General features: G+C 37.6%; 2 protein-coding genes, 1 long non-coding RNA gene and 2 other non-coding genes across 5 annotated transcripts; 3 read left to right on the top strand and 2 right to left on the bottom strand.

Moving 5' to 3' along the window:
- The first annotated feature begins 16,541 nt into the window (after window positions 1–16,541).
- On the top strand, window positions 16,542–20,347 carry LOC132110776 (E3 ubiquitin-protein ligase TRIM39-like). Its single transcript, XM_059517716.1, has 5 exons — window positions 16,542–16,944; window positions 17,819–18,043; window positions 18,270–18,289; window positions 19,055–19,197; window positions 19,533–20,347. Exons 1-5 carry the CDS (start codon window positions 16,852–16,854, stop codon window positions 20,081–20,083), a joined length of 1,032 nt encoding a protein of 343 aa, XP_059373699.1. The 5' UTR covers window positions 16,542–16,851; the 3' UTR covers window positions 20,084–20,347.
- Window positions 20,348–20,400: 53 nt separating this feature from the next.
- Window positions 20,401–29,102, bottom strand: LOC132110328 (hyaluronan-binding protein 2-like). Its single transcript, XM_059516880.1, has 15 exons — window positions 29,043–29,102; window positions 28,663–28,774; window positions 28,488–28,574; window positions 26,331–26,438; window positions 26,136–26,252; window positions 25,872–25,982; window positions 24,936–25,107; window positions 24,578–24,672; window positions 24,272–24,391; window positions 23,350–23,469; window positions 22,678–22,969; window positions 21,814–21,956; window positions 21,344–21,478; window positions 21,109–21,254; window positions 20,401–21,005 (listed from the first exon to the last, which is right to left on the bottom strand). The coding sequence occupies exons 1-15, from the start codon at window positions 29,100–29,102 to the stop codon at window positions 20,841–20,843; spliced, it is 1,983 nt and encodes a 660-aa protein (XP_059372863.1). The 3' UTR covers window positions 20,401–20,840.
- A 14,408-nt stretch (window positions 29,103–43,510) lies between these two features.
- Window positions 43,511–138,739, top strand: LOC132110777 (uncharacterized). Its single transcript, XR_009424681.1, has 6 exons — window positions 43,511–43,590; window positions 109,068–109,184; window positions 109,275–109,391; window positions 109,615–109,747; window positions 138,029–138,336; window positions 138,400–138,739. It is a non-coding gene; the product is annotated as an uncharacterized LOC132110777 (long non-coding RNA).
- trnag-gcc (transfer RNA glycine (anticodon GCC)) lies at window positions 53,554–53,624 on the top strand. Its single transcript has one exon. It is a non-coding gene; the product is annotated as a tRNA-Gly (tRNA).
- trnag-gcc (transfer RNA glycine (anticodon GCC)) lies at window positions 57,464–57,534 on the bottom strand. Its single transcript has one exon. It is a non-coding gene; the product is annotated as a tRNA-Gly (tRNA).
- Window positions 138,740–142,943: the final 4,204 nt, after the last annotated feature.

Below are 142,943 nucleotides of genomic sequence, written 5' to 3'. Positions count from 1 at the left end.
ATGATAACCAATCAGAAACTATTCTGTTGCGCTTATGGATGCAATGGCCAATCAGAGACGTCCAGAAGAGTCATCACTGAAACGCAGTGTTTTGTTCACTTGCTCGCAGACTGAATTATTTAGCGAATTCTCTCATCAGAAACAACAAAAAGTGCAGATGTGCGTACGAATGTAAGTAAGATATTCGTTTCATAATGTAAAGTGCTTCAGTGATTTTAATGGGAGTTTTTGAGAGTGCCTGGACTCTGGCTAGACTGAATGAAAATGTTTTTTGATAATGTAAATGTTCTTTACTCTCTGTAAAATGAAAATGTTAAAATAAGTATCTTACAATATTGTTATTAAAATTTACATTAAATGCAAATTCAGTCGTATTAAAAATATTTTATGGCATGATATGGCACTTAAGTAAAAAGTCAGGTTTTTATGTGTAGTTAATAGATTACACTACATTTCCATATATTGATCAAATAGCAATCTCTAAAGGTGCAAAACGCGTTTACCTACACATATTTGAGAAACTAGATATTTCCTGATATAGTAAGCATGTTTGGAATTGTTTTGAATAAAAAGGAAAAAAAATAATAAAAAAATAAGCCTATATCAGTTATACAGTGCTTTCGTAGAATGACTTATACCCCCGACCCCCCCCCCCCCCAAAAAAAAATGTGCCCCCTCAAAAATCATGAATGCATGACACCCCTGATGAAGAATGTTCCCAAATGTATCTAAATTAGGCTGTCTTCACTGATGCCTTAATTTGACCAAATTCTAGGGCAGAATCACATCTATCTTTGACAGAGAAGGCACTCCTGCCTAGAGACTAAATTAAACCCAAGATGGCTGACAAGGTAAGAGAAAGCTTGTTTAAAAAGTAGTGTAATTATATATATATATTACTTCATATATATATATTCAATTATAAACAAAAAACAATTATATATACTAATAATTGTATATAATTTAATAATTAATTTAAAAGAAATAAAGTTATGCATGTGCATCTAACTGGAAAATTACCCAACTAAATTGTTAAATTAATTGAGTATCAATTGTCGGCAGCCATATCACCCTGGAACCCAAGACCGGTTTCCCACTGAAGCTAAGCAGGGTTGAGCCTGGTCAGTACCTGGATGGGAGACCTCCTGAGAAAACTAGGTTGCTGCTGGAAGAGGTGCTAGTGAGGCCAGCAGGGGGTGATCCCCCTGTGGTCTGTGTGGGTCCTAGCGCCCCAGTGTAGTGATGGGGACACTATACTGTCAACAACTCGTCCTTTGGATGAGACGTTAAACCGAGGTCCTGACACTCTGTGGTCAGTAAAAATCCCAGGATGTCTTTCGAAAAGTAGAGGTGTGACCTCGGCATCCTGGCTAAATTCTCCCATTGGCCTCGGACCATCATGGCCTCCTAACAATCCCCATATCTGCTGATTGGCTTCATCACTCTGTCTCCTCTCCACCAGTAAGCTGGTGTGTGGTGGGCGTTCTGGTGCACTATGGCTGCCGTTGCATCATCCAGGTGGATGCTGCACACTGGTGGTGGATGAGGAGATACCCCCTGCCAATGTAAGCGCTTTGAGTGCCTAGAAAAGCGCTATATAAATGTAATGAATTATTATTATTATCAAAATCTGAAATCACTTCCTATTATGGAAGCTTTCTATGTCAGAAAATCTGTCATTTATATTTCATTTCTGCTTATGACACAGTTTCTTTTATTGCAGCATAAGGGCATCATTTTGAGCTCTTAGCTCAGGTGGAGAGAAAAAAGGACTCTCAAATTCTATAAAATCACATGCCTAAAGATAGAGAGAGACAGACAGAGAGAAAGGGAGAGAGGGAAGGAAGGAAAGAGGGATGCCTTGCTCATTACACTGCTGTCATTTACTCTTCATCCTTCGTACTCTTTAGTGGCATTAAGACGGGATGTAAATTTGACAGTTAACGCTGTTAGAAAATGGCTAGTTCAAGAAGGGCAGGAATTAGAGATGGGCATTAGGCTCTGATAAGCTGCTTTCCTCCACTGCGGCAGCTGCTTAACATTCATGGGAAAGTCATCATCAAACAACGTTATCGCAGCTCTGTTGACGGCTGAGGAACATCATCACTATGATAATTTTTTTTATAGCTGTGAGCCAGAAAAGCCCCCTTTTATTTCAGCGGTGTGTTAATGAGATAGGGCCTTGTTGGTATGGGCACTGCAAACTTGCCTCTCCACTGTTTGTTTGAGTCCCTCTGCCTCCAACGCTTCCCCTTTCCTCCCCCTCCTCTTGCTCTCTATCCCGTTTTGCCCATCTCTCTCTCTCTCTTCCTTGTGCACAATACAGGAGAGACTATTTTATAGTGTGTATTCAATGAAAGGAGGACCTTTATGGCCGTGTATACAATCACAGTTTAGTATGTAAACAGGGATAGGGTCTCTCTGACTGGCTTTGAAAAGTACCAGAAGTCTATTTTATATAAATCCTTTATTTTTTTGCCTATACACGAGGGGTATGATGTATGAATGCTGTTTTTGGCTCCTTAATTACATGAAATTATACATCACAATTCAGTTGTAATATATTGCCAATTTTGTTTGGTGTTTTTTGGTTTAATATATTGCAAAATATGTTGGATAATGCCATACTTGGGCTGTATTATTGAAGTTACTGCCTTTCAGCATCTTGCAGATGGAAAATGCATTGTGTCAAAAACCAGAAATACCAGCATAAAAATCAAACCACTACTTTGTTTTAAGCTGTTTACAGTAGTATCTGAGATGATGGCACTCCAAATGGATTCTTGATTTCTAAGATTCACACAGATCCTAGTAGAGAGAGAAAGAGAGAGACATGCACACACCCAGCACAATGAGCCTCTGTCCGTGTTGGGGATACATGGGCTGCCTACTGCAGATACCAAAATCAGATTTAGGATTTATGACTCAGCTTTTGTTTGTTGAGTGGTTTGGGAGAGATTTAGATCTCTGTCAAGGGGGAACACAATGCATGTAGAATCTGAGCGGCTTTAATTCGTTTTTAAACTTTGAAAACTGCAGGGCTTTGTGGTTCTGACAGCAAACATGATTGATTCAGGAAGAATTCTGTACTTCTTAAGTGGTCTTTAGGGTGATCCAGTTTCATATTGTGTGCCTGTATTGTTCTTGCAAATAAGTACACTTAAAAGTCCACCAGTCTATTTTCAACAGTGACACTTGTAATACCTAGTTGTGACTGCCGTGAAGAACTTCAGGCCAAATGGATGGGTGTGGAAAGCAGATTTATGCGAGAGTTTTCAGATATGTAAGGTGATCCAGACTGAATTTGAACACAGAAAATATTATTAATGTGCTGCCACAAAGCACAAATTATGCACTCGTGCAAATTAGAGTGAAATGTGTGTACCTTATCATGCTAAACTATTAATTTCAATGGGATTCAAATAAGAATATCATAGGAGTGCTATCTCACTAGGTGGTGCATTGGTGTCTCACCAAACGTAGGCATTTTTTATAAAGCAATTCTAATAATTCCATTATATTCCCTAAAGTGTACTAGAACAATATCTTACATAAATCCAACACTGAGCTATTTGTGTTCATTCAGATTTTATAACACACTTTGAATTTGAATTAATCAAAGACATGTTCACTAGTGTATTTTGGGCATGGGAGTGATGATTCAATGTATTTGTTGTCATATACATTATTGTACAAGAGTTTGGCCGAGTGGTGTTCCACGGTTGGGACTTTACATTGTTTGTATCACTCTGTATACACATTCCATTGAATTAGTGGTGAATATTCTTTAGTGACTCTGTAGGTTAAATAATTAATGCCAGTAAGTGGCAACAAGTCTTTATGTGTGAATAACAGAATAATTCATTTAACTGATTCATTCAAATACACTTATTCATTCAGTAATGAAACAAGTTCTGACTAGGTGCATCCAAAGCCACATACTGTCTCAGTAGTTGTAATGAAATCTAGATATAGGCTACGACGACCGACATACTGTAATTGTCATGTGACTTATGTTAAAGGGTCTGTCTGTTTTATGAAGACTATGAATTCGGACATAATCTCTTTCAATTACTATATAGTAGGGCGATAAGCATGCAGTGACTGTCAGTCATTCAGTCATTCAATTTGTTCAAAAAACTGATGCATTCAGAATGGAAACTCCACTGCTGTATTGTTTGGAGATGTGTAAAAATTAATTCTGCTGTGACTTTGCTTGGATCCATTCAATTTTATTGGAGGAGAAAAACAGACAAACTAATATGCAATACGAAACTTAAGGAACTTACTTAATTGATTGTTTATTAACCTGTTCATTTTATCAGTATGGCTATGATTCAGTTGTAGGAATAATGATGTAACCTACATTATCAGAAAACAGCTTAATTGAAAACAGTATTCTAAGGGACATTATTATTTGATATTGTGCAATATATACTCTAATGTTTACGATAATTTACCCACTGGAAATTAGTTTAATTAGCATGTGTGTCATATATCCAGATTAAAGGAAATGCCATTGTGAGTCTAAAACTCCAGAGATCCAGATTCACGATCCACATGTAAACAGCTTCTCATTGTTCATTACTCGAACCACGCAACCCCATGAGTCCTGCATTGCATAATGGTGAAGATCACATAGAATGTATGCAAAGCATCATCAAGGCACAATGCTTTGACAGAAGCAGAGACAAGCAAAGCAAACAATTATAACAGCAGTTACTAGCTTTGATTTCTCTGGTGACTGAATAAATAATAGCCTGCTTAGAGCTGTTGTTTGTTTTCCGTCCCTCCACATGAGCACCTTATTTTTCTCATGGCACCATTTTTCTCTTTCAGGATCTGTTCTTTTCTTCAATTACAGCCAAGAACCCAGACCGTTGAATGAGAAGCCTACAGCTCTTTGTATTAAGGGGTTTGAACATGAAACGCACACTGCTCAGCTTTATAAATGAATTGAACTTTATTCCTCACAGTTCCAGAGTATATGAAAGCAACACCTGTAAGCCTGTAACTTGTAACTGCAATAATGATTTTATTTTATGTTTTTCAACTAACGTTCAAGTATTCTGGAAAGGAGTGGCCAATTCACATGAAACTGAATAAACAATGCAATAAAGCGCTGGTTTTCAAATGGGTTTGTCTCAGGAACCAGATTTTACATTGGAAATCAATTGGTGATCCAACAGAATGCCAAAATTATTTATGTTGTAAAATTTAGTTTAATTTGGTTTCATGCTCTTGGCAGCCAGTAATTTAGCTTAGAATACATTGGTGTCAGAACAAACCTTGCTACGAATAAACTAGTGTTATAAAGTGATGTGTATGTATTTGCTTTGAGTTTGCATAGTTTTGTTTTTAAAAAGATGAGGATGTGTCATGCAACCTGCCTAATTTGACCAGCTTTTTCTATAAAGTGACATGAATTTAGATAAAAATACTAATGGGCAACAAACATTAGAAGCATTTTTACCTCCAACTGTGCACAAATATCTATCACTTTTAAATATGTGCATTTAGCATTTTATTTTCCCTGTGATCAGAAGAGACCTGCAACCCAACTTTTGGATCACTTTGGGAGAGGTTATTACAGGTTTGAAGATTTTGTTTTTATTTCTCTTTTATTTTTAAATCTCTTTTAGTTTTAGTTAAGTTTTCAGTGGTTAACACTCATATTTTGTTTTAGATTTCCAGAGTTTTCTAGTTTGTTTTGTTTTCAAATTAGTCGTACCATTTTACAGAGATAATATAGAGTATCATTTTAAAATGTAATGCTCTTAAATTTCTCCATACACCCATGTGTTATTTATTTTTAGTGGCATTTTATGTTTAATGCAAAGATTTCTATAGTTTTCTATAATATGTCGAAAAACTAAAATAAATTTCTGGAGTTTTGTGAGTCTGGAGTGTAGTTTAGTTTCAGTTTTCACATGACATTGACTGTAGTTTGCGACCTAAACAAACTTTAAGAATAACTCTTGTTATCATAAAGGGTTTAATTCTAGCAATTCAGTGCCTCTCCGTATCATCAGTTGAGCTGATTTACAAATCGACAGCAACGTTTCTGTCCAACTGATCCAAAGTCTCCTTCTCGGGACAGAAGAGGACTGTAATAGCACATGGGGCTTGATTTGTCTCAGTGCGCCCTTGTTAAGTTTCTTTAATAACCTTGTGTAAACCTAAACTCTCTGTACTCAGCGTTCATTAAGGCAAGCTGGGAGTAATGCCCTACTGATTGCTCTCCCTGCATCAGCGGCAAGGCGAGGAGGCTTTAACATACGCGTGCCTCTCACATGGAAGGGAAACCAATAGGGGACCCCGTAATGGCAACCCCAGAGCCATTACGGGGTGAAGCGGTTCCACCTGGACCTTCGGAGGACTCCTGGAGTCAGTGTGTGTGCATGCGTAGTAAGTTATCGCAGATGAGGACAGAAGACTCATTGTTGACAAAGGTGGTGGGCACCAAATCAGGCCCTCTTCCATTTCAGCGGTAGGCAAGCACGGCTCATTCCGTAATGATTTTGATATCGGAAAACAAAGTCGAGCCATTGACCTTCAATAAGGGAAAAGCCTTAATGGAAATTCCCCATTTTTTCTTCACTGTTCCCATAAGCTGCGGGAGCATTATTTCAAGACCATTACTTCCTAATCAAATTGTAAAAATCCTTGTGCCTTTCATCTATCCTACCCCCTCGTTATTGGCGATCCTCTTCTCTTTTTTTCCAATTCCCTCTCTCTTTTGCATTCGCTCTGCGTTAGTGTTCAGATTCTCAAGTATGAATGGAAGCTGCTACTCAAACTTAAGGTCAATTCCAGATCCAGTAGAGAGAGCAAAAGAAAAGTGTGAGAGAGAGAGAAAACAAATAATGTTGCATCTCCCTGTTCTGAGCTGAGGCTTAGTTCCCATTGATAGAAGGTAATCAGCAGCACAGTTTCTTCTCTAATATATTTACATTATTGTGTTGGCCTTAAAACAGTCTTTCATGGCTCGGGTCGTCTGGAGAATTTGCCTGCAGGATTGAATCCTAACCAGATGTCAAACAGAAGAGGGATATAATGACACAAACAACAATGCCGCACACTTTGTCTAATTACGAATTTTAATCAGACTGATTTTCGTACACACCAGCGGTGAGTGAAGTCGTCGTCTTGTGCAACTCGTCTCTCAAAACCACTTGCTTAAACATGCAGGATTCAACCCAAACTCTGTGTATACACTCATTGTTCAGGAATGACAGTTAGCGTGGACTGATTCGGTCAGAGATGGTGATAAAGCCAGGCTCAGTTTGCTCGGAGTCATGGAAACTAGTTATAATCTTGAGAGGGAGGCAAATAGAGAGGCAAGCTGACCTCCTTGCTATCAGCAGGTTACGCTGCCCCACAAATATTAAAGTAAGTATGTCTGCTCTGCCAAGAGGCCTGCACAATAGGCACATTTGTACAGGGAAACTGGATCTGGTGGATGGGAAACCATAAACTGACGGAAGACTTACACAACAACTGGATGTCATTGAGTCGGAGAGACCTTTGCCCGATCTTGGGGGAACCGAGGGAACTCGTGAATGCTATCTTGGCTTGTAGCTGTTTTGTTTTCTATACAGCGAGGCTAATATTAAGGATTGCCGAGCTAATGATAAGTTAATATGCATAATTAGGAAGCTATACCAATAACACAGCTAAATGTGGGTATGAAAGTGTCCATGTGTCGGAATGTAGAATAAACAACGTAGGAAGGCGAGTCATTTTCCATAATGTATGTAATAAATACGACTCAGATTGTTTATACAGCTTTCAGTACATTTGAAATTAGCACTTGAGGAGAACCTGTGGATTTGTGGAATTTATTAGGCTATATCTGTAAAACAATCCCTTCATGATTTTTTGGGAAATTACGCACCTGCTCGCTGTTTAATTTTTAAAATCCCAATTAGTAAATGTTTTAGTTCAATTAACCGATTCTGTTTTATTAGTTATACGAATTTGACAGAAACAAATCCTCTTATTGTACCATGTTTTAAATGTTTGTAATAAGGCAAAAAAGGCAAAGTGCATTAAACCTAACGAAGTGCATTACACGCATATTAAAGTAATTTTCTCTCCGCCTAACAGAATTGGCCCAAAAGAGAGAGAGAGAAAAAAAATCACTTTTAACTTGTCATTGTACTTCAAGGTATATAGTTTTTTCACTCCTTAACTTTGAAGTAGGCTACAAAATGTGCAGGTACGTAGACAGAGGATGACATCTAATCATGAGCAACTTCAAAAACCACTTAGCACTCCAAAAGCTAATGTCCCCGAGACATTCAGAATGTAAATTATTCAAACTCATTTAGCGTCTGCAAATTGGTCTAAGTTCAATCAGAAAACAGACTGACGCTGAACAAGAGGAGCAGCCTAATTGTACTTGTTTGTCAAATGAAAATTTCATTTGGGTGGAAATGGAAGCTCCCAGCAAATTCTTTTAAGGTGAGCTCCTGGTTGTATTATCAGCTAAACACAGTAAAATCCATAATCATATGGCGATAATGAAAATGGTGCCAATGTTAACATTCAGGCTTTCTTTGCCCTGGGCGAGTTGTGATAAAAATTAAATACCATAGTCCCCTGGCAGGCACATTGACACCCAGGCTGGTCTTTTGCCTCTGCCATACATTTTTGCATTTTAAAAACTTTATCAAAGCGCTCTTGCAATGTGGAAAATGTCATCGCGAAATGATCTGAAGGCAAATTGGAATTTCATTAATTGTAAAATTATTGCTTTTGACTGATGTATTACTATGCTTGTTAAGAACTGGGAGTGGAACAGACCTGCCCTGTCTCGTTGGCGCACTCTTGTCCGTCTCAGATATGCTCGGAGACGAAGCTCTTGAGATCTGCTTCCGCTCAAGATGACCAGTTTGGGAATGGTGTCCAGTAGAAGTAAATCATTCTATCCAGGAGAATCTGCCTGTCAGCACAGGAATGATGTGTCTTTTGAACCCTTTAAAATGAATCAAAAACAATGTCCACAAACTCTGAACAGAAAGAGTAACACAGCACAATGGTCTCATCAGTGAAATAACATTTTCCTATTTCCCTGTTTGTTGCAGTTGATTAGTGAGATTCTAATTTCAGACATTAAATTCAACATGTAATCAATATGAAATTACATTCAAGGGAGCAAACTGCAATTCTGCCTAGAAAAAAAGCTAAAATCTCAACACGAGTGTCTGTTATGTAAATTATGTAAATTCTTATTTTCTAATGCTGTTCAGGCAGTAGATTTTTCCAGCAACGAGGTCAAGAGTGCAAACCAAATAATATTGTAATTATTAATTACTTTGCATTTGCATTGCAAGTGAAATACTGCTTACTTGGTCACAATCAATAATCACAAAGAGAAAATAATGCATAGAATTACAGTTGTATTGTCACTGGACTAATTATCAAATAAATGTGTTTATTCTAGCAGAACCTATCACAGAGAAAGCTGATTTATCTCAGCAACTTGGATAATTCATGTCTGATTTATTTAAACATAATTTGAACCGTTTGTCTAAATTAGAATAATGAAATTATTTCAATAGGGATTTGCTGTAACCAACTTATTTTACTTTAAATCCAGTCCTGCCCCTTGACTTGGTGATAAGCAGACTGTTCGAGGAATATTCTCAAATAGAGAAAAAAATATGTGGAATTTTGCAGTCAACTTCTGTCCTCTAGTGGCTGCGTGACAGAAGCACAAATTGTCAATGGCACAATTTGATTTTAAAAGTAGCATAATGAGCAAATTAATATGAACGTGTTCATATCTAAACAAAGTTTGCAATATTGTTCTTATCTAGAGAATATTTATTGACTTATATGCATTAGAGCAGCATATCTCTCTGTGTGTTCTGCTCTCACCGTTCACTTTCTGTAAGGATAACCTGTGATAGGGTTATACGAAGATCTGCAGTCATCCCTGTGGTTGCTTTCTATTAGTACTTTCTTTGTGCAGTGGACAAGTTTTAAGCAACGATCAGCCAGGCACGCGACCCCAGCTCTTGACCCGCTCTAATTAAATACTGGATTAAGCTGGAGGAAGAGGCCTGCATATATTCCAGGTTAATGTATGTCTGTTCAAAGCCTTTTAAAATGAGCTAAGTGATGTGTTTAACTTTAGGAAGCTTACCTCCTCCACATTGGGTGTCATGTTAGTCTCCATACAAAGACTGTTTGTTATGGATGTTGAGCAGTTGTACTGCACACAGGACTTCAAGTGAAGCCCAAGAACACGGAGAGAGATCTAGAACCCCACATGAGACTATTATGTTCAATGAGTCATTGTTAACAACACACGTTTATTGTACATATGAAGGTATAAATTTCTTAACTTCTAAATGTACATATATTGTGATAGAATGCCAGTATATAACAGACCTGAATTTGATAGATGTCAAAAATGTAATAAATTAAATAAATTTGATCTTCGTTGGTCTAAATTTAAAATTTATGCATGTGAAAAAAGTCTTTGAGATCAGATTTTTGTGTGTGTTTGCATATAATTGTTTGTTAATCAGTTTGTTTATTCTGTCAAAATGTAACTAGGTCTGAAACAGTATTTTTAATGGTGGTAATTCTTATGAAGCTAAAGTAGGGTTGTTCAATGTGCAACTGAAATTCTGGTTAAGAAAATACATTATTATATTTTAAAAAGCTGTAACACTTAAATGCGCTGGTAGACTATACTTATATAAAAGATGCAAATGACCCCAGGAAATGTTTCATTTTTTAAGTAAACTCTTGTTCCAATATAAAGCCAACATAATGCAATAATACGCAAATAAATACATGCAAATTTTGAAATAATACAATTGCTCCTGGACATTTGCTAATTTTTTGTCAAGATTCTACACAAAATGCAACTGTGGAATTCTCTGAACTCTCTGAAAAGCCTTTAATAAAGAGCCTTTAATTTTATTGTAAATCACTAATTAAATGGCAATGGATTTCTTTGACACATTTAACCTATTAGCTGAAATTGTAAGCAAATTTATTTTGATGAGTGTAACATGAAAGGAATTTTAGATCCTAGTTCTTATTTAGCAAAAAAATTTCCCAGACTTACAGTACACTTAGAAACAGTTCAAGAAAAAGATCATGTGCTTTGCTCAAATGATAACAGCGACTCTCTAGTTGGTGAATCATACTTTCTTGGGTTTGACCCTGTGACCTTTGGATTATTAGAGCAGATCTTTAACAGCTGAGTAGCCACCACCCTATAATCTCACTGTTAGTTTAGCATTTTAAACAAGTTTTTTTTAAAAGGTTGCAATCTGAGCTTTCACAGCTAATGTTCTTACTCCACATACCATCACGGACACAAATTACCACTGCATATTTCTGCCGAGTAAGACTGGCAGTGCTAACGGTGTTCATTTCTAGGATTCAGTCTGGCCTGAAAGAGGCATTTAGGTATGAAAATGAGACAGCCATTCCAACTTTCTATTGAGGATAAAAATGACCTAGAGCCAGACCCGCATACACACACACTTTTCTATAGATAAATAGGACTGATTAATATCCACTTTGCGATTACTGTAGCGCCAAAGCAGCTATTGCAAATTGAATGCTTATCATGTTTGAGGTTCCTCAGTGGAACACAGACAGTAGATGAAAGCAAAATGATCTTTAAATTGTGGCTTAAGATTGTGCGTCCGATAAGTTGTTTCAAAACAGTTTTGATCAATGAAGCGTTTATTCAATACATTGCATAGATTTTAGATCCTGATGATTAATTTAACTGGACCTTTAATGCCTCTTAAATTTTGTGCACGGTAGTAATCTTTTTACTACTTTAGTGTATTATTAATATTACTAGAAGAGGTACCTTGTAATACATGTTTATGGTGAGACAGAGAACATTGGATTAATTAATTGGCTAACATTTTTCTCTTTATTTTGACAGGGAACGATTTGGACTGAAAAAGAAAAATTCAGAGGAAAGGTAACAAAGAAGAAACAAAGCCTTTTATTTCATATTTGATATTGTATTTTATTAAATATTCTTTCTATAGCATCTCATACTTGGCACAGTGGGATAGTCTGAGAATCTCATCGTTCCTCTAACATATGTTCCTCTTACATTTACCAAGCACTTGAGTGTGTTTGTGAAGCCAAAGCCAGAGTGTCACTCACACCTCTTGGTATTCCTGTCGACAAAGACTCTTATCAACAGAAGACAGTCTCAATGCTAATTTTCCTTTCACCAGTCTGACGCCTGTCCAAATAACGATTGAAATCTTTCAACACTGTTTGCACACCATTTCATATGAGCATTTTTTTCTGGGCCTAAACTCCATTTAAGTTTTTAATAATACATTAAAACGGTCCCCATTCCGGTAAACACAACCTGATTACCGTGAAAGATTGAAAATGTGCTTAGACAGCGATTGGTTTGATTCATTCTTCTCCCTCTTTCTTTTTTTTAATTTTGCATGAGTAAATATTCTGATAAAAGCAATCTGAAGATATGAAATAGCATTTTGTAATGGTAATATGACCATGTGTGTACCAAAACTGTTCACGACAGATAGACAGTCAGAGACAGAGAGATAGATAGATAGATAGATAGATAGATAGATAGATAGATAGATAGATAGATAGATAGATAGATAGATAGATAGATAGATAGATAGATAGATAGATAGATAGATAGATAGATAGATAGATAGATAGATAGATAGATAGATAGATAGATCTCTCCATAAGCAGTCCTTTGTGTCGAGTGTGCTACTTGGACAAGTGCTGGCCCACAGCTGCCTAAATGAGGTTATTCTGTTTCTCTCACTCACTGTACAATTCAATAATTTGTTTGAGAAGCCTCTCTCTCTGTCACTTTTTATCATATTATCAATAACCACTCAATTTTCCCCTGGCTGCTCATATAGTGTGGCTCACCCTGGCCCTATTACTGTTCGGTAATGAAGTGCAATTGAGTAGTAATTGGTTCACATTATACCAGATCAGGTAACATTAGCCTTATTTCCTTATCGCAGTGAGCCCTTCTGCTGCCTCTCAATGAGAAACTCAACACAGCTTCACCTTGCTTTAATGCACGGGTATCATCCAAATAACATTTCAGCCCATCCAGCAACCCCCTAGTCCTGCTCCAGTTTTCTGTTTCAAGATTGCTCTCCGCATTTAGCTAAGCGATTGCTGCTTGTCTGCTGGTTCCTTCTGCTTGAAAACTCCCCAGAAGGCAGCAGCCATTAGAGATGCAGATACAGCGGGTAGCTTTTCCCGACTTTTGGGAAGTACAGTAAGTGAGACGGTAATATGAGCGAGAGGCTGTAAGATGAGTGCGGATGCATGCAGTGCCTGGCTGCCATGTTTTCATTCAGGTCTGTATGTGCACCCTTTGTTCTGTTTATGTTGCTTCCTAAAATAAACAGGAAGAGCTGCTGGGTAATAACACGTTATTCTTTTAACCCGCTTCTCATATGTTGCCAGGTTGAGCTCTATTGCTCAACAACGACGCTGACCACAATAAATCTCAGCTATGAATACATATGTGATATTTCATGACACACACATTACAATTATATTATTAAATGACTTTCAAAGAGTATACATTTACTCTCAGTAATGTTTGAGGTTGAGGTTACTGTCTCGTGCAATAGCCTAACTTTGTTAAAAATATCTTTAAAAAGCTGTGTGTTATATTTGTAGATTAAATCTGAAATAAAGTGAAATCTAAAATAAAACGAATTTTATTATTATGTACTTTCCCTAACCTTCCCGATTTTGCTTAGCAAGTATTTGCCGTTTTATATTAGACGAAACAAAAACATAGGTTATATTTTACAACCTCTAGTTTTGACTTTACAGTCTAATTTTCCTAAATGTGAAAGCAATGTTGTTTTAGTAGTTGTCTGCACATTTCAGTTTCAGGCTTCAAATGTGGATGTGACACTTACTGTAGAAAAGGTGTCTAAAAGAGTAAGCCTGTGCGGTTACAGTCGGTAAGGACCTTTTCTTTGTTGATACAACCCTAAGAGGTTTACAAACACTCAACCTCACCCAGCACAACTACACACTACATATTTGATGAACTCTCCTCTGCCAAACATAAACAGGTGTCAAGTGCAACAGGTACAGTTTACAGATAAAGGGACACATAGCCTACTGTATGACATTCCATGTCCTTGGCCACCAATACAATTTGTATAAAATTTGAACTGATAATAGTGGCTGATGATGGTTTAAATGGTATGGAAATAAATGCAGAAATCACAAATCTTTATACATTTATATGGATTTGTTTTTATTGCCTAAATTATGACCCATTTGTGTCTTAAATATAAAAGTCAAAAAGTTGTAAAGACCTGCTTTCTTCATTTGGGCTGCAGGTTAACCACCCTTTCTGTATTTAAATCAGCCTATAGCATGCACTCAGAGGAATATGGGACAGGATATTGGATAACAAGGTTAAAATACAGGATCAAATATTCTCTTATTAAAGTCCAACAGCAGGGATTTAATTTGAGCTGCCTAATAGACAGTGGTTTAAAGGAAGGACCAGAGGGGAGGTAACGGTGGGGTCAAGGTTTTGCTGTCTAATGGTGGGGAATGGAGAAATTAAGGGACTTTATTTCCACAGGAAATTCTGATGAAAGGTGGATTATGGATCAAAGTGGTCTTCCCAATCCACCTCTTGAGTCCAGTAATGTGCTCAGGCCTGCTTTTATTAGAGCACACGTAAAGCTGTATGTGCTTTATTGTTACACAGGGAGCAAGGCAAGAACAAAGGAAGATCACAAAAGACATGCCAGATCATACTTTATTTGTGTTTGTATTATGTGCTTTAGACTGCCAGATGTACTGCAATGTTGTTGTTAAATGCCAGTCAGCATGTTCCCTCTAAGATGCGAGCGTGCACGGTCAGTTTAAACGCTTCAGTTTGTTTTCATATTATATTATATTATAAACCTAATAAATAATTGACCTCAAAAAGGCAATTAATGAGCAATATCTGCTTAATTTTTTCATATTATATTATATTATTATATTATATAACTATTTGCTCTCCGCATTTAGCTAAGCAATTGCTGCTTGTCTGCTGGTTCCTTCTGCTTGAAAACTATATATATATATATATATATATATATACTATATAACTATATATATATAATAGTTATATATATTATATATAATATATATTATATATATAACTATCTTTTATATATAATAGAGTTTATTGGTAAAACAGCACTTAGAGGGAACATTGCCTGTCAGCACACTTGAAAATCTAAACAGTGGATAAAATCTATAGAGAACTAATATAAAATGAGATATAACCTAGGCTCAAATTTCTAATATGGTGCAAAAGAGCAATGGTCTCCAAAAAAATAAAAATACAAAATAAATTAAATGTATTTACATTTCCTATTTTTTCATATTCATATTTCCTATTTTTTCATATTTTTTAACCAGCTGGTCTTACATTTTATGTATTTAAAATATTATTTAATACATTTTTAAAAATGCATTTGTATAATATGTATGAATTAATGATACAATAAACGAAAGAAAGCAGACTATTGTACAAACTATTTAATTATTTATTTATTTAAATATATGTGTACAATGTACTTTTGTGCAAACTAATGAAAGTATTATTGAGAAAGGAATGCAAACAAATGTTTGTTTGTTTGTTTCATCCAAATCTATTTGTACAATATACAATTGTGCAAACTTATGTTATTATTGCACAGTTGTTGTGTTTTGTGTGTGTGTGTGTGTGTGTACATTACTGTACAAACAAATGGTACTACTGAGAAAGGAAAGCAAATTGTATAATTTATTTATTTAGTTATTTTTATACTTTAAAATGTATCTTGAACAAAATATTATTGTGCAAACTAATGACACATTTGAAAAATGAATGCATGAATGTATATGTGCACAATACTATTATATAAACTGAGCAATGCAAAACATTTTACAGATTGTTAGATTTCAGGGATGGTTTTATGTATCATGGATTGTCAGTATGACATCATCTTTGTCAAAATCTTTAGCATCATCTTCATGAGTTCTATTTTGTGTCATAAATCTTGTAACTAGTAGCAAATCGTCTGATTCTTCACAGATTTCCTGTCTTGTGCATGCTCTGCTGCCATCTGGTGGAAACATCTGTGAGCTGGAGGTGAAAGTTAAAGATTTTTACTATGTGTTCAATTTTACGTTTTTATTCTTCTGTTCACTCGTTCTGTTCTCTTCACGTCACTACTTTGAATCGTAGGCCGTCCTTCATGCTACTTCATGAAGGCTGTAACTGACCTTCTCATTCCTGCATTTCCCAGAATGCATTTTTACTTTGTTTCACTGTGAGTTACATTAATAGCCACATTGTAGAAACTATACACAGGCTGTATTACAGAGTCTGATTGTTATGAATCCGCATGGGACAATGTCTCACTATCCACTTCTTTAAATACCACCTCTAAAAATGGCCTGGAGAGGAAGTGGTATGTGAGTGTCCTGTCACAGCAGCGACAGATGCATCACAGCGACAAGTCAAGGTGAATGCCATTTATCTCTGGCAGGATCGTGCCACTGTGACCCACCCATGTGATCTGCTTTCACTATTAGTGAGGCATGAGCTCCTTAAAATCTCGCCTGCTGGAACATCTACATAGTTGCAAATTACCCCCTAAGGATTTGTGAAAGCAACATAAGGACTGTCTCTAAGTCTAACAACTCAGTCTAGCAAGGTGGCTAGAAGCTCAGTGTCAGGTAAATTTTGTTCTCTCTATTTAAATCCTACAAATGTCAAAGTTTGCCTGAATTCTCATGCAGGGTTTTTTTTTTTTTTTTCAATGAGACATGCAAAAAAATAACCAGGATCAGCTCATGAGACAAAGGGAAGTGATCAGATGCAGACTGAAGAAACTGAATGGCAAGCAAAATGAAATCAAAGTGAGTCTAGCATGTAAAATCAAGCTATGTTTCTTTAAATATACTACAGAAATTTTATTATTTAGTATGTTTTACAAGACAAAACTATATTACAAATCTTTCTATATTACAAATCTTACAACTATACAAACTATATTACAAATCTTATATAAATCTTTCTACTTTAATACTTATTGTAATTTCTCTGAAATTATTTGTTAAATTTGCTTGCAATTTCTGAATTAAAACGTTTCCAATGTAAATCTTAAACCACCTTTTTAAAAGTATATTATTTATAAGTTTTATTTTAAGTTAGTTATGTACAGTAAGTATATGGCCTTTTTAAAGTCTGTATTCACACCAGTGTTGAAAAGTTTGGGGTCAGTAAGAATTTGTACTTTATTTATTTATTTATTCATTCATTTATTTAGAAGTACATTAATTATTTTATTCAACAAGTGTCCATTATTGATCAAAAGTGACTGTAAAGATATTTATGATGTTTTTTTTTTTTTTGTATTGTTCCAAATTCTGTTTTAAATAAATGTTGTTCATTCAATAAAGAATCAGGAAAAATGTACCGTGGTTTTTACAAAAATATTAAGCAACAAACACTAAGAACGAAATCAGTATATTATTTCTGAAGGATCATGTGACACTGAAGACTGGAGTAAAACTGATTTGACATTACAGGAATAAAGTACAAATTAAAATATATTAAAATATAAAACTTTCACAAATTTCTATTGTATTTGTATTAAATAAATGCATCCTTAGAGAGCATAAGAGACTTCTTTCAAAAGCAATAAAAATTGACTTAAGAAAAAGAAATTCAAATAATCTGTATTTTAATGAATTACCCAATTGAGTCTGACCATTTCCTCATCTTCCTCAGTCAAAGTCCTCTGCGATGAGAGAAAGGATAATGAAGAAGTATGAAGAGATGCGGAGAGTTCTGGAGGAGGACTGTAGGATCTCTCTGTGCTTCCTGGAGATGGAGGAGACGGCTGCGGTTCGAGCGCTGGACAATCTCATTGAGACAAACGGTGTCCTCCTCAGAGACATTGAGGTTCAGCTGAATGAAGGGATGATGGACAGTGAAATACAGCTTGGTGACAGGGTGAGCCTTTTATAAGAAGAACAATTGGTAAGACAGCGGTATTGTCATGGACTCTTTTTGTTTATATATGTTGTACCTTAATCTACCATGGACGGTATGGGCTGTCATTACATAAAAATACCATAAACAGATCAATAAATGAAATGACCAACAATACATGATGAAACTTACAATCCCTGCAACATAATACATTCTCACTATGCATTTCTGTGTCTCTCGTTCATAGGTCACAATGTATGAGGACAGGTATGTATATTTAGAACCGCACTTAAGAGAGATTGTTTTGTCACCATGTCAGGCATGCTAGCTTTAGAAACAATGAAATCTGAATGACTCATCTGCAAAGGCATTATTGTTGTAGAGATCATGTTCGCCAGCATCCAGTTCATGTTTAGATTTTCTTGTGCTTTTATGAACACCGTTTAGCTTACTGGAACAAACATTCTTAAATTAAAGACTGTTTTCATCCTATAGCTGGATGGGCTCATTGAGTTTTCATGCACAAAAATATAGATTCCAGTTAATATTCCAGTTTCTTAAAAATCTGTATACTATATCTGAAAAAAAGTTAATTTTGGGTCCTTTAAATCATATATCTTACACTTATTTTATTTTTTCTAACTGAACAATATCTTTATCTACATACACTGTATTGATCAAAGTAAATTTTTTAAAGAAATTAAAACTTCCAAAAGCAAAAGTTCCAGTAAAGACGTATAACAAAATATTTAGATTTCAAATAACAGCTATTTTTAAATGTTCTGTTCATCCAAAAGAATCCTGATTTTAAAACATTTATCAAGGTTTCCACAAAAATACTCTTTTCAAAATTAATAATAATGATAATGTTTCTTTAGCATTAAATCAGCATATTAGAATGATCATGTGACACTGAAGACTGATGAAGAATAATGAAAATGACTGATGAAGAATAATAAGAATAATATAACCATCAGCCTTTTATATAGAGGGCAGGTGTTTTCTGTGAGCTGACATACTTTCTGTTGGCAGGGTGCTGGAATTGTTAACAGTGACAGATCCAGGTCTCATAAAACTTGATGAGGCCAAGTCAGATCAGCTACTGGGCCTCACCAACAATTTACTACTGTTTATCCGCTCACAGATCCCAATTGCTAAGAGGCTGCTGAAGAGCTGTGAGTAACTGTCAATAGCACAGTAATAAATTGTTGATCTTTTGCATGAACAATTTGCAGCAAATGAATGTTACTTTTTCAGATCACTGACAAACAAATTACAGTAGAGTTCCCTATTCTTTCAATAAACCATGAGGGGATATTCACACAGAATCCCTTTTATTTTTTGCTTTGAAAAAATGCAACCCATAGGCTGTGAAATGAGGGAAATAATGCAAGGTAGTGAGACATGCCTTGTCATGCACAAAAACAATAGAAAAAGTAACACAGTGGAATGTAAAAACGAATTCTGTGTAAACAGTTAGTCTAGTTTTGAACCTATATTCATTTTGCAGATTCCTCAGAAGCGGTCCTGGACCCTTCCACTGCCCATCCCAAGCTGATTGTTTCATCTGAAGGGGACTGTGCCACTTTCACAGATGTATGGCAAGATGTCCCTGAGCATGACGGACGTTTTGACACCACCCTTAACGTCTTGAGCATCCAGCGCTGGGATTCTGGTCTCCATTACTGGGAGATAGGTGTGAGTGGAAAGATCTATTGGGAACTGGGTCTCACCTATCCATCCATCTCAAGAAAAGGCCAAAAGGAGGACTGCTGGTTGGGCCGGCATGCTGAATCTTGGTGTCTGGAGTATTTTGACGGAGACTACAATGCCTGGCATGGAGGTACTGCTCATCCGTTGCCCATTTCCACCTGCTTCCATCGGATAGGAATCTTCTGCAGCTTCCCTGGAGGTCTGGTGACATTTTTTGGGGTGGATACCATGACACCGCTGTACTCATTCTGTGCTGGGACATTTACAGACTCTCTACACCTGGCTCTTTGTCCAGGTCACGATCTTCAGGGGACAAACTCAAAGCCTATAAAAATCTGTCAATCTTAATCATCTTTGAAACTAATACTTAAATGCATATTGTACCATTTAGAAGATAAAGTAGGCCTCCCTAGCACAGGGTTGTTTGATTTCACTCTGACTTTGTGTAGATTAGATTTGTTAGTTTGTATTTCCAGATGAAAAAAAATAAAAAGTTATGAACAGTATTTAATTTTTGTAGTGCAACAGTTGATACAACTGCACTGCAAACCTTCAACAAATATGATTTCATTTATCAACAGTTAGAAGAATCAGCACTTCAACATGGTGGTATAATATATATGCAAATACATATGCATGACATATGTACATTATCTTTCAAAGCATTGGGCTCATCAATAACTTTTAATGATTTTGAAAGAACACTCTTATGCTCACCAAGGCTACGTTTATTTGACAAAACTACAGTAAAACAGTAATATTGTGAAATATTATTAAAATTTAAACATTTTCTATTTTAATACATTTTAAAATGTATTTTATTCCAGTGATGGCAAATTTAAAATTTCAGCATCATTACACCAGACTTCAGTATTCACATGGTCCTTCAGAAATCATTCTGATATGATGTGTTGAAGCTAAAGAAATTGTTTTATTATTACCAATGTTGTAAACAGTTGTAATGCTTAATTGTACGTGGAAACGGAGACACATTTATTTCAGAAGTCTTTCAGAAACTCTACAATGCTAATATGTACAAAGCATTACCGGTAGATCAGACTACACAACAGAAAACACTGGCTGTGGCTAATCTTTCATGGACATGCTACTGTGTCCCACCAATTTTTTTATTGATCCAATCCAAATATTTAAGGACTCTGGTATAGACACCAGGCTTGTTCTTCTCCCCACAGCTGTCTCCCCAGCTCACTATACCATAGATATAGTGTGTTTGATTTCTCATACAGGTTAAAGGCCCACCAGAGTCACCCTTTCAGAAAGAGAGTTGAATGTTAATATCATAATTTTTTACAGCAGAACCATCGGCTTTTAATGTTAGTAAACAACATTATACAGTTAAAATTATGACACACCTGACAGGAGTCCACTCCTCCCTTGAGATAACCAGCGCAAAACATGCCATCATCCAGCAGAGAAGGATATACTTTACTGCTTGAACAAACCTCCTGAGAAATCAGCAAAACCTGTGCATCAAGCAAATGCATAGAGCCATACTCTGCTACGGACAGGAAAGAAAAGAGAACAGATTCAGTCCTTTCATAGATGAACCTTCAACACAAATTCAGAAATAGTCATATGGATACATACACGTCTCTGTGGCTCCCCATCCAGAAATGCTGCATTCTGTTCCATCTGCAAAAGGTTCATTGGGCAAGCAGGCGGCCTTCACAAACTGAGTTTCCTTTGCACATTCTCCATTAGTAGCTTTCAGTTTTAATAGAGCTGCACCACAAGAAAAAATAAAAAATAGGTATTCTCTGATCAGTTCTACACTACATAATTGCAGTGTACTCTACATAATTTCTACTAAAAATGGCTAACGTTCAAAATAGTGCACAATACTATAAGGTGATGGGGTCAGTATTTTCCACGGCTATGAAAAGAAAGATGCACCTCAAAATAAAAGCCTGATGAGATTACTTAAAGACAACACTAGAAATCTGATTCCAAACAAAAATAAATGTAAAAAAGAAAACACACACATGAACACATTACAACAATCTATAACAGTGAATATAATTAGAATCTGTTTGTGCAAATATGTCTATATTGCTCACCAATATCATTGTAGACGACGTCAGCAGTTTCCTTGAACTTCTCATGGATGATGGTGTCCTCCACCAGTACAGTCTGATCTGTTTGCTCCTTTTGTATCAGATTTAGTCCCCCCAATATAACTCTGTAGTCATTAATTTGATCACTGTACACACATAAAAAGAAAATAAAACCAAGCTATGGTTAATTTTGGTTTTAATGTGAAATATTGTTAGGATACTTTTTTCCCCAGATTATTAAAAGTAAAGAATCATGGAAGATGATTAAAATAATGCAGATAAGAAGTCAAATTTGTACAGAGCCCCGCACATGACATGCAGGAAAACATATTAAGCTAAATCGTGTGCATGATTTACTAATTTGTTCCCTCAATGTACTAAAACATGCACACGATTACTATTGCATTCCCTCGATTTACTATTTCGTTCACTCAATTGTGCGCACAATTTATTTACTTTTTCTTGCATGTCACGTGCAGGGCTCCGTAAATTTAAAATCAAAATTTCAGATTAATTTAATTAAATGTGGTGAAATATAAACCGAACCAGTTAACAGTGATCATGGATTGAAAAAGAAATGTTGTGATGAGTTTACACAATCCTCACCTACTCTGTGATTTAGAGAAAACACACATACCATCCGAAAATCAAACCAGACAGCAAACATATTGCCTTGATTGAAATTAGCATATAATAATAATTATAACTGCACGTAAGATTCAAATCTTACCAGAGATACCATTCCATATCTAACCATTAGGCTATACTACCCCAAATCTTTGTTTAACACCATAATCCATGTCTTGTGTCTTTATTATTCTGTGTCCATTATGTTCTTTAATACTGTATACTAAAGGCCTTACTTACATACAATGGGCAGCAGTCAGCACCCAACAAGGCTTGATAAGGGTGCCTCCACAGATGTGTCTGTACTGTTGGGTGGATCCTTTAGGCTTAACCTGTACGGATACTTGCCATGGATGGGCTCCAGGAATAGCTTTAAGACCCCCATAAACCCGGTTAAGTTGTTTTTTCAGATTAGGTTTTCCACAGGTAAGAAAGCTCTTTGTTGAAGCATCGTTCGTAGGTAATGGGGTTGGTGGGACAGGAGTAGTGGCTATTTGGGCTGAACTGGTGCTCTCTGGGGTTATGCTACCATCTGGTGTTTAATAAACAAGAAGTTAATATTAAATAACTTAAATTTTAGACATAATATTGGCAATTAAGGCTGGAATACACTACATGACTTTTGTCCTGATTTGCAGTCTGGAGGACTGGAAGACGGTCTGCTGGTTTTTGGGCAGTTGGAGTTAACCAATTTCAAATATATAGAATAGTATTATGGATACAGGCTGTGATTATGGATACAGACTTCTAGTGTTCAGGTCTAATAGTGTGTGATCCACAGTCATAATGTTCAGTTTTCTCTGAAACTAATTACAAAGTCATCAAGTGTATAATTACTAGAGTTTTAAATTTTGTTCAAATATAAACTAATGCAATCATCAATCGTCATCAATTCTGCCAGACAAGTCTTACCTGTTGTAGATGGTATGGTTGGTTGAAGAGTAGTTACTTTTGGTGGAATACTGTCTGTGAATGCAATTGTGGTGGGTTGAGCTTCAGCTGTGGTGGACACCATTTCTCTGGTAGTGGTTGCTGAAGAATAATTGCAGCATGTGAATTACAATCTGAATTTGTGGCAAAACTGAAATTTAATGCAGGTTTAGTAATGTTAAATAAATAAATGTTAACAAAAGTATCCTTTATCTATTAAATCCCATTTTTTAAAACTTTGAAGTCTTTGATGCTGACCTGCGATTATCCAATTCAACCATACCAATAAGCAAATAAATAAATAAAATAAAATATTGCTGAAGAGTGCTGAACTTCTCCCACATCTTATTCTTTATGCAAATTTTGAGCTGCGCCCTCCACAGTACAGACATGAGTTTACATTTCCTTCAGCCTGAGGATTATTAATTTTACTTTTTGGTACATTTGCCAAAAATATAACTTTTTTCTGTAAAAAACATGAGAAAAAGTAATGCAAAATTAACGTAGAACATTTAAGAGTATAAAATTAATGCAATACTTCACTTTGAGTAATTCAATATTTTAATGCATTATTTTAAAAAGTAACTTTCCCCAACGCTGTTCGTCACCACCTACCTGCAGAAAGGGTAAGTGAAAACTCTTCTTACATTCACTCTTACATAGACAACTGGAGTGATACAAACAGTGAAAAGTCCTAGTGCTACTGGACTGTATAAGTACTCTTGGACCGTCTCTCAGCAAATTAAATTCAAAAGAACAAACTATTACATTTAGAATGACCATTAATATCAGTGACTGTTGTTAAAAACTTTACAGCTTTTGGTTTAAACTTTCAATGGAACACAACTGGATCATATACTAATGCAATCATCAATTGACATCAATTTTGCAAGACAAGTCTTACCTGTTGTAGATGGTATGGTTGGTTGAAGAGTAGTTACTTTTGGTGGAATACTGTCTGTGAATGCAATTGTGGTGGGTTGAGCTTCAGCTGTGGTGGACACCATTTTTCTGGTAGTGGTTGCTGAAGAATAATTGCAGCATGTGAATAACAGTCTGAATTTGTGGCAAAACTGAAATTTAATGCAGGTTTAGCAATGTTAGTTCATGCAATTAAATACATCTGCTGGGTCATCTATTGTTGAGTTAGAGCTCTTGACTTTAAAGTATCATATTATAAACCACACTGTGTCTTTATCATCAATCTTACCAGGTGTGGGACATTTTCTAACATCACAGTAATCCCATCGAAGTCTTCTGTTCTTCTTTATAAAGCACCATGGCTTCTTATCTCCATCAGGGTTTCTGTAATACAGGAAGGTGTAGGATTTTCAGTTGAGTTGGGGGTTACTATGATTATGAGTCCATTGCTGCTCAAGCTCAGGTGTGTAAGTGTTTTTTTTTTGCATGTTTGCACATATGATGGAGTCCAAAAGTCTGAGACAAAATTAAATCTGTAAATTAACAAAGTTTTAGGATTTTGAAAAATGTAAAACAAAGAATGCACTACTTCTAAGTCAATAATTAAATATATAGTCTCTGGCTTTTTGTCCAAACGTGTTTTTTACCTGCAGAAGTTATGTGGTCCCAGGCCTCCACTAGATTCAAATGCAGCTGCAGGAAAAGATCCTTTATCCAGAAGAAACTCAGAGTTCCAGTCGAGACACTCATCCCCTTCTTCTGTCTCGGACACCTTCCCTCCGTATGACTGTCCATCGCCCTTATAGCAGTCATCAGGGTCTGAGGATAAAGTCACAGTACACTATGATTGTATGTTCATGTTGTTCTCATGTCACAAGAAAATCATAAAAAAGAAACTGAATTACAGAAAAGAACCTCTGAAAACCTCATGAAATTGTGTAAAAATAAAGTTAAGATTCATGGCTCAAATGGTATGACCCAATGAAAATCATGTTATTCATGGGTAAAAATGTATGATATATATATATAAAAAAAGTTCATGAAACAACTTTTTCTTGAAAAATGTGAGCATTTTGACATTGAAAATGTTCACAATAAAAATTGTGTAAAATTACATTACTGACAAACATATTTCATTGTTTTAACTCAATAGATAGGCCTACAGTGCTGGGCATCTTTTAAGTCACTGATCAACTTTTGTCATTTTTTAAATAAACATAAAAAAAAAAAAAATAAATAAAAAAACCTTTTCTAAAACGCTTAACATGCAGTTTGTTTTTTTAAATAGTTATTTTTTTGTCATTAACCCATTTACAAAAGATTTATAGGAATGTGCATAATGTTAACTGAAAAAAACCCCTAATTAATCAATAAACTAATAAAAACATTATATATATATATATATATATATATATATATATATATATATATATATATATATATATATATATATATGTATTCCCCAGTAACAGATTGCATTTAACATTTTCTAGTCATTATTTATGTATAAAGCACAAAAAACATTTATACACAGATATTAATCCAAGGTGAGAAATCCAGCATTTCTGTAATTATATACTCACCGACTTGACAATATTGCCCACTGAAACCATCTGGACAAATGCATTCAAAATCATCGTCTTCATCAACACATTTGCCATTATTCTGACAAGGGTTTGGATCACATGGAGAAACTAGACAAAAAGGCATTAATCATGAATCAACAAGTAGGCCTAAACAAACTTATTTTTTGTCTGAGCATTGTAGAACCAAATCTGAAATGTTAGCGTCTGTTTGTTAAGAGACAGTGGCTTGATGCAGAATGAGTTCAGTGCTGTACGTCCTACGTGTTTTGCAGTTTGGTGGTGCAAAGGGTGGAATACACTTGCACTTATAGTAGGGAGGAGATGAAGTCAGAAGACAAAGTCCTGCCCCACAGGTACCCCTTTTACAAACCTTTTTCCCTTAAAACAAACATAATGCCTTTCAAAATTACTTCAATGATGTATATAAATATGATACAGTGTGAAGTGAGCTCATACCTCTCTGGCACCTTCTACCTACAAACTGATTGGGGCATTTGCATTTGAAATGATTTCTCTTTTCATCACACACCCCTCCATTCAGGCAAGGATTTGGACTGCATTTCCCTGAATAACCAAAGGGGGAAACGTTTATTGGCTTTTAGTTTAGTTGAATTCAGTCTGATGCAATGTTTATAACAATGTATTTTGGTTTGTGTATTGAGCTGTATTTATTCACATGTATACTATCATTTCAAAGTTTGGGGTTGGTTTTGGAAAATACAGTAAAAACAGGAATATTGTTATATATTCAATTTAAAATAAATGTTTTCTATTTTAAAATGTGATTTAATCCAGTAATGGCAACAGTATATTTTCAGCATCATTACTCCAGTCTTCAGTGTCACATGATCTTTCAGAAATCATTCTAATATGCTGATTTGGTACTTAAAAGTTTTTTTATTTTTATTAATGATGAAAACAGTTGCTGCATAATATATACATATATATACAGTGTATATATATATATATATATATATATATATATATATATATATATATATATATTACGGAGCCCCGCACATGACATGCAAGTAGTGTTAATTTCGTCACCTATTTTTAATTTAGTCTTAGTCTTGTGCCAAATGTCCTTGTTAGTTTTAGTCATATTTAGTCATTCACATATCTTTTTTTGTCAGTCAAGTTTTAGTTGACTAAAAGTCTCTTCATTTTAGTCTAGTTTTAGTCAAAAGAAAACTCAAGGTATCTTAGTCGACTAAAAGGCTTTTAATTTTAGTCTAGTTTTAGTCAAAAGTTTTTAGTGTTTTTTTAAAATAACACATTATTACTGATAAACATTTCAGTAAAAAAAGTGTTTCACATATCTCAAACATTGGTTAAATGTCATAATTACCTGACAAAATACACTTGTTGAATGATTTTTGTTGGATGCAAATGTTAAATGTGTCTGGTTTTCAAATTCTGATTTAGGAGACACATTCACAAATGATTAACCTGACCACAATTTTTTACTTTATTGATACTGCTTTTAATCGTAATGCAAAGACCAGTCATCGGGACATAAGCTGTCATATACAATAAAAGAGCCTGTGCAGCAACAGGAAATATAATTTAACACAAAAAGCCTGCCTAGACGGTGGATTTGCGCTCAGGAATTTTTTTTTATTTTGTATTTTTTGAGCGGCGTGTGGACAAATTCTTTTTACGCACACACTTTTTTATTTCTTGATAACAGACCGCTGCTAACTAAAACACACAAATATCGAGCCTCTTCCTTCGACATAGCATGTCGTCGGCACTCGTCACTCTTGTTCGCTTCATGTGTTGTGTGTTCAGCAGTTTCGTGTTGCAGCCACAGGCTGGCAGCAACAGGAGTATGAGACCTGTTACTTGAGCAACAGCACGAAGCCGCAAACTCGTTCTGAATTTTTAAAGGCGTCAGTTGATGAAAAAGCAGAGACGATTGTAGACGAAAATGAAGAGAGATTTTATCTTAGTTTTTATTTTATGCAAAACATTTTCGTCTCGTCTTTTTTCGTCAACAATAATGCATGTTAATTTAGTCTTAGTCAGCGTTTTTGGACAGTGGTGCAGTCTTGTCATCGTCTCGTCTTAGTCATGAAAAAAAAGGTTGTTGACGAACATATTTCGTCTCGTCTGACGAAATTAACACTACATGCAAGAAAAAAATAAATAAATTATGCGCACGATTTACTAATTCGTTCCCTCAATTTACTAAAATGTGCACACAATTACTATTGCGTTACCTCAATTTACTATTGAATTCGCTCGATTTGCTAAATCGTGCTCACGATTTAGCAAATTGAAGGAACGAATTAGTAAATCGTATGCACAATTTATAAATCGAGTGAACGCAATAGTAAATCGAGGGAACACAATATTAATCGTGTACACGTTTTAGTACATTGAGGGGACGAATTAGTAAATTGTGCACACATATATTTTTTCCTGCATGTCATGTGCGGGGCTCCGTAATATATATATGTGTGTATGTGTGTGTGTGTGTGTTTTATATTTTTTTGTGGAAACTGTGACGATTTCTTCTTGGTTCTTTGAGGAAAACTCAAAAGAACAGCATTTATTTGAAATTGAAATCTTTTTTAACATTATAAATAAGTTGTGAATTAATCCTACCTGTGAGACTTTGAAGCTCAAATAGCCAATCGTTTGCATCATCGTCATCATCAGAGTCATCTGAGCTGCCAAACTCAGCCTTCAGGCCTGATATTTTTGTTGCAAATAGAACATTTGCAAAGACGTTTAAAAGATGCATATGTATTATATTTCAACCCAAAATTCGAACACTTACTCTCCAATCTTTCTTTGCCTCTCTTTCCATGATGTTTACCAGGCCTCCCATGTTTGCCACGGTGCTCATGTTTAGCACGTTCAGCTTGCTTATCGTGTTTGTCTTTGCGCAGCTAATTGAGAGGTGAGAAACTTGCTCAGAAAATACATTAATTCATTAAGAACAGATCATTGTGATTCAAGTCTAATATTCAGTCATTAGACAATATGAATAATTACAAAAGCTATTACTATATATTCAGTCAAACTAAACATAATATATTATCACAATTCTTCCATTCAGAATTTTCAGAATAATGTACGTCTTGTGCTAAAAATTCAGTAATCTTATTGTAAGGTAATGATTCTATATAATGATCAATATATATTGTTCATACACACCTGTGCAGGGATAATGACAGCACAGAGAAAGAAGAGCAGCAGCCACAGGGTGAGATTCATGCTGGTCATTGGTCTCTGGAGGAGTGACACACAGCAGATCTGCTCGAAATCTTACTCGGTGTATAAGGTCAGTGTCCTGTGAGTGTGTGTGTGTCTATACAAGTGTGTGTGAGGGTCATGTTTACATACATGTGTGGGTCTATGTAATGCACAAAAGTCAAACCATTTATTTATGGATTTCAAAAGGCTTCAGTTATCTTCAGTTAACCTGTACTTGAGTGCATCAAGTACAATTTTTTTGGTCATTACATCCCTCATACCAGTATAAATACTTCTTTAAAATTTCAAAATATGTGAAAAAGTGGCTGTGGCATTATAAAGTGATGCTGAATAATTAAATATGTAGCAATCATTTCAACAAAAAGTCCTACAGAGAATGTTCCTGAATTAACAGATAGGCTGGCAGTTCACAGATCATATTGACAAAGCAGGATACTGTTTGTTTCATTGCAGACTTTGTCCAAATTGTAGATTGTGAAAGGTCATACTTGCAGCATTATATATAAATCAAAAGGTAAAAGGCTAAAACTATAATATGAAAATATTAAAGACCCCATGATCAATACTTTTTCGAAAGAAAGAAACAAAGAAACAGTTTAATATGCATTATTTACATTATCTGGTAGTTAGGGTTATAATGCAGACAATGTCCAAAGGCAATAAATAAATATAATAATAATTGTTTAGAAATAAAGTGACATTGAATGTAAGTGAGTGAGAAAGGAGAGAGATTAGGAAAAATATATAGGTTAGAAAGATTCTTAACTAAAGAGTAGGTCAGCTGTTTGAGCCCCCATTACACAGACAGAGGAGGATTCTTCCCTTCACTAGCTCCTACAACTGAGAATAGACCGTGTGTTCTGCAGTCAGGACAGAGGGTAGGCTCTATTGCGCAATCTGTGTCTGCTATAAATCGTTTACAGAATGTGATATCACGTTTATCCTCCTAGTCTCTGTTCCACAACCACTTTTCATTGCAGGTGTTTGGTTGATGTATTCACTATGAGGGGAAATCTAAAATACAGCAAAGTATACAAAAACTGTGAGCTGACAAGCCATTTCCATTTCTTTTTATTAGCTATTATATTACAGTGCACTTCACGAGAGTACCGAGGCCTGTATTTGCTGTCATTTCTCAACATACTGTAACATCTAAATTGACATGAAATGTGCTTAATTTCTTCAAATCTTCAGCTGGTAAATCTTCATATGCAAATACCTGTTGTAGCTGGCTTCCTGTGACCTGAAATCAACCTCAGTTATGCCCCTTTCCGACAGCCAAGTTGCATAAAGTTGTACAAATATGGCTAATATCAAAGTTTTCCCCCTCTTTTTATGAACACAATGGATGCCAAAACTTTCTGTTGTCCCTGGTTTCTATCAAGAGCCAATCTTATTTTCCTGTGAGAGAAAGAACAGGTCTCCTAAATGAGATAATTTTATTTCTCCTTTGCTGTGAGTGTGCAGTGGACAGAATGGTCTTCTGAGAATGTTGTTGAAATCTGATTGAACAGATGACAATACATCTTTATGTGTCTGTAATGATCACTGCAAAAAGGTAAGTATTTAGCTCAGGTAAGTGGACAACAAACCATTTTGCATATAAAACGTTACACACCCTAAAATAAATATTCTGAATGCTGATCCAGAAATATGACTCACGTCATGTTTCTAAGGAGATATTGATGTCTGTTTCACAGATAAACATTTTTAATGTTTTATTGAAAGTAATGTATTCGCTAGACTTTTACTTACTGAACATCACAAATGAAAACTATTAAATTGTTTTGGCAATGAACGAAAATAATATAAAATTAGGTGAAAATGAAATAAAATATAAATATTAGGAGAAAAGAATTAAATTAATTTTAAAAACTTACTGATTAGAAATTGGCAGCTAATTTAATATAAGCACTAAAATTACTAACCTAACTATACCTAACTACAAATAAAATTAAATGAAAATATTAATAAATATAAATATAAAAACCATATTAAAAAACTATATATGAAATTCTAATATAAAATGAAAGCTAAAATGTAAAAAGTGTTTTGAAATTCAAAATGTTAATTAATGATTTAGCACATGAATAATAATTAAAAAATATTGCTCTAGAATAGATAAATAAGAAGAAAAAATAGAGATAGAAAAAAAACGTTTAAATTGAGCCATTGACAAAATCTTTTTGTATTCTGCAGAGAAAATAACATATACAGGTTTGGAACAACGTGTGGCGAGTAAATGTGACATAATTTCCATTGTTGGGTGGAATATCCCTTTAAATTTTGACCTTGACAAAATAAGCCAAAAACAATGCACGGCCTCTTAAAACTTCCGTACCTCCCACCAAAAAATATCTGTAATGCACGAAACCAAAACTTTTATGATGACCCGCTTGACACGATGTTCTGCACAATTTAATAGGGAACATTCACTTTAAATGTAAGACGACTAAGTTTCCTATCCTACTATGATAAAGGATCAGCTCTTGAATATTAATTGTGACATGTGACCGATTGGACATTTCAGAAAAGTTGCCAAGCAACATCAGCGTAATCTACTTAACATTCATAAGCCAAACCTTTCCCATGATTAGAATCGCTCCACAGTCCATGGTTTCCATCATTGGTCACAGGTCTGCTTCACAGGCCTGGTCATCCACCTTATTCCCTAGACCACCTCCACTCCACCACCCTCCTGGACATTTTTGTTTGGTTTCAGGGTGGGTGTTTCACTAAGGCATCAAGTGCCAACCTTTGATATATAACGTGGGTTTGGGTTGTTTCATGTTCATTGTTTCATGGCTTTATTTTGTTTTCTATCATAGTCATGGTTGCTGTCATTTGTTTCCATTGTTTCCTCCCAATTTTTGACGGTAAGTCCCGTGTCCACCGAAGCGTATTTCCAGAGGCTAGCATATTTATTTTCAATTTTCAAAATGCCAGGAGCATGCCGAGCGCTAAGTGTATTTTATTTTTTTTTACACTTGGCCGTTTTTTTCTTGGTGCAGAGAATTGAAGAATGTTCAACTTTGGGTAAAATGCACCACTCATCACTGACAATTTTCAGTCAGCTGACCAATCACAGTGAAGGAGTGAGGGACTTATACTGACCAAGTTCACACCCGATTTTACTACAACTGAACTGAAAAACAATGGTGAAGTTAATATTGCTCGTCTCCGTGTATTTATGTCTTTACCAGATGGAATTGCCGGACTACCATACTATTATGAAAAATAAGCTTTGAAGAATAATTTAATTCGTGATGCGTCTGCTATATTACTTCTTTTCATTATATGAAGGCTAGTTACAATTAGTGGGGATGCTTTCAAGCCTTATAAAAGAGATTCGTGTTCAAAGTAGTTTTAAGTTCCATAATAACATCCTGTGGGAAAAATAAAAAAAATATAACTACTTCACCTTGCCAGTGCACATCATTGTGTGTAGGCCTTACAGAAAGACAGTGGATGGAAGGATATTATTCTCCAGCCCCACTCCTAACTTTGTCCCGTACACAAACTGCCAGTTTTTGGCAGTGTGTTTGTGGTTTGACTGGGATACTTTTTGCATGCTTATGTGTGGTCCGCTTTATTTTATTTTACTTTGTTGCATTTATGTATATATTTAATGCAATGATATTTATTAATGTGTGTATATGTGACGGGACGGTAAGGTGGATAGAAACTAATAACCAAAATGAACAAAGAAGTTCACTTTAAACAAAATCTCAAAGAAACTCTTAAGGTAGCCAAACTACGCCACCTCGGGACTTTCACCCAAGGATATGTAAAGACTTACAGGTTTGTTCTACCCAGAGAGGACTGAGACAGTTCTGTCAATTAAAACCAATTTTTATTCCATGTTCTTAAAAGCAATTCACTGATAAATACCTTCCAGACAGTTAGCTCTTAATTACCCACATATATATTTTATATAGAAGGTATTGTAAATCAACAAGGGACAAAATAAATAAAAATAAATATCAAAACTTCAGGGAAAACCCAGATTGCCAAGGACACTGACAAAAGAAAGAATTCCCTAGCCCACCCAATGAGCAATCACCAGGGGCATAGCAGCCATTTTAAAATGGCTAATTATATGATGGCATCCACTAGTCACTTTGTGCAGCATTGGTCTGCTAACTACCTCATTCAGCATGGAACTGACGTCATTCCACTACCTCATCAGTCAGTTAAATAAAATAACTGCTCTTGAGCCCTTTGTCACTTGTCACTTTAATCAGATCAAGATATTTTTAATAAGGGATTTTTTTTTTGCACTAAAAATCTTTTATCTGCACTGTTGTTCACTTCATTGATTTGCACTCTATCTGTCATTTGCCTTGCGCTGCTTTATTTAACTTTATTTTTAATTTTATTATATGCCTTTTTTTACATTCCCTTCTTGTATAGTTGTATCTACATTTTATATTTGATCTAGATTCTTTTAGGCTTTAATGTTAATGTTATCTGTATGCACCGGGGTCTGACAGTAACGCAATTTCAATTCTCTGTATGTATGTACTGTACATGTGGAAATTGACAATAAAGCAGACTTGACTTGACTTGACTTGACATTAAAAGTGGGGGGTGGGGGGGAGGACAGCTGTATGGTGATGTGACCCAAAGCTGATGTTCATAATAATACATTCTAAATGTAATACCAATTGGCATTTTACAGCACCCTAGTGGCAATTTTGGGAACATGCCATGACAGCTTACAAGGAATCTATTTTTGTAAAATCATACTCAATTTAAAAATACTGCAGGACTTTGAGACGAATGTGAGACCACCGTTTTTTATATTTTCAAGATCTAAGTGATATTTTTAATCAAAACTTGCAAACAGAATTTTTTGTCTTTCCTTGCAGGCCACAAATTGTTGAGCAATTTTTTTTCTCTCTCTAAAGAGCTTTCTTCCAATTCTTGAAACCAGATGCTTGTTCTGTATTTTTCGTAAAGGAAGATACTTGCGTTTTAAAAGCTTTACTACAATAAAAACACAAAACACCTTCAACATTTGGATCGAGATGGAGCCATTTAAATTTGTTGTACCATGTGTCTAAAATGAAAGGGTACGGTCTGACAGTGTCTGCTTTTTGATAAATTTGGGATCGAGGTGGTTTGGTTTTGAGAGAAATGTTGATCAGGGTCTGCAGATTCTTCCCTGTTTATCAAATAAGTTCTCTCTTCTCTTCGGTTCTCACATGCTTCCTCACTTTTTCCCTCATCTCCCTCTCTCTCTTCCTCTTTTTCCCTCCCTTCCTCACACATGACTTACACTTCCTCACAAACATCCTAAAAACAACAGATATAAATAGCATATAGGGGTCAGGGATCACTCATTTATTGACTCATTTACCATTTACATAGTTAAACAACTTCACAAGTTTTTCATTAGATGTACGTTTAGAAACCCATAAATAGCCTACAATACAGTGATTAAAGGTAAATTATGTCTTTAAAATCTAAATTATGTCATTAATAACTCACCCTCATGTCGTTCCAAACCCATAAGACCTCCGTTTATCTTTAGAACAGAGTTTAAGATATTTTAGATTTAGTCCGAGTGCTCTCAATCCCTCCATTGAAGCTGTGTGTACGGTATACTGTCCATGTCCAGAAAGGTAAGAAAAACATCATCAAAGTAGTCCATGTGACATCAGAGGGTCAGTTAGAATTTTCTGAAGTATTGAAAATACATAGAAAATAATTTTCGATGCTTCAAAAATTTCTAACTGACCCTCTGATGTCACATGGACTACTTTGATGATGTTTGGTTCATGGTTTATAACGCTTTAACAAGGACTTTTTTTTTACTCCCTCTGGGAAAAATTAATAGGGAATATACTTCCGGAACCAATAAGGTTCCAATAATTTATGATGCTCCAGGTTACACTGGGACCTTGGCTTGTTTGCTTCCATTTACATTAGTTTGCAAGAAAAAAAAAAATCTCACTTTCAATAAAAATGACCAGAAGCAAGCATTCCTCAAGAACTACAAGTTACAGTCACATTAATAGTGAAAGCAGTCCGTTTTGCTCCACTCTATTTTCTCTCCCCTTTCCTTTATTCTTCCTCTTAAGTGTTATCTCTTATGCCTTTTTAATGGGATTGACCTTGTTTTCAGATGACCTGCTGGGTACTTTAGTGAGTGTGTTTGTGTTGGTGTGCAGAGTCTGGTCCATTGCATCTCTGTGGTTGTCCACTTCGTTGTGTTGAAGCACTGAATGTGAGCTTATTCTCTGCCTTATTAGTAGAATATTGGACAGTCAAGTGCATGCAGTAGAGATCTATTCTGCTTCTAATGCTGCTTGCTTAGCAATTTAGCAATCTTGCATGTCCAGTGGCCTGGGAAACAGAAGGAAATGAAACCAGGCGGTGACCACATCTGGATACGCATTGTTATATATATATATTTTTTGTGAAACTGCATACAGTTTTACAGGATTTAAAAACTTTTATTTGTGAGTATCATTATACAGTCCCAATGCTTATACATACACACACATATATTTTCCATCTCCGGCAGTGTTTACTGTGAGTGTGAGCGATACTGGAAAGGTGAGGCCTGTGATATTACCTGGGATGACTGTGGCAGTCCTGACCGTGGATACTGTGACCTCACTTGAGAAAAGCTCTGTTTCTGCAATGATAGCTGGCAGGGTGAGGGGCAAGTCATTGTTCAGATGTCTTTATTATACAACTGTGTACAGTGTCTCCAAAATGGTCAGACGTATTCACAATGTAAATGTTATATATATTTTTTTGTAGGAATGTAATACTTTTATTTATTTATTTATTTTTATTTATTTCAAATAAATGTTATTTATAGTCATCAATATATCCTAAAAAATGTTTCAATTATTTTTTTTTTACAAAAATATATAGCAGCACTACTGTTTTCAAAATTAAAAATAATAAATGTTTTTTGAGCACCAAATAAGAATATTAGAATGATTTCTAAAGGATCAAGTGACACTGAAGACTGGAGTAATGATGCTGAAAATTCAGCTTTGCGTCACAGAAATAAACTACATTTTAATGTAAGTTAAAAAAAGAAAACAGGTATTTTATGTTGTAATAATATTTCATTGTATAACTGTTACTTCTTTCAATAACATAAACAACATATTACAGACTCTAATTCTTTAAAGGTAGCTACACTAGTGTACATTTGTGCATTTTCTAAACTCCATGTGATTGCAAATACATGCAATATTCTTTAAAGCCACCTAAATAAACATAACAATATCAAGGCTGTAAATAAGATGATGCAAATAGAGACTGATTGGGCAGTGTAGAGCTTTTATAGTCTTATAAGGGGAGCGCTCTTTTTATGCACATTCAACGCTATAATTAAATGAGTGAAAAGGAGGAGAAAGTCCGAGCTGGGGTGATTGAATGGTGGCGGGGAGTAATACTTAAAATATTTATAGCTCCTCTTATGCGAAAATTAATGATGTAAGGGTGAAGTTACATTCATGGCGTTTAATGACATAAAGAAAGAATCATTTGCATGGCGTTTAAATGTCATTTTGCTTATCAAAGATAAGTAAGTGACTGCAGGAGGACTTAAAAATGAATGGACATCTTTTTGGAGATCTATTATTGCGATGCTAAGATGACCTGAAGTTGGTTGATGTCTTTATGATGAAGATGACTGGAAAAATGTTCGGAAAAAACTGCTCGCTTTGGCTTGTGGACTTACTCTTTATTTAGAGATGTGCTTTTACTAACCGCTAGATGGCAGTGTTGGATAATTTTAAAGTCTGTCCTTAAAAAGTGTAGCTGCTTATTTGTAGTAATTCAAAGTATATGTATACTGCTAGTTTTATTATTTACATTTTTATCACCATATATTCAGTGATTTTCAACACATGCAGTCATGATTAGTTTCCTGTGGTCTGATTCATTAGAGCATTTGTAATTCAAGGAAAGAAAGAGCATATTTGGCTCAGATATTTGACTTGTTAATGTTATTGAAAATACATATCAGTTTGTTGTCAGTTATGGTCCACATCTCTCAGTTTTTGTTATCTAGTGCTACCCTTTTGTTGAAAGACGTCACATCCATAAAACAGGATTGTTGGGAGTATTCCGAGTTTCAGGGGCATGGGTTTGGATGGAACAGAGAAAAGAGAGTGAGGGAATATGGAATGGAAGCCTTAGATTTCACTACCCTCACCCCAGTTACTAACATTCCATCATGGTTTTTCCAGAGGCAAAGATAGATTTTAGTATCATGGAAAATAAAAAGGAATGGAGATTGAAGGAAGTGGGAGTAAAAACAAGCATTTACTTAAGAAACAGTAATTATGATTATCTCAAAATTTATACAGATGGATCCAAGAACAAAGAGGAATGTGTAGGAATTGGAATATATTGTAAAGAATTTAAAATGAATGTTTCCAAAAAATTATCTGATCACTTATCTGTATATACGGCAGAAATTGTGGCAGTCATCATTGCATTACAGTGGGACTCCTTAGCTGTCATAAAAAAGCATTCAGTCAGTGTCATCTGTCAGAGAAGATTTACTGATAGAACTCTATCACACTTTGTTAAGATCACATAGGGGTGGTACAGATGTTCAGTTTTGTTAGGTACCAGCACATGAGGGAGTGAAAGGGAATGAAAGTGCAGATAAATAAGCAAAAGAGGCACTGCAAAAAAATTAATATCAGCTCCAATACCGCTTGGAAAAGTGGGGGAAAAGCAGTAGTTAAGAAGAAAGGTAATGAAATATGGCAGAAATGGTGGGAGGAAGACAATAAAGGAAGGGGATATTTTAAAATACAAAAGTCTGATAGCATTAAAAATTACAGAGAAAGGAATAGGCGGAAAGAGATTGTAATAACAAGACCTGTGTAATGTTATTAAACTATTATACAAGGACTGAATAGCACCTTGTTTTAATGGGGAAACTGTGTGGTTAAAGAAAATGCTCAGCATGTTATATAACACTGTATAATATATGAGGTGTTTCAAGATAGGGTTCAGGAGGCAGGGTGGGACTAGAGTCTGATGGGGATACTAGGAACAGAAGGAGGGGGATAAGGATAACCAAGAATAGCATTATTTAAATTCCTTAATGATCAGAATATGAGTACAGTTAAAAAGACATGACGTTACACACTCTTGTACAATAGGTGGCGGTATGCACCTAAAAGTTGTTTGCAATCCGCCATTAACTAAGAGAAGAAGAAGAAGAAGAAGAAGAAGAAGAAGAAGAAGAAGAAGAACAAGCGTGACAGAATCATCAGCCAATCAAATGTTGACGTTCAATCACAGATATCACGCCATCTGGGTCTACGTTCCCAGTGCTGTCCCCAGGCAGCGTGAAAGAGAAATTCATCGCATGGAAAATAACAACCGCAGTCGCCGGCGCCTACTCCAGATCTTGTTGCCAGTTTACTCTTTTGCAGACACAGGAGAACTAACAGAGAAAGGAAGACCTACGACACCCAAACTGGATTCGCTAACAAAGGCCAGCAAAGGTTTTGTGCGCCATTTCAAAGATGTATCTACGAGTGCTATGATTGGCTAACAGCTAGCACCGAGCTCAACAAGTTATTTTGTTGGCTGTGTTTACTTTTTAATACGAGTAAAGGGACATGGAATGACAGACACACGGATTTTATTTACAAGTGAAAGGTGAGTGGTTTATTATTTAACTAGTAACGTTATTGTATCATCATGAACGTTGTTATGGAGGTGCACGTAGTGATGGCAAAATCGAGGCCTCGTGAACCAATGAAACCGTTGAACCAAATGTGCCATATTGTTTCGAGGCTTCGAATCAATCCGACACCCGTCTCAACGGTGACACCTAGTGGTCACTTGCAGGTGTTGATCTGAAACAACCTTGACGAGCCATTAAAAAAATGTGTTGTTTTTTTATTATTATAATGTTCTAATATGTGAAGCTTGTAACCTATAGGCTCCTCACTGTGCATAATGTTATTTTGGTCATGAAAAATGAATATTAATAAAAGAAATCAAGCCACAATGTCTCACTTTTTTAGAGATTTTTATTCAAAAATATTAATTTATCTGCTGTGGAAGGACTTAGCCTACTTCTTTTTTTACAGATAATTTCTCCAGCCTTTGAAAAAATCCTCTCACAAGGGACACTTGTTGCTGGCATACAAAGATATTTTTTTGCAAGGACATACAAATGAGGAAAGATTACTGCTCTCTCTTTCCAGTAAGTTAGTGGATCATGAGTTCTGGGCAAATACACATCGTTGATGTATTTTTTCACTTCCACTGTGGCATCAGCTGTAGCATTGTGTATCATCTTGGTTTGATGGATGCGAGAATTAAAAAGTTCCCATAAACTGTCCTGTGTTTCTACTGGTGTTGATGTTGATGGTGATGGTGATGATGATGATGATGGGTGTGATGTTGACATTTCTGGGTCTGAATAAAAATGAAAACAGCAATTAGTAACAAATCCTAAACTGACGGCATATATGAAGGATATATTATATTACATGATTCAGATTACATAACATAACACAGACTGAAACTGCTCACCAGGATTTGTGTTTGAACGCATCAGTGAAGCACACTCCAGTGTGATATGCTTTTCAGCTTCCTGGGCTTTGGCAGCATTTCCCAATGCCACATTTTTGAACCTTGGGTCCAGCAGTGTAGCCAGTGCCAAGGCTCTAAAACTCTCATAACCTCCACATCTGGAGTGCAGACCTTCTTGCAGATGTGAGCCTATGAGCCAAAACAGGAGAAACACATATTTATAATAATGACAATAATATGACAGTTATGGCCAATCACATGGGTAGTATGGTCATTGTGGCCTACCTAATTGAACAGTTGATTCCTGCATTGCATTTCCTTTTTTCTGTGCAAGCTTGTGCTGCAACATCCTGTACAGTGGTATAAGCTTTGAAGCAGACACTCTCTTTTCCTCTGACATCTCTGTTGTTGCGAGTTTGAATGGTTGTAGTATTGACAATGATTGTTCAATAATGTCATAATCAATACTTGTCAGGGGAGCAGTATCATTGTTTAAGTTGGAAAGTGCAGCAGCCACTGGTTCACGTTGGTCATACAAGCGCTGTAGCATGTCAAATGTGCTGTTCCATCTCGTGTCAACCTCCTGTATCAGTTTCAGAGTTGGTCTTCCCATCAAGCTCTGCATCTCCACAAGCTTGTCCTTTGCTTTGCAGCTGGATCTGAACAACCCCACTATCTTTCTGGCCTTCTGGCGTATTTCATTGATGACTGGGGTTTGATCTAGTGCCTTTTTCACAATCAAATTTAAAGTATGAGCAAAACATGGGACATGGCGAAGGTGGAGTAGCTGGGCACTTAGGATCATGTTAGATGCATTGTCAGTCACCATGCACTGAACTTTGGAGGTTATTCCCCACTCAGCCATTAGCAAGGCTTTAGCCTCCATGAGATGCTGGGCTGTGTGGGTTTGGTAAAACCTCCTTACACCCAGTACAACAGTTGTCATTTTTGCCTCTGGTGTTATGTAATGGCAAGTCACACCAAGATATCCATCCATATTAATGGAGGACCACATGTCAGCTGTAAGGCTAACAAATTCGGCCTTTTGTAGGTCCTCCATTGTCTTCTCCTTGGCTTTGTTGTACTTTTCGCTGACCATTATTTTAAGCACCTTCCGGGATGGGAGGACATAGCTTGGATCAAGCTTGTTCACAAATGCCCTGAATCCCTCATCGTCCACGATGGTGAAGGGCTGCAGATCCTTCACCACCATGTTTATAAGAGCCTCATCCAATTCCCTCTGTCTGACTTTTAAAAGAGAAGACAAAACATACTTTCAGACAAATACATTGGAAAAATACAGCTTCAATTAGTGCACATCTATTAAAGGTATAGCCTACTGGTTCATTATTTGGAAACCTTCCAGTGTTTATAATCAGTGCTTTATATAACTTATAAACTTTATAAACAGTGTCCCAAAAGGTTGTAATTATATTTCAATTATAATTATATCCCAAACAATGCATACCTTGCTTAGATGGCCCAGCAGTGTCAGTAGCAGGCCTAGGTACAGGGGGAATGCCATCCTCTGCACCCTGCAAAATGGCAGGATGAGTGCTCCTCAAATGGCGCATCATGGATGATGTATTGTTGCAGTAGGCTAGCTGCCGATCACAATACACACATCTCACTTTATTTGGGGTTTCTAAATGGAAATGCTCCCACACCACAGATGTACGGCATCTCTTCTGGGGAGCTTCCATTTTATCTATCTATCCAAATCTATCTATCTATATATGAATCGATCTATGTATCTAGATATGTATCTATAATCTATGTATCTATATATGTATCTATCTATAATATATGTATTTATATATGTATCTATAATCTATCTATATATGTATCTATCTATAATATATGTATTTATATATGTATCTGAAATCTATCTATATATGTATCTATCTATTAATCTAGCTGTCTATATATATTTATATCTATGTATCTATTAATGTGTCACTATATGTATACTCTGTCTGTCTCTAGCCTCTCAGTCAATGTGTTGTGTAAATTTAAATGTAAGTCTAAATTGCCTATAACTAATCAAATCGCACTATGTCACTATATCACCAAAAATCCGCTATCTCAAAGTCAAACTCCTCTCACAAAAACCCACGAGGTCAAAATGCGTTTATTTCACTTTTATACAGATGTGCGATTGTGTGGTCTGTTCCCGACCGTTCCAATCAAACGCTGATTCGGCGGACCACACCTGATGAAACAATTTTTTTTTTTGTTTTTTGTTTTTTTTCAAACTTTATTATGAACAATGCACAGGACAATAGGTACAGAGAAACCTGATGAAACAATTAGTGAAACACTTCGAGGCTTCGTTTGGTCATAGTCACGTGACATGGGTGTTTCGAATCACGCTTCGGATCAGTGTTTCGACACATCTGCGCTTCGGGATCTCGCAAAGCTTCGGAACGACTGTTTCGCTTCAGCCATCCTTAGGTGCACGTGGTGCGTTGATTACACTGTGGCATGGTGTGTGGGATGTTAACCGATGACCGTTTAACCGGTGGTTGACCGTATCAACGTTAACCGGTCAAAGTTGTCGGTAAAAAAAAAAAGTGATATCTAAATTAGGCTATTATAGACAGTGGACTATACGCTACTACAGTTAGCCATCTCATTCCTCATCTTTTTGTGTTAAGTGAACAAATTATCCCTCACACTCATTTTTTCATAACTCGCCTGTTTGTACTTAATAAACCAATAAAAACATTTGGCGCGAGGTCACAGCGTTTGGGTTCGCGCGCTCACAAGGTTTGCGAAAAGTAAAGGCAACAGGCTAAAACACTCGGAAGTTAGAGCCAGGGCAGACGGCAGGATGAAGCGTGCAAAGAAAAGTAGTGTGTGGGACCATTTCACCAAAAAGAATGAGACAGATGTAAGTTGCAACTTGTGTGATACAGTGCTTAAATATAGTAGCAGCACATCATCTATGATGTATCACCTGAAAACGCGACACCCGCAAGCCTCTTCGGGTGAGAAAGGTAGCCAAAGCCAACCTACCGTGTCATCTATGCTAGCAGGTAGGAAATGTGACAAACAGCGCTCAGAGACTATTACCCAAAAGATATGCGGAATGGTTGAAAAAGACATGCTGCCCCTTGACTTTGTAAGCGGTGAGGGCTTTCTAGAGCTTAGACAAACGCCTTTATTTTCAAAGCGATCACCTTGTACCCAAACCATTTGAAACTAAGGAACCATTTGTCCTACGATTACATACAACAAGCTCTTCGGCGCCGCGTTTGCGGGACTCATGTTTCGCGCTGTAGGGGATTTTAAAAAAGTGACGTGAGTGGCAGTGTGTGTGTGTGTGTGTGTGTGCGGGAGGCAGAGCGGCAGAGAGATGCGACAGAGTTGCGAAATTGCAGGCGCGGCTCGAAATGGCTATTTCAAATAGCGTACCATATTTTAAACTAATCGGTTAACCGGTTTCAACCGACTAATGAGGCTCGGTGGTCGGTCAAGAAATTTTTTAGTTTTCGCCATCTCTAGTGTGGATGTCCAGCATTTGTGGTTTGCTGCTGTGGGCGCGTCGTCATTTATAGTGACCCGCAGATTACTTTTACTGATCAATATAAGTTCACTCTTTATTTAACTCTCCCTAATCTTGCTTACTGTAGAAATTGATCAGCTGTCATTGCTGTTGAAAGCCTGTGTGCGGCATAATATGCGCATTATATTCATATGGCTGCGTTGGCTGTTTACAGTTGCTTACTGAAGGCCCAGACTGAAACCACACACACACACACACACACACACACACACACACATTACTTTCCCCACATTTATCAGCTTGCAAAGAGTGTGATTTATCGTTCTTCCTTTCTTATATTTCTCTGTTTTGCAGGTATAATCTAGAGAGCAGCACATGGGATATAGTTTCAATGCTGGCCCTCTGCAGTGTTATGGACACTCTCTGACTCTTCACAAGGTAAACACAATGCTAATCACCATACTTTGCATAACTTAAAGTAAAGTGACGTGTGGTGACCCATACTCGTTATTTGTGCTATGCATTTAACCCAAGTGCGCACACACATCAGTGAATACACACCCACACCGTGAACACACACCCAGAGCAGTGGTCAGCCATATTGCTGCGGCACCCGGGGAGCATTTGGGGGCTTGGTTCCTTGCTCAAGGGTCTCACCTCAGTTGAGGTATTGAGGAAGGCCATTCACTCTCCCTACCTACAATCCCTATCAATTAGTGTCGGGCGATATGGTCATTTTTCATATCGTAAGCCTGTGAGATCGACAATACACAATATTATCGTGCATGGGTGGAGCAAGAGAGAGAGACTCTTTGTTCTTGTCATGGCATAACTATTTGGTGATTTAAACTACGCAGGTGCGCCAGAGAGAGCCTATGGAATCACCAGTAATCGAAAAAATATACTTTCAAACATACTGATAAACAAACGTTAACTATAAAAATACTGCATTTAAAAAAGCTAGTTCATATATAGTCGGACGCAACTGTCATATCGCGCATCTTGTGACAAATCTGCCGCATCTGTGCATGGAAGTTATCAGTCTAAATCAGTCAACGGTGAAAATCAATAGTAGATTTCATTTAAAGTTCAACAGTTTAACACTAATATTAGACATAAACGAACACATTAAATATAAAGTATTGAAAACAGGTAAGTTCATATATTTGGAGTAAAGTTGAATTGAACTGATGCATCAGTCATACAGCACTTGGGGACTGTGCGCCCCGTGACGAGTCCGACGCACCACCACAGAAACAAGAATGAGATGCATTCTAAGATAACTGTGGCATTAAACTGTTAGTGAGGGCTCGTTTAAAATATTGCACATATGTAGGCCATTCAAATTACTCGTTAAAGTGCAATAAAATACCTTATATCTGCAAACGATGTACGTCTGTTTGTGGATGGAGACTTTGTAACGACCAAAACTATGTATTTTGCACGCATCACATTATAGTGCGGTGTGCATGAAAATAATAAGAAGGCAGAGCGAACTTATCCATAGCGGTTCTTAAAAAAAAAATTAAAAAAAAATAAAAATCCTTCTGCGTCATCACCACATAGTGAGCGTTATAAGTTAAGTGATCAGTCTTTAAGAGAAGGACTCCGTGAGAACCATTATGGATGATTAGTTCGCTCTTGTTATTATTTTGTCTTTATTTTATTTGTAACGCCAAGAAAGAGTTATTCTCTCCTGTATGAGAAGAGCGCATTGCCGTGTACCAGCCATTAAATGTGTGGGACACCAACTCCTCGTTTTCTGTCTCTTTCATTTCATGGATTTAACGAGTTATCCGAGTCAAAGCGTTACAACTTCCTCAGCGACAGGCTCTAATCCTCTTTTGCGTGCGTGCGGTGTGTGTGTGTTTGAAATGCGGCACTGAAGTGAAATAGTTGGGCAGTTTAATAACCGAATTATAATAGGCCGCCTAATAAAAATAAACATTTATTATTATTATAATTTAATACATTAATAGGAGAATGAGCCTAATATCGTCTTGATTATCGACAGAGAAATGTGCTTATGTCTATCTCTGACTACCGTCGATACACGATACTATCGTCTATTGGCACAACCCTACTATCAATACTGAGACTCAAACCTGTGGCCTTTGGGTTACAAGTCAGATTCTCTAACCATTAGGCCACGACTTCCTTAGTGAGTGATTTGTTTGCTATTACAATTAGAAGTTGACCTATATGTGTGTTTTGACAGGAGATGCTCATCATATAAAGCAGATATCATTTTATTTTATATATATTCAAGAAATTTGAAAATGGATTAAAAAATAAATGTGTAAAATAAACGCACTTTAGATGACAAAGTATTTTTTCATTCAGTCCTCACAATTACACAGGTTTTATTAATGTAGCAGGAAATTTACCAACCTCGGGGCATGCTGAAAGAGATGACCTGGAAAGAGTTTAAGGAGTCTGCATTTTACAGTGGCAGAAAAAAATTATTTTGCCCCTTAGTAATAATATTTCACTTGTGTATATAAACTGTATATTTTGATTTTATTTTTCAGTGTGAGATTGTCTGTTCTACTCTAGTCCATTATATTGTTAGAATTCAAGTTTTCTTTCTACTCACTTATTGATATTTACTCATCTTAAATACAAATATAACTGAAAATTACAAATTGCTTCATAAGTGCTGTGTTCCACTTCGTAGGACTAATATTTGGCCATTTCTATGGTTTTGGAAATACTTAATTGATAATTTAACTTCAGTGTGACTTATAGGCATGGGCCGAATACCGGTTTCAAGGTATACCGCGATTTGAAGATGTTACGGTTTCAAAACCACTAATATTTTCCATTATACCGTTCCTGCGGTATGTGCTGTTTTCCATGTCTGAATGACTGAAAGTGTAGGAATCCCCCAGGCTGAGTGCAATGTTGAGAGTAACTCTGACCCCTCTTCCTCCTGTTGGTGTGAGCGAGCGGTCAGTCACGTGTGTGTCGGATAACCGAACTTAAGCCCCGGGTACACTTCACATTCAGCGTGCCTTTCCGTCTCGCGCACAGGCGCGTCCACACAGCTTTCAAAAGTAAACTCAATTGCAGATGAGAGTGGACGGATGAGCTCACATGCGCAGATCCACGAGGTGCGCGGCTGTGCGCGGGCCTTCTTGATGACGAAAATAACATAATGCCGATGTTACACGGATGGCCGAAAAATACTTTGGCCTTTACGAGATTGGCAACCGGACATTTTTTGCCTTATTACAACTAGAGATCGACCGATATGGGTTTTTCTATAGCCGATGCCGATGTTTAGGGTCAGCCGTTTTTCCCCTTCATTTGCATGCAAAAATGTCACACTAATAATAAGTGGATGCACAACATTTCTAAACTTATCATCATTTATTGAGCACTGACTTGAACCATCTCTCGAATCTTAATTTTGTGCACTAAACGGTATTAAAATAAAAAATGTAACCAAAGTTAACCAAACAAAATCAATAAACTGACCAAGTATTAAATATATAAAACAGGTAATATATATATATATATATATATATATATATATATATATTAGGGATGTGCATGGATAGTCGAACATTCGAATATTCGTTCTGCTCTAATTATTCGATAAATAAAAATGATATTCGAATTTCGCAAAAAAAAAAAAAAAAAAAAAAAGTTCACAATAAAACCTAATTTGGTCACTTTCTGTGATTCTCCACGGCATATTTGAAGGTGTATGCAAGCAAAAAATAATTAATGAATGATTAAGGGGCCATTCACATATCGCGCCTAATAAGGCGTGGAAAAGGCTGTGCGCTCCGCTTTCTCCTTCTTTCCAAAGCGCTCGGGCAGAAGCGCTCCTGAGGCGACGCGTTCTCTCCATGAAGACGCGGGAATTTCAGCAAAGGATAAATGGATTTGCAGCACAAAAAAAAAATCGCTTTCAGTAGCTCTGCTATTAAAAATTTATTTCACAATGGCAATCCATATACAGCTATGATCAGCTGTTCCTTCATCTTGGCTGAGCTTTCAACGTTGTTACAGGAAAGGATGAAGCTGAATGTTTAGTTCTTGTCACATGACCTGCGGTGCGCTTGCGGCATTCTGAAAGTTGAGATGTTTTTAACTCGATGCTGTTCGGACGCGCCTGGAAAAAACGGGACCGCGTCGCACCGCGTGCGCATCGCGACCGCATTGCTTCCATTATGAGCGCGCATACCGCGCGCCTACATTGGAAATAACGAACTTGAGCATGCAAAAGACGCGATATGTGAACGCCCCCTAAAAGAACTGCGGTCTGCTAGTACTTCAAATATGCCGTGGAGAATCACAGAAAGTGATCCAAGAACATTGTTGCAGCATCTCTCAAGCAACGAATAAACTTGGAGAATGCAGTGAAAACTCCTCTTCTCGCGTCTGCCCTAGACCCTCGGCACAATCATCTCAGGTTTCTCGATGAAAACATGAGAGAAGTAAGAAAAAAAAAAAAAGAACATTTTCCTTGATGCGAGTGGTGCGGATGCAGTCGCCACGATGAAGAAAATGCAATGCCCACTCGTCAGAAAAGGCTGAGCCAGTTCTCCAGCGATGATTACACAGAATCCAGCCGAGACGAGTGGGAACAGTTCTTGCTGGAGCCATGTATTCCACCAGATGAGGATCCCATTCAGTGGTGAAACGAAAACACGAAGCGCTTCACAAAACGTATTCGCTTAGCACACCGTTATTTGTGAGTCCCGCCAACGTCTGTGTCGTCAGCAGGGGCGTAGCACCAAATTTTGGGCCCTGGGTACAAACCATCTTGCTGGGCCCCCAATACCATAGTGATACCAATGGGTAAGGTATTGCATTTTTATCATAAAAACACTTAAAATGTAAACAAAATAGGCCACACTCTGATTAATATATTTTTGTTTTATTGTCGAAAGTACTACTTACTGAGATGACAAAAGGTCTAGCAGGTCCAAACCTGGACTAAATCAAATATACTGTAAAGCAGTTCTGAAAATGACCATACCAAATGAGAAAAACTTTGGTCTGAAACACAAACTAAATAATGTCAGTTTTTACTAAATGCCCATTGACGGGTCTTTGCATGCGCAAATTTGCTGATCAGGTCTTTAAAGTCCAGTTTTTTGCTAGCATTTGAACAATAGTTTTCCTGTGCTTATCAGTAAGAGTTGTTGGCCATAACCCTGGGTCCTCTGCCAATCCCTCTCCAGTATCCCCTAAGTCTCTCATTCTCTTCTCTTTCCTCTTCAGCTCTGTCCTCCTGCTCCTGACTACCTTCATCACATTCTTCACTTTCCCTCTGATCACTTATATGAATATCAACCTCATCTTCTATTTCTGCCTCTGCTACAAGAGGAAATAAGCAAAATGGGTACATTGTTATTGTACACATTTAAACTTTAAACTGTAAACTTTAAACTGTAATTAGTAATTACACTTTAAAGTTTAAATGTGTACAATAACAATGTACTAATTTTGCTTATTTCCTCTTAACACTTAATTACTAATTACTAAGTGTTAAAAAGCTCACCTTGTCTCACTGTCACACTCACATCCACCTCACTGTCACTGCTTTCACCTAGCCATGATGAGGGGCCTGCTGCTGCAGGGTCTGACTCTGAAACTGAAATATATGGCTTCAAATGGTTGCTAAAATATCCTTTATTGTCACAATACCTTTTTTTTAAAGTGTAGGCTAAGTACAAGATAATTGATGATTATTTGTCTGTTTAAAATAAATGCAGACTAGACTATAAAATCACAGGGTAAACTAATCGCCAAACTAGAGATTCAGTCTTTGAATTATGTTTTAAAATAAGTCATTTTTCAATCATTAAGATGTGCATTATTATACTGAGAACAATCCTGTACTTAATGTAAGAGCGTGTGCGAGCTAATTTGCATAACAATGCGGTAAAATAGGCGCTAACGATCGGTGTTTTCGCGGGTGTTAGATTTTGACAATGGAGGGAAATATACAGTGTTTTCATGTAAACTTCTGACTCTGAGAGTGGGGAGAACTGCAGCAGAAGAGGAGACAAGCGTTTAGGCAGCTGCCTGGAGTGGCAGTGTGTTGAGCTCCGTCTGCTTCTCACTCCCTGTTATTTACGTAAGGGATAATGTATAATGTTAGATTACATTATCCTCCGCTTCGTGTCGGGGTCCTGTTCAGCCTGTCGGGGTTATTATTCGCTATAACGACCGCCTCTCTATACATTATCCCGCTTATTACATGGCTACCCACAAAATAAATAAATAATTTGCCACGAATTATTGATTTAAAAAGGAGTTTATTGATTTAAAAACGATTGTATTGCTTCCGCCAAAGAAAATAGTCCGTTCCGCGTCCATAGCAACGCGCTGTTTTTCATGGCAACGGTCTGTTATACTTCGCAGCGGTCTGTTATCAAGAAATAACAGACCGCATTCTACATTGGAATTCAGCCAAGCCATGTAATAATCAGAAACATTGTTTGCTCGCTATGAAGGGTGTGATACTATAAAGTATTGGTATATTATTCATAAATGCAAACATAAATGTATGCTATTCTACCGGGAGTAGATATTTATGTTAAAACAATGTCAATGCTTGATGATGCATTTGGAGCTCACCTCTCTTTTCAAAAAAATTTGTGAGCAACTGCTTGCCCTCATTTGCCCTTCTCTCTTTATTCTGCTTCTCTTTTCGTTTTTGAGCAGCCCCTGATATTCCTTTCTTAAGGAGAGACATGACTCTTCACGGCTCACTCCAGCTCCTGTCTCATCAACTGATTCAATCACCGCGGGTCCGCAGCAGAAGCACCTGACCTGCGGGTCGTACCATTTGCATTGATTCGAGAGGGGTGTGGGGCCCTGCACAGCATGAAAATGACTTTTTTATACCAAACCAGCGCCTAACTACAAGTTTAGTTTTGCACAGGAACTTTTTTAGTTGTACATAAATGCTATACAAATGTTAGTGCATGTATATGTATGTATAGAAAACTGACTTCTAAGGGACCCCCCCTGCCTCGGGCCCTGGGTACTCGGTACCCTTTACCCCCCCAGTCCGACGCCCCTGGTCGTCAGAGCGCGTTTTCTCCGCGGTCAGCCTTATTGTTAACAGACTAAGGAGCCGACTTTCCCCCAATCATGTTTACATGCCCGTATTTCTTAACAAGAACATTTGAAACAATAGAAAAAAAAGATTTGCTGACAGTTTAAAAGTTAAGTGTAAGCTACATTCTGTACAATAGCCTAATTGCTGCAGGCTGCTTTACGTTTTTTCTTTGTTCACTTTTTTTTTTTTTGCTTTTAATCTGTACTTTTGTTTGTTTGCACGCATTGTTAAAGGTTTTCAGCTACAAAACACGATGTGTAATGTTCAAGCTTATTGTAAGCTTGTTCAAAATGACGAAAACAAATGTTGCTGAAAAATAACGTCTGACTCATTAAACTTAATTTAAATAAACGAATATTCGAATATTCGTTTTTGTGAGCTCAAATATTCGAATGTGATATTTGTGGAAAACGCCCATCCCTAATATATATATATAATATAATATATATATATATATATATATATATATATATATATATATATATATATATATATATATATAAACATTTACATAAAAGTTTTAGAGCATTTATCAAGTAGAATTTTTTGAAAGTTTGTTGCAACATAAATGTAAACTTAAGTATACATTTAAATAAATACAATTTTAAAAATAAAAAATCTGAAAAATATAAAAAAATAAATATATAAAAAATAAATAACAGTAGTGCCGCAACCAGCAACATTTGAGTTTGGTATAAATGACACAGAACATCTAAAGTGCATTCTAATTTCAAACTTGCATCGCAGTCTGTTCATTATTAAAATAAAGTACAGTCAACCAAACATTTAAAAGGTTACACTGGTCAGTTTAAATAGACCGTAGTATACCGTTCCACTCTGCTGTTATGCCAAGGACGTTTTTGCTCATGTGAAGAGGAAGATCTTTATCGTCTAGTTTACATTGAATAAATAAAAAATATTATAGTTTAAGTGAAGTGAGCAGTTATCATCACAGAGCTCTCCGTCCCCCTGGACGTCCACCCGTCTGTCGTGAGCGCAACAGAGGATGCTCGGGATAGTTCATCCACAACTGTTTTCTTCTCCTGTTCATAAAGATCTGGCACAATATTTTCACTCTAACCTCTTTCCTCATCATTATATCTGACAGGGAATACAAAAAATGCGCGGGCCATTCAAGCTCCTCCGTTCCTCCACTCGCCATGACCACTGAGTGTGGACTAAACATGCGCAACTTTTTTTTTTTCATAAATCAATCCGCGGGTCACGTGTGTGCCGAACCGAAGATATTGATCCGAACGGATCACGGATCAATGATGATCCGTTGCACCACTACTATAGTGTGTCATTTGAAAACATTGCAGATGCGTTTTAAAATACAACAACGAGCACCACGAAACCATTTAAAGAGGCGCATTCAGCGGTCTCCTTGATGAGAAACAGTCAACAAAGTAAAATGATCTCCAACGTATGGCGCGCTCTCTTCATTTTATCAAATGATCATAATCACATCTATTCATTTTACAGTCCTGCTACTAGCATTTTATTCAGACTAAAACCCCTTTAATTCGGGTGAGAAAGCTTTTTTTCCAAGTGGCTTTTGCACATAATAATAATACCGCTGCAGACGCATTTTGCAGCATTAAAGTAATTAATTGATCATTAATTTAAACGACGATCGATCATGGAAATTATCGAATATTGACATCCCTAAATACAAATGAGTTGGATGGAAAATTGGTTATTGTCTGCATCAAACCATGCTTCCGAACAAATCTCATTCACCGTTCTGGGCAGCTCCAGGACAGCTGTCTCTCCGAGCACGCTGCTGTCTGTGAGCGGGGCCGAGTAACGTCAGAGACAGTTTACTTTGGTAACGTCACGCTGCAGTGTTTGTTAGAGCTGCCAACTTCTCCACCCCATTTACAGAGTGAAAATCTCCCAGGACTGCTGTTGAATCTTCCAAAAGTTTTGGCTTGGGGTGCTTCACATGCAGTGGCAGCAGCAGCACTTTCCACCGCACCAATAACACGGGGCTGACCGCCGACGTGCCTGACTTTAAATCGGCACTACTAAACACGGATATCGGCCGATGCCGATATATTAAAAAATGACAAATATCGACCCGATATATCGGCCGACCGATATATCGGTCGACCTCTAATTACAACTCTCTGTTCTGGACTTGCACAATGTCATTTATGTGATAATATGAAGTCTGTTAATGCCCGTTAACACAGGCCAGAGACGCCGAAGACGGACACACAGAGAAAAATACTGTAGCAGACAGATCACTCACTGTTCATGATGCACAAACTATTGGAAGAAAATCCTCAATATTTTATATGAATGTGTTTCTGAGGGAAGTTGACTTCTGAAAGGTTTGTGGTATAATTTCACAAAGCTTGTCAAACATTGTTTTTGCTTCAAATTGGGTTATTATTCAATCAAATGATGTGTATGATTATTATTTATTATTATTATTATTATTATTATTATTATATATTAACTGTAATTACAGATTTAGGAAAAATAATGTTTTTTTTTCTTCACCCAGTCATTTAAAAATAACATTTCAGAGCTGTAACAACAATACCGTGAAACCATGATATTTTTGCTTAAGATTATCATACCGTCAGAAATTCAGAATCTCATACCGGCCCATGCCTAGTGACTTATATTGTTCCATCACTCAATCAATTTTCATTCAATACTTGAATATTACTCAGTTTGAATTCAATTTAAATGCCTCTTATTTACTTTTCAAAAGCCATTTAATATAACCATTCATGTTTTTAAAATAACCATGTGATGTTTTACTATTATTTTGCTGTATTTTAATAATCATAATTCATTCATAATAATGTCTTCTAATCAAAAAATACAAGACATACATTTAAAATACTTTGCAGCCATAATTTATTGTTAAATTATATTCTTTTGTTTTATAAAAAACACAAAGCTCTTTGAAACCCAGGTATAAAAAAGGGCAAAAAATGCTTATAAAATCTCATTGGCTGTGACATTTCCGCTCTTTGGCAGGCTGCCCAAATGCTGATCTCCGATTGCCTGTCAGTGAATTATAAGTATCCACGGCTGGCCGGCCTGTGGCAGGTGAGAAATCTACCACTGAACCACCAATGTTCACATGAAAGGAGCAGTTGTGCTCACGTGGTCATGTGGGGCTGAGGCACACGTGGCGTCTAAAACCAGTGCAGAGAGAGTACAGAAACTGTAGAAGTGTACAGGAGAGAAAAGGGCAGAACTGGAGAAAAAAATTAAATAGTCTTGAGAGTGTTCGAGTTGTAAATGCAGTTCCACATGACCGCGGGAACTCCCTTCGGGTTTTCATGTAAGCATTGGTGGTTCAGTGGTAGAATTCTCGCCTGCCACGCGGGAGGCCCGGGTTCGATTCCCGGCCAATGCAACACTGCTTTTCTTTTGTCAGTCAACAAAAAAAAGTGACCACTTAATTGAAACATTAAAGTAAATACTTGGCTTAGCCTGCCTGCAAACTTAAAGTAATTATTTAAAGTAGAATGATGAAAGTAAAGGGACAATGGCAGAAAAAGCTGGAAAGAGGAAATAAAAACATACTTTAACAGTTAATGCATTTGATCAAGTTGATCACAATTTCTAGGCTTCTGCTTGTCCACTCGCCTTTTGAGGACTGACCTCATGTTCTCGATGGGATTGAGATCTGGGGAGTTGCCACAGATCCTAAACTTCAGTGTAATGATCCTCAAGCCACTTCTTTATCACTCATGCTTTTTGCCCCCTCATGCTGGAAAATGCAGAAATCATCACCAAATTGCTCATGGATCGTGGGAAGTCGTCGCTCTTGCAGGTTTTGATACCATTCTTTATTCATGGCAGTGTTTTTGGGCAGAATTATGAGAGCCCCCGCTCCCTTGGTTGAAAAGCAACCCCACACATGAATGATCTCAGGATGCTTCACGGTTGGCGCGTCACAGGACTCATGGTAGCAGTTGATTTTACAGATGTCCCAAACAGTCGGAAGGGAGCTTCATCAGAGAAAATAAATTTGCACCAGTCTTCTGCTGTCTAATTCTTGTACTTCTTGCAGAATTTTAGTATGTCCTAGATGTTTTTCTTGGAGAGAAGTGGCTTCTTTGCTGCTCTTCTTGACACCAGGCTTTTGTCCAAAAGTCTTGGCCTCACTGTGCGTGCAGATGCTCTCACACAAACCTGCTGCCATTCCCGAGCAAGCTCTGCACTGCTGGAGACACGGTTCTGTAGCTGAATCTGTAGAAGGCGGTCCTGGCGCTTGCTGGACACTCTGGGACGTCCTGAAGACTTCTTCACTGCAGTCAAACCCCTCTCTTTGAAGTTCTTAATGATCCAGTAAATGTTTTTTGCTTTGTGGTGCAATATTCTTTGTAGCGATTTCCTTGCATGTGAGGCCATTGTGATGCAAAGCGATCATGGCTGCACGTGTTTCTTTGGAGGTAACCAGGTTCAAAAACAGTCAAATTTGTTTTTTGTGAAACGTTTTTTTTTTGGCCAATGAAGCTTTAAGCAATTATTTAAAATGCATGTGATCACCCGACACAATATTCTAGAAACAATCTGAATTGTATAAGAGAGTACAACAGGCATTTTTGTGCATACTGCAGCAATAATATGCACAAGAATAGACTGGACTCCTTTACACCTAGAAAGCCACTGTTATCCCTCTGTGCTCCATTTTGTTTAGATAACAAACTAGAACTGAGTTTAATTTTGGTTGAGACGCATGCTGTCATGCACTACTGTGATGTATGTTAATTGAAGAAATGGGGTGAAGTTATTCTGTACACAACTGTGAATTACATTCTTTCTGATGAATTTTTCACCGCAGGGTGTTTGTTTTCACCACCAGAGCCTGTGATAATGTCTGTGGATTCATAAGAATATTTATACTGCTAATGGTTTCAAAGATACACTCACTGAGTCTGAAGGAAATAAGCAGGAACTTTCTCTCAGTTCACAGTGTAAACGGGTTTCAATGGGCTTTTTTTTTAATTCGTATAATAGAGCAGTGGATATACCTGTGCAACAATTTAGTGGTCACCAAGACCTCACACTTGTTCATTATGCATAAGAAGAGTTCAGATGGAAAAGTCTCTAACTGCCATCTGAAATGTTCTTCTTAAATTAGCATTTTTATCAGACTCCTATGTTTAGGTTCAGTCATTTTATTTTAATGGCAATGTATAGGTCCTTTTCTATGCCATTTAAAGAGAAATAAATGAACATTAATTTAGAAGCCCGATAAAAACATTTCAGTTAGCATTTAGAGGCTTTTCCATCTGAACTCTTCATATATACATGCACACATACTTTCTCTTATGCGCAGTGCACATTGTTTCAAATTGGCTGCCTTCATTGTGGCAAAAGGTCATGGCATGTCCAAAATACACACGAATTGACTTCTTTAAGCTGTCATCTGGCAGATGTCTTTATTTGTTGAATGCATTTTGAAGAAAGGAATGCACTAGCAGGCTAGTGAAACATTCATTTACGGAGGATTATAGGTTGTGCATTCTTGTGTGTGTATACATGCATATAAGTTCAGTCAGTAGAATATGAGATGGCCTTTTGCTTACTGTTTCATGAATCATAAAGCACTTTAATGAATCAGCAGTCTGCAGTTTTATCTGAACCAAATAAATGTGTTGCTGCAGATATACTTAAATTCTTCCTTTCCAATCTGATGGATAAGTTTTTATTTTTTATAAAGTCGTCTCTTATGCTCACCAAGGCTGCATTTATTTGATCCAAAATACATTAAAAATGGTAATATTGTGAAATTATTACAGCTTAAAATAACGTTTTTCTTTTTTAAAATAATTAAAAAAGGAGACTAGTTGTATGATTTTATTAGTGAGAGATGCAAAAAGATGCAGCAGTCAGTGTCACTAGGTTTGAGTCTGTTCTCCATGGAGTCCTTTCTAGATGCAGTGTATTGACTGGCTGTTTACACAGGAGAATATGTGCTACTGTGGTGCTGGTAAATTGGTCTCCAACTTTAGCTCAGCCTGAGGTAATGTAATACCTCAAATACTTGCACAAGAACTCATGTCATCTTAATTTCTCTGCTCTACCTTTTGCAGGATGATATCTTTGTGTTTAGTTGGAAGCTGGAGGCAGGCTCCGGGAAACGTAACCAATGAACTGTGGCTGTTTGATACACGTAGCTGGTCTTGGTCCCTCAGAACACCCAGCCCTGGGCTGCAGGTCCAACTCTTCGCTGTGGAGGGACATACTGCTCACACAGTGGACAACGGGAATGGAGATCCCATCATGGTGGTGCTTTTTAGCTATTCACCCATTTACAGCCACATCCAGGAGTACAACATTTGTAAGTACTGATGTGTGCCTGTGCCTTAAAATAGATTCAGAATTTCATTTTTGAGAAAAATATTAGTCACATGAGCTGAGTCTGTGGTTTCATGACAGAGTCTGCTTAAGATGAGACTGCAAGGATGTCAATCTGACAAATACAGACAGTTCCTCTGGCTTCCAGCAGATGGCAGTCTATTATAACATTTAATTAGTGTAGCGCTTTAGTCATGACATGGTTAGTTGACCAGTTGGTCAGACTCATTAAAGTAAAAGTTTTCCACTTTATTTTCTTTTGATTTGTATTTTCAACTCGACTCACCCCACTCTGTTACAAACACACACAAACTCATGCTTTTGGTCATTAAGAAGTGGTGGTACCTGAAGTGCACTGTCTGGATTGAACAATGATTAATGTTTCTGAGCTCTGTTGACGCTCCACATAAATCTCTCTTTCTCAGGATTTCTCTTTCCCCCTCTTGCTCTTCATACTCTCTAAATGAGTATATGAGCCTATTAGAGCTGGTGAAAATGATGGCAATTGCAACTCACTACACATCTTGTTAAAATTTGATGACATAAAGAACTTTGCATAATTAGAGTGATACAATAATTGAAAAAGAAGCTTTCTTAAACTTTAGATATAGGTAAAACTTCAAGTGATGTTAACAAGTCAGGAAAGCAATGAAAGGCAGAGACCACTTGACCCTTGGATCCTCTGTCTCCGTAACACTTAGTCATGTATAATTCATCACAGATGTTCTACCAGAGAGCAACTAACCCCAGTCTTGAAATCAGACATCAGCATGCTAAATGTCATCAGCATGTTCGATGATGTAATGCCATATTGTAAACTTATATTTAAAATTAGTTTTAATGCATTAATTTATTTTTTGTTTTCGTAATTTAAAAAAACATTGTTGCATTGGCCGGGAATCGAACCCGGGCCTCCCGCGTGGCAGGCGAGAATTCTACCACTGAACCACCAATGCTAACATGACTTGCATTTTTTCTGGCACACGGTCTTCCGTGGTTTTCCCTGTAACGTGTTCTTTTTCCCCCCTTTATTTTTATAATTTAATAATTACTTTTCACTTATAATGCCTTTTTTTTTTGTTCTCTGACATTTAACTTTTGCACCCAACCTGCCCCTCACTATATTTTAAACATAGATTCTTAGATTAGACATAGACATTTGCTTGATAGAGATTTTAATTTACTTCCATGTAAGTTAAATGGAACATTACAATTCTGTGTGTCAGGCATATGTTCCTAAATATTTTAGTACTTGAATACACCAACAAGAATAATAATAACAATAATATATAATAAGGGTCCACTGAAGGTGATCCCTGGGTGAACCCAAGTGCAGTTTTATTATATCCCAAAAGGAACACAACTCTAGTTACAGGCAACAAAGCAGGCAGACAAAAGACAATGAAAACATGAGGGCTATCTATACACAAGGCAAAATGACTAAACAAGGAATGCTGTGAACATTCAAGACAGTGACCCAATCACAAAACTGAACTTAAGAACCACATGACCAGTTCAACCAATAAGAATGAGATACATGAACAAGACAACCAATAGCAGGATTACATGAGGCCAATGGAAACGCATGACAGGAACTATGAAAAACAAAATGTTGAATAACATTAACCAAAACCATCCATGGTGTAATATTAATTTATTAATACCACGTTTAGGCATGTGCTATATAGTGTTGTCACGGTACCAAAATTTCAGTATTCGGTACCGATACCAGTGAAAATCCACGGTTCTCGGTACCAATTTCGGTACCAAAGCAAAACACAAAAATATGCTAATTAAAAAAATAAATAACTTTTCAGCACTAAAAATAAAACCAATGCCATTCTTTATACTTATTTACAATTGTGTTTAAAGTTTTTCTACAAGTTATATAATTATGAAAAACAGTAAACAAGTTCCACCCAAATTTAATTTGTCTTTTAATTCATGAAATTTAAACACATTTTATTTTTGGTAAATAAAGGGGATTTGCTATTGAAATTAAAACATGGAAGAAATGTTGTGATTTATTTCTTTAAAAAATAGTTTTATAATTTTTTTCAAACAGTAGTAGCAGTATCACATACATTTTACTAAATAATAGTAATATTTCTAGCACAATGCCTTTATGTAAAAATTAACTTTTAGGCCTAATGAATGCATATTTGTCATTTTAACTGAACTTAAAACTGGTGGTGATGCTTAAGATATTTTTGGTCATTGATGGTTTCTGTAAAAAAAATAGTAATAGATCATATTAATTATTATTCATATTAATTATTAAAAGATAATACTACTACTAATTCTACTATCATACTAATGTATATACAATGCACTATGAATTGATGAGCTGCTGGGTTCATGAATATTAATCACGTTGTCTGCGTTCGGTCAAACTGATTTGCTGAAATCAAAACAGGGACGGTACTAAATCAGCGCCAGCCAATGAAATTGCCATTTGCGCATTAGCTCCGCCCACTACCGGAGAAACCGGAATGTCTTCTGCTTGTTCAAAAATGAATATGAATAATTCTAAATGAACTCCATTACAAGAAAAGACAATAAAGAATAGTTTACATATAGCGAGTCGATTCAGCGTGGTAAGACTCTCGCTCTCTCTCTTTGCATGTGTGAGAAACAGCGCTATCAGTAAAGCGACGGTGAGTCGTGCTCCTTCACAAAGAGTTTATAGAGCATCAATTACAGGTGCGCTGTGCGTCCATTGAGATGAACTGAAAAGTTCAGATCGCTTGATGGAGAGCGAACTCTGAAGCTCAGATGCTGAATTTAATGCAAGTGTCATGCGCTTCGGTCTATGTAGTAAACAAACCCGCGGAGTTTGAGCAGAACACGGAGACGCGCAGAACACGGATTCATATTTCAAACAACTTTTGCAGCTTAACATTTACAGATACTGGTCCATATGGAGATTTGATTTGATTAATTTATGCTAAATTTGACAAATTCCATGATTGTCCATATTAAAATGTAAGTTTCATTTTCATGACTGGATTTTGAGATTCCGTCCTCGTTTTCTGCTTCGCGGAAATCATAGCGCTGAACCGGGTTTGAACGGGACCTCGGTACTACCGGTACTTAAAGAAACCTGGTACCGTCACATTAAAAATCTTTTAGTACCGACTTGGTACCGAAGTACCGGGTCTTTTGACAACACTAGTGCTTGCTATATATATATATATATATATATATATATATATATATATATATATATATATATATATATATATATACAGTCGTGGCCAAAAGTTTTGAAAATTACATAAATATTAGTTTTCAAAAAGTTTGCTGCTAAACTGCTTTATCTGTAGCTAAACTGCTAATCTGTCCCTGATGTTTTTTTTGGAGAGAAGTGGCTTCTTTGCTGCCCTTCTTGACACCAGGCCATCTTCCAAAAGTCTTCGCCTCACTGTGGGTGCAGATGCACTCACACCTGCCTGCTGCCATTCCTGAGCAAGCTCTGCACTGGTGGCACTCCGATCCCGCAGCTGAATCCTCTTTAGGAGACGATCCTGGCGCTTGCTGGACTTTCTTGGACGCCCTGAAGCCTTCTTTACAAGAATTGAACCTCTTTCCTTGAAGTTCTTGATGATCCTATAAATTGTTGATTTAGGTGCAATCTTAGTAGCCACAATATCCTTGCCTGTGAAGCCATTTTTATGCAACGCAATGATGGCTGCACGCATTTCTTTGCAGGTCACCATGGTTAACAATGGAAGAACAATGATTTCAAGCATCACCCTCCTTTTAACATGTCAAGTCTGCCATTCTAACCCAATCAGCCTGACATAATGATCTCCAGCCTTGTGCTTGTCAAAATTCTCACCTGAGTTAACAAGACGATTACTGAAATGATCTCAGCAGGTCCTTTAATGACAGCAATGAAATGCAGTGAAAAGGTTTTTTTGGGATTTAGTTAATTTTCATGGCAAAGAAGGACTATGCAATTCATCTGATCACTCTTCATAACATTCTGGAGTATATGCAAATTGCTATTATAAAAACTTAAACAGCAACTTTTCCAATTTCCAATATTTATGTAATTCTCAAAACTTTTGGCCACGACTGTGTATATATATATATATATATGTATATGTGTATATACATTTTTTTTTTACTATACTATTTAATTTCAATTGAAATAAATAAAAAAAAATGCACCATACTGTACAAGTATTGTGTCCCATACTCAGAATTTGTGCTCTGCATTTAATCCATCCAAGTGCATACATACTAGCCTGACTATGTCAGACTTCATACTTCCGCTTACTTTCAGTTCGCTTCTGTACTCAGACTAAGATAGCAAACCATCTCCCAGATTTCCTCCGACTCCAAACCAGCCGGCCAATCAACGAACAGGGCGGGCTGAGGGCAGTGACGTAGACGCTAACTAAGCGTAAGCGCCGAATTTAAGATTGTAGTTTAGGTTCGCGAAATCGAGAATGACTGCGGATATGGATGCAATTCGCTCTGTTGTGGAGAATAATCTCTGCATTTGCCAACTGAAGCCCGAACAAGAAGAGTGTTTGTTTCACATTTTGAATAGAGGTGATGTTGTGGCCCTACTCTTGACAGGTTTTGGGAAAAGTTTCATTTCGTAACCAAACGTTGTGATTGTCTTATGGGTACACCAATGATTTTAAACTTCAGACAATCTGCGGCACCCGGGGAGCAGTTGGGGGTTCGGTGCCTTGCGCGAGACTCAAACCCACAACCCTAGGGTTAGGATTCAAACTCCCCAGTTAGCGGTAACAGATGGATTGAAAGCTAACACCATGACACGGTTAATTGGTGCATGCACAAGTTTGGTGAGCCATTTCCACCATAGCACTATGGTAACTGTTGCACTCAAGGAAAAGCAGGAACAGCAAGCTTTGCCTAGACATACACTTATACAGTCCTGCAAAATTAGATGGAATTCAGTCAGCGATATGTTTTCACTCTTACACGAACAGAGATGGTCTGTTGCTCCTGTATTATCTGACAGATCCATCACCCAACTTTCAGATGCCAGGACTTTGGAGTTATCTGATGAGAATTGGATGACCATGAAGTTCATGATGAAAAATGAACTTTTGTCATATAGCTCCGGTTGACTGCTCACTGACAACATCAGTCGGTCCTCCTTGTTGAATGAGTGACTCCTAGCAGGCTCCTGATTGGTTAACGTGGCGCGAATTGACGCCAGAATTCAAATTTTTCAACTCTGGCGGCAGACGCGAATTCGTGTCAAACGCTTAAAGAGCATATTGCAGGTTTAAAAAAAAATCTAAATTAATATTTAACCGTGTATGAAAATACCATATAAAAAGATAATGCAGGATTTAAAATGGTTTAAAATGACATAAGGACACCAATTTAGTAGATAAAGTGAGCGTTTCTTTGACTGCTCGTAAAAAACGCTTTTTTTCCCAACATCACGTCATTTTACGTCACAAGAGGGAGATGTGTGCTGTTGTGCTCTGCCGCTGCTCAGTGCAGAGTAGGTTGGTATTCAGTAAGCGCGGTCGTGAGTCAGTGTGTTTTCAGTAGGTTTTGTATTTCAATTTATCATCGTCATGGTAAATTATTGTGTTTGTGGAGCTTGCAAAAACTCCAGCCTGTCAGGACATCGACTCCACCAGTTTCCTAACAAGAAAAAGGACGGTGCTATCTTTCGTGCCTGGGTGGGGTTTGTGCAGGTGAAGAGACGGGATTTCTCTTCCGCTTCGGCTTCGGAAAACGCGGTCGTGTGTAGCGTTCATTTCAGATCGGAGGATTATCGACCCGGCGATATGATGGAGTTCAACATGGGATACCGAAGTAAGAACCGAGTGAGACTCAGAGCTGGTGCGGTTCCTTCAGTGCACGTAGCTTCGGGTTCTCCCGCCGGTGGGAAACACGGTGGTCACGGATCAGTCAGAGATGCAGCTCGACGAAAACGTGAACTGTGCTACGTAAGTATTTATTTATTTATTTTTTTTTTTTTACATTTACTAACTAACAAATCAGGCAACATAATGATTTAAATAATGAGAAGCAACGTGGCGTGTATAAGTTGTTGTAAAGTTTCGCAGCTAGCTGGTTAGGCATAATAACTAATGCTAGTTGCCAGCACAGCTAATTCGTAATTTGTCATGTTTGTTTATAAGGATTTAAGTAATGAATTGGGAGATACATCTTCAGCCAGTGCTGCAGTGTTTGTTGCTGACCCAGAGCAAGAGCCTTTCTCTCCACTGGCCCCTCAATCATCTGTGCATCACTTTGGCTCACAGTGTGACCTCAGACCTTCACATCGTTCATCAGGTGGATTAACATTTTACATTATGATGTGCAATGAATGAACTATCCAGTGTCCACAGATCAGCAACTTTAATAACTAGCCTACTAACGTTTCAATATTACATTTCATTTTTTCCAAGAAGCTGCTTTCTTTTATTTGCTTCTAAGAAGAGTCAAGTTACGTTATAGCTCCATCATTGCTCAAAGTAAAAAAAATATATTTATGATGTATCATGTACATGCTGTTTCACAATTGTATAACTGGACCTATTTTTATTCTAGCTGTCCAGGCACAGCCCAAGATGGTCAGTGTGGGGACTCAGACAGAAAGGTTTGAGAAATCAATGTCAACTCCACTGCCCAGTCCTGTGGATACCGATGAGGAGTCATCCTCTGTTTTCATGGATAAACCTGGTGATATGTCATGGATCCCAGAGGGGGAAATGACAAGTGATTCATCTGATGAGGAACCACAGCAGGAATCTCACCCTGACCTCAAGTAAGACTTATTTTTCTTATATTTAAGTTTTTATATGATCAAATTGTGTCAAGTCAAAAATAATGTTTTTCTTTTTTTTTTTTCAGTGCTGCTGATAAGTCATTGTGTGCCAAAGCCAGTTGATGTCTCTCTTTACCATTTGCCCAGCCTGTTGTGGGGAAACCCAAGGCAATGTTGAGAAGCAGAAGGGAACTTTTGTAAAAATAAAGCAAGTAAGAAACTATTTGTGTTTTCTGGTAGAAAATGATGTTGTAACATAACTTGTATAGTTTAATCATTATACTTTGTTGTTTGTATGTTATAGTCATTTTCTGCCTTTCACATACATCTCTTAGGTCTGTGCAGCATGTGGGTAGCGTTTTTGGCAGAACCAGCCAATGCTGCATCGAAATATGCCAGCCTGCAACCTATTACTGAGTGGGGCCATCCACTTTTCAGGTTGCATGGCTACCCAGACCATCAGGATGTTGAAGCTGTTTGGGCTTCATAGCATCACTGCCAGCACCTTCTTTCACCATCAGCGCTTGTACACGATTCCAACCATCATGCAGGCGTGGCAGAATGAGCAGGCAGGGATCATCAGAGATCTGAAAGAGATGAGGGGTGGACTGATCCTGTCTGGTGACTGCAGGTAGCACACTTCAGCTTATATCATTAAAGTGGAAAACAAGTCTAAACTGGATAATACAGTTTAATGTATTAGTTTTTGTGCTTAACCATATGAATTAAACTGTTTTTGACATTCATAGGTCAGATTCTCCTGGCCATTGTGCAAAATATGGCACATACTCTTTGATTGAGGACAGAATCAACAAGGTTTTAGATCTTCAACTTGTCCAGGTAAGTTAATATTATCAAACACTCATATCACCTGTTTAATGTTACACAGTGAGATGACAAAATATTTTTTATAGAGCTCCGAGGTCCCAAGTAGCAGCTGGTGTGAGTTAGAGGGCCTAAAGCGCAGCATAAGTTTTCTGACTCAGCAACATATGCAAGTGTCAGCCCTGATCACAGACAGAAATCGGCAGGTAAAGAAACACACATGAATCTTGCCCCTGACTCTATTTACAGCTAAAATCAAGTGTTCTTGTAATCAATGTTTTTTCAAACATTTCAGGTTGCCAAGTGGGTGCGGGAGGAGTTGTGTCCCAAAGGAACAAGCCATTTCTTTGACATCTGGCATATTGGAAAAAGTATGTATCTTGATGAAAGTAGTTTTGTTTATATTGTCTATAATTACATTTTCCTTTTTAACATTTTGTGTTTCTGTTGTGAAACAGGTCTAGGGAAAGCATTGGATGCTGCTGCAAAGGAGAGGGAGTGTGAAGAACTGAAGCTGTGGAGGCCAGCTGTTATTAACCACCTCTACTGGACTGCCGCTTCCACTCCTAATGGAGATGCAGATGTGATGGAGGCCAAGTGGAAAAGCATGGTCAACCACGTTCAGGACATCCACGAACATGGCACTCCTACGTTTCCCTGCTGTGCACATCCACCTCTGGAGGGCGAAGCAAGGAACAAGGAATGGCTGGAACCAGGTACAAAATACTGTTTATTAGGGATGCCCAAGCCGATGCCTATGCTGAGTATCGGATTCGAAACTGCCATTTTTGTTTTTTATTAATGTATTTTACAACAATGCAAAGAGCAATGGGTAAAGTTTTACCAGATTAGGTGTTACACTTATTGTCTCTTATTTGTTTCCCACTAAATTATTTTTTTTCTTCCCTAAATGTTCAGATTTTTCTAGATTAAATTGTACTGCCGATTTATCCACTAATGTAGTTTATAATAGCATTTTTGTCACGGATTATGATAAATTCTTTTTTGGATGTGTTGTTTTTCATTATAATGAAGTGTCTGTATTAGGAAGATTGTTTAACACACAAAATGGTGATTATCAGTTCAACACCCAGTTATATAAATTCTACTTGATTTTTTGTTTTTAAAATGGAGCTGGTATCGGTCAATACTCTGAACTTTTGGTATCGGATCGATTCTGAAAAAATCCCACCTCATTGTGGTCGTACACTCATGACTCATCTTAAAAACAAAATGTTTGTTTATGCAGGATCAACTGTAGCAGTTAAACTGGAGAGTGTAGCTACTAGAACAGCGCTGGTAAAGGATGTTCGGCAGTTGTCCCCACAGCATCAGACTTTTTCACTGGAGGCATTTCACTCCCTTATCCTGCACTTTGCACCAAAGCACACTGGGTTCTCCTTTCTTGGGATGTACAGCAGGTAAGTGTGTGATGTGAAAGAATGAGTACTTTCTGAAACTAATGCAGTCTAACACAGCAGCCCAAATTTCATTAAATGTGCAGTAAGCAATGCTTTTTTTCCCCAGTTTTTTACTTCTGGGTTTATTTACATATGCACAACTTGTAATGGGTAAAATGACTTTTTTTTTTTTTTTCTACAGACTTCTCTTGGCAGCCCTGCATTTCAACCACAATGGCAGCAGAGAAGTTGCTGGAACCAGTGATAGTGAGGCGTGTGATGCGGTTCGCTATCCAAGGTTCCGCAAAGGTTGCTGGGTAGTCCGTCCTGTTAAGGAAAAGCCATCATATGGTGGGCAGTTTCAGTCAGTTCTTAAATATTAACTAAGTCAGACCACGAGTTAGCAATGAATGTGATCTACACTTTTGCTTCCTTCTCCCAGCATATGCATCAGCCCTCATGGAATCTCTGAGAGAGGAATACTCCAGGTCACCACAGGCTCTACGAGAACGCAGCACAGTATTGTTTTCCACTACACCTGCTCCCCTTTCCAGATCCCTCCAGAGGATCAACAAGGATGAGGCTGTTGGCGTGTATATAACACAGCATTCACGATTTAACACGTTAACGAAATCTTAGTGATACCCGAAAGATTGTTAAATTGTATATATGATCATAAAAAGTTTTATACGACAATTTGTGATTTGTTTGTTTATTTTCTATTGGTTGTCAACAAAATTGGGCCATTCAAAACCTTTATAGAGTCCTCCTTCCTCTGGAAACTGTCTTCTAATGGCTGACATGACACATGCAGGTAAGGGCTTCCTGATGTGCCTGCCCAGAATGCCATAGGCCCAGCGGACAACCTGTCGGTATGCAGTATAGCAGTATTGCTTTGAGACATGGAAGAAATATCAATATTGATAGTCTTATACCAATGGCATCAAATAGTGTGATACATGTTTTAGCTGCGTTTGTGTTCAGGGGACAGGCAGCTAGCGGATGGTGAGGAGATATCGATGTTTGCGGTATGTGAAAAAAAATGTTTTGGCCTAAAAGACGCGTGAGATCGCTTAGAACATGTCTTTTTAGCTCAAAAGTAATAAATTATCTCTACCATAAACATACTCATGTCTGCTGGCCTGGAGAGGTCCATGCTCCTGTCTGAAGTGCATATAGGCTATCCGTAGCACATATGGGTTCAGACAGCAAGCCTCGAAGCCTGGGTGCAGAGTCGGGCACTGCACATCAAGTCTGGGTGTGACATTTTCCACTAAGGCCCAGTAGGCATCCACCTCCCTGCAACACTGACTTTCCTCAGCTTTAAACATTGCCTCGCATTTCCCACACATGCACCTATGGAACAAAAAATTGTATCAGGAATAAAAATATCTGTCTCTCGATGAGAAACTACTAAGTTATATCACGTAACGTAAGTCTGGACGGATATTAATGAGCATGACAAACGCCTGATCAAAGCTTAGTTTCTGTTATTGTAAGTTCCAATACGCCCAGATGACCAATAATATATTTGCTATTAACTGATATACGATGGTAATAATCTGTACAATATTGTGAGCACAGTTTATATTGTTAGCGAACGTGTATCTATAAGCTAACACTGGTCTCTCACCAAGACACCTGGCCTGTTCTCCACTGGTTCTCCTCACACCACAACTCAATTTGTCTCCTCTGACCGTTGTTCTGTCCAACATTAATCTTGGCCTGTCCCTGCTCTCTTGGCAGCCTAGCAGGCTCATAATTGTATGGCTGTGGTCCGTCATACGAGTAAGTATGAACAATTTCCTCAGCGTCTGAAACGTCATTGCGGTCCATTTTTTTCCCTGTTGTTTGAATCAACCGCTCTCCCTCTTGCTACGTCACGCCCGTCACGCCCATTTCCAGATGCGGAAGTAAAATTTTATTACAAAAACGACTCCAGAAGCCACTGTAGCGTATTTATATATATATTTTTTTAAAGAAAATCTAGTTCCTACATTATTTTTCTATACATTGACTCGTCGCAATATATATCGGAGAAAAATAAAATATCCTAATGTTATTTTTTCCCAATATCGTGCAGCCCTAGTTAATTGATGATGCTTTTATCACTGTATACCATATTATCACGGTATTGAAATTTTGTTTTAAAACAGTGGCCATAATACAGTATAACAGGTTAAATAACTTTTTTTTCTTATAACAAAAATAACTAAATATTTAAAAGAATAAAGCAATACAGAAAAATATATAAAAGTTAAAAGGTAATTCAAAGTTTTTTTCATAAAAGAAAGTAAAAAAAAAAAAAACAATACTCACAAAAATAAAACAAGCAATTTAAGAACTTAAAAATTAAAATAATTTAAAAATTTACTTAAAATGAATTTAATTTAGTTTAAAAATAGAAAATGATTTTAAATAAAATACAGTGCAATACATAAAATATAGTGTAATCAGTTCGGACATAGCATAGTCCTCATTCAGTAAGTGCACAGCTAAACATTGAGCAATAGCTACATTTACTGTAGAAGTTATTTATATTTGTTAAATACAAGTCTTAGTTCATGTTAGCTCATTAAATAACACAGTTGCAACTTTCAATTTTAACAATGTGTCATAAATATTGAAATACCTAAGATTAATGAATGTTCAGAATAATTTTTTCATTGACAGTTTGTTAACTAATGAAGCCATAAAGTAAAGTGTGAATGAACAATAAAAGATCAAAACACTTTCAAACAATATCTAGGGCATTTGTAGTCCAGATAAAAAAAAAAAATGAATGTTTGAAGATAAATAGCCTATTAAGTCTAAATATTTCAGTAGTTGGCTCTGTAATAAACACCATACGAAAAACACAAATCTGAATGGTTATTTAAGATTATTTAAATATGATTTAGAAAGTAACAGCTGCTTTATTTACTGTCTTTACAGGGTAAGGGCTGCATTTTAGCGCTATCTGCTGTCAGAGAGTGAATGTGCTTTCATTCAGCGCGTCTCTCACGTGTTCCTCCATGTGCTTCTCATGTGTGCTTGTTTACATCAGAACGCATGCGCTCTTTCAAGCAGCATACAGCGATGTTGTGCATTTTAAGCAGCTGATGGGAATACTATTCTTAAAATGCATTCCAAATTCTGAATAATTTGTAATGTATATTTATTCACGGTATTTAGAAGTGCCCACTATAACAATATCGTGAATATTTATCACCGCAATATATCGCATTACGGAATACCGGCACAAGTCTACAATAGTGACATATTTTAAGCGGAATTCACTGAGGGATTTGACGGTGTGATTAATAGATTAAGTATTTCAAATGTAGGCTATTTTATATACACATGCAGTTTTTTTTCTTACCATCTTTTAGGAGTTTCTTGCTTTTAGACTAGCCGACTAGTCGGATACAAAACGTACTCGGTTACTAAACGTAACCTCGGTTCTCTCTAGAAGAGCGAACGAGTACTGCGTCTTAGCTAAGACGCTACGGGAAAAGTCTCTTTTCACGAAATACTGAAGCAAAAAATTATCCTTAATTTTGTATGTTTGTAAAGCGCATTTGCAGCAGTACACAGCCATAGGCGAGACGGCTCGTTCGCTCATTGGCTTGTTCTGCGGCAACTGCACAGCCTATCGAGCGCAGGCTGATGCAACATCAGACCAATAAGGGCACTTCGCGCCCTTCTTGCCACTTCCCGCCGAAATGGGTGTGGCCCAACCTATAAAAGGAGCTCGAAAAGGCTGACTTACCTGATTTATTTCATCGCCGAAGCGAACCGGAGTGAATCGTACGCACGGCAGAGAACGCAGTACTCGTTCGCTCTTCTAGAGAGAACCGAGGTTACGTTTAGTAATCGAGTACGTTCTCTTACGAGAGCTCTCTCGTACTGCGTCTTAGCTAAGATGCTACGGGAACCCAATGTAAAACGCCGTGCGCGCAGGGATCACACACCAATAAACCTGAAGCAATGCCCAATACTGCCCATATACTGCCCATATAACAGTCGGCAGCACCAGAGGTGGAAAGAGTACAAAAATATTCTACTCAAGTAAAAGTACCATTACATTAATGAAATTTTACTTAAGTACAAGTAAAAGTACCAGTCTAAAAATCAACTCAAGTAAAAAGTAACTCATTTAAAATTTACTCAGAGTAAAAATTACTTAGTTACATTTTAACAGTGGGAGGGAGTCAAAAATGGGACAGGCCAAGGGTGTCAAACTCAGTTCCTGGAGGGCCACAGTCCTGCACAGTTTAGATATAACCCTAATTAAACACACCTGATCCAGCTAAACTAATCATTTAGGTTTATTTGAAAACTACATGATATGTGTGCTGGAGCAGGGTTAGAACTAAACTCTGCAGGGCTATGGCCCTCCAGGAACTGAGTTTGACACCCCTGGGATAGGTCTATTAATCTCAAACTAGTTGTTTTTACTTAAAGGAATCAGTTATTTAGAATATTAAAACATTTGGGCTGTTACCAGGCAAATCAGTATCAACAAACTCATCTTTTAATGCAGAGGAAATGCAGAAGATTAATTGGAAGTGGCATTTAGATGTATTACACTGTTTAGTGCAGGACAAGAATGCATTTAACCTGCAGTTACAAATGCATGAATAATGTTTTGATATACAAGACATAAAATGTTGAATACTCATTTGAAATGATAAGAAATTAATTATTTAAAAAAAAATCAAAAGATACTTTAAATGTGAAATTAAAATGGCCAGTATGTGTCAGCAAATCACTGTTAATAAGTGAGTTATTGCGATTGAACCGAATCATTTAAACGGTTGATTCATTCAGGAACGAAACACTGTCATGTTGCTCAGAGACGCAAAACTGTGCTTTGGTGGCTGTGTTTGGAATTATTTTCTGTTGTAGAAATAGAGCTAAAAAGGCAATATGGTGTCTAAAAACGTAAGTCTCTTAATTAACTTGTTTACTGAACTGTTATATATATATATATATATATATATATATATGTATGTATGTATGTATGTATATATTCATGATGATTTTTGGAGGAAAAGACGGCCTTCTTTGTGTGAATTTGATTTAATATATAAAATTATATAAATATGTGAAGTTTCTGGCCCTATATCTTCAATTTTGTGATCATTCTGAATGCATTTTATGAGACTGAATCACACAGTGAAAGAACGCACTATAAATGCGCGCGCACATCATTAAAACAAAAATTATGATATTATCACAGACGATATATATAGTACACTCCTCACCACTGTCTTTTTGGCTTATTTGTGTAAAACCTCTTGCTAACATGTCAAAGCTTCATTTTAACCACCAATGCAACGATGCAATTATTTACCTTACCTCTACATTCTTGCGAAGGGTTGATGTCTTGTCGAGATTTTATAAGCTGCTAGTTTGGTCTTCCTAGGCAAGTACAGCTTACACGGCATAATAGAGCATACATATGACCAGGGGTTCACTTCATTTCCTTCGAGTACAACTTCAGAATATGACGGGGTTTTGTTTTCAGCGGTGTCTGCACCACTTACGCCTGTTTTGATCGTCTGCATCTTTCTTGTGATTTTAGCGCAAGTTTGCCCTCCTGCCCATTATTTACTGACGTAGTTTCCAGGGAGCGATTTTTTTTTTTTTTTTTACTCAGTAATTAATGTGTTTTAAAATGTAGCGAAGTACAATACTTTAAACAAAATATACTTAAGTAAAAGTAAAATTACAGATTAAAAAAATTACTTTAAAAAGTATTAGTACACAAAAAAGCTACTCAATTACAGTAACGCGAGTAAATGTAATTCGTAACTTTCCACCTCTGGGCAGCGCATAACGCTCACGAACTCAGAGTTCCCTTCAGGGCCCTGATTCGACTATACCGACAGCAGCCTTGCTTGCAAGGCGGGAACCTCCAGGTTATAGAACCTGATAAATGTAGACGGCGAGGCCCAACCTGCCGCCATACATATATCCTGCAAGGAGATCCCAGTAAACCACGCCCACGATGAGGCGACGCCCCTTGTGGAGTGTGCTCTGACGCCCAGCGGACACTGAAGGCCCCTGGAAGCGTAAGCTAACGCTATAGCGTCAACTATCCATCTGGATAGAGTCTGTCTCGAAACAGCCATTCCCTTGGAACGTCCACCGGACGAGACAAACAGCTGCTCAGTCTGTCGAAAAGCAGAGCGAGACACATGAGCTCTTAAAACCCTGACAGGGCAAAGAAGACTCGAGTCTCTATCCTCTCCTGACACCGGCAGGGCAGACAGGGCAATAACCTGAGCCCGAAACGGCGTGTTGAGGGATTTCGGCACATAACCGTGCCTAGGTTTGAGTATGACCTTTGAGTCATTAGGCCCAAACTCCAAGCACGACTGGCTCACCGAGAGCGCGTGCAGATCACCCACACGCTTCACTGAAGCGAGAGCCAACAAGAATACTGTCTTGAACGACAGATGCTGAAGGCTAATTGATTGGATAGGCTCAAAAGGGGTACCCTTCATGGCCTCCAAAACCGCCGCGAGGTCCCACATGGGGACTGACGGAGGTCTGGGAGGATTCAGCCTCCTAGCTCCTCTAAGGAAGCGGATGACCAAATCATTCCTTCCTATTGACTGACCGAGCGCTGTTTCAGAAAACGCTGCGATGGCCGCTACATAAACTTTGAGCGTGGATGGGGCTCTGCCCTTATCCAACAGCTCCTGTAGGAAGGAGAGAACCTCCGTCACCTCACAACCTAAGGGGTGAACATCCTCGAGCTGTGCACCAGCTGGAGAACACCGACCACTTCGAGGCATACAGACGTCGTGTCGACGGAGCTCTAGCCTGAGTGATGGTATTTAGCACTCCCACTGCGAGATCAGCGGGTAACCGTTGAGCGCCCACACATGGAGGGACCACCACTCCGGTTGAGGGTGCCAAATCGAACCCCTGGCCTGCGAGAGGAGGTCCCTCCTCAACGGTACTGGCCACGGGGGGGCGTCATCTGCTAACTGCATCAAATCTGGGAACCATGGTTGGTTCTTCCAAAGAGGTGCTACAAGCAGTATTGAACATCTCGTTTCTCTCACCCGTTCCATCACCTGCGGAAGGAGGGAGACGGGAGGGAAAGCTTAAAGCGGGCAGCACGGCCATTTCCGTGACAGCGCGCTTTCGTTCTTGGAAAAGAACGCGGGGCAGTGAGCATTTTCGTGGGACGCGAAGAGGTCCACCTCCGCCCTGCCAAATCTCTCCCACAACAGCCGGACTGTTCGCGGGTGTAGAGACCATTCGCCCGTAGGAACATTGCCTCTGGACAGCCTGTCTGGACCCAGATTCTGTAGCCCAGGCACATGCACTGCCCTCAGCGAACGCACGTTGCGCTGAGCCCAAACCAGGAGGCGTTCCGCCAGCCTGTACAGGTTTCGGGACCCGAGACCGCCTTGGCGATTTATGTAGGACACCACAGACATGTTGTCCGAATGGACTAAGACGTGGTGGTCCTTGATTTGGGGACAAAAGCGCATCAGCGCGTTCTCCACTGCCAGCATTTCCAGACAGTTGATATGATGGAGCTTTTCCCGTTCTGACCACAGGCCAAAGGACGGTCTGCCCTCGAGCAGCGCTCCCCATCCCGAAATGGAGGCGTCCGTCGACACCATCTTCACATTCGGGGAAGTCCCCAGGCTTACACCTGATTGGTACCAGCCGTTTGCTGTCCAGGGTTTCAGGGCTGTGACACAGCTCTGATTGACCTTGAGACGCAGTCGGCCAGACACCCACGCTCTGCGCGGCACCTGCGCCTTCAGCCAGAGTTGCAGGGGGCGCATGCGGAGCAGGCCCAGCTGCAGAACTGGAGATGCTGAGGCCATGAGGCCCAGCACCCTCTGACAGTGTTTGAGCGAAACTGTCGCGCCGCAGCGGAAAGAACTCGCTGCGCGCTGAATGCCCAACGCGCGCTGTGGTGACAGCCGTGCCGTCATGGAACACGAGTTCAGAACTATACCCAAAAACAGAATCGTCTGACTGGGGTTCAGCGAACTCTTCGCCCAATTGACACAGAAACAGTCACAATCCCTGTAACTGACACAGCGGCGCGCTTAGGTGAGAGCCCGGCCACAGCGGAACTCGTACACCGGCGCTTCGATGAAGCAGCCATCGTGTGTAGTGCAGACGCAGCGTCATGCAGCAGGCATAGATGGCTTTCCTAGGATGGCTTCGGGGCTCCCGGCCTCACCGTAATCCTCTGCAACGGTCCCCGCGGCGCGGGGCGATGTCCGGTAGAGCGAGAACGGGGGTCTCGAGCTGCGTTGCTGAAGCTGTTGTGATAACGGCTTTTGTGTGCAGGCAAGCGGGCAACTGTGCAGGCTTGCGCGTTGCAGAAAACGCTGAGACAGTCACAATTCCTGGAACTGAAACAGCGGCGCGCTTGGGTGAGAGCTCAACTCGTACAGCACTCGTACAGCACAGCGGAACTCGTACACCTGCGCTTCGATGAAGCAGCCATCGTGAGTAGTGCAGACGCAGCGTCACACAGCAGGCTTTAGATGGCAACCCCGCTTTTGCCGCCGTCCAGCAGAGGGCGGACAAAGGTGCGTCGCTATCGCCTGTTCCACCGGCGGAAGTGACTGGTAGTTCCTGTTTTTAGCATCATCCAGTGTGGAGAATTCTAGTGAGACAGACGAACGAGTTCGCGCTGAATATGGAGCGTTCCAAGCCTTCGCCCACCTCTTCGTGAAGCTCAGGAAGAAATGAGGCGGGCTTTGAGATGTACACTCATCCGAAAGGAAAATACCATCCAGCCGGGAATGAGAGGGGGGGCGCTGGTGCAGACCACTCGCGGCCGAGACTCGTCGCGGCCAACGTGAGCACTCGCCCCAGCTTCTTCTCGATGTCAGCTCATCTGCTGGGCTTCTGAGCAGAAGGCGCGAGATCCTCGGAGCTCGCCCAGCCCTCACTGCCCGAAGCTAGCAGAGAGCGCGTGTCCTCTTCCCCCGACGCGGCCCTGAGATCGACTTCCTCGGACGACGCGCCGGCAAACAGCGGGCGCTGCCCACCGGGAAGCGATGCAGGGAAGGCCGGTGAAGCAGGGCGAACCGGCGTGCTCGGTTGAGCTGAAGAAGGTTCCGTAATCCGCTGGAAGCGGCGCTTTCACGGCGCCTCAGCGCAGCGGAGAATGCAGGCTCAGAGAAAAAGGCCAGGCGAGTCCTCAGAGTCACCATGGCAACAGCTCGCAGTGAGGGCATCCGCCGTCAGCGAGCGCGAGCGCTGCATGATCTTCACCCAGGCAAGAGACACAGATGACGTACCGGTCTCCCTCGCTGAGTGGGTCTCTGACGAGCCGCAGGAAGGCATCTTAAAAAAGACGCAAGCTCTTTTACGAGTGTGTGTCGCAAGGCGAACACACACACAAACACACATAAAGAACAGTTGGATATAACAGAATTGAAAGGATATAGGCGCCGGACAGCGCAGCAGGAATGGCAGTGGAAGGCGGCGAAGGCCAGCAGCTTCAGAATGGCTCGTCCCGCTGATATGCTTCTCAGACGGCGCTTGCTTCCTTAGTGATCCAGCGATGCGTGAGCTTCGCTGAAGAGATGAAAAATCAGGTGAGTCAGCCTTTTCGAGCTCCTTTTATAGGTTGGGCCAGTAATACCAGTAATACGGGAAGTGGCAAGAAGGGCGCGAAGCGCCCTTATTGGTCTGATGTTGCATCAGCCTGCGCTCGATAGGCTGTGCAGTTGCCGCAGAACAAGCCAATGAGCGAACGAGCCGTCTCGCCTATGGCTGTGTACTGCTGCAAATGCGCTTTACAAAAATACAAAATTAAGGATAATTTTTTGCTTCAGTATTTCGTGAAAAGAGACTTTTCCCGTAGCGTCTTAGCTAAGATGCAGTACGAGAGAGCTCTCGTAAGAGAACTTCCGTTTAAACGACAGTGAAATTAGTCATTGCGTACACCCCTAGATAGTACCATGGTATTACTGTCTGTTACTACACTGTTACCGTCACTGTATATTTTCGGAAGTGTTTAGACTTCATGCTGATAACAATATGATTTAAATAATTATATTATTTAATAATATCATTATATATATAATGTCTGTTTCTTGTTTGTTTTTGTTTTTTTGTTTTTTTTTTAATGAGAATTTTGCTTTCTCATGTTACCCTGCATTATACTGTTAGCATGTAATGCACATAAGATTCTCTGAGAGTAAAGTCTACCTCTTTCTCAGGCACTTACTCCTGGTCGGTGGCAGAGATGAATGAGGAGCTAGTGCAAGGATTATAGGGCCACAGCAGCGTTTATGACAGCTCCTCACATTCCATGTATGTCCACGGAGGATACAAGACTCTCTCTGCCAGCAAATATGGTCTAGTGGATCATTTGTTCCGCTATCAGCTCCACACACAAACCTGGTGAGTATCCACACTGTGTACATGTAATACTCTTTAACTATGAAAAGTGTGTGTGTGCCTGTGTATCGTTGCATGACTGTGACTAACCATCAGCCTCTGCCACCTCACCAAAAATAACAGATAATTTCATCCACACGTAAATAAGACTTTAGCATTTTGATGAATGTTGGTAACTAAACCATTTTAGCTGCCATTGGCTTCCGTTGTATGGACAAAAACAGTGAAACTTTACAAAATATCTTCCTTCATGTTCCTTATAAGAAATAGTCATAAAGGTTTGGAAAAAAATGAAAGTATGATGACAGATTTTCATTTTTGGATGAAATCCCTTTAAATTGCTAGTTTTAAAGGCAGGGTAGGTGATTTTGTTCAAAAAACATGTTTTTTTTTTTGTTTTAGTTGAATGTTTCTTCACAGCCCGATATCATTCGCCCAGTTAAGTGGTCTAAATGTATTTATTAGGGCTGGTAATTTAACACGTTAATTAGATTAATTAATTATGGAAATAAATAACACATTAAAATTATTAACGCATTTAACACACTTGCCCTGCCCCAGACCTCTGTGGATCATCTGCCATTTCATACAGTCGATTGATGACTAATATGAGGCAGGGCAACAACTTACTGCTTGATGGAGCCAAGAGAATATCCCTAAAATTCAAGATATGGGACAAAATGCCCGTTTTAAAATTTGGTCTAATATTTACATCACATAGTTAAGAAATATCACACGAGCTGGCATTTCATTTCTTAATCCACATTTTGAACGATCCGTATCTAACAAAATATTTCTCCAAATTTGATGTGCGATTAATTAGATTAATTAAAAACCTAATCATGTAATTAATTAGACTAAAAAATATTAGGGCTGGAAAGCGATTAAATTTTTTAAATCTAATTAATTATTATTTTTTATTTCTTCCATGTTGTAATTTTAATAGCAAATCGCCTTTATTTACCAAAAAATAAAATGTTTAAATTTCATTAATTAAAAGGCAAATTAAATTTGGGTGAAACTTGTTTACTGTTTTTCATAATTATATAACTTGTAGAAAAACTTTAAACACAATTGTAAATAAGTATAAAGAATGGCATTGGTTTTATGTTTAGTGATAAAAAGGTTTATTTATTTTTTATTTTTTTATTTTTGTTTTTTTTATTAGCATTTTTGTGTTTTGCTTTGGCTACCGAAATTGGTACTGAGAACCATGGATTTACACTGGTATCGGTACCGGATACTGAAATTTTGGTACTGTGACTTTTAACTCTAAAACTAACTTTGAAATATTATGACATTTTTTGTTATAAACAGTGTTTGGTCTACATGACTTCTATGACTTTATGAATGGTATGGAGCACTTTTGAAGCTTAGACAAAGCACAAAGTAGTGGTAGATGTTAATTTGAGGTTTCCTCCTCGCATTCATTCCTTTTCACACTCAAAGACAGTTCACTTAAAAGTTGTGGGCTGCACAAAGAAAGCTTTTGTATTCATCTCTCCTAGAATGTCACGGTCTTCTGTGCTTACAAGAAGAAAGACATTAAAAAAAGAGAAACATGCCCAGTTTTTTTTCTTTGCCTTTACTGTCTCTTTGCTTGGCCTAACAGTGAAACCTGTCTCTAAAAGCTCTCTTACCTTTAAACCCAAGGATCTCTCACTTGCGTACACACACACACACAAACACACGAGTCTGACTGTGTTTCTCACTGTCTGGCTTTAGGATTGGCAAAGTAAGTGAAAGGAGCTGCACAGTGCATCAAACAATGCTTCGCTTACAGGGCTTGATGTGTTTGACAGCATGCTGAGTGGATGCAGAGTGACACAGTGCTTATTCTCAAACATACAAACACAATGAGGTCAACTCTTAAGAGCTGGTTCTTTTTAGTAAACCAAAATTATACAGCAGAGCCTGTTGAGTCTTGAATACTGAGTGAACATTATTCCTGGTTGTCTAGTGGTTAGGATTTTGTGCTCTCACAGCCGTGGCTCGGGTTTGATTCACGTTTTTGGGGCAGTCATGGCCTAATGGTTAGAGAGTCAGACTTGTAACCCAGAGGTCACAGGTTTGAGTCTAGTATTGATAGGGATTGTAGGTAGGGGGAGTGAATAACCAGCGCTCTCTTCCTCCCTCAATACCATGACTGAGCTGAGACCCTTGAGCAAGGCACTGAACCCCCAACTGCTCCCCATGGTGCTGCAGCAAATGGCTGCCCACTGCTCTCGGGGTGTGTTCACGTTTTTTTTTTTAAATGAACCAAAAACATCTATTACAAACCATTTGATTTAAGAACCGATGTTTCTTAGGGGCCCTTTTTTAGTGAATCAAAACCATATAGTGCAGCCCGTTTAGTCAGATTCATTAATAAATAACTTTTATGAGCTGGGTATTTTTATAGGATCAAAAACATTCAGCACAATCAGTGTAGTCCGATTCCTAACCTAACTTTTAGTGAATTAAAACGGTTACTAAAATAATCTAAATTTCTTACTATTCAGTTATTATTACACCATGTCTACTTTGCAACAGATCTATAACTGTTATTATGTTATTCTGTACTTAAAGCCTGTGAGTCTGGTTCTTCATGTGACAATGCAAGTTTTGTGAATTTGTGGTTGTGTTTGTGCTCAATTTCTTATGCATCCATGTGTGTGTTTCTGTGTGTGGGTAGATGTCTCTGTGGTGCCATATTACTGATGGCGTCCGTCTGCGTATCTGACCTAGCCTGTGGAGAGTGACCTTCAGACCAACTGTTCCATCCCATAAGCTAAACTCTCTCACACACGCTGCATTACAATAGCCAATGAACTGTGTGTTTGCCTCTCCCAGGGTTTATTCTGAAGGATAGTGGCCTGGCAAAATACCTCCACTCCGCTGTGGTGATCAGTGGAGTTCTGCTGGTGTTCGGGGGAAACACTCATAATGACACCTCACTCAGTAACGGGGCCAAATGCTTCTCTTCTGACTTCCTGTCCTATGACCTCGGTATGGACCACCTGTGACCTTCTTTCTCTGATTCCATCTTATAAAATTCTTATAAATTCTTTCAAAATTCTTATAAAATTCCCATTTGTTATTTTCAGAAAAATAATAGTGCCACTGTTTGTAAATTTTTTTTCACATGTAATGAAGCTTTCTAACATACACTACCCCAACACTATGGATTCATTAACCATATACTCTGTTATTTATGATTCTTGAATATGAATGGATCAGAATGCATGCGCACTCAGCAGTACCATTACTATAAATTGTTTCATTCAAGCCGCTGCAGTGTGATTTTACTGACAGTTCATTATAGAAAGCTGAAAAGCCAGTGGAGATCTACTGGAATACACAGTTAAGTCAGAATGGAATTTCCAAGAATATTGCTGACATATGCTTGTGGGACACATACAGGATGCAGTGACTTCATGTGTGGTGTCTGTAATCAGATCTTTGGTGGTACCCTCATGGAAGACCTCCCAGTGCCGAACTTTTAATTAGTACACATACCACCTAGTCAGTGCTCTTCACTTTTCGGAAGTGAGTGTCTGTGGCTCTGTTTCAAAACCTAAGGAACTGTCTATGTGGTAAGGATTTTAAGGCATCATATGCTAAAGACATGAAGCTAGTTGAATGATATAACTAAGCTTCTTAGATTCCTTTGTTGGTTGAATTCTAAGGTCATTTCCAGAAAACAAAGATGGAGTGCAAAGTGAACAAAATGTCAAGTATGTCCCAAATGCAGCACACTGTTTTTGAAACCTAAATGCCAATCTAGGCTCATAGGCTTCTTTTTTTTTTTGGCAAAAATTCACTGCAGCTTCTAACTGAAATGAACACTAGTGGTGGTACAACACAAACAACTTTATTCTTTTCACACAAATTTTAATAACGAGCAGACAATTTATCAATAAAGACTTATTTTACGTTGTTCTTTTACCACTTTTAACACTTTTACCACATTTGAGGTAGGTATTACATAACCAGCTCCATATGTACATTACAGCTTTTCTGATGCAGTAAACTTGCTTGGTAGCTCACCTGGTACAGCACTGCACTTGAAATATGAGTCACAGTAAAAATAAAAAAACGGATAAACTTGTAGAAACAAGCTGAAATGGCAATGTGTTTGTTCTCATGTTTGCTTTTGCTTGCACTATCAGCTAGGTTTAATGTAGGTGGTATATTACCTTCTTTAATATAGATAATTTAAATTGTAGCACCACTGACTAAACATTTTATTTTTGAATTTCCGTAATACGTACAACAACTAATGTAATAAATCTTTGCCACAGTCCCATTCATCTGTTTCAGATAAAACTGAACATGCATAAAGTGCCACCGACTTGAGATTTCACTTTGAAAGTGTCGCAAAACATGCAAGAAGCAACATAATGTAATTTTGCAGGAATTTAGTGCCTCGTTAGTTTCTTTAGTGTTGCCACCTTGTAGATCAACTAATTAGCATAAAAAAAATCAAGGTGCATGTGCAAGCTGAGTTTACAGAGTTTACGCAGTTAGACAATAATTTGTTAATTTGAGGTTACAAGTTAACAAGTTAATTTGAGGTTTCCTCCTCGCATTCATTCCTTTTCACACTCAAAGACAGTTCACTTAAAAGTTGTGGGCTGCACAAAGAAAGCTTTTGTATTCATCTCTCCTAGAATGTCACGGTCTTCTGTGCTTACAAGAAGAAAGACATTAAAAAAAGAGAAACATGCCCAGTTTTTTTTCTTTGCCTTTACTGTCTCTTTGCTTGGCCTAACAGTGAAACCTGTCTCTAAAAGCTCTCTTACCTTTAAACCCAAGGATCTCTCACTTGCGTACACACACACACACAAACACACGAGTCTGACTGTGTTTCTCACTGTCTGGCTTTAGGATTGGCAAAGTAAGTGAAAGGAGCTGCACAGTGCATCAAACAATGCTTCGCTTACAGGGCTTGATGTGTTTGACAGCATGCTGAGTGGATGCAGAGTGACACAGTGCTTATTCTCAAACATACAAACACAATGAGGTCAACTCTTAAGAGCTGGTTCTTTTTAGTAAACCAAAATTATACAGCAGAGCCTGTTGAGTCTTGAATACTGAGTGAACATTATTCCTGGTTGTCTAGTGGTTAGGATTTTGTGCTCTCACAGCCGTGGCTCGGGTTTGATTCACGTTTTTGGGGCAGTCATGGCCTAATGGTTAGAGAGTCAGACTTGTAACCCAGAGGTCACAGGTTTGAGTCTAGTATTGATAGGGATTGTAGGTAGGGGGAGTGAATAACCAGCGCTCTCTTCCTCCCTCAATACCATGACTGAGCTGAGACCCTTGAGCAAGGCACTGAACCCCCAACTGCTCCCCATGGTGCTGCAGCAAATGGCTGCCCACTGCTCTCGGGGTGTGTTCACGTTTTTTTTTTTAAATGAACCAAAAACATCTATTACAAACCATTTGATTTAAGAACCGATGTTTCTTAGGGGCCCTTTTTTAGTGAATCAAAACCATATAGTGCAGCCCGTTTAGTCAGATTCATTAATAAATAACTTTTATGAGCTGGGTATTTTTATAGGATCAAAAACATTCAGCACAATCAGTGTAGTCCGATTCCTAACCTAACTTTTAGTGAATTAAAACGGTTACTAAAATAATCTAAATTTCTTACTATTCAGTTATTATTACACCATGTCTACTTTGCAACAGATCTATAACTGTTATTATGTTATTCTGTACTTAAAGCCTGTGAGTCTGGTTCTTCATGTGACAATGCAAGTTTTGTGAATTTGTGGTTGTGTTTGTGCTCAATTTCTTATGCATCCATGTGTGTGTTTCTGTGTGTGGGTAGATGTCTCTGTGGTGCCATATTACTGATGGCGTCCGTCTGCGTATCTGACCTAGCCTGTGGAGAGTGACCTTCAGACCAACTGTTCCATCCCATAAGCTAAACTCTCTCACACACGCTGCATTACAATAGCCAATGAACTGTGTGTTTGCCTCTCCCAGGGTTTATTCTGAAGGATAGTGGCCTGGCAAAATACCTCCACTCCGCTGTGGTGATCAGTGGAGTTCTGCTGGTGTTCGGGGGAAACACTCATAATGACACCTCACTCAGTAACGGGGCCAAATGCTTCTCTTCTGACTTCCTGTCCTATGACCTCGGTATGGACCACCTGTGACCTTCTTTCTCTGATTCCATCTTATAAAATTCTTATAAATTCTTTCAAAATTCTTATAAAATTCCCATTTGTTATTTTCAGAAAAATAATAGTGCCACTGTTTGTAAATTTTTTTTCACATGTAATGAAGCTTTCTAACATACACTACCCCAACACTATGGATTCATTAACCATATACTCTGTTATTTATGATTCTTGAATATGAATGGATCAGAATGCATGCGCACTCAGCAGTACCATTACTATAAATTGTTTCATTCAAGCCGCTGCAGTGTGATTTTACTGACAGTTCATTATAGAAAGCTGAAAAGCCAGTGGAGATCTACTGGAATACACAGTTAAGTCAGAATGGAATTTCCAAGAATATTGCTGACATATGCTTGTGGGACACATACAGGATGCAGTGACTTCATGTGTGGTGTCTGTAATCAGATCTTTGGTGGTACCCTCATGGAAGACCTCCCAGTGCCGAACTTTTAATTAGTACACATACCACCTAGTCAGTGCTCTTCACTTTTCGGAAGTGAGTGTCTGTGGCTCTGTTTCAAAACCTAAGGAACTGTCTATGTGGTAAGGATTTTAAGGCATCATATGCTAAAGACATGAAGCTAGTTGAATGATATAACTAAGCTTCTTAGATTCCTTTGTTGGTTGAATTCTAAGGTCATTTCCAGAAAACAAAGATGGAGTGCAAAGTGAACAAAATGTCAAGTATGTCCCAAATGCAGCACACTGTTTTTGAAACCTAAATGCCAATCTAGGCTCATAGGCTTCTTTTTTTTTTGGCAAAAATTCACTGCAGCTTCTAACTGAAATGAACACTAGTGGTGGTACAACACAAACAACTTTATTCTTTTCACACAAATTTTAATAACGAGCAGACAATTTATCAATAAAGACTTATTTTACGTTGTTCTTTTACCACTTTTAACACTTTTACCACATTTGAGGTAGGTATTACATAACCAGCTCCATATGTACATTACAGCTTTTCTGATGCAGTAAACTTGCTTGGTAGCTCACCTGGTACAGCACTGCACTTGAAATATGAGTCACAGTAAAAATAAAAAAACGGATAAACTTGTAGAAACAAGCTGAAATGGCAATGTGTTTGTTCTCATGTTTGCTTTTGCTTGCACTATCAGCTAGGTTTAATGTAGGTGGTATATTACCTTCTTTAATATAGATAATTTAAATTGTAGCACCACTGACTAAACATTTTATTTTTGAATTTCCGTAATACGTACAACAACTAATGTAATAAATCTTTGCCACAGTCCCATTCATCTGTTTCAGATAAAACTGAACATGCATAAAGTGCCACCGACTTGAGATTTCACTTTGAAAGTGTCGCAAAACATGCAAGAAGCAACATAATGTAATTTTGCAGGAATTTAGTGCCTCGTTAGTTTCTTTAGTGTTGCCACCTTGTAGATCAACTAATTAGCATAAAAAAAATCAAGGTGCATGTGCAAGCTGAGTTTACAGAGTTTACGCAGTTAGACAAATCTGGCTGTGCACATACTATGCTGTTGCATGCAAAAAGGAGTCTACTTTGGGCGTTTGAAGGGAGCTTCCTATGTAGGCTGCAAACAGTACAGCAAGGTGGCTTGCTAGGTTTTGGAACAGAGCATGTGAGTGTGTGTTGCTGCAGTCATGCAGATCATTTGTAAATCTGCAAGCACAAATGCAGCTGAGGGGCTAACATAGGTTTACAGATAGCCTCAGTATGACCTTTCTCAAGGCAAGACCTCTGTGATTGATTGCTTCTGAAACCTTTGACCTCTGTGGTATAATGTCTGGCCATAGTCATCTGTCTGAAGGTATTTGGTGGTATGCAGTCATTTCTTCACTCACTGGGTGGTGCTGTGTTCCAGAGCTTAAAAAAAAAACTTATGAAATGATTTTTGCTTACAGACTTTGTTCACAAAACTTTCTTCTGCAGAGTCAGGCACTGTAAACGTTGACAACACTTTAAATAATAATTTAGAATGGGCTGATATGGATAACAAGGAGTGCACGGCATGTTTTACATTGCACTTACCTTGAAATATTAAATACCAATTAAAACACAACATATTTCAACCACATTCTCCAAACCAACAATGAATTTTATGACTGTTGTTTGATATTCTCTACAGCTTACATTGCCTCAGTGGAGCACAAAGTACAGGCTATAGGTTTACTATGGCCTTTGGCAACTTTGGCTAATGTAGGTTTTTGAATGGTGGACATGTACGAGGAATATCAGTGAATGATTTAAGTTTTCCTTTCAGCGCTGACAGTAAAATTTAGCCATCATTAAATCCTCATAAAAAGCAGTGAATGCCAGCAGGCCAGATGGTGTATAAATATATTTTACAGTACCTTAGACGAGGTTGTGGAGCCAGGGGAGGGTGACAGAAAGGATGACTACAAGAAAGAGAGCTTGTTCTTTGAAAATTCCTCCCACAGTCTTTCATATTTCAGTAAATGTAGACTGGAAACTATCACTTCCACCTGGACCCACTCTACTGCAGTATGTTTGCACTGTATTTTGCAGCTCAAGTGGATTGTGCTGGCTCTGTTCTGGTCTTAAAGGAACACTCCGACTTTTTGGGACTTTAGCTTATTCACAATATCCCCCAGAGTGAGATATATCCATACATACCTTTTTTATTTCTGTGCGTTCTGTAAGTGTTATTTGACGCACCCACCGCTAGCCTAGCTTAGCACAAAGACTGGATGTAAATGGATACTGGTAGCATAGTAATCCCAATAAGTGACAAAATAATGCAAACATTTTCCTATTTACATGTTGTGATCTGTATAGTCACAGCGTGTACAAATAAAAAGGCTATATGAGACAGAGACCATTTTTAATCGTATAAATACTGGGAACTATATTCTCACTAGGCGTAGGAGCACAGCTAACGTTACTTGGGCGGAGTGGCTACTTGGGCGGACTATATTACCTTTTGTAATATAGGTGACACATAACATTAGGTTGTTAAACATTTCATGAAATTGAAAATCTTTATCCACTCCTAATAGTCTCCTGGTCCACATCGCTTTGATCCAATATACATTTATCCACTTGAAGTGTCTTTCTAGAAAACAATATTTTCTTACAACCTACAACGTGAATTCTTCTGATACATCATGAAATGCATTCACAGCAGGTTAACAGGTGCATTAGAGCTAACATTAGCACCAAACTAAGGCTTTTTATAAAATGTATAGTTAGCTTTTACTCAAATCTAACTTCAAAACCATTGAGTGTTTGTAATAACTTATTTGTAGTTTTCATTATAAATAACATACAAAACCATATGTTATTGTAATCATGTGTTCAATTTAGGGCCCTATGAAATCGGTGTTATTTTTTCCCAAATTCCATTCTAATTTTTCTAGAATCCTTTTTAATTGTTAAATTACATTTTATTAATCAAAAAGCATGTCAAATTTATTAAAATCATGGAACTTATACAATGTCACATCAGTTTATTACAAATTTGACAAAAATTACATTTTTAGGGCCCTATGAAATCTTTTATTTTCTTTCACCATGTTTTGTTACCAAATTCTGTGTTGTAGCATGTGTAAATTATTTGAATGCATACACAACTTAATTTATTCACATTTATCCTTAAAGTCCACGTGAACAGGAAGTTGCTACCAACTTTATTTCAGTGTAGTGATGTATTTCCAGCTTAAACAGACTATTGAATAGAGGGCATGGTTTTATGCTCCTACTCTCTGTCTCTCACTCATAGCATTCTAATGGTTGGATGGGTGTGTTTAATGATATTCTGCCCAAGCCATCAATAATCAGAAAAGGAATGCCATTTCAGAGCGGATGTATATGTTCATATTTTGATTACAATTTTTTTTTTCAGCGGATTTACTTGCATGGATTGTTTACATCAAGACTAGCAATGTGCAGTAGTAAAATAAATAGTCAATTTTGATTTCACTCATACTTTTAATATAGCCTTATGAAATGTTTTCTTTTACCTCAGAAATTCTGTTGTGTATCTGGTTATCAAATGAAGGCATAAAATATTTTGTCTTTAAATTATTTTAAATTAAATATTTTTTTTTGGCAAACAAAGGGGATTTAGTATTAAACTTAAAACATGGAAGAAATGTTGTGTGAGAAAAAGTTTTAATAATTTTAGTAGTAGTAGTATGTACATTCTGCAGAACATATGTAGTGTATTTCTGCTGCAATCTACTTAAGTTAATCCGAACTTTTATTTTGACGGGTTGCCGTGAATACCTTTATATTTTTGTGTGTATATCATATGACGCTAGTTTTACTCAAATGAAATGGTAAAATACTCATCAAGTGAATCTCAGAGCAGTTCTGGAGATGTTATTCGTGGGTTGCCAGGTTTTCACAACAAAACACACCCAATTGCTAGCCAAAACTATCTCAGTCGCATTTCGAGGGGGGACCCCATTAAAAATTGCGTTCTGGGGGATAAAAATGATAGAATTGATAAAAACATGGACGTAGTGTCCGTGATGTCACCCATAGGTTTCCGAAGAGCATTTTTGGAGCCAAAAGTAGGCGGAGCCGGCCTGCATAATCGAAAATGGGCAAAAAGGTGGGAACTGGTTACTGAAACCATGCCCACCTAGCTCGACGGCAGTGACAGCAGCGGCAATTCACCGGTCACTCAAGTGGCCTCGCCCTTAATTATGCAGAACTTTAAGGCTTAATATAATTTAAATGGATGAGTTATAAAAAAAAAAAATCACTCCCCTCACAGTTGTCATGAAGGGCAAAATTAGCTATATAGACCAAACTATTTTTTGAACCAGGCCGTAAACGTTTTTTTTTTTTTTTTTTGCTTTAAAGTTGGCCATTTTAACATGGGGAGTCTGTATGGGCTTCACGAGAGAGATTGGGAGGTTGCCGCTCCCATGGAGCGGGGTTTGCCTGGTAAAATTCGCAGTCAACGGCCAAAATATCACGCATATGTCGCGTTTGCCGTTGTACTATTCTTTGAAATGACAGGGGGCGACGAAGAGTAATTGTCCTCTAAAACCATCGGATATCACCGGTGAGAAGTTGTCATTTTCCAGTACAAGATTTTAATGCGTGGTGAATCAGTTGAATTAATCATTTCTTTATAAAAACATTCTTAAACTATTGACTATTTCGCATCAAACACAAGACAAATTTAAGCAAATAGTGTATAATTAGTATCTAAATGAATTCTAATTCTATTTTTATACAATAAAAATAAAACATACTTCAAATAAAAAGCCTTGGACAAACTGCAAAAAAAAAAAAAAAAACATTGTATTGTTTTCCGTCTAAGGGTCAAAAAGCACCTGATGGAGTTTAAACTTTACATTACATAAAAATGGCGTGCCTTCATGTTACAAAAAATGCCATGCACACCGTAACACGAAATGAGTGCGAAGCAAACTTGCGGCACATTGAGTATAAATCAGCCTTGAGAAGAAAACAAAACTGCGCATCACTCATTCATACAGAGAAATGATCGCGTAATATGAGTTAATGCTCAGCAGATCGCGTATGAACTAATAGCTCTAATGGAAGCAGTTCAGCGACACTTGCACGTGACTGTGACAACCAGAGGCGGCACAAAATTTGGCAGAGGCGAAAACCCTGATCTTATGTCTTTGGTCACTGTTCACTGGGTGTTTTCAGCATTAATCAAGTCATTATTCTGACATCCTCATTAATAAACAAGACTGAAATGTTGTCACGTAATCCTTAGTGCTAATGTCTGAAATGTTATGTCAATATTCAGGCTGACTTTGTCACATATCCAGAATAACCTTTCATGTTGGCTACAACTCCATTTGCATATTATTCTTAATAGTATTAAATTAAGAATAATGCTTGCCAAATCATAGTATGTGAAATTTATTATAACATTTTCACTTTTTTTTCTTTCATTATTTAGCTAGATGCATGACATGCAAACAAACACAGTGTGATAAGATGGTTAGTGCTACAATTGACCAGTATGGTCAATATACACTATATACAATATACATATACACTATAAAGTATGCAGTGCTGTCCCATCACCTGTAACTGCTTTTGTATATTTATATACTTTTAGTCTGTAGAATATGAAGTGGGCCTTAATTTTTTCTCTTCTTTTGTTCATGTTACTGAGCTTTTTAACAATATTTAATAGCTTTGTAATGATATTTAGGTCCCTGTCCTGTCCTCAACCATGCTCACCTCTTTTTGCTCGAGCAAACTCCATCTCTCCATCGATTTCTCTTTCTTTCTTTTTGTTTTTACTCTGCCTCAACTTTTGAGGAGAGAAGGGACATTATTAGCTGTTTTTATGCAGTTTTTCTCACAATGAGGGACTGAATTCAGAATGACACAGAAAGCAGTTTTCTTGAAATGTCTTCCCCCACTCTTGTACCTCTAATTAGATTCAGGGAAAATGAACCCTAATTAAAATTGTAGCGCTCTGGCTGAGAGGCGTTGTGAAGCGTGTTTTTTTTTTTTTCTTTTTTTTTCAGCACAGACCTTTTGTTTTAATACAACCAACAGACTAGGTAGCAGATTGCCTCAGCACAAAAACATATTTTATTAGGCTTGCAATTAAAATGGGTTTGATTTCCTTCCTACTGCATCTCCTGTTCTCTACCTCTACTCTATCTGCTCCTGTTATCCAGTGTTTCTTCGCTCTGTTTATTTGTCTTCTGTACATTAGCGATGTGAGTTGAGCCAATATCCTGTGAGGAAATGAAATCTGGATAGAGCCAATGATGACTATCAGGAACGGTTTTACCATTTTAGAGAATATGAGTGTCATCTTTAGATCTGTAGAGGTTTGGACCAGATTTGTTGAAGAATTTTATTATTCCAGTTGGAAGGTCTACAGTATTTGACTAAACTGTGACGGGATGAAAATAGTGGCTGCTTCCAAACTGAAACTGATTTCCGACAAACTTCTGAAGCAGCATAATAATTCAGTGATTATAGTGAAAATAGAGTTTTGGTGATAACTAAGCGAACGTTTAATTGCTACACTGCAATTTCTTTTTTTTTTTGCTAGAAATCACAACTAAAGTGAAAAAAAGTTGGTCAAAGCTTAGATTTATATACAAACTGACAGCCAAACGCAACTTTCAAATGCCATCTTTATTGTTTAGCTCAACTGTCTTGGAATTGAATGTGCAGAATAGTGCAGTATCATAGGCAGTGAAGGATACAGTACATCCATTCTGCCTTCAAAAATCAATAGATGTAGTCATCTCAGGAGACAGGAAGTGACTAGGGATGGGCATTTTGGGAAATTTCTCATTTCGATCATCGATAGGTTTCAAAAACGATTAATCGATTAATCGGGGGTGTGGTTTAAACTGAAGCTAATTCTATGACACATCCTATGATAATTCAGATAATTGAGATACATAGCAGGCGTAACATTACAACTTGGATGCAATAGGATGCTAAGTTATGCATTAGACAGAGAAAGAGAGAGAGAGTTACACTCGCAATCCGAGTTAAACTCGTAAATCTGTTTAAGATTCTCCTTTACTCTCTCTCGAAGCTCTGTCTCAAGAAACTTCCGGTGCTTGTGTCTTGGATCCAATATTGCCGCAATCAGATGCAGCGGCACTTTTCAGTATCCTCAGCAACGATGATTATGCGCCGTTTCAGAGATTCTGGCACAGTTGTCTTGAATTCCGACACTCTGGGAGACTCATCGGTTTGTGTGTTTAGGTGTCTCGTGATGAGGCTGTGTGTGACTGGATAAACCATCGAAATGCAAACATGCGTCTCACTCCACATTGCTGTTGTGGCGCACTTGAGAGACTGTTGAACAGGTATCAGTTCTTTTACGATCTGCCAGTGCTCATCTTTCAACTCGAAGTGTTTTCGCATCAGCAAGTTTTGTAAAATTGCGATCTGACAGAACAGCGCACACAGCCCATCGTTGTTCAAACATATCGGACACAGAATTCCATCGCGTGCGACAGTACTGGATAAGTTTGTGCTCGGGTAATTTCTGCTGTTGTTGTTTCTGGCGAAGTGCGGCTGTAGCCACTGTGCTGTGGTGAAAATGTGCCACTAACGGCTGCAAGCAGCTATAGCGCTTTTTACGGATGTAACACCGAAACCTTCGTTGATGGCTAACTGCAAGGTGTGTGCGAAGCAGGGCACTGATTCCCAAAGTCCTCGAATCGCCAGAACCATATTGCTCACGTTATCATGGACATAAACAATTACTTTGTCAGAGCTTGACAGCCACTTTTCTGTGGCATCTTTTAGGTAGCTGGCAATGTTTACGGCAGTGTGTCGTTCATCGAAACTGCACATCTGTAACACTGCAATGTGCATTTCCCATTCAAAAATGTAATGGCAAGTTAGTGTTATGTAGGATTCAGTGGTTAGCGATGTCCATGAATCAGTAGTGATAACCACCCTAGCTGTCTTTGACAGTCTGTCCTTCAGTGAAGAATCAGTCTTTTCATATAGTGCATCTATTCTTGCCGTGACTGTTTTGCGTGACGGAATTTCATACTTGGGCTCAATGTAATGCATTTAATCTTTAAATCCTTCTCCGTCCACGAAACTAATGGGCAACAAATCTTTCACAACCATTTCAGCGATTAGCTGTGTCACCTTCTCGGTTCTGCCTGCGTTGCATTTAGGTCTTATTGCAAATGATGCAATGCTCATCTGAGTTGCCGCTCTGTTATCGCCAGACATTTTCTGTACAAATGTTAGATGATAGTGCATTGTACTTGTAGATTTGTGTGACAGCTTGGCGCTGCACAGCTTGCACTGAACTGTATTTTCATCTGTCTTTTCAATGTGAAGCCAAACATCACTACGTGACTTTGAGGCCATGATTCTCTCTTTTCTCACGTCTTTTGATGCATCCTGTGGCGGGCTAACCAATCAGAGCTCAGGGTGCCACCCAATGTGCTGCCATAGCGAATCAGAAAAAAAAGAAAAAAATTCGATCATCGTTTACATGATCGATCATCGCTGTCGCGGCCGAGTACTCGAGTACTCGATCACTGTTGCACATCCCTAGAAGTGACACGATCATTGGATTCAGTCTACCTTGTTGCCTACCTCCGTATGCATCTAGCTTTCAGATGCAGACAGTGTAAAAGTGACTTACATTATAGTTTTTGCATTCCCTGGGACAGTATGCAAATGTGATGCAGAAGTCACTTACAAAAAGCTTTAACAGATATCAGGACAATGGAAAATGTTTGTAGATATTTCTAAGCTACGTCAGTTGTATTTTAATAAGAATAAGGTAGTATTTCAATTTACACTCTTAACACTGATTCACTCCTTTGTAAGTTGTTCACATGCAGCTTCCGCTGCAATTTATAGGCTGCATGATGTCAAAGTGTATGATACAGTTAAATACAAGAGGGTTCCATCACATTACAACTGATTAATCCACATATGGCATACTGTTTATCAGATCATGTCCATTCATGTCATGCACAGCATCCATTAACTTCTGCTGTAAAACCACCATGATGAAGGGTGTCGCAGGAGGTCAGAAATGTGCTGAATTCACTTTGTGTGGCCATTTGGTCTGTTTTCTGAGGTAAAATTTTGCTTGTGATCTTGGTTAAACAGCAGCTCGATCAAAATTACACTCAGTAGAGCTTTTTGCAATCTGGCCACACTTTCTCAGCTCCCTGTTTGTCTGAGATTGCTGAGGGGTAAATGCCGAATTTACATAGTGATGACGTGGTAGTCTGTGTTGACTAAGAAAGTGTGTGATGGCTTTTGAATATCTTTATCTGATGCTAGCCAGTTCAGTTTGGACTTTGGGCACCTGAAGACTGATGAGATCAGTAAGATTTTCTAAAGAAATGCATTAAGAGATGATTTAAATTGTAAGGACATTTATAATGTTACAAAAGATTTCTAATCAAAGAACCCTGAAAAAAAAATTAATCATGGTTTCCAAATAAATATAAAGTCGTTTTCAGCCTAATAAAAAGAAATGATTATTGAGCATCAAATCAGCATTTTACATACATTTCTGTCTGCGTTGCCATCACAGGAATAAATTACATTAAAAGAATGTGATTTTAAATTGTAATAATATTTGACATTGTTGTTTTTATAGTATTTTGGTCAAATAAATGTAGCTTTGTTAAGCATAAGAGACTTCTTTCAAAAGCATTTAAATATTTTACCTACAAATAATTTTTGGATTGTAGTTTTAGTGCATATGTTTTTATTTTTTGTTTTAGTGACAGAGTAAAAAATGGGGTGAAATGGAAAATGTTCTTTTGACATCAGCAGCTCTGAATATCTAAGACAAGGTCTTCAATATTCAGTGGTTTATTTTTCTTGTTTGCAGCCATAAAGGCATCTTTGTTCACTATCACTAGACAGAACTGCAATATGTTGTTGTGTTGGGGTATCTGTGTGATGTAGTAATGTGTAGGGCTGGATGATTAATCGAAAAGTAATCGAAACCGAAATTCAGAACCTCTAACCGACTTAATTTTCTCATGTCGGTTATTTCGTTTTTTTTAATCCTAATACTTCCCCCTTAAAAGCATACTACCGCGTGTGTAGCCACATGACTCCGCTCTCCAATCAGTGGCATAAAAGCAAAACACGGAGGTGAACGCCGGTTCAACACACAGTGATGGCGCGCGAGCGGTGAGCCTTGAGTCTTCACTAAACTTTGTCAGTTGTATTTGTTTTATGGTTTGGACGTTCAAGCGATTAGACGGTCGGATGTGTATTATTATTTCGAACTCCCATGTTCGCGCAGCTGCATTTTGGCACAAAAACTCATGTAAACAGTAGATGTGAAGATTGCGCACACAGAGGAATGCAAAAACTATTTATCAGCGATGTCCTGTGATTTAATACTAAAGTAGCTTAGAATCTCAAAACTTATTATAGAATATTTTTCTACTTTTGAAGGAACTATGCTATTTACAACCCACAGCTTCACAATAATATAGAGACAGTATGACTAATTCACACACGCAATCACTCGTACTGGTACTGTGCTAATTTATCTTTATCTGATCTTTATTTATCTCTTACACCGAGCAATAATATGTAAGAAATGTTACGAACATAGATAAAATAACTGCTGATAGTGAGCTATGATGTCGGATAGCGCTTTCAATAGGAAAAACTATCCCACCTTTAATAGTCGATCTCAACCGTCTGGCTGAGGCCAGTCTAAAAAGACACTCAGGACAGTTGACAGAATGCTGCTGCGTGTCGACACGAAAGCGTATCATTTTCACGTGTTATTAAGCCTTGCCACTTGCCAATTTAACCATTCAAAAAACTTTAAAGCATTCAAACACAAGACGCGGAAAAGCTGAACTGAGCAGCTGGTTACTCGCGCTGTGCTCGGTGCGCAATCTGCGCATGCAGAGAGAGAGCCGCGTCTCACAGACAGTAACACTGAATTGAGCTCTCCTTTGCGGAATTGCTAATGCAACCTTTTCACAACACAGACTGAACACAATTAATCATTGATTGGTAATTGGCCAACAAAGTATTGACTGTTGTCTGAAGTTTTGTTTGATTGTAATCCATTACATATCTTTCTATCAAAGTTATCTGATATTATCAAGATGAATTTGTTCTGACAGTTTAACTCTTGAGTTCTTGGCATATTTTATTACCATTTTCTAAACTATAGCAAATAAACTGATAATGTGAGAAATGTTGAAGGTGTCTGTACCTGGACACTTACAAACTTGAAAAAACTTAAACACGGTGTAAATAGCACAAACAAATAAACAGAACGAACATACAAATTAAACACTTTCAAACAGGGCCCACTGGTACAACCTGCACCGGGGCCCTGCTGACCCCAGCTACAGCCCTGCTTACAGTACAAACCTTGTCAAACAAAACAATCGTTCATTAATCGTAATCGAGGTAAAATGTTCAATTAATCGAGGTTTTGATTTTAGGCCATAATCGTCCAGCCCTAGTAATGTGTGGTGTTAACCTCTGCTGTTGTCATTAGTGATGCTGTAGGGAGGCTGTGAGATGTTACATGTGACAATTGTTTCTCTCTCGGTTTCTCACTTTTTCCCGTGATCTGTAAATTGTTGTTTTCTTATATAAGAATCACATATCACAAAACATGATCTGTGCACAAGAGGTTGTTAACAGTGTGTATATATACTGTATGTAGTGTGTTTAGACATCCAAACATTATAAAGTACAGTATAACAGTGTCATTTTACAGTTGTTATTAAATTATTATTATTTTTTTTTTTTTTTTTTTTTTTAGAATAAAATGGTATTAGATGATGGCAAAGGTAATCAAAAGATTTGCTTTTTTTTATTAATGCATCCTTGCTAAATAAAAGTATTAAAGTAATCAGAATTGAGAGTAAATACATTTACAACAGCAGCTTTTTATTCATCAAAGAATCCTGAAAAATTATATCGCTGTTTCCACCAATTGCTGCTGAAAATTCAGCATTCCCACCACAGGAATAAATTATATTAAAATATGAGACAAGTTGAGGTTAACGTTTTAAAATGGTATTATAATGTTCTCTGTTGATCGAATAGCGTATTTGTTTTTTAATTTTTTTTTTTAATTTTACATTTTGCTTTTCTTTTACTTTATTTGTGTGTGTGTGCTTTGCAGCATGTGATGAGTGGACAGTTCTTCCGAATCCCAATCTTCTTCGTATTGTCAACCGTTTTGGACACACTGCAGTTGTGAGCAATGGGTAAATTCTTAATGTGGTCTCTTTTCGTGTGTTGATACCATCAGTAGTATATGTACTCTTTCTGTACCCAGGTAATTTTTTTCCACTGAAATTCATTTAGTTAAACAACTCATCTTGTGTCTGAAAACAAGTTCACTTGAATTTGTGGCCTTATCCTCTCAGTTCTTTTGGAAATATATTTTGGCAAGACAAACAGATTAAAGTACAAACAGAAAAGGTCTGTGTTTTTTCTTCTCTTCAGCTCAATATATGTTTTTGGTGGTTTCTCTGGTGTGATCCTGAACGATATGCTGGTGTATAAGCCTGCCAGATGTGAGGCCTCCCTGGAGGTGGATCTTTGTCAGAGCTCTGGTCCTGGTGTTCGCTGTGTCTGGATTGAGGAACCCTGGGACTCCAGCCTTGCTAATGACAGTGTGCCTGCCTCTTTCTATCCTGCATGCACACATAAGAACCTTTCATTTTAAAAGCTTATGTAAAGACACTGGCTACACAGAATTACTTTTATGGTCAATTATGGAGGTATTGTGACCTGTATTAGAGGCATGTTTCATCATACATTCACACTAAATTTATTTCTAATTCGAAGGAGTCAGCGAAAGTGGGTTTTGCTTCATACTAAAGGGGTTTATTTCGTGGTTGACTAAATTATTCCACCTACTACAAGGCTATTTAAAAAGGCTATTGAAAGAAATTAAGATCTTTCCTCGCCAAGGATGCATTAAATGGATTAAAAGTGGCAGTAAATATTTTTTAACAATACAAAATGTTTTTTTTTTTACTTTCTATTCAAATAAGCATAAAAAAATATTGTGTATCCTTTCAAAAGAAATATCTTGCATCACAACTATTTATAACATTGATTATAAGAAACATTTTTTAAACAACTAATCAGCATATTAGGATTGTGACACTGAAGAGACTGAAAATTCAACAAATACATTTAAAATATATTAAACTAGAAAACGGATGTTTTAAATTCTAGGAATATTTCAAAACATTACTGTTTTAAATGTTTAAATGTATATTTGATCAAATAAATGCAGCCTTGGCAAGCATAAGAGACTTATTTAAAAATCTGACACCAAACTTTTGAATAGTAGTGTGATCTTTTGTAAATGTTTACCCATCCATTTCAACTTGTGGGAATATCTATACACCTGGTTTACTGTCGCACATCACCATCCCAGTGGGGTGAAGTTCACTTTACATCTCATTCAATTGTGTCAAACACACACCTGGAGAGTATTTTTCCTTCCCATAAATTCTCTGTCAGGAGATTATTGTTAAAACACTTATAATCCTATTTACACTTGATACATTGGGAAGCTTATATGCAGAGCCACTCACATGTTCTGCTTTACTTATGGCATACAGCCTGTTTTCCACTGGGTAAATCCTGCTTGACTGTGAAAAATGCCTGTTGATTATTGACTGAACAAAAGGTCAGTTGGCGCATAATAATCTCATAGTGATGTAATTATGATGGCAGTGAAACCAAACTCCAGCGATTGGGGATACAGATGTTTTTGTCTGTGGGCAAAACTGGACCCGAGAGGATTACTGCAATTACCGTGTGGAGTTTGGAGTGCTATCGGAAGTGGATTGGACTTTAAGTAATGGATCGACACACAAGTTCATGATGTATTATTTTATATTGTGTGTATCTCAGAGACCTGTAATCGTGCAGTTTATCATTGTATGTAGGGTCTGTTTGGGTGGTTTATACTTTACCGTGCACTATGTTCCTGATATTATTATGTATATATTGTGGGGAAGTCGTGGCCTAATGGTTAGAGAGTGGGACTCGCAATCGAAAGGTTGTGAGTTCGAGTCTCGGGCTGGCAGGAATTGTAGGTGGGTGCAGTTCATGTACAGTGCTCTCTCCACCTTCAATACCATGACTTAGGTGCCCTTGAGCAAGGCACCCCCAACTGCTCCCCGGGCGCCGCAGCATAAATGGCTGCCCACTGCTCCGGGTGTGTGTTCACGGTGTGTGTGTGTTCACTGCTGTGTGTGTGCACTTTGGATGGGTTAAAAGCAGAGAACGAATTCTGAGTATGGGTCACCATACTTGGCTGAATGTCACGTCACTTTCACTTTCATACACTCACACATTACCATTCAAAAGTCTGAGGCTGTTCAGACAAAATAGTGCAGAGCAATAACATTGTGTGTGTGTGTGTATGTGTGTATATATATATATATATGATATTCTATATATTTTAAATACATTTTAAAATATAATTTATTCCTGTGATGTCAAAGCTGAATTTTCAGTATCAACTACTCAGTCTCCAGTATCACATGATTCTTCAGAAATCACTCTAATATGCTGAATTGATGTTCAATAAACATTTATTATTATTAGTTGAAAAAGATTTTTTCAATAGTACTATATATAATATTACATTGGGTATAGAAAGGAATCAACCCCCCTTTAAAATAATCTTTTTTTTTGGCCACTGTATAGGTACACCTTGCTAGTACCGGGTTGGACCCCCTTTTGTCTTCAGAACTGCCCTAATTCTTCGTGGCATAGATTCAGCAAGGTGTTGGAAACATTCCTCAGAGATTTTGGTCCAAATTGACATGATAGCATCACACAGTTGCTGCAGATTTGTCATCTGTATGTAACATGCGCGTCCTACGGTCTTCGCATAAACCAGTTTCTAATGTCTTGGACCAGATCAGAAGACTATGTTTGCCCTTGAGCCAGTGTTGCAGCAAGACAAGGGAAATAATCACAGAATAGTTGAAAGAGGTAAGTATTTTATATATATATATATATATATATATATATATATATATATATATATATATAGTATTAAGTCGTTTCAGTTTGAGGAAAAAAAAAAAAAAAAGAAACAAAAAAAAAAAAAAAAAAAGTCAATGGCTTCAATGAAAATTCACAAACACTGTTAAATGACTTTTGAAATAAACCAATTTAAATTATATAATTGACCTCATGCTCAATAGTTCTGTGGTTAACTCTATTTACTTTAGCTAAATTAAGTTGTAGCTTGTTTTAATTATAGCTATTTACTCTTTAATCTCCTTTGTTTCTTTCATTTTTATGAAAATAATATACCCAGTTCACTCTCAAAATTCAAATTACAATTATGTAACTCAACCTCTGTATTCACTCTTTTTCAGGGAAATTTCAATAAAAAAAAATGAGAAAATAAAATTAAATAAAAATACAGACGATTTTCCAGGTGAAATGTCCAATGACACACCAAATCAGAATCAGAAATGATTCGTTTAGCTCAGATCAATGTCCTTTGCACTCGTTTCAGTGTTCAGTTATAAAATACCGATATGCAACTCCGAGATGAATGAGAGGGAGAGAAAAAACTTCTTGGTCACAGATGCAACAATGTCCGAGGAAGAAGGAAAAAAAAAGGGAAAAGTATACGTGTAGTCCTACCACTTTGATGAAACATGAAATGTTTTCCAAGTTCAGGAAAAACCAGGTTGGCCCGCCAGTTTCCACCAGTGTTGAGCACTCTCCATTTATGGCAGAAACAGTTCAAACTCAGAACTCCTCGTTCACTTTCAAGAGATTATCATGGACACTAATATACACATTTATCAGTGCTTATTACCCCTTTTTTTAACTCTAATATGAACACAAAAATAAGCAAAAACGAACAAAATGACGTCTGAAAATGGCGTGCACTCAATTAGCCTATAGCTCATAACACACGGCTAGCAAAACTCCACGTGAGCTGCGTTACACAAATTATGCTCATGAATTCAACAATGCACGTATAAACACTTTTAAGCAGTAAAAATTCTCAATTTATCACTTCAATCACTTTACCTAAATACATCTCAAAAATGATACAGCACAGCATCGTTTAAGACCATAAAACACTGATTAATACACAGCCATAACTAATTAAAGTAGTTTATGAACTCACTTACCAAGAATAAAGTGCTATTGTTTAGAAATAATCTCAGATGAATCTGTTCGAACGGGTTTCGTCGGATGAATCGGCTCAACTTCTCATTTAATTCCTGGATTCAATACAATGCAACGACAACTATTTAAACAACTATTTAAACAACTAATTTCTAGCAACGATATCAATACTATCCTGGTTTCAGTTGTTTATCTAGTTTTCACTTACTTTAGCAACTTTTCAACTGCAATTGACGTGCGTCACTGCTCCAGCGGCCATTTCACGATTTCTCTGTGACAAGTGACTATCACTCCTCTAAACTGCGCTATATGATGCAACCAACGGAGGGTGGAGCTTATCTGAACTGATCAAATTATTTATTTTTTCTAATCTGCTACATTTACATATTTCATCAATATTTAATTTCTTAAACACTAAAGTAATAAAATATTTATATGCAAAATATTACTTTTGTCTCTTTTTTTTCCATTTGTTTTATATGGATGGATTGGTAACCTTGGTTACACCCTCCCCTCTGGAATATATGCACGTCCCGTTGCATCTACACGTGAATTACAGGGGCAACAACTGACTCTTCTAAAGAAGAACTAAAAGCTTCGTTTAGACCCTGCAACAAGGACTGAATCACTAAGGTAAGTGTATTTCCTAACTGGGGATATTCAAACTTTTTAGGGGGACGTCTCTCTCTCTGTGAACGTCTGGGGGCAACATTGTCTTCAGGCTCAGTTCTCCCTTCTTCATTTTCAGTGTACTCAACACAACTCCTTTCTTTTGAGATTGAATTTCTTCCTCCACTTCCTAACTCCGAACTAATTGGCACTGTCTTAATCAATTGAGTAGGGTGCTCGTTCAGGGACATAGAGGATCGCTCTGGTTCCGGTCTTTGCTCCACTGAGACATCTGGTTCGGCACAACCTGATTCTGGCTCATCCACACATGTTTCTAATCCAACAGGCTCATCCGGTTCTCCCTCCACAGGTTTCCATTCATGCAAGTATTCCGTTGCAGGTTCTTCAGTATTACTCTCCACAGGTTCCAGAGCAGGTAAGCCCTCCCTAACAGGATCAAGGACAGGTAAGTTGGATGCAACTTGAACACAAGGTGAGTGCTCAAAGCCCATAATAATTTGAGTTTCAGAGCCCAATGTTCTTTCAGGTACATAACAGGGAATTTGCTCATCCTCAGACTCTGAGCATTCAGAAACAAACTCTGACTCCTTTATCCCTCCATCAAGACAAGCTCTGGTTCTAGGCCTTTGAACTTCTTTCTCCTTTGGTTGTTCTTCGGAGTTGCTTGGCTGCAAAAACCCACAGGGCAGCAATAAATCTCGGTGCAATGTCCGGAGAGGACCACCGTTTCTCTCTGGTTGGACACTGTATACTGGCAGATCACGAACTTTTCTGACAACCACATGAACATCTTGTTCCCATTTATCAGCCAGCTTATGCTTTCCTCTCAATCGCACGTTCCTTACAAGAACTCGGTCGCCCTCCTCCAATGTTGAAGCAACCACACGCTTGTCAAATATTATTTTATTACGCTCGGCTACCTTTCCAGCATTTTTAGTAGCCACCTCGTAACTCTCACGCAACCGATTCTTAAGATCTCGCACATATTGAGAGTGGGACTTGATGGGAGTGTCTGCTGGCAATCCGAAGGCCAGATCAACAGGTAGGCGGGGTTGTCGCCCGAACATGAGTTCATAAGGAGTATAACCAGTGGTGTCATTGCGGGTGCAGTTATAAGCGTGCACTAAGGGCTTTGCGAACTCCTTCCACCGAGACTTCTTTTCATTTTCAAGGGTCCCCAGCATCTGGAGGAGCGTACGATTAAAACGTTCCACTGGATTGCCCCTCGGATGATATGGGGTAGTTCTCACCTTACGAATGCCTGCGATCTTACACAACTCCTTTATTGTGTGTGACTCAAAGTCTGCCCCTTGGTAACTATGTAGTTTCTCCGGAAACCCATAGTGCACCAAGAAATTGTCCCACAAGCTCTTAGCAACGGTTTGGGCAGTTTGATTTCTAGTTGGTATTGCAACGGCATACTTTGTGAAGTGGTCCGTGATAACCAGTATGTTTTTGATGTTGCTTTGGTCTGGCTCCAGGGACAGGAAGTCTATGCATACCAACTCTAAGGGCCTGCCAGTTTGGATGTTTACCAAAGGAGCTGCTCTTTCCGGGGGTGTTTTTCTATGAACACAGCGCTCACAAGTTTTGACCCTTTCCTCCACTGCCTGTGACATTTTCGGCCAGAAGAACCTTGACCTGATGAGATCCAGGGTCCTGTCAATGCCTAGATGACCCATGTCATCATGGAGGCTCCGTAACACCATATCTCTCAATGTGGTGGGCAGTGCCAACTGATAGCTAGAGGCTCCACACTCCTGCCTTCTCGTATACAGCACTCCATTTCTCAGCTCTAGTCGGTTCCACTCTTTTAACCACAAGCCCATGGTAGGTGGTTGGTCACTCAGGTTACAGGGTTTCACTCCACACTCCAATCCTTCAATAACAATCCTCATTTCTGAATCTTTTCTCTGCAGTTCTGCCAGGGAAGTTTCTGAGAGATGAGGAAGATCTGGAAGACCATGTTCATCCTCATGTTGGAACTCATTTGGCAGAGCGTCCTCATGCTGAGTAAGAGATTCAACCAAGGTAAGTGGAGAGTGAGATGAACTAGGATTTTGGGATGACCCAATCACCTGGTGCCTTTCACAGATGGCCTTTATCGTGTCTGCCATGAGAACAGATGACTCAACTCCTTGCCCGATGAGATGGTTTAGTGTGAACTGTTTAATCCTTTCTCTCTCCTTTTGTGAAATCAAGTCATCCAGAGGCTTACCATGTGGTCGTCGGGATAGCCCGTCAGCATCTTGATTCTGGCTACCTGCTCTATACTGCAGCTTAAAGTTGTAAGTTGACAAGCTGGACAGCCAGCGGTAACTGGTGGCATCAAGTTTTGCTGAGGTTAGAATATATGTCAAGGGGTTGCTATCCGTTACCACAGTGAATTCTGCACCATAGAGGTAGTCGCTAAATTTGGAGGTGACAGCCCATTTTAGCGCCAAAAATTCTAGTTTGTGCGCAGGGTATCTACTTTCACCCTTAGTCAATCCTCTGCTGGCAAAGGCAATGACTCGCATCTACCCCTCCTGCTCCTGATATAAAGCTGCACCGAGCCCGGTGGTACTGGCATCGGTGTGAAGCACATAGGGAAGCTTGGGGTCCAAAAAGCCCAAAACGGGTGCGGATGTGAGCTTGCAGACTATGGAGTCAAAGGCACTCTGGCAATCTGGAGTCCATCGATCACCGAACTCTTCTTTGGGGTTGAAATAGCTTCCTTCCTTCAGTTTCTTAATACCGCTCTTCCTGAGTGGAGGATATCCTGCTGTAAGGTCGGTAAGAGGCTTAATGATCTTGGAGTACTCTCGCACAAACCTCCGGTAGTATCCGGCAAAGCCTAAAAAAGACCTCAACTCCTTCAGGTTTGTTGGCTTTGGCCATGTCTTCAAGGCCTCAACCTTCACTGGATCAGTCTCTACTCCGTCTCGTGAGACTATATGACCCAGATACCTCACTGATGTCTGGAAGAACCGGCATTTCTCGGGTGACAATGTCAACCCATACTCCTTCAGTCGGTTTAGAACTTGCAGCAACCGGTCCGGGACTCATGCTCTTTAAGAGTTTTTGAAAAAACTATGAGGTCATCGATGAAAACCAGCACCTGTTTTCTGTTCAAGTCTCCCATACACCGTTCCATTAATCTCTGGAACGTGCTTGGTGCATTGGTAATCCCCTGCGGCATTCTGTTGAATTCCCAGAATCCAAGCGGGCAGACAAACGCGGTTTTACACTTATCAGCTTCTTCTATGCCGATTTGGTTGAACCCAGATTTCAAATCGAGCACGGAGAACCACTGCGAGCCGGTCAGTGTTGAAAAGACCTCCTCTAGGTTTGGTAAGGCGTACGCATCCTTAATCGTTTGCGAGTTGAGCTTTCGAAAGTCAATACATAACCTCACAGTACCATCCTTCTTACGGACTACCACTATTGGTGACGCAAATGGAGACTCAGACTCGCCGATGACACCGGCCTCTAGTAGTTCTTGGAGGTGCTTTCTTACAGCGTCAATGTCTTGGGGATGGATGGGTCGGGCTCTGTGCTTGAACGGTGTGCTGTCACTCAACTTTATCTGATGTTTGACCTTTTCAGTGCTGCCATAATCAAGGTCGTGCAGGGAGAAGACCTCAGGCATGGAGTTTAACAACTTTGATATCCTCTCTTTCCAGAATCTCTGCCAGCACAACTTTAGGAGGGACTTTTATGTCGGTTTGAGTTCCATTTCTCAGCAAAACTGACAATTTAGAGAGATGGTTTCAGGGTAAGGTGTGCAAACAGTTTGCAATCAGTAGGCCACTTGGTAAAGGGACAGATGGAGGCTCGAGGGTCACCCACTTCTCTGTGTGGGGACCATGTAGGTGGACAAGGCCATCCAAGACCACTGTGCTTCCTGCAGGCACAACTTCAGGAGAGTTTCCCTTCAACTTCACATAACCCAGAATCTCACTGCTGGCTTGTCTCCACCTGGCCTCCAAGACTTTTAAGTACTGCTTGGTACCCATGGAAGCTCGATTGAAAGTTAGCCGCATTCTCTTTGGCACACTTGCTATAAAGCACATCTAAGGAGTTGGTTCCGACTAGAATTTGAGAGAGACTTGTTAAATCCGGCACCACCAAGGCCAAGGTGGGGACTTCAACTTCAGTTCCTATGAAAGCCTTGGGAAATTTCAGGGTTAACTCAATGTACCCCAGATACGGTACTGCCTGTCCGTTTGCTCCTTCTACCTCCAACAAGTTTTCTAATGGCTTCAAGGAGTGGTCTGACAAATTTCCTTCATAAAATGACTGAGGAATTGTGGTCACCTGTGACCCTGTATCTAGGAGGCAATCTACTTCTTTTTCTCCAATGGCGACCTTGGCTGTGCATTTTATTCCCACTAACCCCTTTGGCAAGCGTTTCGATGGCGGTACACCACAGTTACTCACGTCAGATATCTGTTTGTAACATTCAGGGCGACAGTCTGAACGTCTGGTCTCCATATGCCCGCTATAGAGACCTTTTTTAGTTTAAAGGCTGGGCAGGCCTTCCATGCAGAGAGTCCCATTGGCTTTGTTGCTCTCTTAACTTAAGTCGCTGCTCTTCGACTTTGGAAGGATTTGGAGCGTTATCGCAATTGATAGCTAGGTGCCCATCCTCTCCGCACCGAAAACAGTACCAGGGTCGTGGTCTGTAAGTGGTCTCTGAGAACTAGAAGTTCGAGGCGTTGCACGACTGACACTGAGTTTGCAGCTCAGCAATCTGACGTTGGAGCCTAGAAATTTCCAACTCCTCTGCATTGTTTTGTTTCAGTCCCTGGGTGACCGATGCCTTTACCGCAGCTACATGAGTACATAATTCTTCCACCATCTTCTTTAAAGCGGTCAACTCAGCCTTTTCAGAATGACTCTTTGGATTCTTTCAATCAGGAGACTGCTTTAAGGTAGTAACTTGGGCTTGGATTTCTGCAACTTGTTTCTTTAGAAGACTGGTTTCAGAACCATCCGAGCTGGGCACATTGCACGAACAGGCTGATACTTTATTGGAGACTGCACACGACTTTTGGTAGGTATTAGGGGGCTTTGTCATCCCAAGATGCTTTCTCATCCGTTCCTCCTTAGAGGCATGTTTGTCTTCCTGGGTTCGAATAAGCACTGCTAATTCAGCAAAAGTGGGTGGTTGTACTTCTCTTTTGTCAAGCTGAAGGTCGGCAATGAGACGATTGTCCCAACACCCTCTGCAAAATTGTTTCAGAAGGTAACGGTCATGTTCACTTTCTGCTATGCCACCTCGTCTGATTGCAGCACTCAGAATAACTTGCAACCGATGCAGATAGTCTGACGGTTTCTCACTCTGATTTTGTAGAGTGCCCATGAGTTTGGCTAACAGCTCGTCTCCGTCCTCGACAGAACCATATACGGACTCTAAAAGCTTAAGATACACAGCAGGTAGGGCTGGAGGGCGAACATGTCTCACAATGTTGGAAGCTGGAGGTAAGAGGCTGTCTAGAATTTTTTGCGTTCTGTGCAAGTCAGAGATGGAAGGGTCACTTAACAGGATGTCGACACTTGCACGCCAAGTGTCAAAATCTGGTTCGTTTGGGGGGCGCGGAACCCTCTCTGAGAAAACCCTCAGACAAATAGAGGTTTGCTGTGACACAGTAGCTTCACTTGTTTTCACTATGTGTTCATCCACCATTCTCTGAACACTGGGTGGGTCCACAATATTTGTGGGGAACACAGGGCTTGTTGTCACAGTAATATCATCAGTGGTAGTTTCTGGAGAAGGGGGAGACACAAATATCGGTTTATTCTTGGTTGGGTTTTTAGGTTCTGAGCTTTGAGTTGGTGTCACCTTTGAATTAGTCAGGGGGCTACTTATTGACAATGGGACGGTGGCCTCTGCACTCTTGGAGTCACTGCTAAGATCATGGCAGCTCGCTTGCTGCGATTCTGTTGTAGCTTGATTTTCAGAATGGGTTTCTCTGAGTTTCTCCAATTCCTCTTGAAGCACACTCTGGAAGGACCTTCCACTTTCCTTAGCAATGGCCTTCAATTCCTCAAGATACCCTTCAGTGGCAGTGCAGATAGAAGGTTGAGTGTAGACAGTGGCTAAGGCACGCACTCGGAAGGTAACCCCTGGGTCAGAGAGACTCCCGAAAGTTAAAGGTAAGAAAGGGAGCAGATTTTGGATTGCAGAGTTATGATTGTATTCTATGATGGCATTTTGGTGAAACTCTGAATCTGGGTCATCAATGATAATATTATGGCTAATTGAACCATATCTTTCTAGGCACATTTCCAGCTCATTGTCCGTTTCGGTTAACGTAAGGCCTTTGACTATGAGCGCATTTGTTACGTTAACGTTTTCCCGCTTCACGATATCCATTGTAACGGTTGAAAATGTCAATACTTGTTTCTCTTGGTTTACTAATTTCCCTTCTCTGTTTCTTTAACAGTTACCCTCGCTGCAAGAACTGGCTCCTGGCTGGCTCGCCAACTTTTTTTGTAACACGCGCGTCCTACGGTCTTAGCATAAACCAGTTTCTAATGTCTTGGACCAGATCAGAAGACTATGTTCGCCCTTGAGCCAGTGTTGCAGCAAGACAAGGGAAATAATCACAGAAGACAGATATAGTTGAAAGAGGTAAGTATTTTATATATATATATATATATATATATATATATATATATATATATATATATATATTGTATTAAGTCGTTTCAGTTTGAGGAAAGGAAAAAAAAAGAATCAAACAAAACAAAACAAAAATAAACAGTCAATGGCTTCAATGAAAATTCACAAACACTGTTAAATGACTTTTGAAATAAACCAATTTAAATTATATAATTGACCTCATGCTCAATAGTTCTGTGGTTAACTCTATTTACTTTAGCTAAATTAAGTTGTAGCTTGTTTTAATTACAGCTATTTACTCTTTAATCTCCTTTGTTTCTTTCATTTTCATGAAAATAATATACCCAGTTCACTCTCAAAATTCAAATTACAATTATGTAACTCAACCTCTGTATTCACTCTTTTTCAGGGAAATTTCAATAAAAAAATGAGAAAATAAAATTAAATAAAAATACAGACGATTTTCCAGGTGAAATGTCCAATGACACACCAAATCAGAATCAGAAATGATTCGTTTAGCTCAGTTCAATGTCCTTTGCACTCGTTTCAGTGTTCAGTTATAAAATACCGATATGCAACTCCGAGATGAATGAGAGGGAGAGAAAAAACTTCTTGGTCACAGATGCAACAATGTCCGAGGAAGAAGGAAAAAAAAAAAAAGGAAAAAGGGAAAAGTATACGTGTGGTCCTACCACTTTGATGAAACATGAAATGTTTTCCAAGTTCAGGAAAAACCAGGTTGGCCCGCCAGTTTCCACCAGTGTTGAGCACTCTCCATTTGTGGCAGAAACAGTTTAAACTCAGAACTCCTCGTTCACTTTCAAGAGATTATCATGGACAGGAACAACAAAATAGAGAGGAGAAAAAAAAAACCAACCTTGCAAAGACGAGGCAGAAAAAAAAAATAATTAATCACAATTAATTCCATTTAAACAACATTAACACTTCAAATTATGATTTTTATCACAACAAATCCTTCAAAATGAATATATACACATTTATCAGTGCTTATTACCCCTTTTTTAACTCTAATATGAACACAAAAATGAGCAAAAACGAACAAAATGACGTCTGAAAATGGCGGGCACTCAATTAGCCTATAGCTCATAACACGGCTAGCAAAACTCCACGTGAGCTGCGTTACACAAATTATTCTCATGAATTCAACAATGCATGTATAAACACTTTTAAGCAGTAAATAAATTCTCAATTCATCACTTCAATCACTTTACCTAAATACATCTCAAAAATGATACAGCACAGCATCGTTTAAGACCATAAAACACTGATTAATACACAGCCATAACTAATTAAAGTAGTTTATGAACTCACTTACCAAGAATAAAGTGCTATTGTTTAGAAATAATCTCAGATGAATCTGTTCGAATGGGTTTTGTCGGATGAATCAGCTCAACTTCTCATTTAATTCCTGGATTCAATACAATGCAACGACAACTATTTCAACAACTATTCTCTAGCAACGATATCAATACTATCCTGGTTTCAGTTGTTTATCTATTTTTCACTTACTTTAGCAATTTTTCAACTGCAATTGACGTGCGTCACTGCTCCAGCGGCCATTTCACGATTTCTCTGTGACAAGTGACTATCACTCCTCTAAGATGCGCTATATGATGCAACCAACGGAGGGCGGAGCTTATCTGAACTGATCAAATTATTTATTTTTTCTAATCTGCTACATTTACATATTTCATCAATATTTAATTTCTTAAACACTAAAGTAATTAAATATTTATATGAAAAATATTACTGTCTTTGTCTCTTTTTTTTTTCCATTGAAAAAGGGCCGTTTGAGTAAAGTGAACTCATTGTCATGTTCAAGAAACCAGTTTGAGATGATTTGAGCTTTGTGACATGGTGCATTATCCTGCTGGAAGTAGGCATCAGAAGATGGGTACACTGTAGTCATAAAGGGATGGACATGGTCAGCAGCAATACTCAAGTAGGCTGTGGTGTTTAAACAATGCTCAATTGGCTCAATTTGTTATCTCCTACACCATTACACCACCACTAGCAGCCTGAACCATTGAGACAAGGCAGGATGGATGGATGCATGCTTTCATGTTCTTTACGCCAAATTCTGACCCTACCATCTGAATGTTGCTGGAGATACCTATCATACCAGGCAAAATTTTTCCCGTCGTCTTTTGTCCAATTTTGGGGAGCTTGTGTACATTTTAGTGTGGTCTTCTGCTGCTGTATCCCATCTTCTTCAGGATTCGACGAGTTGTGCTTTCAGAGATGATATTCTGCATACCTTGGTTGTAACGAGTGGTTATTTGAGTTACTGTTGCCTTTCTATCATCTCTAGCCAGTCCAACCCATTCTCCTCTGACCTCTGACATCAACAAGGTATTTTTGTCCACACAACTGTCGTTCTCTGGATATTTTCTCTTTTTCTGACCATTCTCTGTAAACCCTAGAGATGGTTGTTTGTGAAAATCCCAGTAGATCAGCAGTTTTTGAAATACTCAGACCAGCCTGTCTGGCACCAACAACCATTCCACGTTCAAAGTTACTTAAATCCCATTTTTTCCCCATTCTGATGCTAGGCAAGATGAGTGTGAAGAATGCTGCTCTTTTTTTGTTTTCTCTCATCCTTTGTGTTAATTTTTGTCCTGGATTTTCTCATTGTTTATTCTTTGAAACGGTTCCAGACAAAAGCCAGTTCCTGTGTGATCTCTCTATCCAAGAAATAATGATGAAAACAAACCAACAAACAGAAAACATCCTCCCAACAAGAAAAGAACATGAACAACTTATGTGTTATGGTTGTTATTCATGGTCTGAAATAAATTCAGAACAAAAGTTTCTCCTCTGTCCTTGCCTCTCCCCTTCGATTCTGTGGTTTTAATTTTTCCCTGCCCTGCCCATGTCTACCTCTGCTGTTCAGCCTTTAACTGTGTCATTGCAAACGAATTTTTTTACCACAGTTGTGAAGTGTTTCACCTTGAGAGCTCTGAGTCAGACCCTCGCTACCTCAAACCTTCAATTTTATGTTTTATGCTAATAAGTAGATATTTTCCATGTCAAGTAATTCTTGTTTTTTGACCATAGATTCAGCTGATAAGCACTGCAAGCAGTTTTCAGACTGTTTCCTGTACGGCCAACACCAATGACTGCCAATGGTGTGAAGACAAGAAATGCATCTCTTCTACAAGCAACTGCACTGTGGTATGTCCAAATAGAGACACTACTGTTAAAAAGATTTAAAAGCATTCATAGCAATCAAAATATGCTTTGTCATGTTTTGTCTGTGTTCAGCTTACAGTTGAGCTTGCCTGCCACCTTCGAGGTCCCCTGTACCTCAACCCTCCCCCTGCAATGCTTTCTGAGCAGCTGCTCTCTATTTGGAGACATGGTGTGTGTAAAAATGGCCAGGTATGCAGCAACAAAGCTTATAAAATGTTTGATCGATTGATTGGCTTAGAGAATTTTCATCTGTAACTCCTTGATTTCTCTCGTTTCTTCCTCATATAAATGTTCTAGGGGGTTTCCATGGATTTCTTCTTTAAACACAACACAGTGTTGTACAGTACATTTACTTGGCATATTAAAAATATAGAACCAGAAGTTATCTTATTTCCGACCTTATGTTTTCCAGTCTGTGAAGAACTTTACCAAATACAGTGTTCGAAGTGAGCAGATTTGCAGCAAACTGGAGAACTGCAGGAGTTGCTTGCTTAACATCAACTGTCAGTGGGAACCATAACAGCAGGAATGTCAGGCTTTGCCTGGTGAGTTTAATTATGGATGAATGGATAGATGTACTGACAGAGCAATTTCATGTCCATATAAACAGTAGTTTAAGTAGACATTTCATCTGTTTGAAAAGTTGTTTACAAGGTTGTCATTTAGAATGGTTATTAAGATTAAAATAAAAATGTAAATGAATACTTTTATTCAGCAAGGACACATTAAAATGATGAAAAGTGAAGACATTTATAATGTTAAAAATGCTTATATTTCAAATAAATGTTGTTCTTTATCAGTTTTTATTTATCAAATAGTCCTGAAAAAAATGATTACTGTTTCCACAAAAATATTAAGCAGCACAACTGTGTTTTAGTTGTTAAAATCAAGAGAATTTTTCTTGGGCACTAAATCAGCATATTACAATGAATTCTGAAGAATCATGTGATAAATTACATTTGAAATGTATTAAATAAAAAACAGGTCTTTTTAAATTTTAATATTTCAAAATGTTTCAATTATCTGTATTTTTGATGCAAGCTTGGTGAGCATGAGATGTCTTAAAAAACATTTAAAAAAATCTTACTGACCCCAAACTTTTGAATAGTAGTGGAGGTGTCAAAGTTTCACACCGGTCTCTTCGAAAAATGGCACATGGATGTGGTCCACATTTTTTAGCTAATCAGAACACCAGCCTTTGATCATTTTGTGCATTCAGATTTGTTGACATTGGGTTTGCCGGTTTTGATTTTTGGGGGACGCTGTTTTGGAATGGGTAGAAAAGTTATAAAATGTCTTACATTTCTTTTAGGCACCTTTAATTTTATGTGAGTTTGTGCATCTCTGACACAGAAACAAAGGAAACATTTTTCCGTACTCTGAGGGAATCTCTACCTGTTTTATTTGATCTGATCTAGTTTGAGAGAAAGAAGTGATACAGTTGTTTAAAGTATTATTAACATTCTTGTGTGGCAGAAATACTCAGTTTTCAGCTGTCATATTTCTGACTGATAGCTCTATTGGACGTGTACATACATAGGCAAGGCAAGGCAAGTTTATTTATATAGCACATTTCGTACACAATGGTAATTCAAAGTGCTTTACATAAAAGAAAGTAAAATAATAATGAACAAGAATAAAACAAGCAATTTTAAAACTTTTAAAATTATTAAAACTGTACTTATTTAAAATGAATTTAAAACAGTTAGAAAATGATTTTACATAAAATAAAATAAAAAAAAACAGTGAAAATATATATTCCAATCAGTTCAGACATTGCACAGTGCTCATTCAATAAATGCACAGCTAAACAGATGAGTTTTAAGTCTAGATTTAAATGTGACTAGTGTTTTAGCACATCTGATCTCTTCTGGAAGCTGATTCCAACTGCGGGCGGCATAGTAACTAAAGGAGGACTCCCCTTGTTTTCTGTGAACCCTTGGTATTTCTAACTGACTCGATCCTAATGATCTGAGTGGTCTGTTACACTGTAAAAAAAAAACCCGTAAAAAAACGGTAAATCTCTGGCAGCAAAGTTTCCAGACGTATTCCGTCAAATTACAGTAAAAAACTGTTTCTCAAAATTACATGCAATAACCGTAAAAATACAGAAAATATTTTACAGTAAAAAATTATTAAATTACGGTACATCACTGTTGATAATTGTTATTAAACTGTAGAAAAACAGATAAATTATGTAAAAATACACTTAAAAAAACTACTTTTCAGGTTAATCTCTGTAAATATATAGCTTTTGTTATTTACTTTATGAAGTTACTCTGTCTTTATACAGTAATTTACTTTTAAAATATAGTTTATCTTTGTAAAATAACTAAGAAATAATGTATAAAAATGTAATAAGCATGTGAAAATACATTAAAAACAACTACCTTTCAGGTTAATCTCTGTAAATATATGGCTTTTATTAGTTACGTTATGAAGTTACTCTGTCTTTATACAGTAATTTACTTTTAAAATATAGTTTCTCTTTGTAAAATAACTAAGAAATAATGTATAAAAACATAATAAGCGTGTAAAAATACATTAAAAACAACTACCTTTCAGGTTAATCTCTGTAAATATATGGCTTTTATTAGTTACGTTATGAAGTTACTCTGTCTTTATACAGTAATTTACTTTTAAAATATAGTTTCTGTTTGTAAAATAACTAAGAAATAATGTATAAAAATTTAATAAGCATGTGAAAATACATTAAAAACAACTAGCTGTCAGGTTAATCTCTGTAAATATATGGCTTTTATTAGTTACTTTATTAAGTTGCTCTGTCTTCATACAGTAATTTACTTTTAAAATATAGTTTATCTTTTTAAAATAACTAAGACAAAATGTATAAAAACCCAATAAGTATGTAAAATTGAAGACAAATATCTGTACATATATAGTATTAAGCATTTATTTTGCAGAAATATTTTTTTTTAAAAATTGATTGGACAATGGAAAAACAATCATAGTACGTTAAAATACACCAAAAGTAGCTACATTTACACATAATCTCTGTAATTTAAAGGTATTTAGTGGTTGTTTTATGAAACTGCCATGTCTACCTACAATAATTTCATATTAAAATATAGCCATTTTCATGTATAGGAACTAAGAAATGTTTCTCCCAGTAAAATAAATACAAACTATAAAAATGTAATAGGTACCTTCAATAAAACAGAACAGTAATTTTAGTGAATTGCAAACAAATGTTTAATGTTATAAATGTTAATTGGACAGTAGAAATACAAGCAGAGCATGGGAAAATAGCTACATTGAAAGGCAATATAATTGCAAGGTATTTAGTATTTATCTATACAATTGTCCAATAATGTGTTTTACTGTCAATATATTAGTTTTTACATATCAAAAATAAGGACATATTTAAAGGAATTAAAATATACAATATTTTGAACTCTGCATGGGTACAGTAAATAACGTATTTTCATTATCCATATTATTATAAGCTAAGTTCCTAGCTCCCTACTTCGTTTGCCTGGTAACACAGGGAAGCCCCACCCCTGCATGGGCATTTGCAACAGCTGTTAAACTATGATGAATGTTTTTCAAATGATGCTCACGCTATAATCATAATCACAATCACAACTGGTGACTAGGTTATTGGCTAAACACACTACATAGATATGTACAGTGCTGTTCAGAATTATTTGCCCCCTTGGTAAATATTTTATTTAAAAAAAAAAATGCAAAAATCTAACCTTTTATTGAAGTAAAATAATTGAAAGTGGGTCACATTATGAAATAAATGTTTTTCTCAAAACACATTGGGAACAATTATTTGCCCCCTTTTATTAAATACATTTTACAACCTATTTTTTCTAAGATAACAGCTTCTCCTATAATGCCTGATGAGTTTGGAGAGATCAGAGACCATTCCTTCATACAGAATCTCTCCAGATCCGTCAGATTCCCAGATCCATGTTGGCGTTTCTTCTCTTCAGTTCAGCCCACTCATTTTCTATAGGGTTCAGGTCAGGGACTGGGATGGCCATTGCAGATGCTTGATTTTGTGCTCAGTGACCCGTTTGTGTTGATTTTGATGTGTGTTTTTGGATCACTGTCCTGTTGGAAGATCTAACGTGGCCCATTATAAGATTTCTAGCACAGGCTGTCTGGTTTTGATTTCTTATCTGTTGGTATTCGATTGAATCCATGATGCCATGTATATGCCTGAACGAGATGTCCAGGACCTCTGGCAGAAAATTAGGCCCACAGCATTAAAGATACAGCAGAGTATTTCATTTTACACATAGGTTACTTTTTCATCCCTGTGTGCACCAAACTCATCTTAAGTGTTTGCTGCCAAAAAGCTCTTTTTCGTTTGTTTCATCTGTCCATAGAACATTTGAAAAGTAATTGACACTACTGGAACTTCAAACAAGACGGGCTCTATGGTCAGATGAAACAAAAAATTAGCTTATTTGGCAGCAAACACTTAAGATGAGTTTGGTGCACACAGGGATAAAAAGTACCCCATGTGTACAATGAAATACTCTGCTGTATCTTTAATGCTGTGGGCCTAATTTTCTGCCAGAGGTCCTGGACATTTGGTTCAGATACATGGCATCATGGATTCGATCAAATACCAACAGATAAAAAATCTAAACCTGACAACCTCTGCTAGAAATCTTATAACGGGCCATGTTTGGATCTTCCAGCAGGACAGTGATCCAAAAACAAACATCAAAATCAAAACAAAAAACGGGTCACTGAGCACAAAACCAAGCATCTGCAATGGCCATCCCAGTCCCTGACCTGAACCCTATAGAAAATGAGTGGGCTGAACTGAAGAGAAGAAGCGCCAACATGGATCTGGGAATCTGACGGATCTGGAGAGATTCTGTATGAAGGAATGGTCTCTGATCTCTCCAAACTCATCAGGCATTATAGGAGAAGGGGGCAAATAATTGTTCCCAATGTGTTTTGAGAAAAACATTTATTTCATAATGTGATCACCCCCCCCCCCCTTCACACACACACACACACTTTCAATTATTTTACTTCAATGAAAGGTCAGATTTTTGCTAATTTTTTTAATAAAATATCAAGTTTTTTTTTTTTTTAGTTTAAAAAAAATATATTTTTTACAGCCATCTTTGATCATATTTACCAAGAGGGCAAATCATCAGCACTGTATACATCTTTATATATATATATATATATATATATATATATATATAGAGAGAGAGAGAGAGAGAGAGAGAGAGAGAGAGAGAGAGAGAGAGAGAAACAAGCATTATCAATTGTTGTGTGCTATTTTGATGGGAACTGTTTTTTTTTTTAAAGACACTACCATGTCAGCTGGTGTTAGCTCCACAAGAGCCAGAAGAATCAATGAATAAATATCTGCTAAATTTATTTTACAAATTAAAAAAGAAGTGATAACGTACAGACACGGGTATGATTAAACTGTGAGCATCATCTCGCAAAGCTACATTTATCATGGTTTTCAAAGATGTGCATACCCATACAGTACAGTAGGAGAGGGCTTCCTGCATTACCAGACAGATGGAGCAAGGAGTAGTGAACTTCTGTTTTTTAAAGCAGATATTTTCTTGGTCCAGAGTTCAAAATACCTTTTAAAGGTTTAGCTAAACCAAAAACTAAACTGCTGTCATTAAAGGAGAACTCCGGTCAATTTTAACATTGAGCTAAGTTTTTTGTAAATATGGAGTGCTGTCAGTACAGAGAACAACAACCTACACCGTGTTATCCTACAGTAATTGATCGTCGAACACATACGATCCAATATTCCAAACATATTTTTATTTTTTTCCACAAAAAACGATTTGTCGTGGTTATGTAATAGTAATGACTATGTAGAAACATAGATCGTTTTTTCGTGGAAAAAATAAAAATACGTTTGTAATATTGGATCCTATGAGTTGGACAATCGTCTACTGTGGGCTTCACCGGAAAACAATAAGTAAACAGAGGAATGTGCGCTGGCTGAATTAACATCACTTTTATGCATATCTTTCACATCTACTGCAGTCAGATTCACCGTGTTCACTCTGAAGGAATCACTTCACATGTCTGGGCACTTGTAATGACACAACGAGGATGTTAAGAGGCTAAAAGCAGCTTTAAAACTTGCCCCGTTTAAGTCAACAGGGTGCAAATTTTAAAAAGAGGATAACACGGTGTAGGCAACACCGATTTTTGTCGTTGTTCTCTGTACTGACAGCACTACAAATTTACAAAAAAATGAGCTCAGTGTTAAAATTGACCGGAGTTCTCTTTTAATTACTCTCCCTCATGTCGTTCCAATCCCGTAAGACTTTCGTTCATCTTCAGAACACAAATGAAGGTATTTTTAATGAAGTCCAAGAGCTTTCTGTCCCTCCATTGACAGCCTAAGTAACTGAAACTTTCAAGACCCAGAAATGTAGTAAATACATCATTAAAGTAGATCATGTGACTCCAGTGCTTCAATCTTCATTTTTTGAAGTAGTTTCAACTACTTAGGCTGTCAATGGAGGGACAGAAAGCTCTCGGACTCCATTAAAAATACTTTCATTTGTGTTCTGAAGATGAACGAAGATCTGACAGGTTTGGAACGATATGAGGGAGAGAAATTAATGACAGAAGTTTTGTTTTTGGGTGAACTATCGCTTTAATAAGTGGCTACATTCAAAGAAACATTTCTGTATATTTACACAATCAGACATTATTATCAAGGAATAGTTCACCCAAAAATGAAAATTCTCTTATGTATTACTCACCCTCATGCCATCCAAGATATATGTTTTTCTTTCTTCAGCAGATCACTTTATTTGATTTTTAGAAAGAAAAAAAAATAATCTAAATTTGCTGATAACTTACTTACCCTCAGAACACAAGGGTGTCTCCTCAAGAAATGAATGCAAGTGAGAGTAGTCCAACGTTTTGGATGGTCCAAAATACATATATAGGATGCATCAAAATAATCCACACGACTCCAGTCGACAAATAAGTCTTCTGAACTGAAGCAATTGATCATTTATTAAATTATCTAAATCATTATTGATTTAGAAACAAAACAATATTTGTGACACGTGGCTGAGTGTGCATCACAGACCAGATTCAGAAATAAGCATTTGCAGTTTAAAAGAACATAACTAATGTTTTGTTTGTAAAAATGTTCAATTGTTTCAGTTCAGAAGACTTATCGACTGGAGTCATGTGGATTATTTTGATGCACCTAAATATGTATTTTGGACCATTGCAAAACGATGGACTACTATTTCTTGCATTAATTTCAGGAGGACATCTGTTTTAAATTCTGTAAATTCTGATGAAGACAGAAACCCGATTACATCTTGGATGACCTGAGGGTGAGTATATTACCAGAACATTTTCATTTTTGGGTGAACTATTCCTTTAATATTTGGACTTATGTTATGGCCACTAAACTCCACAAACTTCAATAAAGTTGTATGTAACAGTAATGTACTGTTTCAATAGCACTTCAGGGGGAGATGCCCAGTCCTGATGTTATTTAACCTTAAAGGAACACTCCACCGTTTTTTGAAATAGGGGTTATTCACCGTCTCCCCTAGATTTAGATAGGTGTGCAAAAGCATTTTTGTCTCAGTGCATGCATTAACTTAGTCTGGCAAAGCTGCTGCTAGCTTAGCTTAGCATAGTGAATGGAATCCTATGTTGCCAGATAGAATGTCGAGAATAAAAGTGAACCAAAAAAACTTACAAAATTACTTCTTGTGGGCTGCATATTCCCAACGAGTACAAATAGCAATGCAGATTAAGACTAGGCGATTTCCTAGGCAGATTTTGACTTGGGACTATATTGGGGGGAAGCACGGGCGAAGCACTGCTACTTGGGCGCATGCATGATATCTCTGCGCCCAAGTAGCAGTGCTTCGCCTGTTAGAAAGTTAAGTTTTTTTTTTTTTTTGGTTCACTTTTATTCTCGACATGCTAACCGGAAAGATAGGATTCCATTCACTATGCTAAGCTAAGCTAGTGGCAGCTTTGCCAGACTAAGTTAATGCATGCACTGAGACAAAAATGCTTTTGCACACCTATCTAAATCTAGGGGAGACGGTGAATAACCCCTATTTCAAAAAAACGGTGGAGTGTTCCTTTAAGACAAAGTAATGAATATGTCATCAGACTGTGACTTTAGCAATCTTTGCATTTAGACAAGATAAAACTTTAGTCATGAAAGTAACAGGGGCTATGACTGTGTTTAAAGAAATAGTTCACCCAAAACTTACTGCCAGCATTTATCTAAACAACTGCAGTAAATTGAGTCCAGCTTCACTTTCAAAAAGGACAACAAATGTCTATAAAATGTCTATATAATGAAGATTTGTCCATCTTTGATACAGATTTCAGATTAAAAACAGTCCCCTCTTTCCACACCTGTGTTCCCATGGTCATCTGCTGCAGATCACCACAAGCACAGGTTTTTCTATAACCTGAAATCACAAAAGAAATAAATATTTTAAAATACTTTTTACATTTAGGGTACCATGAATAACCCTTGCATAGTGCACATTTAAAGTGTAATGGATTAGTTTAAGCATTCTTTAAAATTTCCAAACTCATTATGGAGGAAACACTTAACCTGTTAATTATGATTGATATTAAAGTGTTAGTTCACCCAAAAATGAAAATTCTGTCATTAATTACTCTCCCTCATGTTGTTCCAACCCCGTAAGACTTTCGTTCATCTTCGGGACACAAACTAAGATATTTTTTATTAAATCTGAGAGCTTTCTGTCCCTCCATAGATCACCTAGAAGCCTATGGAGGAGTGACACAGCTCTCAAATTTCATCAAAAATATCTTCATTTGTGTTCCGAAGATGAACAAAAGTCTTACGGGGTTGGAACAACATGAGGGTGAGAAATTACTGACAGAATTTTCAGTTTCGGATGAACTAACCCTTTAATGTTTGAACATGCAATACATAAACTGCGATCTGATTTTCAAATAGAATGTTGAAAGTGACATTTTGATGAATTTATATGATTTTATTTTTCTAAAATAAAATGTTTACTGTACTCTTATGATATAAGTATGATATAAATAATGTAATAATCTGACCTGGAGTAATTCAATTTGCCAAGTAGCAAATTTTCTAAAACAGTCCCCTCTTTCCATACACACCTGGGTTGCCATTGTCATCTGCTGTAGATCCACAAGCACAAGCTTTTCCACATAACCTGAAATCACAAAATCAAATAAATATTTTAAAATACTTTACATTTAGGGGGTTAGGGCTACCCCTAACCATGAATAACCCTTGCACAGTGCACATTTAAAGTGTAATGGATTAGTTTAAGCATTCTTTAAAATGTTCAAACTCATAATGGAGGAAACACTTATTAACCTGTTATTACTGTATGATTGATATATTAAGGTTTGAACATGCAATACAGACACTGCGATCTGATTTTCATATAGAATGTCGAAAGTGACATTTTGGTGAAATTATGATTTTATTTTTCTAAAATAAAATGTTTACTGTACTCTTATGATAGGAAATAACATAATTATTTGACCTGATGCCAGTCAGCCTGTTCAATAGAAAATTAACCTACTAACGTTACATGACAAAAACTATGACGAAAATTACTCAACGAAATTAACGCTGGAACGATATGAAACCTGATCAGGAAAGGCTAATAGTAACGTTGCATTTTTTGGCTGCTATGTTATTTTAGGTAAATGTATAGGAAGCAACGTTATATACTTGATTTAGCTGCATCATATACCTAGGGGTGTAACGATCCATCGATCTGGATCAATGCATACTTTTTATATTGAAATGAGAACACTCTTACCTTCATTCGAAACGTGGAAGAAAACATTATATTCCTTTTTCCAAAATGCCAATGCAGATCCATGATAATGATGGCTCACCTTAAAACAATGAATTGAAAACACCCGCGCTAACCCGCTGAGAAGTCATCTCTGGCAACCGTTTGTCATTTTTCAAACTTGTTCTGTTACGACACATTAGACTTGGTGGTCGTTGTGGGCGGGACTAAGAGGACACGGAATTGGCGGCAAATTTGAATCTGCGTCGCGCGCGCGCACACACACACACACACACACACACACACATACACACACAAACAACAATATGCATCTGAATAAAGTGTGCTGTTGAATAAAAGTTTGAATGTTAAATAGTTTTATGGAGTTGAAATTATAATAATGTTATTTTCATTATTCTGTGGAAATATTTTGATCTTAGTCAAAATGCAGAAATCATTCTCTGAATAGGCAACAAAAGTTACAATCTCACACACACACACACACACACACACACACACACACACACACACACACACACACACATGTATGTATGTATATGTATATGTATATATATGAATGACACATTGCTGGTAAATGGTAAAAAAGACAATGTGTATGTTCATTTGTATATGTACCTGCCTAATTTTGCTCTCATGCATTTGTTGGTGTTTTTCTGTGCACTTGTAAAACGTATCTGCAAAATTCCACAAGGAAAGTTTCTGTTGGTGCTTCTCCCAACAGGTATGACTGTGTTGGCCCCATACTTCACTACCATATCCACCCTATTTTTCAACACGGAAGAAGCTTTTCATATGAGATATTTTCATGTATGACAGTATGAGACTTCAGTTTCATTAGTCACTAGGTAGAACAGCTTGAAAAATAACAAGGGTGTAGTAAACAGTAAATTACTTGTGCTATATGATTATCATGTGTTTATGATTATGATAATATTAAATGAATATGGTAACAAATATTAGTAATAAACTGTTTTTCTTCAGATGTATTGATGACACCCAGAAGTCTCACACAAGTTAAAAAATGGCTGCACCCATTGTTATGTCAGAAATAAGATGGATAACACAATGGGCTGGATGACATGTAATATTTTTACGTTAACAATAGAAGTGTTTGCTACTAGGTTATTGCTAAGCATTTAATAGTGGTTCAGATGTTAATTGGTGATTGCTCTGTGATTTCAAGTGGTTGCCAATAGCAAGGATGGTGAATGTGATTTCACCAAGTAGAACTTGTTCCTGGATCAACTTCCTTGTTTGTCCTGGAACAACATTCCAATCAACTAAACAGATTTTAGGGATAAATTTAAAATTAATATCAAGTATTAAGACTATGGGTTAAGACTATGTTTTTATGACAGGAATGTTGTTCCAGTATCACCAAAGGTGATGATCTACTGTAGGTACACGTCTTACTTTGCAAAATCACCTCAACCATCACATGAGATACCATAACAACTATTTTCTCTCTCTCTCTTTAATGTTTTTTTTTTCCTCAGAGCACAATGTCCCTTTGATAAACACTATCACAGCTGTGGCAATGTCACTGTATTAAATAATTTAACTATTTATGAAAATGAATTGTAAACACAAAATGCTATTTTTACAGGGTACCGTGACTCTAGTTGCAGCTCCAAAAACTAAATAAATTCATCAAGTCAAGTTGTATACAAGCAGCACAAAATAAAAAATAAGTGGATTCGATTAAGTCATGTTTTAGCAGTATTGCGACAGGAGCAAAACTCTAATTTATGTTTAAATGCAGACGCAATATATTCTATATATAATTACGTTTGCTTGTACTTCGCCACCTATTCGGTAAAGGAACATCAACGAACAACAACGCAACGCGGGCCCGCTCAGTCACAGTCACACTTGGCCAACAGGTGAGCATGAGCAAACATCTTTTTCTCGACCTTAGGCATTTCATGTGCAATTGTATGTTTGGTTACATATATACAATATTCAAGTAATTTCACTGTCTCTCCTATGTGCGCTGAAGTTTGATTTGATAAAGTTAGCAAACTGGCTAAACTTTACTTTTTGCATATAAAACTGCACAGTTGCGTCAGGGTTAACTAATCTGTATGAAAATTACATGCGGCACTTGTTCTGAATGTAATAAATACATGCTTTGGTAACAATATATTGCTAGATTTTCTGTGTGGTTGTAATAGGCTACTCCTGAAGAGAAGTGTTAAGTTTTAAAGAACTGCGCTGATGCGATGGCTTTATTATCCGTGTATTGATCATGGATGGATAATAAAAAATATACACAGAACAAAAATACAGTACATTACAATCTTAATACATTCACAATTCCTTTTGCATAGTGATGAGTGATTTAACATATACAACCACACTCAAGGTAATCCAATAACCACTTATAACCTCTTATTTTCACACTCGCTACACCTCGTGCTTAACGTTACTTGCTTCGGTCCACGTGCGGCAACTGCGCATTCTAAATCTACATATTAGCACTGGAAATTGACTTGTTAAGAAAAAGTGAATAAAGTTCTCTACAATATACACGCTATTCTGTGTTAAAATTTATAATAATTATTTTAAATGTTTTATAGCTCACAGTTTAGTTTGTAATATGAAATGGCTAATGTCTTTACATGCCATTTCTGTGGCCTTTCGCTAAAATCTGTAAAAGGTTATGTAGATCATCAAGGACTACATAGACATGAGGCTAATGGCCAATAGTGATGTGTCGTTCTTGAACGATTCGTTCATTTTGAACGAATCTTTAATGTGACTCGGGAAGAACGAGTCGTCTCGGGGAGTGATTTGTTCAGTCGCGCATGCGCATTATTGTATAGGTTCTGTTCTAGTAGTAGTGATTCACCATACATGTCTATGGATTCACCTGTCAGTCAATGGAGTCTTGAGCCGGAAAGAGAATTGATTAGTTCATAGTTCGGGTCTATCGGGTTTTTGACTCGTTCCTTAATCACGTGACAGCCCCATACGCTAACCCAATGCAGTCTGAGCCGGAAAGAGAATTGATTAGTTCATAGTTCGGGTCTTTCGGGTTTTTGACTCGTTCCTTAATCACGTGACAGCCACATACGCTAAAACCAATGCAATATGAGCCGGAAAGAGAATTGATTAGTTCATAGTTCGGGTCTATCGGGTTTTTGACTCGTTCCTTAATGAGTCTTCGGGTCGGGTCGAGTCATTCCTTAATCACGTGACAGCCCCATACGCTAAAACCATAGACAGTAAAAGAATGCAGTATTGAGTCGGAGAGAGAATTGATTAGTTCATCTTTTGGTTCTTCGGGTTGTTCGTTCTTTTGTCCCGTGATGTGACAACATTGGCTAGAGTAATTATTAAATCAGATTGTCTGTATAAACCATACTTTTGTAACATATGACACTTTATAAACATTAAAAAACACTGTGTACATACTTTTGAATTGTTGTTTATTGTTTATTTTTGTGCCATTAAAGCTTTGTAACAAAGAGGACAACTATTCCAAAATAAATCAAAATAATAAAAAAGTATAATAAAGATAAAACTAAAAGATAATAAAGCCACAGGGTCTAATAACCTTAACAAATGAACTTTAAAAGTACAAAATATAAAATAAGAAAAAAAAGAAAAACTAAATATTGCACAACAAGCTTTGCTTTTTTTTATATAATAATTTAAAATGAATACATTTTAAAATGAATAACACTTTTGTGCCAAAATAAAAACTTTATATCAAAGAGTATAACTATTCCCCAAATAATTTTAAACCATTTAAATAAAAATAAATGAAAATGAAGAGATACTAAAGCTACAGAGCCTTATAACAATAACAAATTACCTTTAAAATCACAACAACAACAAAAATATTGCACAACAAGCTAGTCTTTTTCTAAATAAATAAAAATAAATAAGCTTTAAAAAAAATTACACACTGTGGCTATATTTTTAAGACTTGCTTTAAGGCATGTTTGCATAAAAAAAAACAAGCTCCCTGACCTTGGATGGGCTGAGTCTGTTTCTTCTATCTGAGATAATCTGCCCAGTTTTAGAAAAAACTCTTTCAGATGGCACAGATGTGGCCACAATGCAAAGTCTTGTCTTTGTGACTTTCAGAAAGGCTTTTGTATACTGGTGAACATCTCCTCCACCAGGCCAGAGGGTCTGATGTGTGGGGTAAGAGTGGCTCTGCAAGGTAGGCCTGCACCTTTATAGCATCTGAGGTCTTAGAAGAGGGAGCAGAAGGCCTCAAGCTTGCTACCCTCTCGTCAAAGTCTTCCCAAAACATGGCCCCTGCACTGGCAGTAGCACCAGGATCTGAAGTATCCTCCTCACTCTGAGCTGGGTTAAAACTGTTAAAGCTGAAGTTATCATAACCTTAATGTTTTAAACTAACATTAATAATTCAAATTCAAAATTTTATTTGCTTTTAATGTATATGTCATTATGTCCTTTTTTGAGCAATCTTCTTATACATATATTACACCAATATGTCAAGTCTGCCTAGGAAAAGCAATTATTATACTAACAAACTCAAAATTGGAGTAAAAATGAACAAACTAGTATAAATACTTTTTATTGTACGCTTGAATTAATATATTATTATATAGCCTAGTGTTTATTTACCGATAGACAGTCAAAAAGACAAATTAATCAATATTTTATTTATAACAGGGTTTTATTTATTTATAAAATAATAACAAACCACAGATCCTCAACAAACAGTAACAAAAACACAGTGACAGAAATGTCAGAAATAGCGTATGGGTCTGTCACGTGATTAAGGAACGAGTCAAACTCGACCCGAAACCCGAAAGACTCATGAGATGAACTAATCAATTCTCTTTCCGGCTCAAGACTGCGTTAGTTTTGCGTATGTGGCTGTCACGTGATTAAGGAACGAGTCAAACTCGACCCGAGACCCGAAAGACTCATGAGATGAACTAATCAATTCTCTTTCCGGCTCAAGACTGCGTTAGTTTTGCGTATGTGGCTGTCACGTGATTAAGGAACGAGTCAAACTCGACCCGAGACCCGAAAGACTCATGAGATGAACTAATCAATTCTCTTTCCGACTCAAGACTGCGTTAGTTTTGCGTATGTGGCTGTCACGTGATTAAGGAATGACTTAAACCCAAGGACTCTTGTCAGATAAGAGGTGAGGTGAGCTAATCACAGACTGAAGACCCAGGTAAAGAAGGAATTTTTTTCTGTATCTTATAGCATTTTAGTTTTGTATTGTTTTTAGTGGGATCAACGTTTGTGTAAGTACTAGATGTGTTGGGGAAGTAACATAACATTTTCATTACATTTTGCTAAAATGAACGAAATGAACGAAATGACTCGAAAAAAGATTCGTTCATTTTGCTGAACGAGACTCAAAAGTCCGAGTCGGTAAAATGATCCGAACTTCCCATCACTAATGGCCAATATCCATGTTGTGTGACTGACTGCAAACGAGTTTTTGTTAAGTACAGTGCTCTAAAAACACATTTTCATCGACACCACAAAAACCCAACTGTGACAACTGGAAATTATACAAGTAACGTTAGTCAAGGACCATATACATGTGAGAACACAAGTTGTCAGAAGCAGTGCACAGATCTCAAAAATTTGCTTGCACATCTCAGGTCACATCTTTCCAAAAGTTAGTTGGTAAAGTGTCCATTTGCTAGCTGTGGCAAACTATTTAAGCTACGGTCATCATTTACTTCACATATATCCAGGATCCATAAAAATGCGATTGCAGGGCAATTATCCGCTACATGCTCTGCAGATTTGGTGCATACTGAGCCAGCTTTTGATGCAATTGAAAGTGATACAGGTGAAAATGCATGTGAGGATATGCCAAGTGATACTGATATGAGAGCCATCTACACAAAAAATATCTGTATGTTTTACATGAAACTGCAGGCAAAGCACCTCATTCCTTCATCCACCATACAGATGATTGTTGAAGAGATAAATGGCTTACATGATATTTGCAGTCAGCACACAACAAAACAATTTAAAGAAAAACTTAAAGGGATTACAAATATTTCTGATTCTGATGTAGAAGCAGCTTTGAATGGTGTGACAGATTTGCATTCTTCATGCAGCTTTCCTCTCTCCACAGAATATTCCAGGAAGCAGTTTTTTCAAAAGAACTTCTCCTATGTGCACCCACAACCTATTTACCCAGGGACAGATGATAAAAGAAGAGACAGGTATGCACAGTACATCCCTCTCAAAGAAACTTTGAATGCAATATTAAAAGATCCTGTGGTTTGGCAGGAATGCGTGAAGAATCAAAATGTCCCTCCTACAGGGGTATTAACTGATGTGTGTGATGGATCAGTGTTTCATACCAATGCTTTGTGTATGCAGTCAGGTATAAGTTTAAAGCTTATTTTGTACCAGGATGCTTTTGAGGTAGTCAACCCTCTCGGCTCGGCAAAGAAAAAGCACAAGATAGTGGGAGTGTACTTTACACTTGCCAACTTTGAGCCGTTCTATCGGTCAAGTGTTGATCACCTGCAGCAGTTGCTTTTGTGCACGGAGCAAGATTTTAAATACTTTGGGCATGATAAATTGTTTTCAAGAATGCTGTCAGACATTAAAGAGCTAGAAGACAATGGTCTAGTCACGTCTTCAGGTCATATTGTACGGGCAACAGTCTTGTGCATTGCTGGTGACAATTTAGGATCCCACTGTATTGGTGGTTATACTGAAAATTTCAGTACTTCCTCTCACTGTTGTAGGTTCTGTTTGGTACACAGAGAGGAAATTGGTAATGTGACAGTCAGATTTCCAGTGAGGACAGTTGAAAATTACAAAGAGGCAGTGCAGCTACTACAAGACAGTGAAGAAACAGTTGTAAATGGAGTGAAGTTTGACTCACTTTTCAATACTCTTCAGTATTTTCATGTTTGTCAGCCCGGCCTTCCACCCTGCATAGGCCATGACTTATTTGAAGGAGTAGTTGCCTATGACCTTTCTATTTGCCTGCAGTACTTTGTGAAAGTGAAGAAATGGATGACTTACCAGCAACTCAACCGGCAAATCAAACAATTCAAGTACATGGGTTCTGATGCTAGTTCAGTTCCTTCAGAAGTCAGTGAACGTGGAATTAAGATTGGTGGGCAGGCAGCTGAGAATTGGTGTTTGCTGCGACTCCTCCCCATCATTATTGGGGACAGAATCAAAGACACCCAGGACCAGGTATGGCAGTTAGTGATAATGCTAAAGGAAGTAGTGGAGTTAGTCTGTTCCCCCAAGATATCTGCTGCCCAAGTTAGTTTCCTTCAGGTCCACATTCAAGAATATCTTGAAACAAGGAAGCATCTATTTCCCTCTGAAAAACTGAAACCAAAGCATCACTATCTCCTACACTATCCATGGTTGATCATGAGGTTTGGCCCTCTCATTCGCTTGTGGACAATGAGGTTTGAGAGCAAACACTCATACTTTAAACAATGTGTGAGGAGGACACAAAACTTCAAAAATGTTTGCAAGAGTCTGGCAAACAATCATCAGCTCCTTCAATCCTACATGAACTCCAGCTCCTTCTTTCCTCCAGCTTTGCAGGTGAAAGACTCCCCTTACAGCAGTAAAGTACGCAATACTGTTGAGGCAAGCTTGGTCACACCTGACTTGGTGTCCACAGAAGTGACCTTTAAGGGAACTCTCTATAGAAAGGGTTTCTTTCTATGCCTTAATAATGATGAGTCTGTGGAATTTGGACAAATTGAGCTTGTTCTTATGAAAGAAAACAAAGATGTCTATTTTCTTGTGACACCACACTCATCATCTTACATGCCGGAGTTTGGGCTCTATAAAGTTGGAGAAGCTGCAAGGGATATGCTTTGCATTCATGCTGATCATTGTCTAGATTTTTACCCACTTGCTGCATACAGTCTGTTTGCGATGAAAGTAATATCCCTGAAGCATAGTGTTTTAGATCTGTAGCTATGTTTCCATTTCACTGATCATTTATTTCCCCTGTTTAGCCATGGATGACATAGCCACACTTATTAAAGAAGCACTTCCAATGTATAGCACACCGGCTACAATGCAACCCATTTTGGATGCCCTCCGAGACTTGGGTGTGGAAATGGTTGATGACATGAACCTTGTACAGACAGATGACCTTGCTGGAGTGCTCAAACCCATTCAAGCAAGGAGGCTTCTTGCACACATAAAAAGTAAGGCCTATAGTTTGAACATATGAATGTATTTTTGATTTTGTTTGTATATATTGACAAAGGGCCTGTATTTTGAATATAAGCGATCAATGATCAATCAATGTACTAAATCCTCAATTTCTACAAAGTTGTGTATTTACGCTGTAAAAAATGAATCCATGTCCAAGCGTGACTTTGATCTTTTTAAGTGAATGTGTCTCTGTGCTTTTTTAGGTGTCCTCTCTGCTCAGAGCGATATAGCTCCAAGCCACTCAAACATGGAAGGTGATTTCCCTAAACGTTCCCTAAGTTTCCCTAAGGACACACAGGTCATTAAAGAAGAATGGCCCTATCTATTTTCACTTGTTGGCCTGAAGGAACACTTCAAACTTTTAACTGGTGTCCACATCAATGAGGCATTTGAGGAGGCCATGGCAACTAAATTTGCTAGAGTTCTTGACTACTTCCAATCTCTTCCACTTGAGAAGTCAAACATAGCTTCAAAACAGAGAGAAGAAATCCAAGCTGGTGGTGGACCCTCTGGAGCAGTGTTGATGCTACTTTTACACTTTAAAGATGATCATGAAAGAATGTTCCACATGGTCGACAAAACTTGCATTGCAGATGAGGTTCAGACAGAACACCTGCCACCCACACCATGTATTATTGTATGTGGTAAGTGAGAGGCAACAGAATTTGTGTGTGCTAAAATCAAGTAGTCACTTTTAAATTGATGGATTTTCCTGTATGACTCTGATAATATTATTATTTTAATTTTTTTCACAGGAGAGAGTCCAATGTCTGCAGCAGCTTTCATGGTGGGAGCGGACCAGGTGGTGATAATGGAAAACATGACAAGCTTCACAGATGCACTGGTCTGCATGTTTGTGTGTTACTACATCTTTAACATGCACTATCCAACAGCACTTGGGGGCACACTCGAGTTTCTTCAAAGGTAAATGTAATTTAATTATCTTCTGATTGGGATTTTTTTTTTTTATTCTTGAGAGTAGTATCTTGTATTTGTCTCTGTATTTTTGATTTCAAGCATAGGCGTCGGAAGCAAAGAAAATGTGGGTGGGTCCTCCCCCAGAAAAATGTGACTCGACTAGATGCCATTTCCTGTATTCTGGTGCATTTTAATTAAATAATTATGGGACAATCCACAATCCGTTATTATCCTTCTTATATATTCTAATTTGCCAGCATTGACAACTTAAATCTGTTATTGTTGTTTGCAGCTCAATAGTTGACCGGAAGGGTACAACTGACGGTTATTTTCGTCAGGGCTCGCTAAATCATTCTGCCCGCTCTGAATCCGACACAGGGATAAAGTATTGCGAGATTACATTTATTTGAATGAACGAATTATAGCATTTATTTGAATTAATGAGAAAGAGAGAGAGATTCGTACCAGCATCTGTTCAGCTTCTCACTCTATTAACAACGAAGCTGTGAGTTGAATTACTTCAAAATAGCGATGTAACCCCCTCGTTGCTAAGAAATATAATGCAGCGATTCAGTAGCAAAGCTATTTTATTACTTAAAGTTGTAGGGCAGCGTTGATAAGCTTCTGTGTGCGTGCAGCGCGATCTCCGCTCTTAGTGACATTTGTGTTAGTGTGCTTCAATGCACAGCAAGGAAGTCAAGGCTGTAACTAAAACGCGGAATGGAAATTAATTTATTAGGGCATTCCTCAAGTGGAATGGATTAGACTGAAGGCACTCTTACAAGTGAACAGACATGCGCTGAATTAGAGATGGTAAAAGTGAGTGGGTCCAATATCATTGGTCTTAAAAAGTGGGTGGTCCTTGTCCCACCCATATACAATGGTTCTGGCATCCATGAGTTAAACTGATTGTTGAAGGGATAGAACTTAAATCTCATATCAGCCAATATACCATAGACCACCAGTAGTTCTAAAGAGAGGAGAAAAGAGGAGAGGAAAAGAGAACAGGAAGAGAATTTAAATTTAAAAACCAACAAACTTAAGAACATATACAAATTAAAAAAAATAAAGAAAAACAAAATAACAAAAACTACTAGGGTACAAGAACCTGTTGTCTTTAACACAACAGTAACTATCTTATCAAGTCAGTAAACCCTCCCACCCAATCCACACACACACACACACACACACAAACTTTCACAAATGAGGAGAGGAGACGAGAGATGCTTGATGTAGTTAACTTTGTAGTTATTTTTTCACAACAGGCCAGATACTTTTAAATAAGTAATATCACCTCTACTAGGTGTTTAGAGCATTTTGGATATCTCAGTCTCTCATAGACCATATTTGATTTTCTCATTCTGCACAGTTTCAGTCTCTCTTGTGCATATGCTGAGTCTGTCTCGACATTTCTCGCAAATAAACATTCCTTTCTATTCCTCAAATACCTTTTTAAGTTAGAAATATTTAAAGTTACATAAGTACAGACACAGTGTTGCCCCTAAATTCTCAGTAAAGTCAAAATTGTTGACATCAAGGAGATAGAAACAGCATAGAAGAACTACAAACAAGGGCTATAGTAGAGAAGTGACTCTTATGGTGCCCTCTTTGAGACAACAATTCTAACATTCATCCATACACTTCATGTGGGTACATTGATATTGATTAGATTGGTGTGTTATTGTGAGTTGATGTTTTGTTGATATGTAACAGGTGTTTGTTTTTTATTCCACTCATTTACCAACAGGTGCATATTTAAGATCAATCCTGACAAGGGTTCCAAAGTTGAACGTCTGGAAAAGAAGAAGAGCAATGCAGTGAACCCAAAAGTCCTGACGCTTATTACTCGCATTTCGGAGTTTGAGTGGAGTTCTTAATGAGTAAGTTGCTTATTGTCACTTTGCATGAATTAATGCTCTTAAGCCCAAAGTACATACTTTGTTGAAAAGCAAACACTTAGTGTACAATGTACAGCATGAGTGACGCAAATCATCATCAACAGGTTACGCAGCCAAAATAACGAGTAAAATGAACATACGTCTAGAATGACGAAAACAAACATATAAAAACAATACAACGCAGTACAAAGTAATCGTTGGTTATTTACGTCATCGTCACTGAAAAATTACATTGTTGTGGAGAATGCTGCTTACTGGCTGAACTGAAAGCCTCTTAGGCCGCATTTACACTGCATGGTTAAAGTGACCCAATTCCGTTTTTTTTCCTCCCATGTGGCACAGTTCGGGTATGACCGGCGAACGTGTAAGCAGGAAAAAAGCACATGATCGGTTTCAGGCCTCACTTATATGTTGAAATAAATCTGATATGAATTGGATACGCGCATTTGCACCTTCCATGTATGCGGACAGATCAGATATTCCCGTCAATGCGAGTCGTACGTCATTGAAAAAGTGACTTTTTTGAAACCGATCGAGGTACAGATACATCTATAACAACTAGCAGAGTATTAATTTCGTTCATTTGTGTAAAATAAAAGGTGATCTGGCGCTGAAATGTGTTGCTTTTGAAATCATGCTGAGTGCTCGTTGTTGCTTTTGTCAGTGACGGCGGCTCGTGCACAGACACGCGCTTCAGTCCCATTGTGGAGACTCTATTCGTTCCAGTGAAACCACAAAATAAAATGCACATAAAAATGTCCCTGCCCTTGATATACAATCACTGATGAACGCATTTGGTTTTAATGAGTAAAAAAACTATACGAGGGTGGAATCAAACCCAGAATCTCTGACGTGTTTAACAAAAGTTCTACCACCTATTATTCCTCTCGCACACATTCAGCGGCTCTGTGTACAGAATCACTGTCATGAAGAATTTGTACTAAATAATTATTCTGATGCAAGGATGAAACTTGCATTTAAAATAGTTTATATGAATGTCATGTTAATACATTAAACTCTAAGTACTATTGAAATTGATTTTGTGATATAATGCTATTTTCTGTTCGTTTCGCCAAGTGTAGTGTAAATGAAGATATCGGATATGAGTCACTTTTAAAAGATGATGTAAGAGGGTCGTCAAAAAAATCGGAATTGGCCATCAAGACCTGCAGTGTAAATGCGGCCTTACATACTATGCATGTATACATGAACACTTTGTCTTAAAGGGTTAGTTCACCCAAAAACTAAACTTCTGTCATTAATTACTCTCCCTATCTTCAGAACACAAATAAGGATATTTTTAACTCTTTCCCCACCAGCGTTTTGAAAAAAAAAAAAGTTGCCAGCCACCGCCAGGGTTTTTGACGATTTTCACTAAACTTTGATGGCCTGCAGACTATTTTGTTCTATGAATATATGAACATACTATAAATCAAAATAAAGATCTGAGCCTCTGCTTTAAAAAAAAATAAAAAAAACGTTTTATTTTATCTTCACTTGTTCTTATTTTATCACCACTCTCCTAACTAATTCCCATTTGTGCTGATCGCGTCTACGTTTGCAGACGCTTGTTTCTATGATCCGGAAGTCTCATACTCTTTCAGAACATGCGCAAGGGCTTTCCTTACCGTATGCCACCTGAAACCTGGAAAATTCTGTGTTTGGCAGTGAAAGAGTTAATGAAATCCGTGAGCTTTCTGTCCCTCCATTGACAGCCTAAGTAACTGAAACTTTCAAGACCCAGAAATGTAGTAAATACATCATTAAAGTAGATCATGTGACTCCAGTGCTTCAATCTTCATTTTTTTAAGCAAAAAATGAAAACAGCAAAAATAACGACTTTATTCAACCATTTCTTCACTTCCGACTTTATGGCAAGCGCTTTTAACATGTAATCATTCACAGGATATGAATTATTGATTTATTGATTATTGATTTTAGAAATGATTGATTTCTGCATGTAAGGGGGAGTAAATTAAGCTAAGCTATTGTGCATGTGTCAAACCTGTCTGCACACACAGTCAAATGGAGTATACTTTGGTACAGGGTTCGACTGGACGCATACGCTGAGCCTTCACGTCAAACTTTACTATACTTTGGGCTTCAGACATTGCTTATTTCAGTAAGATTGAACCTAGTCTTGTAAGGCAGATGTTTTAGCTTGTACATATTGCTAATCTTTCTAATAAACCGTCTGTACTTCTCATCTCCTGACTCCTGTACTGGATGCCATTTTTTTCTCACAAGTTGTTATGTTTTCTAGAGACCCAAGGAGGAATATGTGCATGGGAGCGGCAGTTGGCCTGTCTGAGAAAACCTCTGGAATCTCAAGTCTCACAGACATATAAAAAGTCCACTGGCACTGTTCTTCATTATCTTCTAGTCATCTATCACATATTTTCCTTCTGACCTCTTCCTCACACACAGTTTGTAATGTTAAAGGAGAATTTTAACATTTACCTCTGTTGTTTGTAAATTTGTAGTGCTGTCAGTACAGAGAACAACGAAAACAATCAGTGTTGCCTACACCGTGTTATCCTCTTTTTAAAATTTGCACCCACTTGACTAAAATGGGGCAAGTTTTAAAGCTGCTTTTAGCCTCTTAACATCCTCGTTGTATCATTACAAGTGCCCAGACATGTGAAGTGATTCCTTCAGAGTGAACACGGTGAATCTGACTGCAGTAGATGTGAAAGATATGCATAAAAGTGATTCAGCCAGTGCACATACCTCTGTTTACTTCCTGTTTTCCGGTGAAGCCCACAGTAGTCGATGTCAGACTCATATGATCCAATATTCCAAAACGTATTTTTATTTTTTTCTACAAAAAACTATTTGCCGTGTTTATAATAACCATTTTAATTTAAAAAAGATATAATAATCACGGCAAAAAAATTTTTTTTGGGAAAAAATAAAAATACGTTTTGGAATATTGGATCATATGAGTCTGACATCGACTACTGTGGGCTTCACCGGAAAACAGGAAGTAAACAGAGGTATGTGCGCTGGCTGAATCACTTTTATGCATATCTTTCACATCTACTGCAGTCAGATTCACCGTGTTCACTCTGAAGGAATCACTTCACATGTCTGGGCACTTGTAATGACACAACGAGGATGTTAAGAGGCTAAAAGCAGCTTTAAAACTTGCCCCGTTTAAGTCAACAGGGTGCAAATTTTAAAAAGAGGATAACACGGTGTAGGCAACACCGATTTTTGTCGTTGTTCTCTGTACTGACAGCACTACAAATTTACAAACAACAGAGGTAAATGTTAAAATTGACCGGAGTTCTCCTTTAACATTCCAAGGTTTTAGAATTCTACATTACATGTTAGCACAGTAAACAAGAGATGATCTGTTCAAAAATGTTACCATCACATTTGATGCTGGCGTAATACAATGTTTTTGTAACAATGAATAAAATATGTTATAAATATGGAGTTTCTGATTCTAATTTCTGAAAAATTGTAATGCAGGTTTGTTGATATTGTAGGCATTAAAAATCACTGAAGGAACCATGGACCACAAAAAGTTAAGCTTGAATTTTGATCCAGGAGACATGGGCATTTCTTTCCTGCCAGGGCATGGTAAAACCCTAAATAGACCACATTTTAATTTTTAATGATAATTATAAATATAGCTGCAAGCAGTGTAAAGCATTTTAATTCCGCTATAATGTGCTTAATCAAAATGAAGTAATTTTACATTAATTTCTGTCTTAAACAGGAAAATAATCTATAAAACATTAACAGTTATTTTATGTAAAACTACATTTTTAATCTGTAAAAATAGTATGAATTACCTTTAAAAAACATAATTTTGATGTAATTGCTAATTACAAGGAATTACTGTAATTTTAATTGTAAAACTTTAAATTACAGCAAATATCTGTAAAACAACAGCATTTTACTCTTTAATGAAAAAAAGGGGAAATTCTGTAAAAAAATACAGAACATTACCTGTAAAATAACGTTTTTTTTTTACAGTGTAGGCTTATATTCAGTGAGCATATCTTAAATATATTTCGGTCCTAGGTCATTTAGTGACTTATATACGAGTAAAAGTACTTTAAAATCAATCCTTAATATAACTGGAAGCCAGTTTAAGGACCTGAGGACTGGTGTGATATGCTCAGATTTTCTGGTTCTAGTCAGAATCCTGGCAGCAGCGTTCTGGATGAGCTGCAGCTGTCTAATGGTCTTTTTGGGAAGGCCGGTGAGGAGCCCATTACAATAGTCCACCCTGCTGGTGATGGAGGCATGAACAAGTTTCTCCAAGTCTTGGCTGGAAACAAAAGATCTAATTCTTGCAATGTTTTTTAAATGATAGTACGCTGATTTAGTTACTGCTTTGACATGACTATTGAAACTAAGGTCTGTCTCCAGAATCACACCAAGATTCCTGACTTGATTTTTAGTTGTTTGACCCCTAGAGTTAAGGTATGCATTCACCTTGAACACTTCATCTTTGTTTCCAAATGCAATGACTTTTTTGAGTTTTTTCCTTGTTTAACTGAAGAAAGTTCTGGCACATCCAACTATTAATTTCATCAATGCATTGGCAGAGGGAGTCAATTGGGCTGTAGTCATTTGGAGATAAGGCTAGGTAAATCTGGGTATCATCAGCATAGCTGTGATAGGCAATTTGGTTCTTTCTCATTATTTGACTTAGTGGAAGCATATACAGGCTAAACAAGAGCGGTGCAAGAATTGACCCTTGTGGGACTCCGCATGTCATGGACGTCCACTTAGACTTATGCTCTCCTATACTCACATAATAACCTCTCCCTTCTAAGTATGACCTGAACCATTTGAGTACCATCCCAGAAAGCCCGACCCAGTTTTCCAGTCTCTCTAGTAGTATGTTATGATCGACAGTGTCAAATGCAGCACTGAGATCTAGCAATACCAGCACCGATATTTTGCCAGAGTCACAATTTAAGTGAATATCATTTATTATCTTAATGAGTGCTGTCTCTGTGCTGTGATGCGGTCGAAAACCAGATTGAAAATTGTCCAGGTATCCATTTGAGTTTAAGTATTTGTTCAGCTGATTAAAAACTACCTTTTCTATAGTTTTACCTATAAAAGGAAGATTAGATATTGGTCTAAAATTGCTCAAAATGGTGTTATCAAGATTGCTCTTTTTCAGGAGGGGCTTAACAACTGCATTTTTTAAGGGGTTTGGAAATGTCCCAGAAATATTGAAAGCAAAACTATGTCTTCCAGAATTTTGCTATCAATTGCTTCAAAAATCGACATAGTATCTTTTTGATATTGTGGCCTAATCTGTCTGACCTCTGCATTACTTGAGGATGTGCTAATCGCCTTCCTGATATTGATGATCTTCTCAGAAAAGAAGGATGCAAACTCATTGCATTTGCTGTCTGATAGCATTTCACTGGGAATCTGACTTGGGGGGTTTGTCAGTCTCTCAACAGTGGCAAAAAGAGTACGAGTGTTATTTAAGTTACTGTTTATAAGGTTTGATACACACAATAGAGAACAACTTTATCTGCAAAGGACATCAACTCTGTAGTAAAGACATATGTATGTCCAAGCAAGAACAATTCTGACCAGAAGGCCAGTTCCAAGTGCAGTAATTATTCAAGTTTGCTGAGCTATTTATCCATTCATGGCTGAGCAGCCTGTCAAGAAACCCAGTGTTTATTGTATTGTTCTTTTTCTTCGCTCTGATATTTCTTTCTTTATCACATAACAGCCTTTATCTTAAAGTATAATCAACCGCATTTTATAAAATACACAGTTGAAAAGAAAGGGATGCTTATTTTTAGTGCTGTGTGGTTTCATAATTGACAGTGACCATGTGCTTTTCCTTTTGTTTTGCTTTTCGGGAATTTGAGGAGGTGGGTGTTTGTAGTTAACCATTGTCACAGTTAATTATTCAGAGTTCAAACCCCAGATTGTAGCATGGTCCTTAATTTTAAAATGTAGTTTGATTTACACTTGATGTTCAAAAGTTTGGGGTTGATAAGACACCCCACCAGGCACGTGGACTTCATACTGGATGAGCTGCAGGAGAAGGTGAGTCAAGCTTAGCCATTGTTGCTTGTGTGTTTTTTCAATATGTTGTATACTGATTAGTTATGTCACCAGTAAGTGCCATACCAGTGAAATTTCGTGGTATTAGATACCGGTTTTGAAAGCAGTGACAGATTTTCTCCTTTTCTTTGAATTTAGTTGTTCTTTTTTTTCATGAATAAAAAAAAAGCCTTTTTTAATCATTTACATTCAGTCATTAAGTTAGCTATTTTCCAAAACAACTTAAACATGAGGAACATCACAAGCAATTTATCATACAAGGATGAGCTATAGTAATAATGCCAGTTTATATTCACTTAACACTATGCCACGACAGGTATTACAGAATGTAGAAAACATGTCTTGTCTCTTTATTTCTCTTTTATAACATTGGCTTGGTATTGAAATGCCAGTATTTCTGTACACCAGCTGCAGTGTGTAAAAAAAAAGATGACAGCAAGCTTTTTTTTTTTTTTTTTTTTAGCTTCTGTCTGGGCGCTTGACTTGTTTACCTAAATTAGTTCTCGTTTTTAAGTATATTTGCCTTGCACTGCTCTGAAGCCCATTTTAAAGTGATAATCTAAACACCCTCAAATATCCCGACAGATATTTCTGTCCAAGTAAACAAACATTAGCATTTACATTTTATTTGGTAAGTTTCTGTGTGTTAAGTCCAGATGTAGTGCCAGATGTTTCGGGTATAGGTTGGTTTCTAAGTGTCAGTAAAGCTTAAACTTCAACTTTACATGTCAAAAAACCTTACTCATGCCTTCAGTAAAAAGCCTTCTGCACAAAATCTGTGGAGTCTCCACGGTCCTGTGCTGTAAATATTTGTCATGTGTTAATTAAAAGGAAAGGAGTGACTCTCCCTGTAATCCGCTCCCTCGCTGATTGCAGCGTGAGCCTCTGTGTTTAAGCAGCTTTTGTCCTTTGAAGATTAACACAGTTTTCTAAAAGACCCACCTTTGATGTGAAAAAGATTCACATGCACGTTTTTTTTTTAGTTGCCACTATTTTTTGTCTTTGCTGTCAATTACACAGACAGTCACTCACTCCCTCAAAAACTCACAGGAGATCTTAAACCTTTTAAACCTTCTAATCAAAGTACACAAGACCTTTTCACACAGAGGAGTTGTTCAATTGAATGGAAAATCTGAGAGGTTGGGGTATGTCAAATTCAGTATGTTTTGCCTTGAATTTATAGCTAAACTGGGTTGGTCTTTTGCCTTTCCTTAAAGAAGAGAGAAAATAGAGACAGAAAGAAAGGCATATTTATAAGACTATAACATGTCTTATGCACAGTAGACAGGCTTATAAGCCATCAAAATGTCAAGGTGCACTGAATGAATGTCCAGCAGGATGGTCTGTAATGTTGCAAAATCGGGTTCAAATTGAGTTCAAATAGCATTTTATGAAGATGAACTCTTCTGTTTTATTTCACTGAATTTATCACATCTGCAAATATGTCAGTCTGTTTATCGTTTTTACTTCAAATGTCTTTCTGTTCTTCATACTAATGTTCATAATCAGAGTATTTATGAACACAGACCGATAGCAGCTTATTGAACCTTTTCAAAGCAATTTGAATGCATTTAAACATGATTTTTGTTAGATATGTGGCACAGTCACATTTTAGTATCCAGCAAGTGGAAACAGTTGTTTGTATGACTGTATGTATGCATTTATTTCTAATAACATGTTCTTTTATTTGCACATTGTCTAAAAACACATTAAGTGTTACAAATAATAGTACTGCTTTTGTGGTTTAAAAAATTTTTTTCATTGTTCATTCATTCGAGGCTTTTTGCTAAATAAAATGTTAAAATCAACCCAGAAATAATAATAACAATGTTATTCATAGAAGAGGTCTAGTTAAGTCATTGCATGTATGAATTAAATTTTTATGCATTTTATGTTGAATTGTATTATATGTTGTGTACTGTATGTAAAGAAGACATGAACAAGGCCGTTTTCTCTCTTGAAGAAACTAACTCCCTGGGTTGGTCTAAGGAAGATAAATGTTTCATACTGGGGGTGGGAGGACATATTCATCTCCCTTTACTGCCAGCACGCTGTAGTGGTTACCAGGGGAGCCAAGTGACTCAGGGTTTTGTGCATACCTGGAAAGAGCTGAGGTGGCCAGACTCAAAGCCAAACCCTGCACTGCTAACACAGAGGGACTGATCTATGAGAAGCCAGTTGGTGAGAAAAGTTTTCGTTGTGTGTATTGTTGTTTTTCTTCACCTTTCCTTTGTAACATGAACCTGGAGGCGATTCAGCGCCGGCTCTGTGGTGGATGCTGTTCTTCTACATCAAACCCAAACTCAGTTGGCTCCCTCAGAAAACACCACAGAGTTCTGAAGAAATGGGAAGTCTGGAATTCACACTGTTTTACACATCCCTACTCCTTTAGTAGACTTTTATTAAATACATTTGGTCTTAATTTGATGTTTTTTCGTTAGCAATTTGGGTGTAGTATTTTGAGCTCTGTTAACATAAACTATTTAATGCCTGTTCCACAGAATTATGGAGATTTTATACAGATTTTTATACAGTCTGGGCCTGCCTTTGGCTTTATTTATGACACATGATTTGGTGTCTGCATCTTCTTTTCTATATATGATGTATTGAACAAATGAAATATTTTATAAAATAATAATTTCCAGTAAAAACAAGGACACTTTTTCTTTCTTTCTTTGATTCTTTCTTTCTTTCTTTCTTTCTTTCTTTCTTTCTCTCTCTCTCTCTCTCTCTCTCTCTCTCTCTTTCTCTCTTTCTCTCTCTTTCTTTGACTTTGTATATGAGAAGATTTTCCTAATCATTGTGCTCAATTCAATTGTTTCTTTTACTCTACCTTTTTTTTTTTGGACCAGTAAGAATAGATACTGTCATTATCATGATTGTAATATACATGGTTAGAACTATCATCTTTTAGTGTTGATAAAACTGTAGAACTATTATTATTATTACTATTATTTTTTTATTGATAATCTTAAACTTAAAAAAATAAATAACTTCGAAATAGTTGCTTGGAAAAACTAACTGACAAATGTTTATATTAATAAATAACAGTAGTATATTAATAATACCTAAATATAACTGATTCATGCATCTCATTGACCATAATCACTAAAACTCATGTTAATTTTTCAATTCAGATTTTCATTCATTGCAATGCTGAGAAGTTTCTGAGGAACAGACATATTTGGGGCAGAAAAAGAATAATAATAATACAAATAATAAGAAAATTGGAGAGAAAAAAAATCCTGAAATGTGAGGCTTGGACTCCCAAAAGGTTTTTTATTTTTTTAATTTATTTTTTACAGATTTGATGTCAGTAATCTGTCAAATCTAGAGAATATTCCTTTATATAACTTGTTAATTTTAACAAGAGCCAGCCGATCAAATTTGAACTGGTGATTTCAGCCTTGCCATTTTTATATGCATGTGTCAGATGAGCATGGCGTCTGAGGCTGTTCAGATCTCTGCTCAGTCACTTTATGGTTTAACAGCTGCTTTAGTTCCTTCTAAGAGAAATATCCCCATACACAAAAGTGATATCATGGTCCAAAACAACACAGAATCATGCCAAAGTATCTGAGATGACTGATGGTAATCATCTCGGAAAAGCTTTAGGAGTAGCTGATCTGGACCTACCTTATATACTCATCAGCAAGTTTGTAGACGCGTGGAACCATGCTTTCTTTCTGCATTAAGAGTCAGTGGAGCAGGAATCGTAATGCTGCATAAATGAGCAGCTGCAATGGGGATGAGAATGAAAAATGGATATGCAGTCCAACTGAGAGGCATAATGCTTAATAACCAACCAAAAATACTACTGCAAAAACCTGAGTGTAGTGTCTCAGGATGTGGAAAGTCTTTCATGGCTTTGAGACCATGACCTCCACTTCCATTTTCCATTATAGAGTTACACAATTATTACTGTTCTTTCTCAGTGGATGTGCTGGACATTGATTTTGTCTGGACTGCAGGGACTAAAGGCCTCCAGTGCGTTGTTAACTTAGATGTTGATGGTTGTATTTCATAGAGGCGATCTGTCAGAGAATAAATATCATTAAGGTCAGCTCTCTGACGGAAGTCAATTGCAGATTCAGTTCATGGCCAAAGCTTTTACTGGGTGATTTTTTGGTGTGAAAGGCCCAGAGATGTACCTGTTTTGATGGAGGATAATTTAGTTAGAGAAAGTAGTTTTCATATTTAAACAAAGCTCCAAACAGAGATAAAGAAACAATGTGACAGCACGATAATATGCACTTAATCAAAATGGAAATGAACTTCTTCACTGGCTCAATATGCTCAGCAAATATAGCCTTTTGAATTCAGAAGTTGAGATAATGGAAATACCATATTGTACAATGCGCCAGCATGTTGCAAGTCGGCGGCATCCATTGTGTTGTATTGTTATAGTACGAATTAGTTTGAAGTCTTTTTTTTGTTTTCAAAAACGTTCTAAAGTCTTTGTTATTATTCAGTCTTTAAACACACGGACAAATGTGCAAATGTTCTTCAGGCAACAAGTAAGTCTGTATGGTGAGCAGCTCATTTTTTTTCCCTTTCTGTTAAAAATTTTCTCAGCAACAATTTACTCCTGTGATGGCAAAGCTGAATTTTCGGCAGCCACTACTGCAGTCTTCAGTGTCACATAATCCTTCAGAAAGCATATGTTGATTTTGGGGCTCAAGAAACATTTCTTATTATTATCAATGTTAAAAATAGTTGTGCTGTCTCATAATTTTATATCACAATTTTTTTTTTCTTAGGATTCTTTGATGATATTTTATAACTTGTTTTTACCACCACTTTTGATAAATTTAATGTGTCCTTGCTGAATAAAAATATTCATTTCTTAAATAAAATAAAAATAAACCTCTTTGACACATGATAGCCTAGTGCTGGTTTGTTTGACCAAAAATGTATATCAATTTTTTTTTTCCAAAATTATTCCGGTTTTCCGGTTTATGACGTTTTTTTTTTTTCAGGCATAATCATGTGTACAATGCATTTTCTGCTGGTTGATATTCCAAGACGTGTTTGCGGCTAAGGTGCAGGAGCAAATTGCTTGTGTTGCCGCTTTTGGCGACAATTTTAGCCCGACAGCACTTGCATAAAATGGATGTTTGGTCGACGTCAGATTTTTGGAAACTAAAAAACCTCCAAACAACAGACCAGGCTCCTCTTTTTGGCTGTAACGCCTGTTTTACACATAATCTGCCTGCAGTGTATATGCAATCAGCAGCACGGATTCATTGTTCTTTCACACAGGATGTGTTTGCAGTCCCCTATTGATCCACGTCGGTTTAGTCCACGAACACAACATTTCTTCATTGTTTTGATTTCATATCATGTAAAAAAAAAAAAAAAATATATATATATATATATATATATATATATATATTTTTTTTTTCAGTATTGTAAGCCTTTTATCACTGAACAGTAACAATCTTTCATATAGACATTAGTTTAAACTCAATAAATATAAACAACGCATTATTCATGCATTTTACTTCTAGGTAAGTATAATAAGCTGCTCAAGCAAGCGGCAAAACATTTAAACACAATAATTAGCCTACTTTTCTTGTTAAAATATTTAAAATTTTGCATTCAAATCTTTATCATAAGCAATCCCACGGGTCTTAATGAACTTTGTTTTTCTGCTTCCATAAAAGTGAACATATATATTGTTTTAAACCTAGCCAAAAACCCATGTGACTTTTATGGGATCTTTACGGGATGTGTGTGAAAGCACACACAGATTCCAGAAAAGCACTTACAGTGTGAATGTACCATAATCAAATGATCCCGGGACAAATCACGGGACACATTATCCGTGTATTTATCTGAATATCTGTGTGAAAGAGGCTGATTTCAGTGACCTGTTTTATTTTACATGGCCATTTCGAGATCACGTATCCAAAGACTTGATCAGTCTTTGCAAAACCCATTATTTTGAGGGGGGGGTGCCTCCCTTGGTATTTACGTGGTCATGCATGCAGTAACACTTTATTTTACTTTGTTATAATAAGGACTTATTTGTAGACTTAATTTGTAATTACCTTTTGTGAAACTTCACACTGAATTTATATAAAGACCCATCTGTGCGTTTATTAAGTGTAAGCAAGTGATACTTTTTAGAAAGAAGAAAAAAACCACAACATTGAGAATTTGGGTATGCAATGAATGTGTAGGTGTCCTTGGCTAAGGATAATCCTCATATCTCTTGCTAAAACACAAAAAGGGAAAGGAAGTAGTGAGAGAAAGAGAGAGAGGAAGAGATGAGAATTGTGTTTGTAATTATGAAACACCTCTGTGATTGTGCTAAATGCATGGCAAAATGAATCATTAAACTGATCGTGAATAATGCAGGAGGAGTGAGGATCTTCTGGGTAGACAGTTGACCTAACGCATCTGTGTGCTGTGGAAATCTAGATCAAGAATGCAAAAGAACATGCAAATATCTCCAGAACTTCTACAGAATATGTCAGAAAACTTTTCAAATCTCTCTTCATTTTTTTTCCCCATGTCGTGTATTATTCATTGATACAAGATGTTTGTATACATCCTTCAGTAATGAGAATAGCTTCAGTTCACCCTGTCAGTGGTTTGGTGTTCATTCTGGTTATTGTTATATTGATAATTATCAATTTTGTAAATATTGATAAATTGTAATCTTAAATATTAAACCTTTGTTTTGTTTGTTTTTTTGTTTTTTTTTACACACATGAACAATATTTTTAATTTAATAAAATGGCTTGGAAGACTCCATGTACATGATAAAACGTTATCTTTAAAATTTCTAAATAGAAGCGCCTAATGTCTCCAAACAGCACATTTTTGAATATTATAAGATAGGTCAAATACTGTGGCACTTCAGAGAGCTT

This window comes from Carassius carassius, chromosome 30, assembly GCF_963082965.1.
Source record: "Carassius carassius chromosome 30, fCarCar2.1, whole genome shotgun sequence".
Taxonomy (NCBI): Eukaryota; Metazoa; Chordata; class Actinopteri; order Cypriniformes; family Cyprinidae; genus Carassius; species Carassius carassius.
Note: the sequence above shows the minus strand (reverse complement) of the source record. Positions and strands in the feature narration are given on the sequence as shown.

Coding starts and splice junctions, on each gene's coding strand:
- LOC132110776 (XM_059517716.1), top strand. CDS start 16,852: ATGCAAAAAAATAACCAGGATCAGCTCATGAGACAAAGGGAAGTGATC. Junction 16,945..17,818: donor GCAAGCAAAATGAAATCAAA/GTGAGTCTAGCA, acceptor CATCTTCCTCAG/TCAAAGTCCTCTGCGATGAG. Junction 18,044..18,269: donor AAATACAGCTTGGTGACAGG/GTGAGCCTTTTA, acceptor TCTCGTTCATAG/GTCACAATGTATGAGGACAG.
- LOC132110328 (XM_059516880.1), bottom strand. CDS start 29,102: ATGAATCTCACCCTGTGGCTGCTGCTCTTCTTTCTCTGTGCTGTCATT. Junction 26,253..26,330: donor AGGTAGAAGGTGCCAGAGAG/GTATGAGCTCAC, acceptor GTTTGTTTTAAG/GGAAAAAGGTTTGTAAAAGG. Junction 24,392..24,577: donor TAGAAAATGTCCCACACCTG/GTAAGATTGATG, acceptor ATTATTCTTCAG/CAACCACTACCAGAAAAATG.